The following is a 144179-nucleotide window of genomic DNA, read 5'->3' as shown; positions in this document are numbered from 1 at the left end:
CACATTGGTTTTGTATCACTTATTCTAAAATCAATCATGTAATTGGAAATAAGACACTCCTCAGCAAATGCATATGAACTGAAATAATAACAAACAGTCTCTCAGACCACAGTGCAATCAAATTAGATCTCAAGATTAAGAAACTCACTCAAAACCACACAACTACATGGAAATTGAACAACCTGATCCTGAATGGCTTCTGGGTAAATAATGAGGCAAAAATCACGAAGTTCTTTGAAACCAATGAGAACAAAGAGACAACATACCAGAATCTCTGGGATGCAGCCAAAGCAGAGTTAAGAGGGAAATTTATAGCACTAAATGCTCACATCAAAAAGCTAGAAAGATCTCAAATTGACACCCTAACATCACAGCTAAAAGAACTAGACAAGCAAGAATAAACAATCCCCAAAGCTAGTAGATGACAAGAAATAACCAAGATCAGAGCCGAAGTGAAGGAGATAGATAAATAAAAATACTTCAAAAAATCAACTCATCCAGGAGCTGTTTTTTTGAAAAAAAAAAAAAAGACCATTAGCTAGACTAATAAAGAAGAAAAATAGAGAAAAACCAAATAGATATAATAAAAATGATACAGGTGCTATCACCACTGACCCCACAGAAATACAAACAACCATCAGAGAATACTGTAAACACCTCTATGCAAATAAACTGGAAAATGTAGAAGAAATAGATAAATTCTTAGACACGTATACCCTCCAAAGACTGAACTAGGAAGAAGTTGAATCCCTGAATAGACCAATAACAGCTTCTGAAATCGAGGCAGTAATAAATTGCCTACCAACCAAAAAAAGTCCAGCACCAGACAAATTTGCAGCTGAATTCTACCAGGGGTACAAAGAGGAGCTGTTACCATTTTTTCTGAAACTATTCTCAACAACTGAAAAGGAAGGATTTCTCACTAACTCATTTTGTGAGGCCAACATCATCCATATAACAAAACCTGACAGAGATGCAAAGAAAGAAAACTTCAGGCCAATATCCCTAATGAACATTGATGCAAAAATTTTCATTAAGGAACCAGGAGTCATCCTGGCAGATGGGAAGCAGGACTAGATTGCAGCTCTGACTCAGATGGACAGAACAGCATGCAGAGGCTTGAATTGTGAATATTAGCTCCTGATAGACTTCAAGAACAAACCAGCAATCTGGAGAGGATCCACAGACCCTCTGAAAGTAGTGGACTTCTCCTGCGAGACCCAGGAGACACCCCAAATACTGTGAGTGTCCCAACTGCAGAAGTGGGAAAAGGAGACCATCCATTCCCTAGCACACACTGCCACTGGAGAAACTGAAGGTCTGTTTGCGGGAGAAGTTTCTGACCTTACCTGGAGCTGAGTTGATTTAGACAGCTGAGAAAAATACAGGGGTAAGGAAGCAGCAGAAGGCCCTGGGAGCTCACTGGGTCCCCAAACAGGCTATTCCTGTGTGGCACCACAGGGATACATTGGGAAGGTGGCCAGAGGAGTGGGGGAGAACACCATGGAAAGAAGGAAATCTCCAGCTGAACTTTGTGACAATTTGAACGGGGTGAGACACCTCTTGACCAGAAGTTGGGGGAGGGTGTGAAACTGGTGGGCAAACTCCACAGGCAGAGGACAAACCAAGCCCTTTTCTTTGGCAGCTGGGAGGCAGGTAGCCTGGGGCAAGTTTTCAAGCCCATCTCACCCACCTCCTGAAAACAGGCTCAGGGCTGTTAAGGGCAGCACAAGAGGAGTGAAACTGGCCCTTCAGTTTGCATGGGAGCTGGGTGAGACCTGTGACTGCCAGCTTTCCCCCACTTCCCTGACCACCTGCATGACTCAGCAGAGGTAGCCATAATCCTCCTAGGTACACAATTCTATTGACCTGGGAACCACCCCCCCATCCCCAGAGCAGCCACAGCAAGACTCGCCCAAGGAGAGTCTGAGCTAAGACATGCCTAGCCCTGCCCCCACCTGATAGTCCTTCCCTACCCACCCTGGCAGCTGAAGACAAAGGGCATATACTCTTGGGAGTTCTAGGGCCCTTCCCACCACCAGTTCCTCTCCATACTACCACAGCTGATGCTCTCTAAAAGGCACCACCTCCTGGCAGGAGGCCAACCAGCACAAAAATACAGCATTAAACCACCAAAGCTAAGACCCCTCATGAGTCCATTGCACCCCCACAACCACCTCCACCAGAACATGGTATCCATGGCTGAGAGACCCATCAATGGTACACATCACAGGACTCTCAGCAGACAACCCCCAGTACCAGCCTGGAGCTGGGTAGACTTGCTGGGTGGCTAGACCCAGAAGAGGAACAACAATCACTGCAGTTTGGCTCACAGGAAGTCACATCCATAGGAAAAGAGAGAAAGTACTACATCAAGAGAACACCCTGTGGGACAAAAGAACCTGAACAACAGCCTTCAGCCCTAGACCTTCCCCCTGACACAGCCTACCCAAATGAAAAGGAAGCAGAAAACCAACTCTGGTAATATCACAAAACAAGACTCTTTAAACCACCCGCCCCCCCACAAATCACACTAGTTCACCAGCAATGGATCCAAACCAAGAAGAAATATCTGTTTACCTGAAAAAGAATTCAGGAGGTTAATTATTAAGCTAATCAGGGAGGCACCAGAGAAAAGCAAAGCCCAATGCAAAGAAATCCAAAAAACGATACAAGAAGTGAAGAATGAAATATTCAAGGAAATAGATAGCTTAAAGAAAAAACAACTCAAAATTCAGGAAACACTGGACACACTTATAGAAATGCAAAATGCTCTGGAAAGTCTCAGCAATAGAATTGAACAATTAGAAGAAAGAAATTCAGAGCTTGAAGACAAGGTCTTTGAATTAACCCAATCCCACAAAGACAAAGAAAAAAGAACAAGAAAATATGAACAAAGCCTCCAAGAAGTCTGGGATTATGTTACACAAACAAGCCTATGAATAATCAGTGTTCCTGAAGAAGAGAGAAATCTAAAAGTTCGGAAAACATATTGGGGGAGTAATTGAGGAAAACTTCCCTGGCCTTGCTAGAGACCCAGACATCCAAATACAAGAAGCACAAAGAACACCCAGGAAATTCATTGCAAAAAGATCATCTCCTAGGCACATTGTCATGAGGTTATCCAAAGTTAAGATGAAGGAAAGAATCTTAGGAGCTGTGAGACAGATGCACCAGGTAACCTATAAAGGAAAACCTATCAGATTAACAGCAGATTTCTCAACAAAAATCCCTACAAGCTAGAAGAGACTGGGGACCTATCTTCAGCCTCCTCAAACAAAACAATTATCAGCCAAGAATGTTGTATCCACTGAAGCTAAGCATCATATATGAAGGAAAGATACAGTCTTTTTCAGACAAACAAATGCTGAGAGAATTTGCCACTACCAATCCAGCACTACAGAACTGCTAAAAGGAGCTCTAAATCTTGAAACAAATCTTGGAAACATATCAAAACAGAACCTCTTTAAAGTGTAAATCAAATAAGACCTATAAACAAAAATACAAGTTAAAAAGCAAAAAAAAAAAAAGTACACAGGCAAAAAATAGCATAATGAATGCAACAGTACCTCGCATCTCAATACTAACATTGAATGTAAATGGCCTAAATGCTCCACTTAAAAGATACAGAACCACAGAATGGATGAAAACTCACCAACCAATAATCTGCTGTCTTCAAAAGACTCACCTAACACATAAGGACTCACATAAACTTAAAGTAAAGGGTGGAAAAAGGCATTTCATGCAAATGGACACCAAAAGCAAGCAGGGGTAGCTATTCTTATATCAGACAAAACAAGCTTTAAAGCAACAGCAGTTAAAAGAGACAAAGAGGGACATTATATAATGGTAAAAGGCATTGTCCAACAAAAAAATCACAATCCTAAACATATATGCACCTAACATTGGAGCTCCCAAATTTATAATATAATTACTAATAGACCTAGGAAATGAGATAGACAGCAACACAATAACAGTGGGGGACTTCAATACTCCACTGACAGCACTAGACAGGTCATCAAGATAGAAAGTCAACAAGGAAACAATGGATTTAAATTATACCTTTAAACAAATGGACTTAACAGATATATGCAGAACATTTCATTCAACAAATGCAGGACACACATTATATTCAACAGTGCATACAGCTTTCTCCAAGGTAGACCACAAAATGAGCCTCAATAAATTTAAGAAAATTGAAATTATATCAAGCACTCTCTCAGACCACAGTAGAAGAAAACTGGAAATCAACTCTAAAAGGAATGTTCAAAACCATGCAAATACATGGAATAAATAACTTGTTCGTGAATGAGCATTGGGTCAAAACCGAAATCAAGATGGAAATTTAAAAATTCTTCAAACTAAACAACAATAACGACACAACCTATTCAAACCTCTTGGTGGTGCTAAAGAGGAAAGTTCATAGCCCTAAACACCTACATCAAAAAGACTGAAAGAGCACAAACTGACATGCTAAGGTCACACCTCAAGACACTAGAGAAACAAGAACAAGCCAAACCCAAACCTAGCAGAAGAAAGGAAATAACCAAGATCAGAGCAGAAATAAATGAAATTGTACAAAAAAAATACAAAAGATAAATGAAATAAAAAGCTGGTTCTTTGAAAAGATAAATAAAATTGATAGATTATTAGCAGGATTAACCAAGAAAAGAAGAGAGAAACTCCAAATAACCTCATTAAGAAACAAAACAGGAGATATTACAACTGGCACCACTGAAATACAAAAGATTATTCAAGGCTACTATGAACACCTTTACCCACATAAACTAGAAAACCTGGAAGAAATGGATAAATTTCTGGAAAAATACAATCTTCTAGCACAAATCAGGAAGAATTAGATACCCTGAACAGACTAATAACAAGCAGTGAGATTGAAATGTTAATTTAAAAATTACCAGTTAAAAAAAAGTCCATAACCAGATGGATTCATAGCAGAATTCTACCAGACATTCAAAGAAGAATCGGTACCAATTTTTTTGACGCTATTGCACAAGATAGAGAAAGAAGGAAACCTCCCTAATTCATTTTATGAAGCCAGCATCACCCTAATACCAAAACCAGAAAGGACATAACCACAAAAGAAAACTACAGCCTGATATCCTTGATGAACATAGATGCTAAAATCCTTAACAAAATACCATCTAACCGAATAGAACAACATATCAAAAAGATGATCCACCATGACTGAGTGGGTTTCATACCAGGGATGCAGGGACAGTTTAACATATGCAAGTCAACAAATGTGATACACCATATAAACAGAATTAAAAACAAAAATCACATGATCATCTCAATAGATGCAGTGAAAGTATTTGACAAAATTTGGCATCCCTGTGTGGTTAAAACTCTCAGCAAAATCAGCATAAAAGGGACATGCCCCAGTGTAATAAAAGCCATCTATGACAGACCAATGGCCAACATAATACTGAATGGGGAAGAGTTGAAAACATTCCCTCTGAAAACTGCAACAAGATAAGGATGCCCATTCTCACCACTCCTCTTCAACATAGTACTGTAAGTCCTAGCCAGAGCAATCAAACAAGAGAAAGAAATAAAGGGCATCCAAATCGATAAAAAGGAAGTCAAACTGTCACTGTTTGAGGATGATATGACTGTTTACCTTGAAAATCCTAAAGACTCCTCCAGAAAGCGCCTAGAACTGATATAAGAATTCAGCAGTTTCTGGATACAAGATTAAGGTACACAAATTAGCAGCCACCAAGGAGAAATTCAAATCAAGAACTCAAACCCTTTTACAATAGCTGCAAACAAACAAACAAACAAAAACACTTAGGCATACACCTAACCTAGGAGTCAAAAGACCTCTACAAGAAAAACTACAAAAAACTACTGAAAGAAATCATATTTCTTTCATGACACAAACAAATGGAAACACATCCCATACTCATGAATAGGTAGAATCAATACTGTGAAAATGACCCAAAGCAATCTACCAATTCAATGCAATCCCTATCAAAATACCACCATCATTCTTCACAGAATTAGTAAAAAACAAGTCTAAAATTCATATGGAACCAAAACAGAGCCTGCAGAGCCAAAGCAAGACTCAGCAAAAAGAACAAATGTGGAGGCATAACACCACCTGATTTCAAACTATACTATAAGGCCATAGTCACCAAAACAGTGTGGTACTAGTATAAAAATAGGCACATAGACCAATGGAACAGAATAGAGAACCCAAAAATAACCCAAATACTTAGTGCCAACTGATCTTTGACAAAGTAAACAATAACATAAAGTGGGGAAAGGAAACCCTTTTCAACAAATGGTGCTGGGATAATTGGCTAGCCACATGTAGGAGAATGAAACTGGATCCTCATCTCTCACCTTATACAAAAATCAACTCAAGATGGATTAAGAACTTAAATCTAAGACGTGAAACTATAAAAGTTCTAGAAGATAACATTGGAAAAACCCTTCTAGACTTTGGCTTAGGCAAGGATTTCATGACCAAAACCTGAAAGCAAATGAAATAAAAACAAAGATAAACAGTTGGGACTTAATTAAACTAAAGGGCTTTTGCAAGGCAAAAGGAACAGTCAGCAGAGAAAATAGACAACCAGTAGAGTGAGAGAAAATTTTCACAATCTATACATCTGACAAAGTACTAATATCCAGAATCTAAAACGAACTCAAACAAATCAGTAAGAAAAAAAAAATCCCATCAAAAAAGTGGGCGAAGGACATGAATAGACAATTCTCAAAAGAAGATATACAAATGGCCAACAAACACATGAAAAAATGCTCAGCATCACTAATTATGAGGGAAATGCAAATCAAAACAATAATGTGATACCATCTTACTCCTGCAAGAATGGCTATAATAAAAAAATCAAAAAACAGTAGATGTTGGCATGGATGTGGTCATCAGGGAACACTTCTACACTGCTGACGGGAGTGTAAACTAGTACAGCCACTATGGAAAACAGTGTGGAGATTCCTTAAAGAACTAAAAGTAGAACTACCATTTGATCCAGCAATCCCACTACTGGGTATCTACCCAAAGGAAAAGAAGTCATTATACAAAAAAAGATACTTGCACATGCATGTTTATAGCAGCACAATTTACAACTGTAAAATCATGGAACAAACCCAAATGCCCATCAATCAACAAGTGGATAAAGAAACTGTGGTGTGTGTGTGTGTGTGTGTGTGTGTGTGTATGTATATACACATATATACACATCTATATATTAATATATATATGATGAAATACAATTTGACAATGAAAAGGAATGAATTAACAGCATTTGTAGCAACCTGGATGAGACTGTAGACTATTATTCTAAGTGAAGTAACTCAGGAATGGAAAACCAAACATCATATGTTCTCACTGATATGTGGGAGCTAAGCTATGAGGACGCAAAGGCATAGGAATGATAAAATTGACTTTGGAGACTTGGGGGGAAGACTGGGAGGGAGGCAAGCGCTGAAAGACTACTAACATGGTGCACTGTATACAGCTTGGATGATGGGTGCACCAAAATCTCACAAATCACCACTACAGAACTTAATCGTAATCAAATACCACCTGTACCCCAATAATTTATGGAAAAATTAATTTTAAAATAATGTAAAATTTGAAAACCTTCAATAAAATACTGGCAAACCAAATCCAGCAGCATATTAAAAAAACTTATCCACCACAATCAAGCTGGTTTCATCACCAAGATGCAAGGCTGGTTCAACACATGCAAATTAATAAATGTAATTCATCACATAAACAAAACTAAAGACAAAACCACATGATTATCTCAATACATGCAGAAAAGGCCTTTGATAAAATTCAACATCCCTTCATGTTAAAAACTCTCAATAAACTAGGCATCGATGGAACATACCTCAAAATAATAAGAGCCATGTATGACAAACCCACAGCCAATATCATGCTGAATGGGCAAAAGCTGCAAGCATTCCCCCTTGAAAACCATCACAAGACAAGGATGCCCTCTCTCACCACTCTTATTCAACATAGTATTGGAAGTTCTGGCCAGGGCAACCAGGCAAGAGAAAGAAATAAAGGGCATTCAAATAGGAAAAGAGGAAGTCAAACTGTCTCTGTTTTTGGATTACATGATCCTATATTTAAAAAACTGTCGTCTCAGCCCAAACGCTTCTTAGGCTGATAAGCAACTCTCTCTCCTTTTTTTCTATAGTCGGTTCCCTTGGGCCATCATCAGCAAATGTCCCCTGTGTTTAAGAAATAAAGTGTATTCAAATAGGAAGAGAGGAAGTCAAACTATCTCTGTTTGTGGATTACATGATCCTGTATTTAGAAAACCCCATCGTCTCAGGCCAAAAGTTTCTTACGCTGATAAGCAACTCTCTTTCCATTTTTCTATAGTCAGTTCCCTTGGGCCATCATTAGCAAATGTCCCCTGTGTTTAAGAACTCATGTGATTATGTTCCTGGGGATAATCTCCTCATCTCAAGGTCCTTATGTTAGTCACCACTGCAAAGTCCCTTTTGCCATGTAAAATAACATAATCACAAATTCTGGGATCAAGGTATGGATATCTTTGGAGGCATTATTCTGCCCTTTGCAGAGAGTAAAAGACAACATAGTGTACCACATTAGGTTTCTTATAGTGCTTCTTCCTGGAATGACAAACATCATTTCCATTTATGTTTTATTGGCCAAAGCAAGTCATATAGGCATGTCTGATTCCACAGCGCAGGGGTATATAATCAACATGCAAGAAAGAATATGGAATATGACAATAATCATACACTCTATCCAAGATAGGCCAACTGCTTTACTGTGACACAAGGACACATGGAACTACTCAGGATGTACCATGAAAAAGACTTCAGGATGCAGAAAATACTAAGATGGGCATCTGTTTGGAAGGGAAATTTTTATACACTGTAGTAATATAAATAAACTACAAGTGCCACAAGAAAGAGTCAGACAAGTATCATAAAGGAATCTCATTGTAAATCATCTGAAAAGATTCATTCATTAATTTGAGGAAAGCCACGGAAGGTGTTTATGAGAGGTCGCCACAGAAGATGGAGATTTATAGCCAGATATGTTTCTCTTCATCTTTTAAAATCAGGCCTGTGTATCAGTTCCATGTGGAGGAATTCCTGACCTCTCAGTCATACCAGGGTAGGTTCAATATCTCTCCTCAGTTTCCATAATAATATGATCCACATTTTTAAAAACCCCAAAACCTTGTTATGCCATTGTGTACTTTTAGGCAGAAAATTGTCTTATTTATGCAGGTATCATATTGTAACGTAGTTCATTGAAGTTGCTCAATAAACTTTGAATCAATAAAAGGATTTAAAGTCAGTGAAGAGCTGATGAATGGAAGTGTTCTAAAAATATGTGAGACAATAAGTATGTTTGCTAAAATATTGAGAAGTTAAAAGAAATTAGACCTGAAAAACATGTAATGAAGTTGAATTAATCCATTTCCTCAGCTGAATATATACCTATCATCTACTATGCTCAGGCATGAGGGATGACATGAGAAAGGGTCTGTCCCATTAAGTAACAATGTAGTTATGTTAAGGGTTTCCAGGTTTTTGGCATCTTGAACAAAGAACTGGACAAAACACACGAATAAAGCAAGGAATGAACGAAGTAACAAAAGCAGAGATTTATTGAAAAATGAAAGTATACTCTCCACAGTAGAAGTGGGTCCCATTAAGGTGGTTAAGAGCCTGGTTACAGACTTTTCAGGGCCTTAAATATCCTCAACACATTCCCCATTGGTTACTTGGTGTACACCCTATGTAAATGAAGTAGTGGCCCATGATCAGTCTGATTGGTTGCTGGAGGGGACCAATCAGAGGCTGAAGTGAAGATACGAAGAAGTACTTTCAATTTTTCAACTGCCACGCAGAAAGAAAGGGGAAGGTTGCAAAGAGTCCTTTTGTTACTTAGGAGTGGAAAGTTGGAATTTTCCTTTTGATTGAGTTCTAGGAAGTCAGCATGAATCTACCTTAGGTTTCCTTTCTCCAGACCCTATTCTGCCCTCAGTAAGCCATGTCAGGACATCAACCCAATGTACCCTATCCAGGAAAACCATAGATGTCAAATAAATGTCAGACAGATGCAAAAAGATAACATGACCTGTGAAATTAATGTTTAAACAAGCATGTTGATCCACTATAATTAGGGTTAATGTACTATTCAAAAACTGTCCCTATATATGTATATATGTTAACCTTTCTCCTCTCTTTGAGTGGACCTCATTTCGTTGACACTTAAATGAGAAAATATCTGCCATTTAAATACTTTGTTTTAAACATGGCTTTTCAAGATCATAAGAAATATACTTTAATCTTGTGCAAAAAAGACATTATCCACCATTTGAATCTCTGTGCCCATATGTTTCTATGTTTAGATTATGTGTTTTTACATTTCACATTAAAAGTGTAACTACTGGCCATTTACTTATTGCTGAGAACTCACAGACACTGATATTTTAAATATTTAAACAAGTAAAAATGCTTATTCAGAAAGAAAATTTTTAATTCAAACTAGAAGACTTCACCTTCAAGTAGGTCCTGGCCTCTAACCAGCGGAAATCACGCTATCGTGTTAATCACTTCCCCGCTGTCCGGGTTGCCTTATTTTTCAACATATGCCTGTCTTTAATTTTCCCGCCACAACAATTAGGAACATTATGTGTGGTTTAGCAAAAAGCCTAGAAGTGATTTCTTTGTGGCTAGAGAGGCACAGGAGCAGAGTGTGCTGGCTCTTCCAGCATAAACGCGTTTCCTTGGCGCTCCTTCCATTCACGCATACTTTTAGCTGCCACAGACGGAGTCCAATTCACTGAAGAAATTCACATCATTGTGATTCTCTGAGCTTCCATGAATTAAACTGGCATTTGCTATTATAAACCTCTGTTTTTAGGATTTTATAATAATTTTGCTGAGAAATATAATTTGATACAGAATTATACTGAATGGCAGCTAGAGCAGTACATATTTTGACTGGATTTAAATTAAAACAGAAATGAAGGCCATTTTAGCAGCTTTAATTTACACAACTGCAAAGATGTAATAAAAAATGTGCTAGACCCTGAGTTTATTCCAAAATGCTGTCTGTTACGCTGCAGCAGTTTGTACACCATCAAAACTCCAGGGAAGCATTGAGCGGGAGCACTAATATCCTTCCTCAGACCCACATGATGCCTCTCTCTCCTGTGTTTATGCAAAACAAACATTACCCAACAAAATCTCCTTTGCTACTGCATTCAGTTAGCACTCCTTCAAATAAAACGCCTATTCGGCAAAGCAGGGTAATACCTATGCTCTGAGCATTCTCTGATACAAATAACTAAGTATGTTTTTTCCATGAAGTAAGGAGCAGCCTTGGTCTTCCTTTTCAACCCTAGATACTTCCATTTATTTTGGATGAAAGAAAATTGAGCTTAGGAATCCAGTCATTATTATCACTGCTATGAGCACCATCATTATCATCTCAGGGTATTAAAAATGAAACAAACTACATTAGCAAGGATTCTGCTGCAAATAACCTAGAACATTTGACCTATTTGAAGCTTAAAGGAATTAAAAAGAGAATGAGGTTGCCCACAACATTTTGGAAGGGCTGAAGAAGTTACTCTATGCTTTACTTCCGGAAATTATACTAGAATGATGCTGCCTGCCAGAGGAGACGTGAAATCTGTGACACTCATGAACTGAGGAACCAGGAATATATGCCTCTGGAATGAAGCTCACTGTGAACTGCCAGCCAGGATCAAGACCTGCACCCTGCCTGTGTTGAAATTCCATCGTGAAATGAACAGCACAAGTCTTTTCAACGCTCAAGATAGTTAGGACCCAACATTTCCATAGGAAAACCCAATGCCTGTTCTCTCACACCTACCAGAACAAAAGCATGTGATCTCCAACAGCATCAAAGCCTTTACTTCATTCCTTCATCTGTATCTCACATCAGTGTCTGATTCCTTGAATCCAAATCCCATATGGAATCCTAACTACCAGGTAATCTGGTAAATCTTAATGTTTAACTATCCAGTTTCTACAGTAAAGGAAAGCATATTGGAAGACTGTTTTTAAAACATATTTGGTTGTAAAAAAAAAAAGAGAGAGAGAGAGAACATACTTTACATGACAATGCAGTACACAGAAATCCACGTACGCAGATAGACAAAATCCTTTTTGCTGTTGTACTTACCACTCATTCAACTAAAATTGCCCTTTCAACAAAGGAGGCTAATCCCTATGCCCTGAGCATTCTCTGATGAATTTAAGTGTTTTATGTCCGTGAAATAAGCAGCAGCCTTGCTTTTCCTTTTCAACCCTGGACACCTCCATTTATTTTCAGTAAAAGAAAGTGTAGCTTAGAAACCTAGTCATTATTATCACCATACAAGTATATTTACATACATGTGTTCTAAAATAACACTAACTCTCCCTAGGTGTGAAGCACCCAGATATTTTCTATTCTATCTACTATTCTGTTCAATTCTAATTTATATTTTCACATTTGTTACAGGCATTTTATTTGAAGGAGTGCTAACTGAGTGTAGTAGCAAAGGGGATTTTGTTGGGTAACATTTCTTTTGCTCTGGAAAGAGATAAGCCTGTATTATAAGGATGGTGAAATAAATATTAACTATCAACCTACCATATCTACCACAGAATGTTAGGGATAATTTCTTTTCTTTTTTTTCTTTTTTTTTTTTCCTTTCCTCCTTCTTTTTTTTAAATTTTCACCAATCAGACAGAAAATAACAGATGTTAGCAGGGATGCATAGAAAAGGGAATGTAATGTACTATTGGTGGGAATGTAAATTAGTACAATCTCTATGGAAAACAGTGTAGACATTCCTCAAAGAACTAAAAATAGAACTCCCTTTTGATCTGGCAATCTCACTGCTGTGCATCTACCCAAAGGAAAATAAATCATTATATCAAAAAGACTTGTATTCTTATTGCAGCAGTATTCGTAATCACAAAGTTATGGAATCAACCTAAGTGTGCCTCGATGGATGACTGGATTTTTTAAAAAGTATGTAATGGAATACTACTCAGTCATAAAAAAAATGAAATCATGTCTTGTCCAGGAAAATGGATTGAACTGGAGGCCATTATCTTAAGTGAAACAACTCAGACACAGACAAACATCGCACGTTCTCACTTATAAGTGCAGTCCAAATAACATGTGCACGTGGACATCAAGTGTGGAGTGATAGACATGGAAGACGTGGAAAATGAGGAGGTTGGAGGTGAGTGGATGGTGAGAAATTACTTAATGGGTACAATGTACCTTACTCTGTGATGGCTACATAGACAGCCTAGGCTTCACCACGATGCAATATATTCATGTAACAAAATGACACTTGTACCACATACATTTATAAAAACAAAAAAAACTTAAAAATATTAAAAAAATAATTTAGTTGAATTCATTCATATTTTAGACAAGGAAATGAAATAATGTTTCTAAAATCACACAATCACTTTAATAGTAGCAAATTTGAAAACAGAAATTAGATCATTTGGCATTTCATTCTAGAGACCTGACATTCATTCTACAGAAGCTTATTGAGTTCCTATCACACACTGATGGATTTACAAACACTATCCTGTTTCACCCTCAGAAAACTCTGAGACATAAGTATTATTATTTACCTGTCAAAGAAGAGAAAATTGATACTCAGATTAAGAAAAAAATCTCCCCAAAGCTTAACTGTTAAGCCTGGGGTTCAAACCCTAAATTGTGAGACCGTGGGGGTGTCTGTCTTATAATCCCCCCCACATGATATCTTTTAGAGTGTGTGCTATTGAACAGCAATGATTACTACCAATACTAGTAATGCAACTAAAACAAAAGGGAACTGATAATGATAAGGTTATTTATTACCCATCCATTGTTTCTGAGTCATAATGTTACATGTACTATAAAATTAACTTAATTTCCTGAAAGGAAAGTTGTATTGCTCCTATTTTATAGGTAAGGATGCTGTGAATCAGTGAGGTTTACTGCAACCCTCAAGGTCACACAGCCAGCTATTAGCGGAGCTTGGATATAAACCTGGATTTCCTTGACTCCATGCACAGACCAGGCTTCCTAAACCAGCTAGCCTGAGTCAGTACACACAAACTCTCAAACCTTAATTTCTCATTTCATGGAAGTCACTATCTAAGGACTATAAGAAAAAACAAAACAGAACAAAAATACTGTGAGAGCAAAAATTCATAGCACTTCCTGAGTACTTCACATACTTCTTAGGTATTTGCCCATTATCTGTTAGCATATTCAATTTTCAAAATAAAAGAAATAACATGTACCACAAAAATTTCATTGACACAGAGACTTTTATTAACCCTGTTACATATCTTGCTTATCTGAGGCCAGTGAAGTTATCTAGCCAAGGTTGCATAGCCAGGAAATGGTAGAGGTGGATGTTGAGACAGGGAGTCCAGCCAGAGGCCAAAGTTTATGGAAACACAAATAATAGTGAATGTGAACAGTCAAGATAGGGAGATCTAGCTGTTTGGGGTGCACAAAAGTTTATGGAGGTGAAAGCATTGGATATGTCAGGTTAAGGATTAGTAGAAATGAGCTGTGTTATAAAGAAGACAGAACAATTTTTCCTCATTCACTTATTAGTAAAAAATAAATAGATAAATAATTCTAAAAAAACTCACAAAGGCCAGGAAAAAACAAGGCTTTTACATGGAAGTCATCTTAATTATACACACCATATATTTCTGGAGAATAGTGAGATAAACTTAGAAAACTGAGCTGCAGCCCAAAGCTGGAAGGCTTCAGACGCTGAGCTAAGGAATCAGACTTAACTTCATTATGTCAAAGGTGAGCCCTTTAAAGAATCAATCAGGAAATATTGATTAATAATCAAAGCTGATTCAGGACTCCATGCCTTTTTCATGCTGTGACTCCAACTGGAATCCCTTTCTCTCTCCCTCCTTTTATGCCTGTCAATGTCCTGAACCAGGATAAAGCTTATTCATCTTTAAGGATCTGGTATGAACTTCACATCCTCCTGAATATCTTTTTAGAACTCAGAAGTTTGGATTAAATGTAGCACTTCCCTTTTATTTTAATACTCATATTAGTAATCTATATTAAAATATTTAGTTTATGTATCTTTCTGTCAATCTAGACCATGAGTTCTTTGAATACAATTGTGAATGCACAGTGCCTGGCATGTAATCACTTATTAATGGATGGGTAGAATAAATTTCTGAATTTGAATGAATTATCTCAACCACTAATTTAACACATCCTCTACTTTAAGAATTAGTGTTCATATGAGTACTTTTATTTTTTCCATTACATTGTTTCTCAATTTCCAGATGCAAGCAATGAACCTGTAAACAAAATATCTACATGCTTACAGTTCATATATTTATATATAGATGCAAAATATATATAATCACATAACAAATGAATAACATTGAATTATGCACTTTCAATCATGTTATGAATAATTCAATGAATAATATTTATTATGCAATTATATATATATTGCATCTATATATACACATATGAATCAATTGTGGCCCCTCAAATTTAAATGTTGAAGTGTTAACTCCCCAGCTCCTCAGAATCTGATTGCATATTTGGAGACAGGGTCTTCAAAAAGATAATTAAGTTAAAATGATGTCCTTAGAACAGGCCCTAATCCAATATGACCGGTGCCTTACAAGAGGAGGAGATGAGATGACATACAGACAAAGGGAAGTCCATGAAGACATAGGGAACAGAAAACCATCTGCTAGCCAAGGAGAGCAGTCTGGGAGAAGCCAACCCTGGCAACTCCTCCATTTCAGACCTTCAGCCCCCAAAACTGAATGAAAACAATTTGTGTTCTCTAAATCACCCAGTCGGTAGTTCTTTGCTATGACGGCTGTAGCAAACTTGTACCATAAGCATTAGAAGGCAAAGAAATGAGCTTTCTAAGTCAGTAGCCATTAATTCTGACACTGAATTATGTGTAGGTACACGGCTTCCCATTACCTAGCTGCTATCCTTGGGGGAACATGCTTTTGCTGCTCCTTACTGTTGGAGCTAAGTGGGGTGGCTCTTGTGTCCACACAGCATACAGCACCTCATTACTGAATGTGTAAGTATAATGCAATGATCCAGTTCCAATAGTAAGAAGATAAACATGAAGAAGTGGGTACATGGATGTGAGTGTGGGGGATAGAGGAGAAAAAAATCAGCAATGGCAGTTTCCTCACTAAAGAGTTATCCACAGGCCATGACTGAGTTGAATAGCTCTACTTACTTCATCCATGTGAAGGTATTTCTAGTGTCTTCCATATCTCTACCTCCTCTGAGGCAATTTATCCACTCTATCACATAAGAATTTCAATTCTACACAGATTTTTAGTGCTGGAGTGTGGCATAGATGAGAGAAATAACCATTTCCCCCTCTCATATTAACTTAAAGCACCATTTTTTTCTAAATTATTTCAAGCAACTCACTTGAAATATGTGTTGCCCACTATAACTATAATAACCACTGATACACTGGCAAAATCACACTTCTGGGACACATGGCTTTGAATGGTATATTTCAAGAGTTTGAGACTTGCATTCAGGATATAAGCTTTGAAAAACAGGTTATTTAAGGCTTACAGTAGCTGAATCTCAGATCCCACTAGTATTTAAACTGGAGAGAGTTGGTCCATGCATCAACCTCAGACTCACCTTTGATTCAGTTACAGCAGAGCCCTTTATGCACAAACTTACATAAATTATTTATTCAAGTTTTATCATGCTTGTACTGATAGCCTCTCAGCAAAATTAGAGGAAGAGTGTTGAATTGATGAATTAATTTAACTATTAATGCTTTGTATCTTTCCCAGACACTAACCTACCCTGCTAAATCCTCCCAGTGCCACTAGATTGGCTGGCCTCCCCTCAATCCAGTAAAGTCTCTAATCTTTGCCAACCTTTCTTTTTAATTTGTAACACTGAACACAGAGCCAAGTTTGCCCCCAGGTAGTTTGTGCTGTTTTCTGCTCCCCTATGAAGAGATTCATTTCCTGGAATTAATTTCAACCATGATTCACTGTGTCACTCACAGATATTTGATCTAGATTTTTCTTATTTTTATGAAAAGGTAGGATGTCTTCTCTGTCTTTTTATATCCTAACTGCTGCATTAAAGCCCATTATTTCTTGAACCCATTTCAATCAGCCTACTGTCACCTTTTCTCCATTGAAAGGGGTCATGTCCAAGTTAAGAATGACTGCACAATGTCAAAACCAATGGCCAATTATCAGGCATAATTCACCCCCAATATTTCACATAGGTTCTTTTCTATTTTCCCTAAGTGTTGGCTGGTCTGAGAGATAAAGGGACAGAGTACAAAAGAGAGAAATTTTAAAGCTGGGTGTCCGCGGAAGACATCACATGTTGGCAGGTTCCCTGATGCCCCCTAAGCCGTAAAACCAGCAAGTTTTTATTAACAATTTTCAAAAGGGGAGGGAGTGTAAGAATAGGGTTTGGGTCACAGAGATCACGTGCTTCACAAAGTAATAGAATATCACAAGGCAAATGGAGGCAGGGCGAGATCACAGGACCACAGGACCGGGGTGAAATTAAAATTGCTAATGAAGTTTCCGGGCATGCATTGTCATTGATAACATCTTATCGGGAGACAGAGTTTGAGAGCAGACAACCGGTCTGACCAAAATTTATTAGGCGGGAATTTCCTTGTCCTAATAAGCCTGGGAGCACTATGGGATACTGGGGCTTATTTCATCCCTACAGCTTTGACCATAAAAGATGGCCACCCCCTGAAGCGGCCATTTTAGAGGCCTACCCTCAGGGATGCATTCTCTTTCTCAGGGATTTCCTTGCTGAGAAAAAGAATTCAGCAATATTTCTCCCATTTGCTTTTGAAAGAAGAGAAATATGGCTCTGTTCCACCCGGCTCACCAGTGGTCAGAGTTTAAGGTTATCTCTCTTGTTCCCTGAACATTGCTGTTATCCTGTTCTTTTTTGAAGGTGCCCAGAATTCATATTGTTCAAACACATATGCTCTAGAAACAATTTGTGCAGTTAACACAACCATCACAGGGTCCTGAGGTGACATACATCCTCCTCAGCTTACAAAGATGACGGGATTAAGAGATTAAAGACAGGCATAGGAAATCATAAGGGTATTGATTGGGGAAGTGATAAGTGTCCATGAAATCTTCACAATTTATGTTCAGAGGTTGCAGTAAAGACAGGCGTAAGAAATTATAAAAGTATTAATTTGGGCAACTCATAAATGTCCACGAAATCGTCACAATCCACATTCTTCTGCCATGGCTTCAGCCTGTCCCTCCGTTCAGGGTCCCTGACTTCCCGCAACGGCCAATCATAAGGGTTCTATTAATGGCCTCTCAGAAACAGTGAGCAGTTGACTGTCTCCTTGTCTTCATATACATTTTTACTATCCTCACAGACACTACTTTCTTGATGCTTTCCTTCTTACCTCATTGGCTATTTCTTCTCAGTCTTTGCTGGATGTCCCTTGGTCTGACCTCTAAATGTTGGAATACACAATGTTTCACAGTTGGATATTCAGAACTCTGTTTCTCAATCTACACTCACTCTTTACAAAGAACTCATTCAGCTCTACAGCTTCAAAGGCCTTCAGTACATCAATATAGGTGTGATGTGAGTCTCCCACTGAGATTCCAGAACAGTGTATCTACTTACTTAGTCACCATCCCCACTCAGAAACCTAATAAATAACCCAAACCTAATGTGATTAAACAAGCACCCTTGCTCTGTCACTCCCTTTTGTTTCTCTTCCCTTACCAAATCACTCTTCTCTTTCTCTTCTTTATCTTGGTAAATGTCATTACTATTTACCAAGTTCCTCAGACAAAAATGTATGAGGTATTTTGATTGTTTTAGTATATCATTACCAAAAAACTTTACAATCAGTCAGTTCTACCTTCAGAATATATTCCCCCAATTTGGCTATTTTACTACCTCTCTGCCCTCCACCACAGTCCATGCCCTAATTATTTGTGGCTGTTACTAAAACGGCCTCCACCATGGTCCTCCACCTCCACCGTTGCCTATTCCACATGTTCTACTCCCCACCTTGCAGAGTGTTTTCCTTTTAATATTTAGAAAAATTTTATTCCTATAAGTAAGTGTATTGTCAAAATAATCTTATAAAATAAATTAGGAAATCAATTTTCTTTTTCCAAAATTCTTTAACAGTGTCTCACACATTTAATAAAATGTAAACATCTTGTTTTGGCCAACAGGGACCTTCAGGAACCAGCTCTTCCCCTCGTCTTCTTGCCCAGCTTCACTGCAGCCATGTGGGTCTCCTTCCTGCACAAATCATCAAACTCATTTCTGCCTTAAGTCCTTTGCTTCTATGGTTCCCATAAAATATTTACCCCCAGATAGCCACATGGGTTGTGCCCTCACATATTCATGTCTTTACTGGCCTAATCCCTCTTCACAGAGGCCTCCCCTGACCTTTATTACAATACAGCCACCACCAGCCTCACTGTTGGCAACTTCTTCAAACTTTTATAAAATTCATTATTTTCAGCGACTCTTCTTTACATGAAATTATACTGCATATGATTGTCCTTTTCTGTCTCCTCATCTACCCTCAAAAATACTTTGCTTGTTAATTAGCTACCATGTTTCAGTATTCAAAAGGCAAAGTTTCTACAATTAGTATCTGATTTGCACTGTATGTGCATGGGGAGGAGTGGGACTAGAAGATCTTTGATATAAATCTATTTCATATTGCTTCAACATATTTTAAAACCTGCTTCACAGGAAAGCAGTTTTATAACCAAAATTACAGTCTCTGACTAACTACTTTTGTAGACTTGCATTGCAGTACCTGAACTGCACCTCCATATTTATATACTACACAATATTCCCAGAACCCAGCTGGTACTGATAGACAAAAGAAGACAGTCAGTTGTCAAGTGCTCACTTCAGAAAAACATCCTACAACAATTCTACTAATCAGTGTTCTGTCAGTAATGCACTTTCAATCAGCAATGCATTTTCAAAATGTATTTATAATTTCCTAACCCATAGAATAAAGCATAAGTTACTCATGAAAACAATCATTAGAACTTTCAAAACCAGTTTTTAAAAATAGTCTGTAAGTGCATATGCAAGAGCTGCACTTGCTTGTCAATACCAAGTGGGCAGTCTGGTTGAGGAGATAAAGGAGGATTGGAAACACATTTGTGGCTTCCTTCCAGTATTGTGTGAGAGGGACTTCATCTCCACCTGTCTTTGTGTCATTAACTGTTTAGCCAAAATTAATAAAAGTATAGAATCAGGGATATTTGGAGGAACAATTTCATAGGTCAAATATAAATTTACTAGGAGGCTAAATTATGTCTAACAATTTAGGATTCATAAACATGATTTTAAACTCAGGGAGGTGAGATTTAAAGATGACTGTAGCTAAGAAAGCAAAGGCTTACAGAAACCTGTACACAAGCAAGTCAATGTGTGTTTGGCACTGTCTGAAGGAGGTGCGTGACAAGCAGCAGGTGTGTGCAGCAGCAGCAGATGTGTGCAGCCCCAGGGACGACGGACTATGGCTCAGAGACATGCACACATCCTGTGATTCCGGTTATTCTATCACAAAGCCCACCCCATTCTAATTATGACCACATGTGCTTTCCTGTGCAGATTTTCCTACACTAAGAAGAAGCAGTGCTGACCATGAGGATTTTCTGGTTCTCCTATCTTTCCTTTTCAAAATGCAATCTTTTATGCCCTGAATCATTGGCCAAAGTCTGCTCTAATCTATGACTCACCAAAATTTGTTACTGGCTCTGCAGAGTTAAGGAGAGGGCCACAGGTCAGGGTAACAACTTCATATGAGTTCTGTTTGTTGAATTATTTCCTGAGGGATTAGCTTTTCTTCCAAACCAATATTTCAACCCAAATACCTCTACTTCTAGTGTGGAACTGAGTTATAACCTAAGAATATGAAGGCATCTGATTAATTTGATTGAATAAATTGAATGCATTTATGATGATGAAGAAAGTGATAGATTTGAGATTGCTGAATGAAATAGAAAATGACTGAAACAAGACAAGAATGTAGTACATATACGCAATGTGAAATACCATTCAGCCTTAAGAAAGGGAAAAAGTCTGTCATTTGTGACAACATGGATGAAACTGGATGACTTTATGTTAAGTGAAATAAGCCAAACACGGAAAAAAATACTGTGTGTTTTCACTTATATGTAGAATCTAAAACCTGGGGGGTGGAAGAAATGAGGAGATGATAATCAAAGGGTACAAAGCCTCAGTTAGATAGAAGGAATAAAGTTGATTTTTTTTGAGATCTACTGCACAATGTGGTGAATATAGCTAACAATTTAGTACTCTACATTGCAATATCACTGAGTAAATCTCAAATGGTCTCATCATGAAAAAATCTAGTATTTGAGGTTATCGATAGATCAATTAGCTTGATTTTTCAATTCACATTGTATTCCAAAATCATAACATCACTTTGTGCCCCATAAATACATACAACTATAATTTGACAATGAATAATAAAAACAAATAAATAAAAAGCCTATATTGAGACCACATAAATAGCACTGTAAAACATAAACAAAACAACTTTTCTATAGAAATTTTAAACTAAAAAATTTTATAAAATGACAAAAAGAAACATTCATTTATATATATATGTATCTCATATATATGCAGACACACATATAGTGAAGGATATATGAAATTATATATGTATATTTCATTATCTATATTACAAACAATTAGTCTATAATGTGTATCAGCCCTTTGTAAGTTATGATAAACTTTCAATAGGCATTGATTAAACTGAATTAATTGAACCAAATATTGTAATACTGAGGGTACAAATCACTCAAAGAGGAGGTAGGGAGGAATTTTGAAAGTCCAGATTACATTAGAGCTGTGCTGAGAAAAGACTCTAACTGATGGATTCTTGATCTATCAGTGCCTTCATTTTGAATAAATATGGGGTATTGGGGAAAAAGCAACTTCACAATGATTTTCAAGATAGTCTTTAGCCCAAAATACCCCAAACCTTGTAGGTGTTACACATCATATAACATATAACATATATTATATATATATGTGTGTGTGTGTGTGTGTGTGAATGTACATATATATGTGTGTGTACATATATGTGTATATACATTTAAATATATATTTATTTGTAAAATATGTATATATAACCATCTTTCTTTGTCACATAAAGAATGCTCAGTTTTAGGTGAAGAAAATGACTCTCTTCAAGTTATACCACATTTGTTCTATTATTTTCTGCTTTTGTGTTTTCTTCTTTCTCCCCACACCCTACCCCAGAACTTGGCACACTGGCACATAGCAGCTCATTGCCTTTCAGTGCCAGCAGGAAAGGCATTGATCAGTGGCATGGTGGATTCAAACCTACACATCCTACCAGTCTCTTTGGGCATCCAGTCTCTTTTGGACTCTTTGGGAGTCCAGGACAGTTAGCAAGCCAGGGACTCCCAGGGAGCCATATGGTTATATCAGAAAGTACTAGACCAAGACTCAGGAGGTGTGGGCCATGGTCTGGCTCTTTCATATTCAATTGTGTGACATTCTACAAATTGTTTCATCGGTATACACTTTATCATCTTCATTGCTAAAATAGAGATAACAATAAATAACTGATCTATATTACAGAATTTCTGTGAGGATCAAGTGCAGAAAAAAAAGGAAATATAAAAGAATCTATCCCCCCAAAATATTATTTGGTTCAAATGCTACTATAAACACACAGTCTCTGTATAATGGAAATGATCAATGAATCCTAGGATCAAAGTCATTTTTAATTCAACACAGAAAAATTTGGAGAGGACATTGGGGATAGAATGGAACATAACCTGGAACAAATAACAGCAGACGGTAAATTCATGAAACTATAATCAACCATTCAACTTGATTAGGTCACCAGAGTAACACACAGCAACTTAAAATACATAATTTCTACACCATGCCCATTGGGCAGAAATCATGGGCTTTGTAATATCAAATTAGGTGAACTATGTATAGTGATAGTAATAACATTAATTAACATTATTGGTCAATGACATTAGAATACCAGGTACTATTCTAAGGATATAATAGATGAAAATTTCGGAGACATATAGTGCTATGCTTCCTGGAATGGCATAGATAAATTATGAATAAAATGGAATAATTACTTAACACTTAGGGAAGAGCAATATGAGTTCAAGTAACTCACTTTTTCTATTCCTATGAAGTTAGAATATGTTCTTCTAAAAACAGGTCATGGGATCAATTTTCCTACATACAATGTGCAGTTCTCCTCTTAGAGTTTCTAATCAAGCTGGGTAAAAAGGGAAATACATGAGCTCAAATCACCATATGGAGATAAAATATCTGGAAGTGGAGCTCAATATTAGTATTTTATCTGATCCACATAAAATTTGATTAATACTTTACTTAGGATGAAGAAGTTTCATTGGACTCCATCACTTCTTCCTCTGTGCTCTTCCTACAGGTTGTAATGCAACCTAATTGTTTCATCTATCACACAAGTGACAATCAGAATCATTGCAGGAAACAGATCCCATGGGAGCATGTTATCGGGAGGGTATTTAATCAGAGAATAAGGTGCTTTTTAAGATCTCCAGAAGGACTGAAAGAGGGAACTTTACTCAGGACCTCTTGGGAGACTGTCAGAATCTCAGACAACTGACACTTCTGCAGCCTGGAGTAGGGGTTCTCAAGACCTACACAATGCAAATCCACTGCACAACCTGTGATCCAAGAAGCTGTCATAGCTACCAACACTAACATAGCTGCAGGTGGCAGGAACCTGAGACTCCAAATTTACTACCCAGGAAACTAGATACAACACCACAGGAAAACAATATGACATAACCTTGTTGATAACCAAAGATGTTAAGAACAGATACAACACAGGCATTCCTTGAAGATATTGTGGGGTTGGTTTCAGACCACCACAATAAAGCGAATCATTTGAATGTTTTGTTTTCACAGTGCATATTAAGTTATGCTTGTGCTATACTGTATTGTGTGCAATAACATTATTCCTAAAAAGACAATATATAGAACTTAATTTAAAAAATGCTTTATTGCTAAGAAATGCTAACAAATTGGGCACATGCTGTTGAAAAAACGGTGCTAATAGACATGCATGATACTGAGTTGACATAAACCTTTGATGTGTAAAAACCACAATATCTGTGAATCACAATAAAGTGGAACACAGTAAAACAACATATGCCTGTATAGCACTTTCCTCAATTTCCTCTTCTAAGTCTCAAATGAAATGCAGCTAATTGGTGGATCCAGAATATGAGCTGCCAAGGAGTTGTAAAAAAAATTAGCTTTCAGATTCTGCAGCAGAGGGTGCACTACAAGGACATAAGTGCCAATCAACCATATTCCCAAGTCCAGTTTGGCGATTTGGCATTCTAATGAATAAAGATTCATTAGATCTGCACAAAGATCATTCTAGCTGCACTTAAATCCCAAGTAAGGAGTAATGTCAGGGAAGATGGCAGAGGAGGAGACACTATGAATCCGTCTTTCTACCTTGAATACAATTATACTGAACAGAAACTGTCTGAAGTAGCGATTGAACCTCTGGAGTATATTTTAATGCTTTCAGCTTCCAGAGGAAGGCTTGGCTGGGAAATTGTGGTTAGTTTTGGTCAATTGCAGTGACTACACATTCTCTACCTCACAGCCCTCTGGCAGGCAAGTGGGCCTATCTTTCTGGTGCAGCTTGCTAGAGCCAGGGTGAGAATTCAGGACCTTGTCCTCTAAATGTTGGAGTTTTGTGTTCTGACTGCTGATGGCTGCTGTTGCTTGCTGAGTTAGGACAGAGAATCTGGCTGTCATTGCTTCATCTCCAGATTCTGGAAGTTTCCATGGGATTTACATGAACGGCACCTGTTTTATTTCTTTATCTTTTTTGGCACCCAGGCCAAACATTAGGACATTTAAAAGCAGCAGTGCATATGGCAGAATTTGTAAAGCCACCTCACATGCCAGCAGTAATGTATTATGCAAAAAAGTCAAAACAATTACTTTAGTTTTCTATTAGTTTGATCCCATGCAATTAACTACTGCTCTGTCCAATACTGGATCCGCAATCCTCATGAACACATCAACTCTCCAATGAGAGTCCTGGAAGTTTCTTGTGTAGTCCAATGGCACAAACTCTAAAGTTATCAGAATCCTGCATTCAGGAGAATCTGTCAGGGTCCTATCCATGAACTCCACCAAAGAAGCAAGAATTGGACTGTAGCTAACCACAAACTGCTTTTTGAGAAGAAAGAAAGAAAACAATAACTGTCTGTGGTTGAAAAAGTCCAAGACAAAATTTAAAAAGGCCAAAGACAAAATTAACAAGGAAATTTGGCTATTTCTGTGGCACACAACAATTGAACATAATAATTATTATTGCTGATAGCATATGCTAAGACATTTCAGAATTATAGGAATCTCATGCAACTTTGGAACGCATATTATTAACACATTTATATAAATATAACCCAAAGAATGTTAAAAACAATTTCATGTTTGACAATGCTTCCTGTATGGTTTTCACATATCAAATAAGTCAAATAAGTCTATGTGGCCAATAATTATTCTTTCTGTACTTTATGCAAATAATCAGGCCAAATATAATAAGACTAAAATTGATTTTCCAAATCAATTAGTCCTACTATGATTTGTTGTTGGTAAAAATGGGGGACTGGAGAGAGAAAAATTATGTTTCAAAAGAAACTATAGTATACCTGCTATTAGATTCTAGCATTGTTCATTATTTTTGAGTTTTTACTATTTGTCTACAATTTAGATTGGATCCTGAATTCTTTCCTGTCTACAGGTCTCCAAACTAATGATTTCAAATGTTTCTTCCATTTTTCTGGTTTGGAATCACTAGAAATTAAAACTGGTTTTCTTAAAGCCCTGCAAACTGCAGGTAGACAAAAACTTCAGGAGAAATAACAGAAACATATATACAGAAATAATACAACCTTCATGCCTGCCTGTTGATGTACTGACTCCCCAGAAAGTTCATTTGAATGCCTGATTTGAACTATAATCTAGAAAACTGTCATATTGCCACTGCAAACTGAAGATGCTTCAGAGACTAGAAAAAACAGTCTATAGACTGACTGCTCTGCACATTAACCTTTGTTTTTCTTGTTTCTCTAGAAATAACCTCTTACTAAAGATCTGTTCGCCTGCATCATATATAGGGGCCTAGCCCATGCAATGGCACCTCCTGGAATGGGAGACAGTGGTTTAACTGAACTGGTCTATTCTCAGGACTGACTAGAAGAAGATATAGAACAACATATTTAAATTTGTTCTTTTCTGTTTATTTCAATTTGTCTTTTCACTCCTTTGTCTACCTCTATCTAACAACCTCTAATCCAAATCTTTCCAAAGCTATCAGGTGGGCTTTTAATATATGAAATTTGTTTTTAAGTTTCAAAGTAGGGACTGAAGGAAATCAAAATATTGTACCTCAACATATATTTCTTTGACATATTTTAAAATGGCTACAATGGAGCCAGCAGACAGAAGTGGCCTTGCAAATTTGTCTTTAGTGGGGGAAATATGCATCTGTAGAGAATTACCACTAATGCACCCAGGTCTTTCCTTTCTAGGCTTTTCCTGGATCTAAGAGAGACTGAGAGTTTGACACCTTTAAAAGCCTGGAAAGAAACACTTACCATCAATTTTCTCTGAGAGCTGCTGCTTATGAGACTTCATCTACATAACAAAGCCACCTTTGCTAGCCAGGCCTCTTCCTTTCTCCCTGTCATAATCTGTCTTGCACTAAACCTGATTTAGCCACATAATCTGTTTTTGCCCATGCTTTAAACCTGCATTCTTTCTGCATCTCTGAGATGGTACATAAGCTTCTGTACCTTGTTGAGGGCGTGGGCCTTCATTCTGAAGCCTCCCATACACACAGGTTAAATAATTTATGTCTTTTCTCCCACTAAAATAGTCCTTGATTATATTGAAGAAATTTCCTTCTATATCTAAACTGTTATGTGTTTTTATCAAGAAAGAATGCTGGACTTTATCAAGTGCTTTTTCCACACCAATTAAGACGATCTTGTGGTTTTTATCTGTCATTTAAGTAATGTGATGTATCACATTGATTAATTTGTGTATGTTAAACCAGTCTTTCATGTCAGAGATAAATTCCACTTAGTCTTGATTTATAATCTTTTTGATGTGTTATTGGATTTGGTTTGCTAATATTTTATTAAGAGCTTTTGCATCAGTGGTCATCAGAGAAATTGGCCTGTAGTTGTCTTTTCTTGTGAGGTCTTCTCTGGCTTAGAGATCAAGGTGATTCTGGTTTCATATGATGTATTTGAAAGGATTTCTTCTAGCCGTACTTTTTGAAAGCATTTTAAAATATTAGTATTAATTTTTATTTGAATGTTTAGTAGAATTTAGGCATGAAGCCATCTGGTCCTGGGCTTTTTTGTTGTTGTTGGAAGGTTTCTGATAACTTCTTTAATTCCTGTGTCTGTTATTGATCTCATCAGGCTCTATATTTCTCCTGACTCAATCCTGGCAGGTTATGTTTTTATAGGAATTATCCATATTCTCTGGGTTATCCAATTTGTGGGCATATAATTACTTATAATTTTCCTTTATGACTATTTTTATTTTGGGGTATCTGTTATAATTTATTTGATTTGGTTTACTTGAATCTTGTTTCTTTTTTCTTAGACTAGCTGTGAAGTTCTCAATTTTATTTTTTCAAAAAAGTCAACTATTAATTTTATTGTTTTTTTCTCCCTATAGTCTTTGTCACCTCTGTTTGATTTATTACTGTTTTAATTTTTATCATTTTCTCCCTTAAGCTAATCTGGGGTTTTATTTGTTCTTCCCTATTTACTTTCTTTAGGAATAATGTTAAACTAATTCTTTGAGATTTTCTTTTTTAATGTAGACATTTATTGCTGTAAACTTTCCTCTTATAATTACTTTTGCTGCATCCCATAACTTTTGGTATGTTGTGTTTTCATCTTTGTTTGCATTACAATAACTTTTTTATTTCCCTTTTGATTTCTTGTTTGACCCATTGATTATTCAGGAATGTATTTTTAAATTTTCATGTATTTGTGGATATTCAAATTTTCCTCCTCTTATGATTTCTAGTTTCATATTGTTATGACCAGAGAAGATACTTGATATGATTCCAATCTTCTAAAATATGTCAAAACTTGTTTTGTGGTCTACCATGTGATCTCTCCTGGAGAACATTCCATGAGAACTTAAGAGAATATGTATTCTGCTGCCCTTTGGTGAAATCTTTCGAATATGCCCATTAGATTCATTTGGTTTTTGGTGTTATTAGCAAAAGCAAAACTAGACAAGTGAGACAACATCAAATTAAAAAGCTACTGCACAACCAAGCAAACACTCGGCAAAGTAAAAAGACAACCTATGACATAAGAAAAAATATTTTCAAACCATTTATCTGAAGAGGGGTTAATATCCAAATATGTAAGAAACTCTTGTGACTCAATAGCCATCAAAAAAACAACAAAACAAATAGCCCTATTTAAAAATGGACAATTGCCTTTAGTAGACATTTCTTCAAATAAGACATACAAATGGCCATTAGGTATATAAAAAGATGCTCAAAATCACTAATTATCATAGAAATGCAAAGCAAAACCACAATAAGATGTTATCTCACACTCATTAAGCTGACTATAAGACAAACAGACAAAAAAAATCAAGTGCACATGAGATTGTGAAGAAATCAGAGCCCTTGTGTACTGTTGAAGGAGATGTAAAATTGTGCAGCTGCTATTAAAAACAATATAAAAATAAATAAAAACAGAATATCATATCATCCAGAAATCCCATTTATGTGCATATATCAAAAAAACTGACATCAGGATGTCAAAGTGATATCTGCGATCTCATGTTTATTGCAGCATTATTCATGATATCCAAGATATGGAATTAATCTAAGTGTCCATCAGTGGATGAGTAGGTAAAGAAAATGTAAGATTTACATACAATGAAATTGGTGACAACATGGATGAATCTGGGGGATTAACTAAGTGAACTAAGCTAGTCATGGAAGTTCAACTATTGTGTGATTCTGGTAATAAGAGGTATCTAAAATAATCAAACTAACAGAAGCAGGAAATAGAATGGTGGATTCTAGGGACTGGGAGGAGGGGGAAATAGAAAGTTATTGCTCACTGGGAATACATTTTCTGGTATGCAAGATAAATAAATTGTGTACAACATAGTGCGTGTGGTTAACAGTACAGTATTATGCACTTAAAAATTTGTTAGGTGTATGGATGTTAATTATTCTTACCACAAATAAAAGAAAAGCAAGCAAATTTTTGGAGATGATAAATATATTTATTGCCTTGATTCTGTTGATGATATCATGGGTGTTTTTCTGTTTTATCTCCAGATGTATCAAATTACATACATTAAACATGTGCAGGGTTTTTAAATATAATTTTACCTTAATAAAGCTGATTTTACAAGACCTGTCAATAGCAAAATGACACTTTTTTTCCAAGAAATGGTGCTTTGAAAATTGAATATTCACAGGCAAAAGGATGAAACTAGACCATTACCATGCAACGTATGCAAATAATAACTCAAAGTGAATCAAAGTCCTAAACATAAAAGCTTTTCATATGAAACTCTTAGATGAAAATGCAGAGGAATATCATGATTTTGGAGTTGGCAATGATATCATGGATATGACACCAAAAGCACTGTTAACAACAACAGAAAAATAGATAAATTGGACGTTGTCAAAATTAAGTACTTTGTGTATTGGAGGACACTATTAAGAAAGTGAAAAGCCAATACATGGAATGAGAGAAAATATTTGCAAATCAGTATTTGTGAATGGGTTAATATCCAAAATACAAAGAATTTTAAAACTTAACCATAGAACAAATAGCCCAATTAAAAAATGGGCAAAGGATTTGAATAGACATTTCTCCATAGAAGATAAGCAAATGATCCATTAACACATGGAATATACAAATGACAAATAAGCACAGGGGGTCAGGCTCAACATCACTAGTCAATATGGAGTTACAAATCAAAACCGCAATAAAATGCCACTTCACACCTACTGGGATAATAATAATGATAAGAATAACTAAATGGAAAATAGCAGGCATTGCTAAGGTTGGGGAGAAATTGGAAGTTTCACGGATTTCTGCACTATGTAGAATAGCGCAGCATCTGTGTTGCATACTTTAATTATTCCTTAAAAAGTCAAATATAGAACCCAGCATTTCCACTCCTATGTATATATCCATAATAATTGAAAGCAAGAACTCACAAAAATATTTACAATGTTCATAGCAGCATTATTTACAATAGCTGAAAGTCAGTGGGACAACCCAAGTGTCCATCAACAGATGAACACAGTGTGGTGTACACATATAATGGACTCATATTCAGCCATAAAATGGAAAGCAATTTTATTTGCTACAACATGTATGGAACTTAAAAATATTATGCTAAGTGGTGTAAGGCAGAAACAGAAGGGCAAACTGCTGTATTATTTCACTTATGTGAAGTACCCATAATAGGCAAAGCCATAGAGACAGAAAGTAGAATAGAGGGAACCAGAGGCCAGGCGGGAGGAGGAATGCAAAGTTATTGTTTAGTGGGTACATGGTTTATGTTGAGGATGATGAAGTTGTTTTGAGTACAGATACCAATGATGATTATACAACATTGTGAATGTGTTCAGTGCCACCAAATTGCACATTTATAAATGGTTAAAAAATGTTATGCCTGGCAGGTCACGGTGGCTCACCTAATCCCAACACTTTAGGAGGCCGAGGCAGGCGGATCATGAGGTCAAGATATCCAGACCATCCTGGTCAATATGGTGAAACCCCATCTCTACTAAAAATACAAAATTAGCTGGGTGTGGCGGCATGCGCCTGTGGTCCTAGCTGCTCGAGAGGCTGAGGCGGGATAATCGCTTGAACCCAGGAGGCGGAGGTTGCAGTGAGCCAAGATCACACCACTGCACCCAGCCTGGCGACAGAGCGAGACTCGGTCTCAAAAAAAAAAAAAAAAAAAAAAGGTATGCCTATTTTACCACAATGAAAAATAAACCTACTAATAGCATCAACTTTATCACTGCACCTAACACAATCCAAATTTTGTTTTTATAAGGAAAACATGACCTCCTCCCCAAAGTACTAGGAGTCTTTGTGGTTTTTTTTAGGGGATGTTTGTTACTTTTTTGTTAATTCTAATTTGCAAATTAACATCATGTCACTTAAAAATAATTTTAAAATAGTAACCATCAATATACTCTATGTAAAATAGTAGCAAAAGAGAGAGAAGGGGAACATCTTGTTTGACAGTAATAAATACATACAGAACAAGAAGACCAAGGGACTGTTAGTGCTATCTTTGCTTCATGTGGCCACAGTTAACATTTCCTTCCTCCACTCTCCATTCCACGTATCCTTTACCCTCAACTAGAAAGTTAGCAGGTCAGCATTTTTTACCTGGTGGGCTACTAAGCCCTCATTTTTTCAAGGGATTCTCCTGCCTTACCAACTCCTGAGTAGCTGGGATTACAGGCATGTGCTACCATGCCCGGCTAATTTCGTATTTTTTAGTAGAGACGGGGTTTCTCCATGTTGGTCAGGCTGGTCTCGAACTCCCAATCTCAGGTGATCCGCCCGCCTAGGCCTCCTAAAGTGCTGGGAGTACAGGCATGAGCCACCGTGCCCGACCTACTAAGCTCTCATTTTTAAGGGGTCCTAAGCCTTCACTGATGGGGTTACCCTTGTTTTTCATTAACTTTTACTACCAAAAATGGCAGTACTAGTTTGAATCCTAGAGGACTCGCTGGGATCTCTATATATCCCTCTCTAAGCACATTGCATAGTTGCAGTCATATGCACCTGTATTTTATAAACCCAGCATCAGACAACAGAGGAGTGCCCCCCACCTTTTTTTTTTTTTTTGAGATGGAAGTCTCATTCTGTCGCCCAGGCTGGAGTGCTGTGGCGCGATCTCGGCTCACTGCAAGCTCCATCTCCCAGATTCACGCCATTCTCCTGCCTCAGCCTCTAGTTGGGACTACAGGTACCCGCCACCACACCCAGCTTTTGTGTGTGTGTATTTTTGGTAGAGACAGGGTTTCACCGTGTTAGCCAAGATGGTCTTAATCTCCTGACCTCGTGATCCACCCATCTTTGCCTCCCAAAGTGCTGGGATTACAGGCGTGAGCCACCACGCCCAGCCCACTTTTTTATTAGTTGGTTCAGGGCATCAGAATTCCAAATGGTAAATTTTTATTTCTGTGGAAGCATTACAGTTCCCCCGGTGGAGACACTCTGCTCTTAGATACTAAAATCACTAAACCAGTGTAAACCAAGTTCATGGATACAGAAAGAAAAATTTTGTGTGGTGATCATTAAATATAATAGTAGCAGATGCCACTTTGCCTCTACCCTTCTCATCCAGAACTCTAATACTCTTGAGTATGAGAGAAACTACAGAATGTATTAATCACTGTTTCAGAGAAAGTTGCAGGGTGGAACCCTAATCTTAGAAGGCACCACCTCCCACCTGGTGACATAAGTGGTCTTGAATCTTCCATTTTATTGTTCTGTAAGGTCTGAATACATAAAAGAGCATGGTATTTGGTGGCCACAGCGTCATCTCTTTTACTATTAAGTCTGTAGGACAGAAGTGGTGATGTGTGGAACACTGTGGTGATGAACGAGCATTCAGGACGTCCACGATGGTGCTGCTAGAAGCTTGGTGGACACTGAGTGTAAACCCATATCCAGAAAAAGTTTCTACTTTAGGGGAGGAAACTGCTCTTCCCTCTAGAATATATTGGGCCTAATTTAATTCAATTTAAAATTGATGTTGGTTTCAGTGCCACGCAACCGAAACTTTTCATGGAAGAGTTTCAGTTTATATTTGTTCTCCTGGTATAACTATTAAGAGTTATCCCTGTCCTCTCAAAAGTATCCAGATGAAGAGAAAAATTATATTTTCAGCCTCCATGCTGGAGACTCATATTGGTGTCATCTTTTGGCAATTAGGGCTCTAGCAGTTGTATTAGCCAGGTCATCTTTGGGCCCAGGAAGCTAATGTTGAGCTTTTACAGAACCTACATCTATATAACCATGCTTGATTAATGAGGATATATATACATATATATCCTTTTGAAAAAACACTCCAGAGTTAAGTGTAGGCCAATTTCAGTTTCCATTTCTATTCTAGTAGCCAATGGATCTCCTAAATCCTTATCTTCAATAGGAGACTCATTTTGGATGAACAACTGCAATAATTTGAGTTACTTTTTCCATTGTGTATGACAGACCATCAGACTCTTGCTATTCAACAGTATATATATAATATATATATATATATATACCTTCACATCCTTTATCCCTTTTTTCTTTCTTTCTTTTTTTTTTTTTTGAGATGGAGCGTCACTCTGTAGCCCAAGCTGGAGTGCAGTGGTGTGATCTTGTCTCACTGCAACCTCCGCTCCCGGGGCTTAAGCGATTCTCATGCCTCAGCTGAGACTACAGGTATGCACCACCACACCAGACTAATTTTTTTTTTTTTTGTATTTTAATAGAGATGCAGTTTCACCATGTTGCCCAGGGTGACCTCGAACTCCTGAGCTCAGGCAATCCACCTGCCTCAGCCTCCCAAAGTGCTGGGATTACAGGCGTGAGCCACCATGCCCGGTCCCTTTATCCCATTTCTATTTTGACTACCCCAGAATCTTATCATTTAAAATGTTGGCTATTAACTGCTCTGGTAGTAAATACTTTATTAACTAAGTTTTCATGCCAGAAACAGAACTTACTATACTTATTTAAAGCACTAAATAACGTTTGTGCTTACAAAGCCCTTGGAAGAGAAGTGTGACCAGCCTTTATGCTGGGAAAGAAAGGCTCCCAGAAACGAACTCATCAGAACTGCAATCTATGACACTGTTATGAGGTTGGAGCATCTGGAGGCTGCTTTTGAAGCAGATGAGTTGAAGAAGGCAGCACAATAACCAAAATTCAAGGATTGAAAGTCAGAATCAGAGAGCCTCGCCATATTGGAAACACACGTTTCTCTCCACCACTAGTGAAGCTGGTGGCCTCTATTGGAAATCTGAGTATGGCTACTTCCTTCTTGACCCCTGGGCATGAGAAACTGGATGTTGGAATACTCTTGCAGGAAAAAGGGGGCAAAGCAAAACCACACACAAGCAGAAAATGTGGTTCCAGAACCCTGTTCTGTAGCTACAAACAGCAAAGGAAGGCAGAATATGGCTTCCTTTTCATCTTTACCTTCCAAATCTCAAAAGATGATTCTAATTGTTGAAATGTAATTTTCATCTAGAACTCTTGCTGCCAAGAAATATAGGAGCATGAGTTTTTGTTTTTCGTGTTCTTCAGTGGAGGAACACACTAAGAGAGATAAGAATGGATGCTAAATGCCAAGAGATCATCTTCACACACAAAACAGATCATCAGCACGTGATCTCATATGTCACCCTGTGCTTGTGTATGTGAACCTCTTAATAGTGGTACCCATGACTAAAACAGAACACTTGTTATCTAGAAAGCACCCAAAATTTCTTCAGTTGAATTGACAGATTAAATGAAAATATTTACAAGTGGGAAATATTTATATCTATAAAAATGATGTTTTTATACAAGGAATTGTAATGGATGTGGTGGGGTAAGTTTTCTACTACATCATATGTAGGACAGATAAAGAAATCAGTAATGTTTTGCCAAGGAGATAGTTAATTCAGTGAAATGATGACATAATAACTTTTACATGCCTCAGTAATTTCCATGTGGAAGAGAGATTTTATATACCTGGCAGAAGTAGAAAAAGTTGAAGCAACGTATTAATGAAAATTTTAGAAAGCAGGCTTTTGGCTCAATTTGAGAAACAGATTTCGAACTTCTAGAAAATTCAGGAAATACTGCCTTGTGCTGCCAAATGTTTTGATTACTGGATAGTGTAGTGTGGGCCAGGAGGAATGCATTCTTGCTGTGTTTTTCTTGAGTAGACTGAACTACAGCAAAAGTTTCCCAAAATGTTTTAGGAAAATTGTCTCCTTGAAATGTTTCTAACTGTTGTTTAAAAAGACTCTGAGATCAAATACATTTATTCAATCCTGAATACCTTCTATCTTTAGTGCAGACTCCTCCCCAGAGATTTGTGCATTCTAATGAAAATTATGAATATCCAGAAGCATTAGTATTTATTTTTACTGCAGAAAACTTGTACAATAAAACCAAAACCAAATCAAACTAAACACCTTAAGAAAATGAGAAAACATTGAGGAAAATTTCCAGGACATTTGTCTGGGCAAAATTTTCCTGAGTGATATCCCACAAGCAAAGACAACCAAAGCAAAAATGGACAAATGGGATAAGATCAAGTTAAAAAAGTTTTTGCACAGCAAAGGAAACAACAAAGTGAAGAGACAACCCCAGAATAGAAGAAAATATTTTCAAACTACCCATATGACAAGTGACTAATACGCAAAATATATGAGGAGCTCCAACAACTGCATAGGAAAAAATCAAATAATCTGATCAAACAATGGGCAAAATATCTGAATAGACATTTCTCAAAAGAAGACATACAAATAGCAAATAGGCATATGAAAAGATGCTCAACATCATTGACCATCAAACAATTGCAAATAAAACTACAATGAGAAATCATCTTACCCCAGTTAAAATGACTCATACCCAAAAGACAGACAATAACAAATGCTGGTGAGGATGTAGAGAAAGGAGAACCCTTCTACGATGATGATGGGAATGTAAATTAGCACCAGCACTATGGAGAACAGTTTGGAGATTCCTCAAAAAAAGTAAAGATTGAGCTACCATATGATCCAGCCAACCCACTGCTGGGTATATACCCAAAGAAAGGAAATCAGTATTTCAAAGAAATATCTGCACTCTCATGTTTGTGGTAGCAGTGTTTACAAGAGCTAAGATTTGGAAGCAACCTAAGTGTCTATCAATAGATGAATGGATAAAGAAAATGTGGCACATATATACAAAGGAGTACTATTCAGGCATAAAAAATGAGATTCTATTATTGGCAACAATATGGATGGAACTGGAGATCATTATGTTAAGTAAAATAAGCCAGGCACAAAAAGAAGACAAATATCGCATGTTCTCACTTATTTGTGGGATCTGAAAATCAAAACAATTGAACTCATGGGCATAGAGTAGAAGGATGGTTACCAGAGGCTTTGAAGGGTAGTAGGGGGTTAGGGGGGAAGTGAGGTTGCTCAATGGGTACAAAAATTAGAAAGAGTAAGACCTACTACTTGATAGCACAACAGGGTGATTACAGTCAATAATAACTTAATTGTACATTTTAAAATAACTAAAAGAGTGTAAATGGATTGTTTGAAACACACAGAATAAATGTTGAGGTGATAGATAGCCCATTGTCCATGATGGGATTATTTCACATTTAATGCCTGTATCAAAGTGTCTCATGTATCCCATAAATATATACACCTACTATGTACTCACAAAAATTAAAATCTAAATACTTTTTTAAAAAGTATGAGAAATGTTTTAGGGGACCCCGAAAAACGTGGTTAGGCATCATAACATATTTAATTTTGTTTTTTTACCTCATACTATGATGTCTCCACTGTGGGGTGCACAGCATGTCAAAGAGGTAGTAAATGAGAGAGGGGAAGAAAAATGTGAGGGAAGGATAAGAAAGAAAGGGTGAGGAAAAGAAGAAGGAAAAGTAAAACAAGCAGGAAGAAAGTGAAATATAAAAGGGAAGAAGAAGAGAGGAATGATGGTTGGGATTTATGCACATAATTGGCTCTACGTTGTATCAATTCTTTTGTACTCCAAACCTTTTACTTTTCATTGTGGAATATAAAATACATCCCAGAAAAACGCCAAAAAAAAAAAGCATTCTGCAAATTTGCAGATTAAAAAGCTTCAAGTCCCTCGCAGCCTTTTTAAACGTATCTGCATTTGTTACAACGTCTTTGACATGATGAAAGATATTCCTACCCAACAATACTGTTTAGGTTCAACATGGAGGGTGAGTCTGGCCATGACCTTCCTAATCCCTAACAGCTGCAGTGCTGCCTGTTCTTAAGAAGCTGACAGGGTTAGGAGATTGCTGTCCTACAGGAATGATTTTTTTTTTTTTTTTTTTTTTGTACGATAGTCACAACCTAGAAGTTTTGAAAACAAGGCATTCAGGGTGATTCAGGAGAGTGGCACTCTAACAATGCACTTAAGAATAGGCTATACTGCAATATGATACACTTCATGGTTACTTAGCGAAGAAAATCAATCTGGAAGAAAAGCATGGTTGGTTAGGCAGTAATTTTTCCAGAAACCAATATAAGGAACACCACGAAGAATTAGAAACACTGACACTAAAAATCATTAGATTTCTGCACAGATGAGGGATTTGCATAAATCCCATTTGATGCCAAATAGGCAACAGTATTGATGCTGCTCTCTGAGGATAGAAGGATTCAGATAAATTATTTTGTGCATGTAAAACCAGGGGATCTTCTTGCAGTTGCTAAACACAGCTTTGAAAAACCATCAGATACAACCTTCATGAGCTAACAAAACTTAACCTGTATACCTAACCCTTGATGGTGCTTCTTGCCTTTCTTTAGTAAATGAGTAAAATCAGAAGTTGTTTAGATGGAAAACAAGCCTTGGATTTATGCACACACTGCCTTGGGGAGTTGTGCAAATACATTATTTCAAAGGTAAAGTTTCAATTATAAGCTTATTTTCTAATTGATGTCACTTTACTCTGCAGGGAAAGATGCTCATTAAGTGAAGTGTTTCACAGCCTGGCAGGAAATGTAGATATAAAGAATGTTCTTGCCTGTGCCTTCCTCTTTCTAACAGATACATCAAGTCATCTAATGTCACCAGCTCCTCATACATTATCGCTTTAATATCCTCAGCTTCCTTATTGTACCACAGGTAAACATCTGCAATGCTTGCATACTAACAGTCTATTTGAGATGCAATTACTATACTGGCAGTACTCCAGGTCACAAGATGGAAGTGTCTTAAGGAGCAAGAAGGAAGAAAGGTGGAAAGATTTTCCACATGATTATTTCACATTGAAGCTCCATCAATGTGTCTCGTGTTTTGGGATGCCAGTGAACTCAGGAGAAGCCACTCTTAAATGTTACAGAGGAAATAAGCCAAAACAGATCACCTCCGTATTTGATATTGGTCAGGTGTTGCCAATTATTTCTTTTTTAAAAGAATGCACTAAAAACTGTATTTTTAATTTCAACGGTTTTGAAAATGATGAATCAAAATGTCAAGTATCTAGAAAATTATTTTGTAAATTTGCATCCTTTAACTTTGCAGCATTTTCTGATTTCTCTGTCTTTCCCTCAATTTAAAGATAAGGAAACGGAAACTTTGAGAGCTAAATGTGTTTCTCAAAGTCACTTGGACAGATAAAGTATCTGTCTTGCATTCCACATTTTGTTATTGAAAGGAGGGTGGGTGAAAGAGAGACTTTTCTAAGGTTCAGGAAAAGTAAATAATGTAATGTGAAGATTAGATCAGAGTGGAGAGAGTTGGACACTAGCTAGAGTACAACAGAAAGGTACAGACTGGAAAAAAGAATTTCCAGAAAACCTTAGGAAAATAATGCACAGGACGTGGTCATGGATGGAAAATAATGCACAGGACGTGGGCACGGATGAGATGGGCAGCCAGTGAGGCTCATACATTTCAAAGTCATCTCATTTTTCAGGCTGGAAATAATTGCCTGGGTTCTCATAGACTTATCATTGGCCAAGAAAGGCTCATCTGGCTATTTCAGGATGGAATATGTTATAGGCCTAATTTGCCTCCACTTGAAACTCTATCTGTCAGCTGGAAAACTGGCTGCCCTTGCTTTTGCATTATATCAGTCCATCATGATCTGTATTTTGGTATAAATTGTAATTCTTGACTTTCACAATGCAATACTAAAGCTCTCCCTCCCACTCTTGAGACGAAACTTCATAAGGAGTTTTCAGTACAAACTTTAAAGCATTATTTATCTTCAAAATCCTGATTATTGGTTAAAGAGAAAGCTCTCTTTTACCCACTTGCCTGATTCCTCAATCTGTAAAACATGCTATTCTTGACTCAGTATCTATAAAACTACTGTGGAGCTTAATCTCCATGGGAAATTATTTCTCATTATAAGAGCTCAGTTTTCTGCCTACATAGTGAAAGTGGACAGAGAAAAGTAAGTAATGCCAACAATAGACCTAATTACAGCATTCCTAAGAAAAGAAAACATAGCTACATGATGGTGAGCTAAAGGATGTTAAATTGCCTTTCATAGGGCAACAATAAAGAAGTTTCTGAGGCTATAGATTTAAGCGACTCTTAGATTACTTTAAAGACAAACACAACCCTGTATTTATGATATTGTTATTTATTTTAAAAGAATAAACATTTGGCTAATAAAAATACATAGGATGGGTAGGGACAGGAAAATATCACCTAAATAGTGTGACCACATGGAGTTTCTGGCTAGAAGTCATGAACTTCAAATCTGACTTCACCACTCAGTAGCTGAAGTCTCTTCATATCTCTGAATCTCAATTTCCTATTCTGGAACATGGTAGTAATAATAATATTATTATTATTTGAGTATGCTCAAACCAAAGGTTTTCTTTGAATTACTAATTGAAATATGTATGCAAAATCAATGTATAAGCTGCTATTCAATATAAATACATATGTTAATTTTTAAAGTATTGCGAGCTGCCTTAAAAAAGGTTTGAAAAACTAACTTAAAGGAATGTACTTTTCTGATTACAGTTTTCTAAAAACATTTTCCAATAAAGCTGTATAACTAGAATCACTGATTCTTTTCTTTGCCAGAAAGTAACTTAAGGCTGCCAGTATGCAGTGTTGTTTCTTACTGACTTGTAAGCAGTTACTCAATATAATGCCTGTCACCAATTTCCATCCACTTTCTTACCTAAATGTTACTGCAACTCCTTCTTCAATTCCCTTCACAGATGAGCTACAAACTGAAGAATAAATTCTCCCAAGTAGTGTCAGCAATTAAGGCATGGAAGAGAATGCACCTGGACCCTAAGGGCGCAAACAAGTACACTAAAGAAGTGAAGAACTTACCATCCCAAAATGTGCGTAATTGGCATATTGATTATTTCAAGCTGAAAAAATTAGAGAAATTGTAGTTTCAGATAGGGTGAGCTCACTGTTCTTCCTACATGCAGCAAGCCATAAAGATTCCTCTGGGAGGGGTGCCCTCACCGTATTAGGGCAAGGAAACAGCCCTTATCACCAGAGACTGAGAACTGGGTGGCTGCAATGGATCCGAATAATTATACTTATCCAAATAACTCTTATCTTCCACTAGTTTTACACCCCACTTCCATATATCTCCTAGTCAACTCCCCTAGAAATTCACTGCCCCAGCCAGATTCTCTTTGTTCTGTCATTTCTTCTCAAATGTATTGTTCTTTGTCTAAAATGTACAAAAACATCTTGCTTTGGTCACTTCTTCAGGCCTTACTCTCTTATGAAGAGCATAATGTACATGTAAAACTAATGAAATCTAGGTATACTTTTGTCTTCTTAATATGTCTGGTGTCAATTTGCTTTCTAGATCCAGCCAAAGAGCCAAGTGGGGGTTGCAGATGACCTCCAGCTCCCCTGCCACACCCTTGGGGAAGGGAGTCGCCACTCAGCTTGTCACCTGCAGGAGTCCTCAGAGCCCCAGGTTTTCAAGTCTTCCTTATTCCTGACCTCATCAACAGGGCTTGATCATTTCATACCTTAAATCTCCTATAACTACACCATTCTTCTCCGTCTCCTTGCTGATATTTAGCCCTCATCACTTTTCTCCTGGATTACTTCTTCAGTGTTCCTGCCTCCAACCTGGCCACTTATCAAACCATCCTTCTCCATGTTGAGTCTGTCATAACACATCAAGCTGATTAAGTCACTCCCTTTTTAAAAATGTTTGCATTTTACCCCTTCCTTCTCAGAATAAACTCTAAACTCCTTACCACAGACACAAGGCCTCTGGGGACCTGCTGCCACCTGTTCACCTCCCCACACTCACACTCCCTACTCTGCACCTCAGTTGCTCCAACCACATCAAGGCTCTCCCATTCTTGTTCTTCTTCTTTTGTTTTTTGTTTGTTTGTTTGTTTTTCTTTTTCTTTTTTTTTCTGAGACAGAGTTTTGTTTTGTTGCCCAGGCTGGGGTGCAGTGGCATGATCTCCGCTCACTGCAACCTCTGCCTCCCAGGTTCAAGCAATTCTCATGCCTCAGCCTCCTGAGTAGCTGGGATTACAGGTACTGGCCACCATGCCTGGCTCATTTTTTGTATTTTAATACGGACAGGGTTTTACCATGTTGCACAGGCTGTTCTCAAACTCCTGAGCTCAGGCAATCTGCTCCTCTCAGCCTCCCAAAGTGCTGGGATTACAGGCGTGAGCCACCGCGCCTGGCAGCCTCTCATCTTCTTAACATGAAGGTCTCTCCTACTCATTATGTTTTTAAATTTTCTTAACAGTTCATTAAAATATGACTCACATACTAGAAAGTTAACAAGTCAATTGATTTTGGTATATTCATGAACTATGCAACCATCACTGCAGTTGGGGACATTTAGGACATTTTGTTTATCAGCATCAACCGCAGGCAGGAATTAGGTCATTTCTATCTTTTGGCTATATAAATAATGCTGCTATAAACATTCATGTTTCAGCTTTTGTGTGAATATACGTTTCCATTCTTCTTATGTATGTATCAAAGAGTAGGGTTTTTGGATCGTATGGTAACTCTATGTTTAATCCTTCGAGGAATGTCCAAACTGTTTTACCAGGTGGATGTTTCATTTCAAATTCTGCCAACAGTGTATAAGGGTTCCACTTTCTCAATATCTTTTCTGATACTTACTATCTGTCATTTGTGTTCTGGCCATCCTAGTGGGTGTGATGTAGTACCTAGCTGTGGTTTTTTGATTTGCATTTTCCTGATGACTAATGATGCCAGGCACCTCTTCATGTGATTATCAGCTATTTGTAGATCTTGCTGGGAGAAAGATCTATTCAGATCCTTTGCCATTTTTTAGTTTGTGTTATTTGTCTTCTTCTTATTGAGTTGTAAGAGTTTTTTTATATATTACTCTAGAAACAATTTGCTTACCAGACATATGATATGCAAGCATTTTCTCACAATCTGTAGTAAGTCTATTCATTTTATTAATGATGCCCTTTGATGCCCAAAATGTTTAATTTTGATGAAATTAAATTTATCTAGATTTTTGGTGGGGTTTTTTTGGAGTTATACTTAAGAGTATTTTGCCAAACCTAGGATCATGAAAATGCAGCTCATTTTTTGTTCTGAGTTAATAGTTATAGCCTTTAATTCATTTTCAGTTATTTTTGCATATGGTGCAAGATAAGCATCCAAGTTCATTCTTTTGGATGTTTATATCCAATTATCCCTGCAACGTATATTAAAAAAAAGTTTTCCCATTCGATGGTCTTGGCAAGCTTTCAAAAAGTCAGCTGACTACTTGGTTTTATTTCTGGGGTCTCAGTTCTGTTCCATTGATCTGTATGTCTATTCTTGTGCCAATGCCTTGTTTGGTTTGGTTTTGTAATGAGATATGAGACTGGGAATTGCACACTCTCCTACTTGGTTCTTCTGTGTCAGTATTCCTTGGTGATTCCATATCTCCTGCGATTCCATTTATTTTACAACCAGTTTTCAATTTCCACAAAAGTCAGCTAGTTTTCTGACAGGTATTGCATTAAATCTGTGCGTCAATTTGGGAAATATTGCCATCTTCAAATTGTTAAGTCTTCTGATCCATAAACACAAGACAATTTTCCATTTATTTAGACCTTTAATATTGTTCAGGAATTTTTTGTAGTTTTCAGGGTACCAATTTGTATCTCACGATTAAACTTATTTTTAAGTATTTTTTTGTTATTCTACTGTAAATTAAATTTTTTCTTAATTTTAAGAATGTTTATTGTATCACATAGAAATATAATTAATTATTTTTATTGACCTTGTGGTCTTCAACCTTGCAGAATTTGTTTATTAGTTCAGATTATTTTTGAGTGGACTCCATATCCAAGGTCATGGTCATCTGAAAATAGAGATAATTTTAATTATTTCCAATATAGAAAAATTTCTTTCTTTTTCTTGCCTAATTCTCTGGAGAAACCAACATAATAAAATGTTGAATAAAAGTGGCTAGAATGAACATCTTTGTCATTTTAAACTTAGAAGAAAAATATTCCATCTTTCATCGTTAAGTATAATGTTAGCAGCAGGATTTTCACAGATACCCTTTATCAGGTTGAAGATGTTTCCTTCTATTCCTAATTAGCTCAATACTTTTGTCATAAAATTGTGTTAGGTTTTGTCAAATCTTTTTTCTGCAATTAAAGAAGTCAAGTGATTTTTGTTTGTTATTCTATTGTGCATTGCATTAATTTTCAGATGTTAGAAATTAGAATAAGATTTTTCTGAGATTTTTTATACACAGATTTGTTTCAATAAATACATTGGACATTTTTGGAATTTTGTGACAATTTACAAAGACCTGCTCTTGAACCATGTAGCCTAGAAATTTCAAAAGAAAAAGAAAAATTTAGATATGTCATGAATGCATAAAATATATGTAGATATTAGCCTATTTTATGATTTACTACTTTAAAATATACACAAATCTATTATAAAATGTTAACATTTATTAAGACTTTTGCACACAAATGCTTACAGATAAGACATAATGCCATTCGCAGTCAAGAGAGATGTAAACAAATGTAAATATGCAGTATTAAATCATTACTGCATACTATGAACATACTGTACCACTGTAATCATTTCTTAGCCACTTCCTGTTGATATCGTGGTAAGCTCGAGTGTTGTATCTGCTTAAAACACCTTGCGACTCTAATCATCTCTGTGTGAGCAGTTCATTTTTTCTAGGAAATTGCACATCAAAGTAAAAAGTGATCTTTCCTGGTTGTCCAGTATTTTTCATTATGTTTAGTGCAATAGTATAAACCTTAACACCATGGGACCCATACAAAGTGTCACTAGTGATACTGGAAGTGCTTCCAAGAAGGAGAGAAAAGTCATGGCATTCAAATAAAAAGTTCAACTGTTTGATGTGTACTGTAGATCGAGGTCTGTAGCTGTAACTACCTGCCATTTCAGACAGACAACTTGTCTAGTAAACAGACTACATAAACTTACACTATTGATAAATACAGTAGAATACTGTAAGTGTATTCTCTCTTCCTTATGAGTTCTTAATGACATTTTCCTTTATCTCACTTACTTCATTGTAAGAAATACGGTATATAATACATATAACATACAAAATATGTGTTAATTGACTGTTATTTGTAAGCTTCTGATTAGCAATAGGCTACTAGTGGTTAGGTTTTGGGGGTGTCAAATGTTATTTGTGAATTTTCAACTGCACAGTGAATCAGCACCCCTAGTCCTTACATTATTCAAGAGTCAATTGTATTCTGTTGTGGACTTTTGCATCCATATTTATAAAAAATATATACTCTATAGTGTTTGTATCTTGTCAGAGTTTTTGTCTCATGGTACTACCGGCCTCAGAATGAGTTAGGAAGTGTTCTCTTCCTCTTTTTTCCAGGAGAAGGAGTTGGTAGATTGGTGCTACTTCTTGCTTAATCACTTGGCATGGAATTCACTGATGAGGCTGTCCAGAAATGGGCTTTCCCTGTGAAAAGCCTATATGGGTAGTTTCTTTTTTTCTAATTACTAATTCAATCTCTATTTGTTATACATCTGTTCATATTGTCTATCTCTTCTTGACTCATACAATTAATCATAGTATTCCTTTATAATTCTTTTTATTTATGTAAGGTTAGCAGTAATGCATTCTGTTTTATTTCTGATCCTAGTAATTTTAAACTTCCCTCTTTTGTTTTTGGTTCATGCAGCTAAAAATTTGTAAATTTCATTGATCTTTTCAAAATGTCCACTTTGTTTTCATTGATTTTTCTCAGCTAGTTATTCTGTTCTCCATTTCATTAATTTCCACTTTAATACTTATACTTCTTTTTATTCTGTTTTAGATTTAGTTTTCTCTTATTTGTTCAGGGTCTTAGCTAAAAAGTTAGGTTGTTGATTTAAGTTTTTCTCCTTTCTTAATTAGGCATTTAAGTATAATTTTTTTTCTTTAAGCACTGCCTTAGCAGGACCACATAAGTTTTGGTATGGCTTGATATGTGTGTCTTCATTTTTACTTACCTCAAAGTATTTTCTAATTTCCCTTTTGATTTCCTCTCTGGACCATTGGTTGCTTAGAGTATACTTTTAATTTCCACATATTTGTGAGTTTCCCATATTTTGCTGTCATTGATTTCCTATTATATTTATTTGTAAGCATTGGTTTCTTAGAGTATACTTTTAATTTCCGCATATTTGTGAGTTTCCCATTTTTTGCAGTTATTGATTTCCTATTATATTTATTTTTAGTTGGAGAAGATAGTTAACATTATTTTTATCATTTTAAGCTTACTGAGATTTATTTTATAACCTAAATATAATATGGCCTTCCCTGAAGAATGTTGCATGTGCACTTGATAAGAATGCATATTCTGGGATTATTTGGTGGAGGGTTCTCTAGATGTCTATTAGGTTTAGTTGGTTTTAAACAGTAAGTTAGTAAGTTTAGTTGGTTTTAAACGGTATTGTTTAAATCTTTAATTTCTCCATTATCTTCCTATAATTTGATTCATTATTTAAAGTGGGATACTGAACTCTCCAACTATTAATTTTTTAATTGTTTATTTCTCCCTTCATTTTTGTCAAATTTTCCTTCATGCATTTTGGAGTTCTTTTGTTACGTGCACATGTAATGACAGTTGTTATCATTTTCTGTGGATTGTTACTTCCTTAGCTGACACACTACAGGATAAGATAAAAGTATAACCATGTAGTACAGAGTTGACTCAATCAAAGTAAAGTGCACGCATTGTGTTCACAGTGTTCTGTGTACACCTCCAACACAAAACCCTTTATTTATAGCTGTTTGTATACTTTTCACGCCTACTAGAATATGCACCCTTTGAAACAAGGCTATGTGATTCATTGTAAGTCTAGTGACTGCCATAGTTCATGGCATTTTAGATGAAAATAGTATTCAATGAATGAATGAATGGGTTTTGAAAATACTTACTGTGATGTAAAGAGAGAATGCATAATCCCAGCACTTTGGGAGGCCAAGGCGGGCAGATCACGAGGTCAGGAGATCGAGACCATCTTGGCTAACATGGTGAAACCCCGTTTCTGCTAAAAAAAAAAAAAATACAAAAAAATTAGCCAGGCATGGTGGCGGGCACCTGTAGTCCCAGGTACTCGTGAGGCTGAGGCAGGAGAATTGTGTGAAGCCGGGAGGCGGAGCTTGCAGTGAGCCGAGATCGCGCCACTGCACTCCAGCCTGGGCGACAGATGGTGCTGGGAAAACTGGCTAGGCATACCTAGAAAGCTGAAACTGGATCCCTTCCTTACACCTTATACAAAAATTAATTCAAGATGGATTAAAGACTTAAATGTTAGACCTAAAACCATAAAAACCCTAGAAGAAAACCTAGGCAATACCATTCAGGACATAGGCATGGGCAAGGACTTCATGTCTAAAATACCAAAAGCAATGGCAACAAAAGCCAAAATTGACAAATCGGATCTGATTAAACTAAAGAGCTTCTGCACAGCAAAAGAAACTACCATCAGAGTGAACAGGCAACCTACAGAATGGGAGAAAATTTTTGCAACCTATTCATCTGACAAAGGGCTAATATCCAGAATCTACAATGAACTCAAACAAATTTACAAGAAAAAAACAAACAACCCCATCACAAAGTGGGCAAAGGATATGAACAGACACTTCTCAAAAGAAGACATTTATGCAGCCAAAAAACACATGAAAAAATGCTCGCCATCACTGGCCATCAGAGAAATGCGAATCAAAACCACAATGAGATGCCATCTCACACCAGTTAGAATGGCGATCATTAAAAAGTCAGGAAACAACAGGTGCTGGAGAGGATGTGGAGAAATAGGAACACTTTTACACTGTTGGTGGGACTGTAAACTAGTTCAACCATTGTGGAAGTCAGTGTGGCTATTCCTCAGGGATCTAGAACTAGAAATACCATTTGACCCAGCCATCCCATTACTGGGTATATACCCAAAGGATTATAAATCATGCTGCTATAAAGACACATGCACATGTATGTTTATAGTGGCACTATTCACAATAGCAAAGACTTGGAACCAACCTAAATGTCCAACAATGATAGACTGGATTAAGAAAATGTGGCACATACACACCATGGAATACTATGCAGCCATAAAAAATGATGAGTTTATGTCCTTTGTACGGACGTGGATAAAGCTGGAAACCATCATTCTCAGCAAACTATCGCAAGGACAAAAAACCAAACACCGCATGTTCTCACTCATAGGTAGGAACTGAACAATGAGAACACATGGACACAGGAAGGGGAACATCACACACCAGGGACTGTTGTGGGGTAGGGGGAGGGGGGAGGGATAGCATTAGGAGATATACCTAACGCTAAGTGACGAGTTAATAGGTGCAGCCCACCAACATGGCACATGCATACATATGTAACGAATCTGCGTGTTGTGCACATGTACCCTAAAACTTAAAGTATAACAATAATAAAAAAAAAGAGAGAGAGAATGCATGGCATGGCACGTAAGGACAATTATAATTCAAACTTCTCACTTCTGTCTTTAAGGAGAAAGGTCAACGGTTACTAGCACACAGGTTTTTAACTACCTCTCTAGCATTGTTCACTTGAGAAAATCACTGAACTTCACAGAACCTCAGTTTCTTTATTAGTCAATGCACTTCCTATCTCTCAAAACACTTTATGGAAAAGAAAAAAGACAAAGAATGTAAAAATATTGCCAAATGTTAAGGTGTGAAATGGGGATGTCTGTTGAAGGGGAGGCTGAGATAAACCTTTGGCTTTGCAATTTACAATCTTCAAAACCTTGCGTAAGTTACTTATGAGGTTTGTTTCTCTGTCTGTAAAATAGGATAACAAGAGTGACCTTTAAAGATTGTTTTATATAGCATACGCAGGGTGCTCTCTGCAGTACGTGACTTACTGAAGATACCACTTACATGTGAGGTATCATTATTACTGCAATTGCTATAAATACATGATATTTCTTAGATGTCATGGAATTCTAAGGCAGTGGAGCACATTATTGTTATGAAGAGAAAACTTCACTCACGAATTCGGCCAAAAAAAAGACATAAAGATGTTATTTCTATAAAAAGCAAAAGGACAAAAGTGGCATTCATGCCTGTTTCCTAAATAAAAAATGTTACGTGCGTGAATAGAGAAAGTATTACAATAAGAAGTTTAAAATAATTTTTAAAAATAGAATAGAGAAAATTGTTTAAAAAGCATGCATTTGCAAAGACATGTCAGCGATTATGATATCACTTACTAAAAGTAAAGGAGTTCTCCCACCAAGTAAGCGTAGAAAAAACTTCACCAAATACTCCTGATTTCTTTTGGATAATCCTGGTAAAGTGCTATGAAGATAAAGTAACTTTCTGTGAGATAACTTAGTATCTTAAAAATATTAAGAATATTTATATCTTGTCTCATTTGAAGATGACTATGAAAGCCATGGTTGTTGCTTGCTACCAAAGCAACCTTTTTTGAACACATGAGTTGACAGCATGCACTGTTAGTTTAATCAGAAAATCATTTCGGGCACCTTAGTGTCCATAAAAATGAGCATTATTTTTTCTCTCCTACCTTATCCATCCCCTTGAAGCTTCTATACAAATGTTTTCTAGCAGTTTCCACTCCCTCCACCACCCAAAACTCTGTAGGAGAGACAGGACTCATTTATGCACCAAAAATGAAATGAAATGTGATGACTTGTCCCCTGAAACTGTACTGTACATAGACATATTTGGCATGACCCAAATAGAGGCATAAAAAAATGTTAAATCTCTCTCATCCTCAAATACCTCCCAAGAAGGAATTATGTGACTGGCTTATAAGAACCAATGCATAAGAAATTTCCTTAAATTAGACTGTACTTTTTAAGGAGTACTTTTTAAGGATTTTGAAATGTCAAAATCCAGTGTCTTCAGGGTGGTCTTTCTTAGCTGGCATCCACAAGAGGCAGCTGAGTTGTTAGAAGGGCACTGAGTCTGGAGTGGGGCTGCCTGGGTATGAGTTCCAGCTTGCTGCTTACAGTCATGAGAATTTAGACAAAGAATTTAGAGCCTTTGTCTCTCAGTTTCTTCTTCTGTTAAATAAGTTAATAAAAGCACCAACTTTTTACTTTCTGGTTATCATAAGAATTAAACCAGTTAATACATGTGAGAGACTTAGAATATTACCCGACGTATCATAAGTGATATATAATTAATTGTTCAGTAAAATCAGTGAAGGACATACAGACAGTTTTGAACAAATATTATTTTAAAAAATACCAGACACAACTATTAAATAACCATTTTTGAACAATTCATTAACTCAACTATTTATTGAATATCATTAATCATGTCAGCAATTAATTATATTAATCATAAACATATTTATTATCACCCCTTAAAAGGAGACACAGATTCTACCCTTGAGAGATTTACAGACAAAAGTTGAAGGAACCTCCATGAGAACTTCAAATTTAGAAGTGCAAAATTGTATGTAACTGATCTACTCATGCCAATTTATAAAGATCTTTTTACAGTGATCCTTCGATCAAAGAAGTGAAAGAATTTATGTCCTTTTGAATTTCATTACAAGACCACATATTTTCATTTAAATAGAAATGTGCTTTTCATAATACACCTCGGTACCTCATCTGCTGTCACCTACTAATATATTTCTTTATTCTATATGACTATTTTTTCTGCCAATATAAAAAAATAGGTATTATATCATATATCATATAATATATGGGATAACATATAATTTATATATGACATATTAACATGTCATGTTTTCATATGCCAACATGAAAAATCTGAGCTCTATAAATTATTTTCTGCCTAAGGAATATCTATTACACATGGCATAAACTTCAGGTACAGCCCACTGAGCATGGACATTTCCGGCTACTTTCTTGTGTAGTTGAAGAAACACAATGTGTCTTTGCTCCCTGAGAGAAGCCCAATTGCCATCCGGAAAGTGCACTCTTAAGGGGGCTTCCATGCACGTAAATGAGTGTGGTAGACTATGCAAATCCAGGGAGTGCCACACACGTAAATAGCAGCCCTCTTTTCCACAGCAGCAAAACCCATCCATGGTAGAATCGAGACAAAGGCCAAAATGGGTACGGGGGCCTGAATGGGACTCTAGACTCAGTAGTCAGCACAGGCAATTATTTCTCCTGTACACATAGGTGGCATGAACACACAAGCAGAATTTAAACCACACACACACAAACACACACACACAAATTATTACTGATTCCAGTAGTTTTGAAGTAACAGGGATTCAAACTACTAACAATTGATATTAGTTATTGAGCAGCTACAAGAATGAGATACCAAACTAAGTGCTTCATTTATGTCATTCACTACTGTAACTGTATTAACATCTACTCTATTACACGTAAGGACACTAAGAGTCAGAAAGTTAACAGACTCTCCAGAGCTCATGCATAAGCAACAGGCTTAGGTGATAAGCTCTGGGCCTGCTGAAGCCAGTGCCTACAATCCGAAATGCTATGCTGCTCCTCAGCAAAAGGGGATTATCAATCTCCACTTGACTGTCACTCCCCTCCTTGTTCTTCAGTTTTGCATGTGCTTCATGAAGCTTGACCTGCATTTTGGGTGTCTTAAGTGGCAATCATGAGCCATATTTTTTTCATGCTATTTCAAAATATAGCACAATCTTCAATATATATTAATACTCAGACATATACATCCAATTACCAAGTGTAGGGATGTTAGAGACAAAACCTAGAAGACTCAGACATAAAAGAAAGTGAGAAACAGGAATGAAAGGGAAGGTATAATGGTGCTAAATGAGAGAGAAGATGTATTTATGACAACAGACAACATACCAAAGGGCTTTTTTTTTTTTTTTACTATACTTACACATAGCATTTTTGCAAGGAATAAATCACTAGGAAATGCTCTAAGATAAATATTTTGAGCTGACATTTAACTGCCCAATACCTAACCAAGCTTGACAGGATACATTATTTTCCATTTGCAGTTTTATGAGACTTCATATTCCTCTGGTAAAGTGATGGGAAATGGGAAGACATGAAAGCATTGTTTTTTCACTTTTTTCCCATTTGAAATGCTCTTTGAGTGATGCTGCAAGTTCAAATTTCTGTGGTTTGTATCTAACTCTTTTTTACCCTCTTTGACAGTGTCTTTTACTGAATTATATCTGAACATCAACCTTTCCTGAAATGTCTGTTGTATATTGTAAAAACCCTCACAGTTTATCACATAAGAGAGGCCTATGAAAACAACCATGAAGACTTAGCAAACATGCTGTCTGCTGCCAATTTACAAGGATGTAATTAGGAAGATTAGGTAACCTGCCCAAGCTCACACACTCGGTAAAGCACAGTGCTGGCAGGGCTGTCTGACACTGGCATTTATGCTCCTGGTTGTGAGACACTAGGCAGTGTCTCTAGTGATCCATTTCTGTATTTCAAATATGCTGGAAAAATATTGCTCATTCAAAAATATATCTTGTGCCAACTTCCCACTTACTAATCTCAATATGGAAGTGTGTCTTGCCTTCTCTTGATTCCAGTGAAAAGATAATTCTAGTGTAACCATATTGACCATTGCACCTACTGTGCTGATTAGACAATGAAGTATTCATATTTTGGCACACAATCCAGAGAGGAATAATCCTTCTTGATCCCCCTGTCTACCTATTCTGAGTTCCATTTGGTGTCCTTTGCCTTTCTTGCCAATTGTGGCTACTGGGAAAGATTATCATAGCAGCAAGACACTACAATTGCTGTACCCAAGCCAACTGACCAATTTGACATTAATTCTTTCATTCAACAAATATTTGTTGAGTGCCTATTAAGTACCTATTGTGGATACAGAAGGAAACAAGAAATGAAATGTCGCACATTTTATGGCAATAAATAAAGCAGGTATATAATATTAACAAAGAAAATAATTACATAAGCAAATAAAAACAAATTTTTGTTACTGGAAATGTGTAGAGATTGGAAATACAATGATGGATAGTGGCAGATGAGGCAGCTATTTCAGACAGGGTTCACAGAAGACCTCCTGAGCATTAAGGTTTAAGCTGAGACCAGAACATACATCTTGGGAAAGATATTGCCCAACAGAGGAGACATCTAGGGCTTCCTCTGGACATCTAGTGCTTGCATTAACTTGGTGTCCCTGGGCTAGTTTTAACCTTTCTATGATTCCATCTCCTCATCTGTAACACAGATGCCTAGTGTTGTTGTGAGGAGACAATTATTTAATGTATATAATAGAGTAGCATCTATCACAGAAAGGGAGCATTAAAATTAACTACTGCTGTCTCTAGCAATTATAATTATGACTTTTCTCTTCCAGTTCAAGTTTCCCTCCAAGAGATAAGGACACCATGTTGAACTGGTAAGAAATGTTGATTTACGAACACATAGTTTATTTGCATAAACTATAAATACAAGAGTGAGGAAGACAACGTATCTCCATTATTCAGAAAGTTCCAGCACTCAAGGCTTCAAAACTAAACTGTTTAATTAATATACATATGTCTGTTCTCTTTCAGTATCATCATTTACCACAGGTAAACCTTTCTCCAACTTCTCCTCAGGTCACTTTTTCCCTAATTATAGCCTACTGCATTGCTATGTGCATTTCCTCATTCTAACACTGCATAATGAGGTAGAAGCCCCATATTGTGGCAAGTTGGGGCTCTCTTAAATTTACTGACTTAGTAGACTATACCTTAATCATATGGGATATTTCTAACCTTGCAAAATTTATATAATTACACTTTCTTTTTTTTGAGACGGAGTCTTGCTCTGTTGCCCAGGGTGGAGTGTAGTAGTGTGATCTTGGCTTACTGCAACCTCTGCCTCCTGGTTCAAGCGATTCTCCTGCCTCAGCCTCCCAAGTATCTGGGATTACAGGCATGTGCCACCAGGCCCGGCTAATTTTTGTACTTTTAGTGGAGACGAGGTTTCACTATGTTGGCCAGGCTGGTCTCGAACTCCTGACCTCAGGTGATCTGCCCACCTTGGCCTCCCAAAGTGCTGGGATTACACACATGAGCCACCACGCCCAGCCATAATTACACTTTAAAACCCTCTAACAAAACACTTAATATGTTTACTTCTGATCTTAAAATATCTTCTCCAATGCAACACATTTCTGTTCTCTTCAGTGTTATAAAGTACTCTCCATTCTGTTGTTTCTTATTCCAATTTTCTTAACTTCTTATAAAAAAAAGAAGCCTTCCCCTTCAATTTCCCACTTCTTTTCTCCGCATCAATACATTTCTATCAGGCATCATTTAGACAGTATTTCTTTACTGATGTTATTTACCTGGTTATAGACAGTCTTAAGTTCAAGAGTTCTAGAGTACCACTGTCATTTAGGATTTTCCTAGTTCATATACCTAAATAAGACAATTTGAGATGATTTTTTAAATTTAAAAATAATGAAATAAATTATCAATAATTTAATCCACATATAATTATAATATTATATTAAACTAATTAAACAGTAACCTAATTGTAGATTATGTAAAATGAAATTCTCTTGCTAGTAAACTGGTAATGGCTTCTGGCCAACTATCTGCCAAACTCAAGTAGAATTTGCCTGATTGAACATTATTAAATGAATACCTATAAGGGCATGGTGCAAACATAATGATCATAAAATAAATCTGTGCTTGCACATCCATGCTAGGACAGAGTAGTTAGTAGGAAACCACCACTCTTATGAAGCACACACAGGACAGCCAGTGAAGTATGACATCATCTGTTCAAAATCAATAGAGAGCTGCTGAGACAGAGGAAGCTGGAGAGAGGAAACAAACTTCAAGAGGAGATCTGACTTGTGCAGCCACTTTTATCCTGAGTTTGTGCAACATAATTTCTAGAAGCCTTGAGAGAAAAAACTATGTAGTTAGAAAGAACAAAGAATGGAGACCTTGAGGAAATATAAGACTCCTAGTTAAAACTATAGAGGGACAATGGAAATAAGAGGCAGACTTGGTCTCATCAAACATACAGACCAGCCTTGACTGCACACAGTCCCCGAGTGGACTAAAGTGACCGCATCCTCCTTTATCAGACTCACCTAGAGAAAAGCAAACTCTCTCTAAAGAAAGATAACATTTGAAAGTTTTTGTATGTAATGCCCAGCATGCAATTAAAACTTACTCATTATGCAGAAGAATGAAAACAGACCCCTATCTCTCACCATACCAACTCAAAATCAACTCAAAATGGATTAAAAGCTAACATGTAAGGCCTGAAACTATACAACTGCTAGAAGAAAACATGGGAAAATAGCTTAGACATTGGTCTGGGCAAAAAAATTATGGCTAATTTTTCAAAAGGCAACCAAATAGGCAACCTAAAAAAATAGGCAAATGGGACTATATTACATTTAAAAAGCTTCTGCACAGCAAAGGAAACCATCAACAGAGTGAAGAAACAATCTATGAAATGGGAGAAAATATTTGTAAACTATTCATCCAACAAGGAAGTAATATACAAAATATACAAGGAACTCAAACAACTCAACTGCAAGAAAACAAATAATCCCATTACGAAGTGGGCAAAGGACATGCTTAGACATTTCTCAAAAGAAGGCATACAAATGGTCAACAGATATATGAGAAAATACTCAACATCAACAACTATCAGGGGACTGGACATCAAAACCTCAAGAAGATATCTTCTTACCCAATTAGCATGGTTTTTATCAAAAAGACAAAAAAAATGCTGGAAAGAATACAGAGAAAAAGGAACTATTTACACACCGTTGGTGGGAATGTAAATTATCACAGTCATTTTTAATGGATATTTCTAAAAGAAAAAAAGCCTAAAAATAGAACGACTATACAATCCAGCAATCCCACTAATGGGTATCTAAACATCTATGTTTATTGCAGCACTGTTCACAATAGCCAAGATACGGAATCAAGCTAAGTGTCCATCAATGAATGAATGAAAAAAGGCAATGTGGTAGATATACACAATAGAATACTATTCACTTTTAAAAAAGAATGAAATCCTGTCATTTGCAGCAACATAGACTGAACTGGAAATCATTATGTTAAGTGAAATAATCCAGTCACTGAAAGACAGACAGACACATGTTCTTCTCATGTCATCACAGAAAGACACATGTACTTATTCAAATGTGTAGCTAAAAAAGTTGATCTCATGGAAATGTGTGGCTAAAAAAGTTGATCTCATGATGGATATTGGAGGCTGGAAATGGAGGATGAGGAATGAAGTGAGGCTGGTTAATGTAAAAACATTCTGTTAGATAGAAGGGAGAAGTTTTAGTGTTAGCTCAATAGGGTGACTACCATTAATAATAATTTATTGTATAATTCAAAATAGCTAAAAGAGAAGATTTGAAATGTTTTCAACACAAAGAAATAAGTGTTTAAGGTGATCTATATCCTAATTACACTGATTTGATCACTACACATTGTATGCATGTATTAAAATACCACACATACCTATAAATATATATAATTATTACATATCAATTAAAAAGAAAAAATACAGCACCATTACAAGCAACGATTTTCCCCTAAGGGGGAAAAGAGCGCACTAATTATACAAAAAGGCAGAAGGACAGAATGAAAACAAAAGAAAAAAGAGATAATAAAAATAAGCCTCTGTTTGATCCAACTATCAATGTGAACTACCAATGGCCTTTAAATAGTATCAGAAGCAAACTTTACAAATAGAGGAAAATCTTTAAACAATAAATTAAAAGATGCACATTTTCATCAGTTAAGTAGAATTTATTTTTAAGTTGAAATTCTAAAATCTAAAAAATATAATAATATTTGAAGATAAGAAATAACTAAAGTGTTTTTACAGCAGATTAGACACGCAGAAAACAGGATTTGAGAATCAGAAGATGGTTCATTAGAAATGATGAATTGAGACACAGAGAAAAACACAATAAATGATGCAAAAAGAATATTAGAGATATATAGGACACAGCTAAAAGTGTAATATAGGTTTATTGTGAGTCCCAGAAGGAAAGGAGAGGATGACTATTAGGTTTTGAATGTTCAACTTTATTAATTTCGTTCTGAATGCTCAAACAAGATATCTGCATGAGAGAAGTAGTTAGTATTATGTTATGTAATACGTGCATGCCTTTCTTCACACAGGTCCTTACCTTGGGTAAGTGCCGTAGCCAGATGTGAAAAACACATTCCTTTACAGAGACAACAATAAGACTGGCAGCTGATTTCTCAGTTGATGAGCCAGCAGACAACATAATGATATCCTAAAACTTGTCAGGGAATATCTCATCTGGGAAATAGATGTCTTATAAAAATATCCTGCACAATGAATGTGAAAAAAATGTATTTTTAGACAAACAAAATTAAGAAAACTAAATTTGACCTTAAATAACTATCAAGGAGAATATTTTATGCATATGGAATATAACTCCAGGTTAAAAGAAGAAATTTCAGAAGTTAAGGATGAGGAATATAATGGGTAAATGTGTGAGTAAATTTAAATAAAAATTAACTAAATATTTACTTATAAGGCAATAATAGCAATCTTTATGAGACTTAAAATTATGCCAAATTAGTGTTTTTTTCTTCTCTTCAGTTGACAAATAATAATTGTATGTATTTATGTTATACTACATGATGTTTTGCAACATATATGTACCTTATGGAATGACTGAATAGAAGTAATTAACATATGCATTACCTCACATATTTACTGGGCTGGATCATAGCTCACAGCAGCCTTGACCTCCTGGGCTCAAAAGATCCTCCCACCTCAACCTCCTGAGGAGCTTGAATTACAGGTGCAAGCCACTGCATCTGGCTCCCTAACAATGTGTGCGTGTGTGTGTGTGTGTGTGTGTGTGTGTGTGTGGTGACAACACTTAAAATCTATTCTCTTAGCAATTTTCAAGCTTAAAATATATTGTTACTATGGCCACTTTGTTGTACAATAGATCTCTTGTATTTATTGCTCCTGTGTAACTGAAATTTTGTATCTTTAACCAACATCTTCCCAATCCCCACCTCACCTTGTAGCTCCTGGTAACCACCACTCTACTCTCTGCCTCTGTGAGTTTGACTTCTTACATTCCACACATAAGTGAGATTATAGTGTGTGTATTTCTGTAACTGGCTCATTTCACTTAGCAGAATGTCATACAGGTTTATTTATCTTGTTGCAAATGATGGGATATCCTTTTTTTGTAAGGGTTCCATTGTGTACATGTAGCACATTTTCTTAATCCATACATTTGCTGATGGACCCATAGGTTGATTCCATATTTTGTCTATTGTGAATAATGCTGCAATAAACATGTGAGTGCAAATATCTTTCTGATGTTCTGTTTTTGTTTTTCTGGGGGGTATACAACCAAAAGTGCGATTGCTGGGTCATATAGTAGTTCTATTTTTAATTTTCTGAGAAACTTCTTTACTGTTTTCCATAATAGCCCTACTAATATACATGCCCAACAATAGTGTGAAAGAGTTCACTTTTCTTCATATCCTCACCAACCTTTATCTTTTTTTATAGTAACCATTTAAAAGCTGCTAGGTGAAACCTCATTGTGGTTTTAATTTGCACTTCCCTGATGATTAGTAATGTTGATCAATTTTTCATATACCTGTTGGCTATTCGTATGTCTTCTTTTGAGAATTCTCTTTTCAGGTTCCTTGCTCAATTTTTAATTGTGTTATTTGTTTTCTTGCTATTGAGTTCTGTGAGATCCTTATAGATTTTGAATATGACCCCCTCATTATATGTATGGTTTGCACATATTTTCTCTTGTGCTGGAGGTTGTCTCTTCATTCTGTTCACTGTTACCTTTGCTGTGAAGAAGCTTTTTAGTTTGGTGTAATCCCATTTGTCTATTTTTGCTTTTGAGGTTAGAACCCAAAAAATTATTGCCCAGACCAATGTCGTAGAACTTTTCTACTAGACTTTTTCCTAATAGTTTTAGAGTGTCCAATCTTACATAAGTCTATATTAAGTTAATTTTTGTATACAGTGTAAGAAAAATATGTGGCATTTACATGCATAATATCAATTAAGTAAAAGTTAGGAGGAAATTAATGCCATTAACATGTTCTAAAGTTGTGACATTATTTGAGAAGTAATAACATAATTTTATGTTACATGATATAATCCTACTCCCTGTGGTAATTATGAATAGATGACTAAAAGAAAATACGACAAGTTAATACAAGGAGAAAATGCAAAAAAAAAATCTGATTAATCCATAAAAGACAATAACAGAGTGGAAAAGAAACATAAACAATGAGTAAAATAAAAACCAATTCATTATACGGCAAATTTTAACTAATTCCTATGCATATATACTTACACTAAGTATAAAAATGTTCTAAGTAATTTAATTAAAGACAAACATTGTCGGACTGGATATAGCTGCTAGTGTTAATTATCTGCCCATATCAATCAGCTTTTATTGTTTCTTTCATAATGGTCCAGTCTCTATTCTCCTACCCCTGTGCACGTTTGGCTGGAGGCCTTCTTTGGCTATAGCATCCTACTCTACACCTGTGTGCCTCCCAGGAATAACCTTCAACCAACGACTCCTCAGAGTTAGAAAATGAACAGCCTAAACACTTCATTTTTTGGAGTGTGGAAATTATCTCTGAGGTGTGCCTTCTGTGCTGTCTGTCATTGACCCTGGTCAGATTAAGCTCAAATTACCAACAGAGGCTTCCTCTCCTTCCCTATCTAATTTGCCAACTAAAATGTAGTGAAGCATGTCAGTGAAGCATAAGATCATCACTGAATAAACTCTGTATATCAAAATCCTCATCTCATGGTCTTCTCAGGAAGCCCAAACTATGTAATGCCATAAAAATATTAAATATTTAACTCAATGATACATGTGTGAGACAGGCTTTAAATAAAAAATAAAGTTTAAAACTAAAATGATGGAAAACAATAAAAATACTTTTCGAAAGCTTATGTCACTATTCTAATAAAACATGTGCTTAAAGGTAAAAAGACTTTCTAGAGATGAAGACTATTCTAAATTATAAAGGAAAATAAAGCTATACTTTTCTAAATAGCTATACTATTCTAAATCTCTATAACATAGCTTCAGATAAGTAGATATAATACTTCTAAATCTACATAATATAGTTTCAAAATAAATAAAGCAAAAATTAGGGAATTCAAGGGAGCAGGGACAAGTATGTGATCATTTTGGGAGATTTTAATATGTCTTAAAATAATCGAGAAAATAAGTGAACAGGAAGACTGATCTTCATTGATAGAGAAAATCTGAGTAACACAGTGAAGAAATTGATGCATCAAGAAATTATGTAACATAACTATGAATATACAATTAAGAGACTTCACCTCATTTATCTATATAGAACAATTTAACGATTACAGAATTTGTCTTTAGATCTACATACTGAATATTAACGAAATGACCATATGCTGGACTATAAAGAAAGCCTCAATAACTATCAAATGATAGACTTCATCAGAGTATATTCGCTAAGTAGGAAGAAGCCAGGCATTAATAACAAAAATAAAACTATAAAAATAGGAAACTTGTTAAATAGTAAACAACACATTTCTAATTAATTTATAAATCACAACAATAATCTATGACACATAACAGAAGCTAGAAATATTTTCAACTGAATTATAATTATAGCAAAACATCAAAATTTGTTGCACACAACTAAAGCAACACTTTAGTGAAAAATTTGTGGTATTAAATGCATATATTGTGAAAAAAGAAAGGCTGAAAATAAATAATATAAATGCTCATATCAAAAAGTAAGCTAAAAAACCATCAAACCTAACACAAAGTAGAAAAGAATACTAGTAAAGATAAGAACACAGTTTTGAGAATATAAAACAAGCATATTTTAGAGAATATAAAACAAGCATCACAAAAGCCAAATGTTGATTATTTGGAATAATTAGTAACAGTTGTAAAGTTCTAGCAAAATTGATTTTTTAAAATGAGACAGGAAACTATCAATACAAGGATTGAAAAAGCAAATATCACTGCAGACCTACAGATATTTGGAAAGATAATAAAAGAACATTATGATAGACTACAATTTTATGCTATGATAAAAACGTAATTGATGAAAACTAACAGAAGGAGAAATAAAAATTTGAATGCCCCTATTGTCAACTATTCTTACAATCCTTTCCTCAAAAGAACTTGAGCCCTACATGGCCTGACCAGTGAATTTTTTTAAATATTAAAGGAAGAAATAGCATTGACCACACACAAATTCCACAGATAAGAATGAAAATAGGAACACATTTGTAAACTTTGTACGAGGTCAGCATATCCCTGAAAAGGACAAGAAAGGAAAATTTACAAATCAAAGCCTTCCATGAGCATTGATATAAATATCCTCAACTGATCAGCAAATTAATCTTTACAATATATTAAATGATACGATCTATTGACTAAACAGGTTCTTTCCTCTAAAGCAAGGGTGATTTAAAATAAGAAAATCAATAACAGCTCATCTCATAAACAGAAAAAAGAAAGAGGAGAAATCATGTAATAATCTCAGAATCATGCGATGAAATTCAATACCCAATCATAAGAAAAATCTATTGGAATCTATTAGAATTCCCAAAGGGAGTTCATCACAGCACCTACAGTGGAAGATTATGGGGCAACATGAAAAACACAAGAAATGAAATAGAAAACAAAATAGATGCTTTCATTAAAGCTTTATCAAAACTTGTGTTCTTATGCATCAGCTGTGAGGCAACACAGAAAGCAAACTCCTTAAATCAATAAAGACTATAGATAAAACCTTCAGACTAGCCTATGTTACACTAAAGTATAATTATGAAAATAGTACAAAGAAATATATTTCAGCTTCACCAACTCCTTTGTGTTGCCTCGCAGTTGATGCATAAGAACACAAGTTTCAATATAGCTTTAATGAAAGCTTCTATTTTGTTTTCTATTTCAATTCTTATGTTTATCATGTTGCCCCATAATCTTCCACAGCAGGTGCTGTGATGACCTCCCTTTGGGAATGGAAGACTTTCTCCCACAGGTGCCTGGAGTTCTTCTAGCAGAATACCCTCAGTCATTCACTCCACAGGGACGGCCCAGCTAAGGAGAGTTGTGGCAGCCATGGCCAGGCCCAGGCCCCTTCTGGTGTGGTCACATCCAACCACTAACCAACCTGGGTATGTAAACTCCCACCCTTTCACCCCAACTAGGGATGATCTTGAGAGTCTTCCTACTCTCAGAACTCCCAGGGCACTGGCTGAGGCCTCCACTGAGCTTAACTTCACAGCACACCTTCTTCCTCTGCCCAGCTGTTCTTCCCACTTTCCTTTCCTTGGCCTTTTTTCAAGAGCACACCCTGAGAGCCTCCCATAAGTCAGCCCCCTTGCAGTCAGCTTCCTAAGGTCCCAGACAGTTGCATCTTCATGGATTTATTTTTTTAATGGTTGTTTAATAATCCATAGAATTTAAACATCATAAAACTCTAATCTTCATTTTATATATGTATAATTATTTTCTTCTGTAACACCGAAACACCATTTTGTTGGGTGTTAATTTAATATTCTTTGAATTATTTTCTTAAAGTGCATAGCCAAGAGTAAAATAACTAGGTCACAATTTGTGTGTGCGTGTATATATATATAAAATACAAATTATACTACCATATTCTATATGTGAGTTATATATATTCATAAGCATACAGTGTTGTCATTCTGTAGCATGTGATTTTGCCAGCTGGTAACACACATCAATCACTCTACTCGTACAACAGCTTTCCCAGTACATCACATAATTAGGCATGATTTTATTTGACAATTAAGAGATATAAAATAGAACCTCACCCTTCCTTTAGTTTGAAATTCTATTCACTAGCAATTTTAAAAATTACTTCTTTTTTCTATAATTAACATAATTTTTAGCAAAGTAATGGAATTAAAAGAAACGTTATATGAGTGTTATACCTAATTGTTTTCACTACTTTTTTCTAAACAGCTCATAAATCCCTGGTTTTTATACAGCTGTTCTCCTAGGAATCAAGGATATAGAACCCAATAATTAAAGTAGACATGTTTGATAGAGTTAATTCATTTTTCATCCAAATTGCTATTATTATTCTGACACAATAAATATGCCATTAATTAAAAATAACTGCTATAGAAATACATAGAATTTAAAGCATATGAATCTCAGTTCTAGCACTTTTTAGTAATTTAAGCTTTCATAATCTTATTTACTTATCGGTATAAATGTGGACACAAATGCCCACCTTGTAGCGTAGATATGACGACTACGTGTGTAAAGCTGCTGGAGTAGTATCTGCTCTGTAAAAGAGCTCCCATGTTCTGCACTGTAGACAAAAAGAGAAGATTCTGGCCCATATTTCAGGGCATAAATGAAAGAAAACTAGCCTATAGTAGGAGAAAGCAAATATAGGATGGTCCTGGACAGAGCCTTCCAGAGCAGCAGTCTGAATGAGAGATAATAAACACTATCTAGGAAAAACATGTATACTCATGTTTTGTAAGAAGATCTCAACTTCTGACAAGGACTTCCTGAAAATGGTCCTCTGCAGGCATGGACTTCAGGTAACTGGTTATATATGTTGGCCTGTATCTCCTACAGGGCTGCTATAGATAAGACTTAGCAAAGTCCAGGCACTGATGACATGAAGGAAAGAGTGGAGTTGCTATGGATCCTAGCCAGGTCTGAAACCCTGACATTCCAAGCAGACTCAAGGGCATAAAGGCAAATGACGGTAGAAGACTCTGCTACAGTACGACTTTCCTGTATGATCACCTACATGGTGATGCGGTAGCCCCTTGGGTGCAGATAGCAGCTCACTCTTAAAGACATTTGGTTATGATTTATTGGAAGAAAGGTGTAGCAACTAGATTTACATAGAAGTTCTAGTCACAGAATACCTGGGCGAACTTGAAGGCTTTTTCATCATTTGGGCTTATAATGTCATATCAAAGAGAATATTTAAAAGTGAATAATCCAAATACAATTAACTTGAGTAATATTTGTTGAATGCCTACCCCATGGTAAGAAACCACTTAGAAAATAAGGATGTAAAACCAAATTAGACAGAGACTGCCCTCAAAGAGGTCAAGTGATCACTCTACCTTAAACAAAATTTATGAAAATGCATTTTTAAGTAATAATATTTTAAATTATTGAATAAATGGCTACTTGTTAGAGACTAGACCAAAATGTTGCCCATAAATTTATAAAATATTTTCCTCTGTTCAGGTCCTTTGCCTACTTTTTAATAGGGTCGTTTGTTATTTTTCTTGTAAATTTGTTTGAGTTCCTGGTGGATTCTGGATATTACACCTTCGTCAGATGAATAGATTGCAAAAATTTTCTCCCTATCTGTAGGTTGCCTATCACCCTGATGATACTCAAAAGAAGACATTTGTGCAGCCAACAAACATATGAAAGAAAGCTCAACATCACTGATCACTAAAGAAATGCAAATGAAATCCACAATGAGATACCATCTCATGCCAGTCAGAATGGCCAACATTGAAAGTCAAGAAACAGCAGATGCTGGCCAGGTTGTGGAAAAATAAGAATGCCTTTACACTGTTGGTGGGAATGTATGTTAGTTCAACCATTACGGAAGATGATATGGTGATTCCTCAAAGATCTAGAGCCAGAAATACCATTTGACCCAGCAATCAATACATCCACATGTGTTCATTATAGCACTATTCACAATAGCAAGGACATGGAATCAACCCAAAGGCCCATCAATGATAGACTGGATAAAGAAAATGTGGTACATATATACCATGGAATACTATGCAGTCATAAAAAGGAATGAGATCATGTCCTTTGCAGGGACACAGATGGAGCTGGATGCCATTATCCTCAGCAAACTAATGCAGGAAGACAAAGCCAAACACCACATATTCTCACTTATAAGTGGGAGCTTAACAATGAGATCATATGGACACAAGGAGGGGAACAATATACACTGGGGCCGGTTGGGGGCTGGTATGGGGAGAGGGAGAGTATTAGGAAAAACAACTAATACGTGCAGGGCTTAATACCTAGGTGATGGGTGAATAGGTGCAGCAAACCACCACGGCCCACAGATATCTATGTAATAAACTTGCACACCCTACACATCTACCCCAGACCTAAAAATAGAATTAAAAATTAAAAAATTTCCTCTGAATCAGATATTTACCTACCTTTATATTGCCTTATGTTATCCATTCATTAAACTCAGTAAATATTTATTGAGAAGCTATGAGCATATAGCAATGAACTACAGAGAAACAATTCCGGCATGTGGGTATGTGGGCTTGAGAATGAGAAAGACTGGGGACATTTTGTAGCTTGGACATTGGGAATTGCAGTAGTAATAAGGGGTTGAACAGATGGGAGAAAGGAAAGAGTAGAACTTGCAGGGAATAGAACAAACTGGGGAGAAAAAGACTGTTAAAATCAATAGGACCTACTCATGGAAGGATTAGCCTTTAAGTGAAAGGAGATATCTTCCACAGAGACCAGTGGAAAAGAGACAAAGGTGAGCATAGATATTTGGAGCTGTCATAAGTGGATTCTGAGAGTGTCTGTTCCCCTCAGTCTCAACTGTGGTCCTGGCACAAATTAGATGTTCAGTAGACACCTGCAGAATAAATAAGAGATAAATTTCAAAACAAAATGTCCACATAGAATGCTCTTACAACAGTGACACTATAAAAGTATGTAAAAGATTAGCAAAATTCTCAATGTAAGATGAATGTATATGTCAGTCAGTTTGTGATAATGATTCATAAAGGACAAAGTCTGTGAAAAATACAAAGGAAAGTAAACAATGAAGTTTCAATTTGCTTCTTACTCATAAAACTCCCAGAAATTGTATGTCACTATAATTAATCCCTAACAATTCTGAAAATGCATGAATGCTAAATACTTCAGTTATTCTTAAACTGTGACAGGCCGTTTATTTGGAACGCTGTGTTTCAGTCTCAGTTCTGTTCAAACCTCAATAAGAAAAAACCCATGCAGTCATTGCCTAGGTGGAAGACAGGATCGTATTCAGGTGATTTGTACATAGCAGGGACACATGTTTGAAATTGCTAGCTTTTCCTAGCACCTGTGGGTAGTCATTGCATGTCAAACTGAGCAAGCTGATGTCCAATTCAATTCTGCTAGACGAGGTGGAACCCAAGTTAATGTGGGCTGCGGGCCCAGCCAACTCATTTACCTGTGGTCACTGGGTGGAGGGCTGCATGCAAAAATGATAAATGATGTTGTGTCACTTTGCCCTTGGGAACACACCGGTGAGGACATACAGAGGTGTGGTTCGACTCCCAGCTCCTACTCCACACTTAACTAATGACATTGGGCAAATCATTAAATCATTAAGACTTTCCAAGCCTCCATTTTCCTTTTTGTAAAATAAAGATTAATGGAGCCTCTTGCAAGACTAATAAAAGTATTAGAAATAATATATTTAAAGCATTCATATGCAGCATGGAATGTGGTGTAATTTTATAAATCATAGGCACCATTAGTAGAAGTAGCAGCATTAACAGCCTAATTCTTCTCAACCCATGATGAAGCTGATATCAAGATTGATTCTTAGCAATTTTAGCTGCCCCTTTTTAAGGAAGATTCTTGCTCTGTCACCAATATAAATTCTGTGGTCAACTCTTATTTTGAATTAGAAGTTTTTATATTTATAATTTAAAGTTACAAACACACTGTGAAATATGTCACAATGTCTTCCCTAAGTGTCACATTGCTTTCTGTGGAACCTAGATACACCACGTACTCTAGGACAACAATGTAATTGCTTGCATAATTTTTTGAAGAGTGCTTTCAGCCTTGCTTCTATGTGACTTTAAGAAATTACTGCTGGTTAATAATTCAGTCCCTGCTTAAGCACCTGATTCATAATTTAGGAACAGGTTGATAAAATAAATATTCACTTGAGACAGGAATTAGGTATTCCCATGTGCAACAAGCATTGGTGTGAAAAACATTGATGTGAACACGGTTGCCCTCCCAAATTATCTCACTTTGTAATAATGGCCCAGACCAGGAGCAGAGGCTCACGCCTGTAATCCCAGCACTCTGGTAGGCTGAGGCAGGTGGATGACCTGAGGTCAGGAGTTCCAGACCAGTCTTGCCAACATGGGGAAATCCCGTCTCTACTAAAAATACAAAAATTAGCTGGGAGTGGTGTCAGGTGCCTGTAATCCCAGCTACTCCGGAGGCTGAGGCAGGAGAATCGCTTGAACCCAGGAGGAAGAGGTTGTACTGAGCCAAAGTCGTACCATTGCACTCCAGCCTGGGTGACAGAAGCAAAGCTCCATCTCAAGAGAAAGAAAGAAAGAGAGAAAGAAATAAAGAAAGTAAGGAAGAAAGGAAGAAAGAAAGAAAAAGAAAGAAAGAAAGGCTCAGAATTCAGAAGAGAGAATATCAATCATGCTTTATTTCAGAGAAAACTTAATAATACAAAAAAAAGTTTGCATCAACAATTTCTCTCAAGGAATCTTCAAAGTTAAAAAAGATTAGCTATTTTCCTCAGCATCACATTTATGCCTTTAAAAACATCTACATGTTCTAATATTCTAAAAGTTAAGTTACTTGTATTAGGCCATTCTTGCATTGCTATAAAGAAATACCTGAGATTGAGTAATTTATACAGAAAAGAGGATTGCTTGGCTCAGGGTTCTGCAGGCTGTACAGGAAGCATAGTTATTCTGCCTCCGGGGAGGCTTCTGGGTCGGGACACAGATCAAAAATATATCTTTACTCATTTTTATTTAGTTACTGAAGCTAACAGAAACTTATTTATTAAACTAAATTTATTAAATGCACTTTTCCTATTTGTATGGCACAAATGGCTGTGTGTCTGAAACCAGGTCAAGGCAAAGTATCCATGACTATTAGGGATGGTGATAATGACAATGATAAAGATAACAATTATAATGGCAGCAATGAAAAGCACTAAAAGATCTAGTTTTTAAAGTTATTTTATAGTTAACCTCTCTCAGCATTCTGCTTTTCAGCATTGGCATTCCAGAAACTAGAAGAATCTTACTCTAAATATAAGAATATCACTGTTGCAAAGAATATAGCATGTGATGCTCTCTTGAATGAAGAAAAGTCAATGATATTTCCTTTGGAGATTTCCACTGGAAAATTTTTGGATAGCTTGTCAGTCCTTACCAACAATAACTGTCCCTCTCTCAGTCCATAGGAAATTTACATAATATCTGACTAGATTTGACCCCATTGGCAAAGGAAAGGTCTCTCCCTGGGAATTTGAAGTTATAACTAAGAGAGTCCAGACTCAAGTTTGAGTGGATCACTAGAATGTGACAACAGGAGTGCCAGCATGGCCAGCTGCTGCGTGCCCACGGTATGGTGGACACTGCAAACAGACACAGAAAGTAGGCAGGAGAGACAGGGGAAGCACACCGGGAGGCCTTAACTCCTGTGGCTTCCTGCTTCTAGCCCTTACCTACCATCTGGCTGCATTGACTAAGACACCAGTACTTTTACAATGAAGTCTCCATTTTTGATTTTGCTGGTTTAAACAGGCTCTCATTATTTAAATTGAGAGGAGATCTAATCAAGATGGAAGACAGGCACTATTAGAGCACAGAAGGACTGAAGTTAATTTTGCTAAAAGAATGGTCTAGGGTTAAAAATTGGGCAAAACTTTGAAATATATGATTAGATGTCAATGGGCTTATACACAAATATTCCAAGGGTGATAATAGAGTATTAAAAGGCAGAAATGGGAGAAAGTGTGGGTGTTTGATAGAAGTGATTACTGTCGTGTGAAAGATTTATTATGTGTATTGGAGACAGAATGAGAGAAAATGAGAAAAATAGCTTTTGGGTTCAAATAACAAAAGATCTTAAACGCATTCATAAAATATTAGCAGTTTATTTTGTTATCAATGGAGGTCCACCAAAGTCTGTGACCATGGGCAGAAAACAAAAAAGGATAAATCTCATTTTCAAAACTTTGTACAAATTACTTACAGTCATCCTTCAGTATCTACAGGGGATTGGTTCCTGGATCCCCGCAGTTACCGAACTCTGTACATATTCAAGTTCCGCCGTCCGCGCTGCCGAACCAGCAGGTGAGATAGTTCTTCCCTCCACATCCAAGATTTCACATCCCACTAATACTGTGTGTTCATTTCAGCCGCATATAAGTGGACCCAGCCATTCACACCTGTGTAGTTCAAGGGTCAACTGTGCTACCAACTTTCACATTATTTCCAGCTTCTTTTTTTTCTAACACTTAAAACAATAGGCCATAGGCCAGGCGTGGTGGCTCATGCCTGTAATCCCAGCACTTTGGGAGGCCGAGGTGGGTGAATCACGAGGCCCCGAGATCGACACCATCCTGACTAACACGGTGAAACACCGTCTCTACTAAAAATATAAAAAATTAGCCGGGCTTGGTGGCGGGCGCCTGTAGTCCCAGACTCGGGAGGCTGAGGCAGGAGAATGGCGTGAACCCAGGAGGCAGAGCTTTCAGTGAGCCGAGATCGTGCCACTGTACTCCAGCCTGGGCGACAGAGCGAGACTCCGTCTCACAAAAAAAAAAAAAAAAAAAGAAAGAAAAAAAGAAAGAAAATAAAAAGTAAATAAAACAACATCCATCTCTGTGACTTGGATCTTGGAAACTTGAATATGACTATTTTGGAAATGCATGTTTGGACATGGATGTTATGACCATCATTTTATGATTATCTGCCTATGATAACAAGGTGTCTATTCAATACTAAGATTGTGTTGATTCAGCTTATTTACACTATATAGCAGATGACAAACTGCATCTCAGATCAAAAAAGTGATCTGTCCAAGACCTCTTAGCAGGAAAGGCTTAGAGCACAGATACAAATAGGAGTTTATAACCACAGCCAGAAGCCATAGAAAAGTCTTCATAGAGGAGCTGGGATTTGATTTATGTCTTTTTTTTTTAAATTATACTTTAAGTTCTAGGGTACATGTGCACAACGTGCAGGTTTGTTACATATGTATACATGTGCCATGTTGGTGTGCTGCACCCATTAACTCGTCATTTACATTAGGTATATCTCCTAATGCTATCCTTCACCCCTCCCCCCACCCCACGACAGGCCCCAGTGTGTGGTGCTCCCCATCCTGTGTCCAAGTGTTCTCATTGTTCAATTCCCACCTATGAGTGAGAACATGCAGTGTTTGGTTTTCTGTCCTTGCGATAGTTTGCTCAGAATGATGGTTTCCAGCTTCATCCATGTCTCTGCAAAGGACATGAAATCATCATTTTTTATGGCTGCATAGTATTCCATGGTGTATATATGCCACATTTTCTTAATCCAGTCTATCACTGATGGACATTTGGGTTGGTTCCAAGTCTTTACTATTGTGAATAGTGCCACAATAAACATACATGTGCATGTGTCTTTATAGCAGTATGACTTATAATCCTTTGGGTATATACCCAGTAATGGGATGGCTGGGTCAAATGGTATTTCTAGTTCTAGATCCCTGAGGAATTGCCACATTGTCTTCCACAATGGTTGAACTAGTTTGCAGTCCCACCAACAGTGTAAACATGTACCTATTTCTCCACATCCTTTCCAATGCCTGTTGTTTCCTGACTTTGTAATGATCGCCATTCTGATTGGTGTGAGATGGTATGTCATTGTTGTTTTGATTTGCATTTCTCTGATGGCCAGTGATGATGAGCATTTTTTCATGTGTCTGTTGGCTACATAAACGTCTTCTTTTGAGAAATGTCTATTCATATCCTTTGCCCACTTTGTGATAGGGTTGTTTGATTTTTTTCTTGTGAATTTATTTAAGTTCTTTGTAGATTCTGGATATTAGCCCTTTGTCAGATGGGTAGATTGCAAAAATTTTCTCCCATTCTATAGGTTACCTGTTCACTCTGATGTTAGTTTCTTTTGCTGTGCAGAAGCTCTTTCGTTTAATTCGATCCCATTTCTCAATTTTGGCTTTTGTTGTCATTGCTTCTGGTGTTTTAGACATGAAGTCCTCGCCCATGTCTATGTCCTGAATGGTATTGCCTAGGTTTTCTTCTAGAGTTTTTATGGCTTTAGGTCTGACATTTAAGCCTTTAATCCAACTTGAATTAATTTTTGTATAAGGTGTAAGGAAGGAATCCAGTTTCAGCTTTCTGCATATGGGTAGCCAGTTTTCCCAGCACCATTTATTAAATAGGGAATCATTTCCCCAATTCTTGTTTTTGTCAGGTTTGTCAAAGATCAGAAGGTTGTAGATGTGTGGTATTATTTCTGAAGGCTCTGTTCTATTCCATTGGTCTATATCTCTGTTTTGGTACCAATACTATGGTGTTTTTGTTACTGTAGCCTTGTAGTATAGTTTGAAGTCAGGTAGCATGATGCCTCCAGCTTTGTTATTTTGGCTTAGGATTGTCTTGGCAATGTGGGCTGTTTTTTGGTTCCATATGAACTTTAAAGTAGTTTTTTTCCAATTCTGTGAAGAAAGTCATTGGTAGCTTGATGGGGATGGTATTGAATCTATAAATTACCTTGGGCAGTATGACCATTTTCACGATATTGATTCTTCCTATCCATGAGCATGGAATGTTCTTCCATTTGTTTTTGTCCTCTTTTATTTCATTGAGCAGTGGTTTGTAATTCTCCTTGAAAAGGTCCTTCACATCCTTTGTATGTTGGATTCCTAGGTATTTTATTCTCTTTGAAGCAATTGTGAATGGGAGTTCACTCATGATTTGGCTCTCTGTTTGTCTATTATTGGTGTATAGAAATGCTTGTGATTTTTGCACATTGATTTTGTATCCTGAGACTTTGCTGAAGTTGACTATCAGCTTAAGGAGATTTTGGGCTGAGACTATGGGGTTTTCTAAATATACAATCATGTCATCTGCAAATAGGGAAATTTGACTTCCTCTTTTCCTAATTGAATACCCTTTATTTCTTTGTCTTGCCTGATTGCCCTGGCCAGAACTTCCAACACTATGTTGAATAGGAGTGGTGAGAGAGGGCATCCTATGGATAAATTCCTGGACACATACACCCTCCCAAGACTAAACCAGGAAGAAGTTGAATCTCTGAATAGACAAATAACAGGCTCTGAAATTGAGGCAATCATTAACAGCCTACCAACCAAAAAAAGTCCAGGACCAGACAGATTCACAGCCGAATTCTGCCAGAGGTTCAAAGAGGAGCTGGTACCATTCCTTCTGAAACTATTCCAATCAATAGAAAAAGAGGGAATCCTCCCTAACTCATTTTATGAGGCCAGGATCATCCTGATACCAAAGCCTGGCAGAGACACAACAAAAAAAGAGAATTTTAGACCAATATCCCTGATGAATATCAATGCAAAAATCCTCAGTAAAATACTGGCAAACCAAATCCAGCAGCACTTCAAAAAGCTTATCCACTATGATCAAGTGGGCTTTATCCCTGGGATGCAAGACTGGTTCTACATATGCAAATCAATAAATGTAATCCATCATATAAACAGAACCAAAGACAAAAACCACATGATTATCTCAACAGATGCAGAAAAGGCCTTCAACAAAATTCAACAGCCCTTCATGCTAAAAACTCTCAATAAATTAGGTATTGATGAGATGTATCTCAAAATAATAAGAGCTATTTATGACAAACCCTCAGCCAATATCATACTCAATGGGCAAAATCTGGAAGCATTCCCTTTGAAAACTGATTTATGTCTTAAAGAAAATAGATAATTACTCAAGTTGAGGGTAGGAGGCAGGTCCATGTGGATGGCTGGGACGGACATGAGAAGCTCTGGGTCCTCACCCATCTTGGTTACTTACAAGCTGTGTGGACTGGGCAGAACCCAGAGGAACCATCTGAGCCTGATTTCTTTTATAAAAAATTGAATGTATTCTTTCTGTTTATGTCATAGGGCACTTGAAGGCATGAAATGTCATACATAAAACACAACAAACATGCAATGGCAAAAGTTTCACAATAGGATCACACAGGCAAACATATTGAACAATAAATCGTCTCTGTTTTTCATGAAATAAATGTAGGGAGTAAAGAGAATAAAGAATGAAAAATAGGGTGGTGCCAGCACACGCTGGTGTGAAACCCAGGGGAGGATGATCCACATCTTGCTCATGGTTAGTGCCTGGACAGAGCCCTGAGAGGGAAGCTTTTAAGCCAGAGCCCCTCCTTATGCTCAGCTGCTCTTTGCATCTTTGACAGTGACATAGTTCCTACCCAGCATTGGGCTCCAGTTGTTTCTTTGGTGCAGAATAAATCTTCTCCTGAGTTATATTATTAGCACTTAGATCCTACTTCAGTGTATTTAATTCCCTCCAGATCAGCAAATTTGTAAATACACCTTAGCACAATGCTGGGGCATGCACAGTGTTAACAAGTATAAATTTGAGATTAGTAGGTTTTACATGTGGCTTGTGGAATCAGAATCATGGTATCCTCATATTCTCTATTTGTTTAATAAGCAAAATAGGCTAAGTATCTGGGAAGATGAAAAGAGCAAGCAGGCTTATTTGGATGAGGAAGTGGTCAGCTCCTAGGTGGTTTCTTAGCAGCTTACAGAAGCTCACAGGGCACTCTGAGGTCTGATTGGCTGCCGTGGGAAGATGGAGGTCGGAAGGCCAGAGAGTGTTTAGCTTACCTCAAAAATTTTCAGATAACCTCAACTTAAAAGCAAAAATCTGCAACTCAGCAGTTCTATTTTGCTTGTTCCTAGTGTTCTAGAAGTGGCTTTTAATTTCCAATGACTCTATGTTCTCTCCAATGTAAAGATTTTGCTGCATGCCAAAGGCTTCTCACTCTCCTTAGAAGCTCTTTCACAGACACTGAAGGGAGACAATCTTCTACAGCCCAACTGGCCCCCACCCTGACTGTCTCAAATAGTCAGGAAAAATATGATTTCCCACCAGATAGGCACTGACCTTTCCAAGCCCATTTGTAGGGAGCAGCTCATCCAACTGCACCACCCAACCTGCACTTCATTGCTCAAATTGCAGAGAATTTTAAAATAAGATTCTTCTAAAATGATTAAGCCCATAGTATGAACTATATATAGTTACTTAGTTAAATGTATCACTATCTGCATGCTGTAACCTACTAAAAGTATGCAGTGAGGTATTCATTGTTGCCTTATCCTATTTGGGACTTACTAAAACTCTTAGAAGAGTCTATCACACCTCGTCTATTTTCCAAAGTTATGTGCATTAACATGGTCAGGTCTTTAGCCCTGGGCTTTATATTAATTGCAGAGAATTCTCAGTTTCTCTTTCTGCAAATCTGGTGAATATAAATTTATACATAGAGCCCCTATCATGTGTTTTTGTTTGTTGGGTTGTGTGTTATTATGTCTCTGGCTACACCTCAGAAGCTGTTAATAGATCCATGGATGCATGGGCATGCAGTAAGACAAAGCCACTTGTGTCTGCCAGACAGGCAGAAATGATTTCTCTCTATCAGTGCTTTACATTTTGGCCATGGAAAATGCCTCAGAGATTACTCAAAGAAGCATCCTCCGAAGTGGGGCATCACTCAGGTTATTTTCTCTGACTCCCCCAGATAAATATAATGTTTGTCAAACATTGTCCATTTTGTTCCCGGTACATATCACACATCACTGTCATATGGCATTGTAAATTGACTTAGAATTACACTGTAAGTTTTCATAGAGAAGGAACCATCCTTTTAATTTCTTTCTTTGCCAATTGATGTGTAGCAGTATCCAATATACTTTTTAAATCCATTTACAAGCATGTATTTATCCTCTGCAGCAGCAGTCCCCAGTCTTTTTGGCTCCAGGGACTAGTTGCATGGAAGACAGTTTTTTGACCGATGTGGTGGGGGTTGGTTCCTGGATGAAACTGTTCCACCTCAGATCATCAGGCATTAGTTCGATTCTCATAAGGAGTGCTCAGCCTACATCCCTCACATGCACAGTTCACAGCAGCGTTTGCACTCCTAGGAGAATCTAATGCCCCCGTTGATCTGACAGGAGGTGGAGCTCAGGCAGCACCTCCTGCTGTGTGGCTCCTTTCTTAACAAGGCTGCAGACTGGCACCCATCCACTGCATGGGGGCTGGGGACCCCTGCTGTACAGTGTACCAGACTGTGCGTCAGGTGCTGGGCATACAATGGAAACAAGACAGAGTGGACCCTAGCCTCCTGGAACTTCCATTCTTATGGGGAGAGAGATGAAAAGAAGCAAACAGAAGCCTGAAAAAAAAATCAACTCAATAAAGAAACAAACAAGAAAAAGTGTGAGAGAATGATAGAGAGGGAAGGCCTCTCACTCTAGGTGCCCCTTAAGAAGAAAACTAAAGGAAAGGAGAAATGTTGAAGAAGAGCCTTCCAAGAAAAAGGGGGTCACATATGCAAATGTCCTTATTTGGAAAGCAAAAGAAATAATGGGTGCATGAACAAATGGATGTGAAACACACACACACAGAGACACTTTAGGCTAAGTGCTTTACATAAAAAAATTATTTCCCACTATATGGAAGGCAGCCTTGCTAGAGAGCTTTCTAGGCCTCATTACCAGTCATCACCCATGAGCATAAAAGCTGTAGGCTTTATTTTTATATGGTTTAATGTAGACCCTCCTGATTACAAACCCAAAGCAGAGCCAGAAGGAGGCTGCCAGAAAGCAAGGCAGCACCGTGATCACAGGGAACTGCCCAGGGCATGCTGATCCTAACCCCAGTGCACCTCCTGGGCTATGCATAAAGGAGGCCACGTCCTGTGAACTGTAAGCTGCAGGAGAAAAAACTTGTTTATTTTTGATAATTGGGCCAGTTTTGGTAAATATTTCCCATACCTGGGTTTACAACTTGAGAGTTTGTTTTAGAATATTCAGTATAAACTCGTAGCTGGGTGGCATCATAGCTTATAGGTTGAGATTGTGGGCTTTGGATTCAGCCTTCCTAGGTTCAAACCCTGACCCTATGACTTTCCACCCATGTGATTGCTTTAACCTTTCTGTGACTCAGTTTCACCATTCCTGAAGGTATTTCTCCTGTTCCTCTGCCCATTCTCTCCCTACCCTATTTCCCCTTCTTCTTCCTCTAGCTATCGCTTTGATATAGACATGTACTGAGGTCTTGCCCATGGGGATTGAGATCAAATTAATGCTGCAAGACCATTAGAACAGTGCCCAGCTCCCGAGGGGTCTATTACAATGAAAACTTTCATCATTAGAATTTTCTTATTTTATTGAACCAAAATCTCCATCTTTTAAAACTTCTATTGATTATCTTAGAGTTGCCCCTTGATATAGCATATGGTCTCCAAGTTCATTCAAATACATTTAAGAGTCAATTGCACCTAAAGCTCTGTGTTATTTGTTGAGAACAATTTAATTTCAAGTTATCTTCCATATTGATACGCCTGCAAATAGCTGCTGGGTTTTCATTCCAAATTTAAGGTATTCCCCAGGCTGTTTTACATTTGCTTTTATTCTGAAGTGTTTTTATACTTATTCAATGCTCACATAGTCAAAAAGCAGATGACAACTATTTGGTATAGTTGTGTCTCCCTATATAGTAACAATTCTAAGATATCAATTTTATTTAAAAGGGAGAAAAAAGTGTTTTTGAGGACAATCCTCCACACACAATAGCGGGTGACCTAGGACCCCTCCTTGGACTCTGAAGCAGTTCTGATGCCCAGGCCATGGGAAGGGCCGTCATAGGCATCCGCTCTACTTACGCCGCACATCGCAAAGGCATGACACTCTCATTGTCCAGAAATTATGCCAGGTTTTTGCAATGCCTGCTAGCTATACAGTGCATACACTCGCCCCTCACCCCTACAGCCAGCTTACCTCTTAGAAATAGACTGAGAAATAAGAAAGTATGAAAAAATAAGAAAAATTGAAATCATATACTTTATTAAAAAGGGCTACAAGAGCTTGGTCTGGTCCTATGTGGACTTTTTGTCACTTAATTCTAATAATATTTGAAATTTTTCAATGTTTAAAATCAAAACATAATAATTCATATTTTTATAATGACAAAATATTTTAAACTTTTCTTTGGTTTAAGAAGTCTGAATGATATGAAATACATTTTTGAAAAATTTACCACAAAATAAAGCATGGTGATTTGTTTGCTAATTTTATTTTTAGGTTTTTGAGCTTAAAGTGGTAAATTCTTGTGCCTTTTGAGAAATTTGGCTCTTCAGAAAGTATTAATCCTAGGGAAAATCAGATAGCTTTTTACTATGTATGTGTGCATGTGTGTGTATGTGTGTGTGTGTATATATATATACACGTGTTTGTGTATTTATGTATTTATTACTGTAAGTGATCTGGGCTTGGGGAAAATCATTTATAAAACATATAAAGTGTTATAACTTTTTAATAGCTTATAAAGTGAATTATATGTACCATGGAGCTTGATATTATAAAATATTAACATCTCTAGACTAAGGTAACCCCTGTATTTGAACACTTTATTTGGAATCCTTTCATAAGCAGTAATGCTCTAATGTGCTGTATGGATCTATTTTTAATTACCTTTATCAGATAGCAATCAGAAAGCTGATTGGGAACCTAGATTTTGAAATGACAACAACCAAATCAAACCTAAAAAAATTCAATTTTTTTCTGTTTTTTTAAGTGATTTTTATCAAGACTGGGCAAACTGGAATGTTTAAGCTATATAATACCCACCATGATTTTTTTTTCTTTTTCGAGTACTTTGGGAACTTGATAAAATCTTAAAATACTCTCATAAACATAAGTATAGCAATAATGGGAACCTTAGAATTTTCACTTTAATTCATTTATATGTTTATGTTATGCAGAAACATTGGTTCCATATTTCAAATTAAGAAATCACTGAAGAATGAATAACTCCCTTTCAGTCATAAGCATCCTCAACATTATCAACCCAAAATAAGATGCCCTTAATTCTTAAGTTATCCTCTAGCCTCCTTTCTTCCCTCCCCTTCACACATAACGATGTTTTTTAGTTTTCAGTGTAGAAGTCTTGCACTTCTTTTGCTAAATGTGTTCTTAAGCATTTCATTTTGGATGCTATTGTTGTAAATGGAATTGTTTTCATTTAAATTTTGGATTGTTTCATTGCTAGTGCATAAAGGCAGATTGATTTTTGTATATTGACTGAGTATACCAAACCCTTGCTAAACTTGCCAGCTCTTCATTCTAATGGCTTCTTTCTGGTTGCTTTAGGATCTTATATGTGAAAGATAATTTCAAGTGCAAATAGAGCTAGTTTTACTTCTTTCCTTCTAATTGAGATGACTTTTATTTCTTTTTATAAAGTAATCTGCCTGCCCACACTTTGCTTTAGAAGCATTAATATATACAGCACATACTTCTGTCATCATATCTGTAACACTAAATGACACTACTTAAACATCCTATTTATCTTAGCAATCCAAGTTGCCTGACGTATCATGGACATTCAATAAATACCCGTTATATGATTGAATGAATCTCTAGTGTTTCACTGTTGCACGATGGAAAATATAAAGTGCATTTTGTATTTTACAGTATACATCAAATACAGACAAGTAACAAATTGGCAATTTTGAAATTTTTAAGCTATCCAATATTGTGCAATCTAATTATGAAAGTTGCCACTACTTTAGGCTTAATAGAAAGTTTTAAAACTAGTTCTTCCCCCAAAATTTTAATATATTACCAATAAAATGAAGGTCTTATAATTTGAACTCATTTTAAATCCAGGGAGAGAGTGAACAGTTCTGCAAACCCAAGATGTCATGCACAGCATCAGGACACACCTCATAGTTCAGTGAAGGTAACAGGGCACAGTTGTCTCTCTTCACAGAACAGAAGTACGAACCGTGTGTGGGGGAGCAGCTCCTCCTTGGTCCTCAGTCCCCACGGGGTGCCAGCAATGCCTCCTGCACAGATAGGCTGTCCTGGCCAGAGCTGGGAAAACCAGAAGCGCTCCTTCAGAAGATTATATAATTTGCTTTAACCTTAACAAAATGTCACCTTAACGATCCAAGCTTTACCTTTAGCAAGTCCTCTCTTTATATACTCATTAATTACTAAAAGAATAACAACTGAAGATTGGAAAAACTTGTTACAGCATGGACATCTCTCAATTAATCACCATGCCATCATATGATTAACACATCCTAGAAACACATTTTAAACATGTTAAAATTTGACTTTTCAATCAGAAAGCAGCAAGGCTACAAAAGTAGATCGAAAGATTCATCAAGGATGGAAAAATATGTTTGTTTGCAATATAAAAGAACATATTATGTATCTATATGCTGTAATTGAATAAAAGTCATAGAAGTGTCTTGATTTTGGCAAATGTGGCTGTCATCTGAATGTAAAATAAACACTAAGAAATGAATGCTGCAAATTTAGAGCAAGAATTCAGGAAATAACCCTTGGACTTTACAACTCGAGGATCTAGAATGTATCCAATAAAAAGTCAGCCTGCAGAAAGACCCCTTTTCACACTCCCAGTTTCTAAGTGGTTAAAGCTTACTTAGACAGAAACTACCTGGAACTCCCTGCTCTGGTCTTTGTAAACAGCCGCCATAATCTTTTACTCCGAAAGTCTTAGCTGGTTTTAATATGATGTATTATTTTTAAATATTCTGCCTTATACAATGTTGGTTTCTATACTGTCTTACATCCCACTCCCCTCTAGAGTATGAAACCATTGAGCACAATTACCATTGTCTTCTTTTTTCATTTTTAATTGACAAATACTAATTGTATCTATTTATGGGATACAACGTGATGTTTTGATACATGTATACACTGTGGAATGATCAAATAAGGCTAATTAACATATCCATCACCTCACATACTTATTTATTTGTGGCAAGAACATTTAAAATCCACTGTTTTAGCATTTAGAAATTATACGCCATTGCCTATAATTACTCTGCTGTACAAGAGATGATTCCTCCTGTCTAACTGAAACTTTGAAACTTTTAACCAACATTTCCTCTTTCCCCGCCCACCACCTTCACCCCAGCTTCTGGTAGTCACCATGCTACTCACTACTTCTGAGTTCGACTTTTTTAGGCTCCCATAAACACTGAGACATGACAGCTACTTCACAGTATATATTCTGTTTTATTACAACAGACCCACACTTCCATTTCAAGCTGCTTCTTCTTCTGAAATCTAATGAGACACCATGTACTTACAAAATTAATTTCAATAATTTTAGGAGTACAATGACATTTTGTTACATGGATGAATGATATAGTAGTGGAGTGTGGGCTTTTAGTGCACTCACCACCCAAATAGTGTACATTTACTATCCAATAGGTAGTTTTTCACTCTTCACCCCCTTCCAGCCTCTCCACTTCTGAGTCTCAAGTGTCCATTATACCACTCTATATGCTTTTGTGTATACATAGCTTAGCTCTCACTTACGAGTGAGAACATGTATACATCTCATAATTTGTTGAGAAAATGACATGTCAAGAAATGAATTCCCTCAGTTTTCTTATATAATTTGCATAAATATATCTACATACTCTCAGAACCTTCCTTATGCCATCACCTTATTTCATCTGTCATTGTACATCTTGAATTCTGAATCTTACATAATACTGATTTCTTCCACATACATCACATATATGCATCATTTCCCACACCAGAAAGTTCAAAATAGGCCAGATGCAGTGGCTCACGCCTGTAATCCCAGCACTTTGGAAGGTTGAGGTGGTTGGATCACCTGAGGTCAGGAGTTCGAGACTAAAAATACAAAAATTAGCTGGGTGTGGTGGCGGGTACCTGTAATACCATCTTCTCGGGAGGCTGAGGCAGGAGAATCACCTAAGCCTGGGAGGCAGAGGTTGCAGTGAGATGAGATCGCACCATTGCAGTCCAGCTCAGGCAACAGAGTGAGACTCCATTTCAAAAAAGAAAGAAGGAAGGAAGGAAGGAAGGAAAAAAAGAAAGAAAGAAAGAAAGAAGACATAAAGAAGGAAAGAAAGAAAGAAGGAAATAAAGAAAGAAAGAAAGAAAAAGACAGAAAGAAGGAAAGAAAGAAGGAAAGAAAGAAAGAAAGACGAAAGAAAGAAAGAAAGAAAGAAAGAAAGAAAGAAAGAAAGAAAGAAAGAAAGAAAGAAAAAGACAGAAAGAAGGAAAGAAAGAAAGAAGGAAAACAAAGAAAGAAAGAAAGGGAGAGGGGGGAGGGAGGGAGGAAGGAAAGAAGGAAGGAAGGAAGGAGTCAAAATAAATGGAAGAAACTTTTTCACCAGGACTCCTCTTCAAACTGCTGTCTGATCTTTCATTTTTCCCTCAAAAAATTCCGAAGAAGAATGTATTCACTGACTCCACTTAGTAGTCTTATACTCCTCAATCCCCTCAATCGAGTACAACTCAACTTCTCCTCTTAAGAGTCTACAAACATGATTAATACAGAGATCACACGTGAATTCTTAATAGCTAAATCCAAGGTATTTTTTTTCAGCCATTTTCTTCTTTGCCACCTTGGATTTTGTCTTTTGGGTGCTTTCCTTTTTTGAGACATTCTCTACTTCCTTACTTCTTTATTTTAATAGACAACATAGAGTTGGGTCCTATTTATCCTCTCTGACATTCTCTGTCTTTTAATTGGTCAATTTAGACCATTCACATTTAAAGTGATATTAGCATTTTGTATTAATATCTAATATCTTTATAACTGTTTCCTATTCATTGCATTTATACTTTGTTTCCCTTCCCCACCCCTAACCCCACCCCACCTCCATCTTTATTTTGCCTTCTCTAATTTTAATTAAATATTATTAATGATTCCATTTAATCTAATGTCTTAGAATATCATTTATATTTCTTTATTATCATTGGTTTTAGTGATGCCTTTGAATTCATTGCTGTGTTTTTATTTGCGTATTTGCATTAACTTATTTCAAGACAATAAATACAGAACTGAAATTAGAGCAGAGTCTTACACTGGTGGGCACTTCTCTCTTATGTATTCCTTTCCTGCAAAACAAAAGGCAGAATGCCATATTGCCCATTGACAACATATGAAAGACAATTCTTTAGCATTTTATTTTACTTTGGAAATGTTAAAAAAAGAACCTCTTGATTTTATTGGTATAGTGTACATACAAAAAATTAATAGAAGAAAAAGAAAACTCCAGAGTATATCATAAATTCAGTTATCTAAACACACAACACATATCAGTCATTCCCATAATATAAATACTTTAACATGTAAAATTATTTTCACTAAGAGACATACGGCTCATTCCTCATCTCAACGTGAAGCCACTATTACATTATCTACTCTCTTTTAAGGTGCTTATTTCTATTTACTGAAATTTATTTTGTTTTCATAAACATTATTTTAGAATAGTTTGATTTATCAAAAAGTTTCTAATATAGTATAGAAAGTACCATACAGCCCACACACAGTTTACCCTATTATTAGCATAATATATTGTTATGATTAATTTGTCACAAATTAATGAATATTAATACATTACTACTAACTATAGCTCATGTTTTATTCAGATTTTCTAAGTTTTCCCCTAATATTATTTTCTTTTTTTTTTTTTTTGTCTTGCTCTGTCACCCAGGCTGGAGTGCAGTGGTGAAATCTCGTCTCACTGCAACCTCCACCTGCCGGGTTCAAGCCTCTGAATGCCGGGTTCAGCATTGCTCCGCCTGCTGAAGCAATTCTTCAGCCTCAGCCTCCCGGGTAGCTGGTATTACAGGTGCTCACCACCACGCTCGGCTAATTTTTGTATTTTTAGTAGAGACGAGGTTTCACCGTGTTAGCCAGGATGGTCTCGATCTCCTGACCTCATGATCCACCCACCTCGGCCTCCCAAAGTGCTGAGATTACAGGCGTGAGCCACTGCACCCAGCCCCCCAATATTATTTTCTAATACATGATTCCATATAAAATATTGTCTTAAACTTAGTCAACATGTTTCTTTAGGGTACTCCTCAGGCTCCTTAGTTTTTCAGGTTTTCCTTGTTTTTAATGACTTTGAACAGTCTTGAGTACAGGTGACATATTTTCTAGACTATCCCTTCATTGGCATTTGTCTATGTTTCACACAGTCAGACAGCAGCTATGGGTCTTAGGGAGAATGATCACAGAGGTAAGGGGTCATTCTAATTACATCATGTCAGGGAACAAACAAAATGAATTGTCACTGTTCATATTGACTTTGATTACCAAGGGAGGGTTTTTTAGGTTTCTGACTGTAAAATCACTATAAAGTTCCCCTTTCCATGCTGTATACATTCTAATCAAATAACTATGTGCAGCCCATACTTAATGAAGAGGGACCTAGGGTCCACCACTTTGAGGGCAGAGTATCTAAATACATTGAATTCTACTTGACAGATACATCTGGTCTTCTTCATTCATTAACTAATTAATTATATAAATGCATATATATATATACACACACACACACACAACACACAGGCATTTATTTTATATATTGGGTTTCAACCCAACACATATATTTTATACTATGGTTAATAATCTGATATTGTGTTATTTATTTTTGTTCAAATAGTTTCAGCTTTGGCCATGTGGAAGCTCAGTTGGCCCCTATGCTCATTGGCGTAGCACAGTAAGTGTGTGTGTGTGTGTGTGTGTGTGTGTGTGTGTGTGTTCTGTACTTTCTTACTTTCTGGAACCTCAAAATACTACAGATTCATTTTACGTATTTCCTGATGCAGTATTAGAATCAGTCATTTCAACAAGTAGCCGTATGCTGCCTGTGTGTGTAAACTTATCTGTGAATATTAGTTATGTGTAAATCTGTGTTTATATCTAAGTAGAGATGAGTTCACACTGACTTTTTCTCCCTTGCCAGTCAGTAACCTCTCACTCCAGAAGTGAGAGACCTGGCTCCCACCACACCCAACCATTACATAATCATTCAAATCCGCTGTACATGTGTAGTGGTTTTAGAATTGTTAAGCCCACGGAAAACAAGTTTATCAGCTACAGTACAATACAATGCCTCAGTACATTTCCTTGTACCTTTAATCTTACAGGCTTCATTTATTTGCAGAGTCACTTAGGTCAGCACACTCTCCCCCATTTCTTTTATTGAGGTTGTTTCATATATTTGTAATACAGTTAGATCCTTTTATCACATTCTGCATTTCATTCTATGATCCCATTACCTCTTAATTTTTTTAATTTTACATATATTAAGATTTGCTCTAGTGCTGTAAATTATATGGGAATTGAAAAATGCACAATGACATGCATTCACCATTATAGTATCATACAGAATAGATCACCACGTTAAAAAAAATTCTCCGTGCCTCGCCTATTCAAACACCCTCTTCCATAAACCCTAGGAGTCACTGATCTGTTCACCTTTTCCAGAATTTCAAATAAATGAAATAATACAGTACCTAGTCTTTTCAGAGTGGTTTGTTTCATGTAGCATATATAACTCATGTTTTTGCATGGCTTAATAGCTTATTTCTTTTCAATGCTGAATGATATTCTAATATGGAACACCGCAATTTGTTTATTTATTCATCTCTTGAAGAGCATCTCAGTTGCTTCCAGCTTTATTATGAATAAAGCTTCTATAAATACTCACATGCCAGTATTTTTGTGGGCATTAGTTTTAAAATAACTTGAGTAGATACCTGGAATGCAATGGCCTGATTGCATAAGATTATATTTAGCTTTGTAAGAAACTGCCAAAATGTCTTCCAAAGTTAGTGCATCACTTTGAATTCCTATTAATAATAAATGAGAGCTCCTGTTGCTCTGCATATTTCTCAACAACATCAGATTTGAAGGATTTTAAACGTTCTCGTAAGTGTGAGTGGTATCTTGTTTTTAATTTGCATTTTCAGAATGACAAACAATGCTGCACATCTTTTGTCCTGCTTAGTCGTCATCTGTATTCTTGGGCGAGGGGCCTTTACAAAATTTTTGCCCATTTTTAATTGGATTGTTTTTGTATTGCTCAGTTTTTAGAGTTTTTAAAATATTTTGTGTGCAAACCTTTAATAAGATTTGTCTTTTTGCTTGAGTTGGGCTTGATATGTTCTTTTTTCCTCTAATTTTCTAAGGTGGAAGCTAAGGTTTTATATTTTAGATCATCTTTAAATAGAAATGTTCAAATTTCTCTCTGAGCACTGCTTTTGCTGCCTCCCATGTACTCTAATGTTTTATTTTAATTTTTATTAAGTTCATAATAGTGTTTTAAATATATCTTTAGATTTCCTTAGATTATGTGTTATTTAGAAGTCTTTAGCTTAATTTCCAAATATTTGGTGGATTTTCCAATTATCTTAATGTTATTGTATTTAATTTTCATATTTTGTTGTCTTAGAACATACTTTGTATGATTTCTGCTCTTTTAAATTTGTTAGAGTGACTCATTAAAACAAAAATAACAATATAACATGTAAGCTCTGGGTTGAACACTAAGAGTTTAAAAGTAATGCATACCTAAAAAGCCAACAGATGGGAAAACATAATAATAATAACAGAAGAAAGTATATACTTTCTCAACCCAATAATAGGCAAGTAAGGAGAAAAAAGAAAAAGGAGAAAAACGGTACAAATGGAAAACTATTAAGACTTTAAATTTAAGCCAAATATGTTAGTAATTGTATTGAGTCTTATTGGACTAAATGCTCAACTAAAATACAATAATGTCAAGATAGATAAAAATACAATTAAAATAGGACACATACACCTCAAAGAAAGCCTTGTATTCTGCTTCCCAGAGACATATCATAAATAAAGGACATGGTAAGTTTGAAATAATAGAATAAAATAAGATGTACCTTAAAAATTAATTAATAGAAACTATGCTAATATCATACAAAATGCAATTTGATTACAAATATTACTGAAGACAGAGGGACATTACATAATGACAAAAGTCAGTATAACAAGAAGACCTGTATTTTCCTCATTTCTAATGCATATAATAACACCACCTCAAAACTCTATTAAGTAACATCTAACAGTACAAAAGAAGAAACAGATAAGTCTGTAGCACACTTGGGGATTTTAGTAAACCTCAAATGATGAATTGGACAAAACAATCAGTGTGAGTATAGAGGATTTTAACATGGTTGACAAACCTATAGAATGTGTTTATTTGGTAAAAATTTGTTGCACTGTGTACTTAAGATTTGTAATTTTGCACATACGATTAGATATTAATTATTCAGTTGCATTGTAGAGAATCAGTGATCACCTGGCCAGGGATAGGATGCAATGGCATACAAATGAGAACATGTTCAGATGCCATGGCCTTAAATTTGACTAGAGATAATGGTAGTAGCTCAAGTTAAGGAATGATTGCAAAAGTGAATGGATTAAGAGAAATATCAAGTACTTAGTGATGATTAATGATATGTTTGTGATGAGAAGATCAAAGAAATATCAGTGTATTTTTTAGTAGATGAGTTTTTTTAATGAAATCGAAAAATCATTTTAGTTTGCATCAGTGAATTGGATATGAGTTTGGGTGAAGAATATGAGAGGTTAAAAAGGACTCATCCATGACTTTCACTTCTGGAATTGCACTGGGTGGATATGTGCAAAACATAGGGGGAAAATGCACTTACTTGCATATCTGTGTCCACTTGCCTTACATAAAACTCCTTGAATAGAGGACTATTACAGATTATTAGCATCTGTCTTCCCTGTTTGAAGTTCAGCTGCTGAATCACTGTGATGGTAAATGTATGATGGTTGAATGATTCTTGATTTGCTACCTATGTTAGTCTGTTTTGCTTGTTATAAAGGAATACCTGAGACTGGGTAATTTATAAAGAAAAGAGGTTTATTTGGCTCATGGTTTTGTGGGCTGTACAAGCAGGGCACAGCATCTGCTCAGCTTCTAGTGAGGCCTTGGGAAGCTTCCAATTATAGTGGAAGGCTAAGGGGGAACAGGTGTGTCACATGGCTAGAGAGGAAGCTCAAGAGAGGAAGCGATGCTGGGCTATTTTACACGACCACCCCTCACATGAACTGCGAGTGAGAACTCACTCATCACTGTGAGGAGGGCACCAAGCCAGTCATGAGGGATTTCCCCCCATGACCCAGACACCTACCACCAGTCCCACTTCCAACACTGGGGATCACATTTCAACATGAGATTAGGAAGGGACAAATATCCAAACCATATCACTACCCCATTTCCTGGATGTTGGCACTCTGTGGAGCAGAGAAACAAATAAGTCTCAGCAGCTTGTCTTATACTCTTTCCTCAGGAATTTTAGAATGAACATCCAAGTTGGGTCTATTTCTGAAAGTAATCTTCGATTGACTCACATGTTTTAGCTGTTTAAAGATCAGAGGAGCTCTCCTTACATAACCCTATTAATAAAGTGTTGTATCACAGGAGGGGAAAAAAACCCTAAATGTATGATTTTGGAGGTCATACAATACATCCGTTGTGTAATCAGTGTCACATTTAAGGGAGCAAATAAGAGAGGAAAATGCTTGTCTGGATCACATCATCCAGAAGCCTATAGATCCTGGCATTTGCAAATAAAAAAATCAAAATAACCATCATGTCTTTTATTACCCTTGTAGTTATTTAAATAACCATTATTTCTTATCATTAGATTCCATATTTGAAGGTTGCTCATTTTTCATTGCTTATATACATCTGCTTCTCTTAACTTTAGCCATTAGTTATCTAATCACTGCCAGGCACTTACACCAGTAATTCTAGCACTTTGGGAGGCCGAGGCAGGTAGATCGCTTGACGTCAGGAGTTCAAAACCAGCCTGGCCAACATCGTGAAACCCCATATCTACTAAAAATACACACACACACAAAAAAAGATTAGCCGTGTGTGGTGGCAGGTGCCTGTAATCCCAGCTACTTGGGGGGCTGAGGCAGGAGAATCGCTTAAACCCAGGAGGCAGAGGATGCAGCGAGCCAAAATCCAAGATTGCATCACTGCACTCCAGCCTGGGTGACAGAGCAAGACTTCATCTCAAAAAAAAAAAAAAAAGAAAAGAAAAAAAACCCACAAAAACAAATTATCTAACCACCGTCCTATATTTTATTTGTATAAATTTAAGGTGTACAAGTGCAGTCTTAACTGTTGTATTTTAATATCATTTTAAAGATGATCAGATTAAAAAATTAATAAACTTACTGCTTTAAATTATAATACACTATGTGGAAAATGAGCCTTATGTCCAGATAACATTTATAAATGCTATAATAATATTGCTTCAAAATATATCCTATACTAAGAAAATAAACTTATTATATAGACATTGAGCCTTGATAAATTGAATTTACAATATAATTATTTTGTTTTTATGTGAAACTTTTTCTGTTATACCAATTTACTAATGGAAGAACACTTAAAACACTGCTGGAAGGGAAGTAAATAATTGTTACTATAATCTTTTATTTTACTGAGAAACCAACCAAAAACTGCATTGAGTGCCCAGCTCAAAATTGCATATGAAAGTATAAAAATATCACCATAAGAGTATGATATATCTTAATTTTAAGAACCTTGTTTATAACTATAAAAAGAAAAAATAAGTAAATGTAATGAAAGTTAATGTTAATTAAATGTCTTTAGCAAAAGCAACAAAAGGAGATTCAGAATAATCACATTTTGGATAATTGACATGAGGAAGTATAAGATCTGATGGTATCTTATGAAATATGTAGATTAATAGTATTAATACCCTAAAATACTCATTTGTGTTGTGCTTCTATTTATTTTTTCTCAGACGGGGTTCAACAGATAGCCTCAGAATAAACTTTGAGATAGGTACAATTATCAAGAAGCAAAGTCTCATTTTCCACAGAAGATGTAAGTTGGTATTTAATGTGTTAATTATTTCCTTTAAATTAGATATACAGAAAAAATCAAAGCACATTTATATGAAATTAGAAAAATGGATTTTATGCCTAAGGAATATATAAAATACATAAAAACTTCCATATGAGCTGATTGGCAGTTTCTTCATGAAGAATTATAATTGTTATAAATTATGTTTTAAGGATCAACATTTAATTTTGCTTAAAATTGAATATTTACACTAACTAATGAGATATGTTTTCTACTGATTACTCTATAGCACAAAAGTCTCACATATAATTAATATTTGAGCCATGATTATGTTTTTATATCTACCAATTTATCCAACAATGATTTAATGAATCTTTAGTGTGCCAGGCACTAAACCATTCAGATTAATAAGTATGACAAAAATGAAAACAAATTTTTACTAGAAATACATGCAAGATCTTAAGAACATCAAATACTCTTAACTATAATAATAGTATTTTTCCACAGTACTTAAATGGTGGTTCATAAACTATCCTCTGTGTGTCCCAACATTTAGCTTTTATCAGATTTTATATTCCCATTAAATTTAAATTTAAGGATGTTTCATTCATGATAAACCACTTCATGTGCAATTAGAAACTAGGGGGACAGAATTGGGCACGTGTCAAGTATAACACTGTGGTCATTAAAGAGATCCTACCATAGATGCTCATGCCAGGCTTACCTTAGATGAAGACTATACTTCTGCATTTGAGACAACATTGATTCCTGGACACATCGCTTAATGTGATTGGTAATAAAATAAGAATTCCTAGAGCCAATAAAATGCTTAAGATAATAATGATGAACTTATGGTTTAAAACATGAACAAAAGTGGCATAACAAAAATATATTTTTCTTGAAGCATATTGCAAAATACTGTATTGTAAATACATTATTATTAAAATTTAGAGCCAATAATTGGCATTTTCTAAGGACCTAAGAATTTTTAAAACATGTTTACTGCTTTATATAATAATGAAATTAATACATCTCATTGTAAGGCAAATTTGAAAACTATAAAAAATGTAAACTCTAGGAAAGATATACAGAAGAAATTTAAAAATTGAAATCCCAGCATCCAGAGTTCACCAGGGTGATATACATAACTATATTTTTATCTCAAACTGAAACCATAGAACAGATTAAATTTTTAATACACAGAATTTTAGAACTGTTTTGGAGTTACAGAAAAAAACTAGGACGTCCTGCTGTGGGGTGGGGGGAGGTGGGAGGGATAGCATTAGGAGATATACCTAATGTTAAATGACGAGTTAATGGGTGCAGCACACCAATATGGCACATGTATACATATGTAACAGAACTGCACGTTGTTCACATGTACCCTAAAACTTAAAGTATAATAAATAAAAGAAAAAATTATAGATAGTACAGAGTTCCCCTACATCCTACACTCAGTTTTCTCTATTATTAACATCTTACATTACCATGACACGTTTGTTTTAATTAATGAACAAATGATGGTACATTATTGTTAACTAATTAACTAAAGCCTACACCTTATAGAAGTGTCCTTAGTTTTTAAAGGATGTCCTTTTTCTGTGCCAGGATCCCATCTAGGTTACCTCATTGTAATTTGTTGCCATATCTTCCCAGGCTCCTCTTGGCTTTGTCAGTTTCTCAATTTTCGTTTTGTTTTGTTTTTAAGAACCTTGATATTTTTGAGGAGCCTTGGTGAGATATTTTACAAGGTGTTCTGTTAAAACTTCTCTAATATTTTTGTTTTAAGAAGACTGGTATTATAGGGTACTAGGAGGAAGGCCCAGAGATAAGTGCCCATTCCATCTTATCCTCTCAAGAGTGCATGCTATCAACATGATGTGTAGCCAGTGGTATTGACCAAGGTCACTTAACTGAGGTAGTGTTTGTCATGTTTCTCCACAGGAAAGGTACTCTTTATTCCCCTTTCCATATTGTAGGCTTTATAAGAAGTGCCTATGCACACAGTCCACACCTGCGGAGAATGCAGAGTTACAGTTTTCCATTGTGAGGGCAGAATTCAGAATGTCTATGTAAATCACTCGGAATATTTCTACATTGGGAGATTTGTCCTATCTATCTATCATCTATCTATCTATCTATCTATCTATCTATCTATCATCTATCTATCTATCTATCTACCTATATGTCTATCTGTATCTGTATGTGCTCATGGATATTTATTTTATACTTTGGGCTATAATTTAATACTATTGAATTTTTTTTTTTTGGTTTTGCTCAAATATTTCTTGGTTTGGCCATTATGAGCTCATTTCAGGGGGCCGGTGTGCTCCTTTGAAATACTCGCATCAAAGTGTGTGTGCGTGTGGATGTGCATGTGTGTGTGTTGGGCACTTTCTTCCTTTCTGAGACAAGATGTCCGGGCCTATCTTTTATAATCCCTTCCCCAGTCCTAGAATAAGTTGGTACTGTTATTGGAGAAAGATGTTAGTATTGGCTGTTTCTTGTTGGTAGGGTGCTAGATTTATTTTTGCATTCAGTTTTTTTAAAAATATATATATAAAATAAGAATTTTCTTGTTAAGTTTTAAGTTTGCTTTTGAAATTGTTTTAAAATGCAGTAGTCCATTGTACATTTTGTTGAAAAATGATTATTTAAACAAGAGGCAATACTAACAATATAAATATGTTTGCAATTTTCCCTGTTCCTAATAACATAGCACACCTCTTTTTCTGCAAAATGAAGCTAGCTTTTATTTTAATAAAACAAATACATTTTGTTTAATACCTACTTCTCATAGTTTATATATTTGTTAGTAAATAAGTAAAATATGTATAAAATAATAATAGTCCAGATGAGATTATTAAATTGGATAGGAAATGTACTTGCAGGATTTAACAACAATAACATAATAGAACTAGAACAAATTTTCATTTTTAATTTTTGTGGGTACATGGTAGGTGTAGCTGAGATGTTTTGATACCGGGATGTGATGTGAAATAATCACATTATGGACAGTTGGGTATTCATCCCATCAAGCATTTATCCTTTGCATTGCAATCCATTCAATTATTCTCTTTTAGTTGTTTATAAATGTACAATTAAATTATGTTAACTATAATCACTCTGTTATGCTATCAAATAGTAGGTCTCATTAATTCCTTCTAATTATTTTTCGTGCCCATTAACAATTCCCACCTCCCTTCTCTACCTCCTCCACTCCCACTGCCCTTCCCAGCCTCTGGAAACTATCCTTCCACTCTCTATGCCCATGATTTTAATTGTTTTGATTTTTAGCTCCCACAAATATGTGAGAACATGTGATGTTTCTCTGTTTATACCTCATTTAACTTAACATAATCATCTCCGATTCCATCCATATTGTTGCAAATGACAGGATTTCATTCTTCTTTATGGCTGAATAGTACTCCATTTTGTATAAGCACCCCATTTATTTTCATCCATTAATCTGCTGATAGACACTTAGGTTGCTTCTAAATCTTGGTTATCATGAACAGTGCTGAAACAAACACGGGAGTGCAAATCTCTCTTCAATATACCGATTTCCTTTGTTTGGGTATATACCCAGCAATGGGATTACTGGATCATATAGTAGCTCCATTTTTAGTTTTTTGAGGAACCTCCAAACTGTTCTCCATAATGATTGTACTAATTTACATTCCCACCAGCAGTGTACAGGGGTTCCCTTTTCTCCACGTCCTTGCCAGCATTTGTTATTACCTGTCTTTTGGATATAATCCATTTTAACTGGGGTGAAGTGGTATTTCATGGAAGGTTTATTTAGGGTTTTGTTTTTGTTTTTTATTTTTGTTTTTGTTGTTGGAGACAGGGTCTTGCTGTGCCATCCAGGCTAGAGTGCAGGGGTGTGATAATAGCTGTTTGCAGCCTCGACCTCCTGTGCTCAATTGATCCTCCTACCTCAGCCTCCAGAGTAGCTGGGAATATAGGTGCATGCCACCACACCCAACTAATTTTTTTGTGTGCTTTTTGCAGAGATGAGGTTTCACCATGTTGTCCCAAGCTCAAGTGGTCCACCAGCCTCAGCCTCCAAAAGTGCTAGGAATACAGGCATGAGCCACCACACTTGTCATCGTTGAAGTTTTGATTTGCGTTTCTCTGATGATCAGTGATGTTGAGCACATTGTCACATGTCTGTTAGCCATCTTTATGTCTTTTTTTTTTTTTGACGGAGTCTCGCTCTGTTGCTGGAGTGCAGTGGCATGATCTCAGTTCACTGCAACCTCTGCCTCCTGGGTTCAAGCGATTCTCCTGCCTCAGCCTCCCGAGTAGCTGAGACTACAGGCATGCGCCACCACGCCCAGCTCATTTTTGTATTTTTAGTAGAGATGGGGTTTCACTTGTCTTTGAAAAATGTCTATTCAGACCTTTTGCCATTTTTAAATGGGATTAATAGTCTTTTTCCTATTGAACTGTTTGAATTTTTTACATATTCTAGTTATTAATCGCTTGTCAGATGGCTAGTTTGCAAATATTTTCTTGTATTCTGTGGCTTATCTTTTCACTTTGTTGTTTCCTTTGCTGTACAGAAGCTTTAACTTGACATTATCCTATTTGTCCATTTTTGCTTTGGTTGCCTGTGCTTGTGGGGTATTACTCAAAACATTTTTGCCCAGACCAGTGCCCTGGAGAGTTTCACCAATGTTTTCTTGTAGTAGTTTCATAGTTTGAAGTCTTAGATTTAAGTCTTTAATCTACTTGGATTTGATCTTGCATATGACAAGAGAAAGAGCTCCAGTTTCATACCTCTGCATATAGATATCCAGTTTTCCCAGCACCATTTATTGAAGAGACTGTCTTTTCCTCAGTGTATGTTCTTGGCGCTTTTGTCAAAAATGAGTTTGCTGTAGGTGTGTGGATTTGTTTGGGGGTTCTCTATTCTGTTCCATTGATCTATGTGTCTGTTTTTATGCCAGTACCATGCTGTTTTGGTTACTATATCTCAGTAGTATATTTTGAAGTCTGGTAATGTGATTCCTCCTAGTTTTGTTCTTTTTGTTTTGGATACTTTTGGCTATTCTGTGTCTTTTGTGGTTCCACATAAATTTGAGGATTGTTTTTTCTGTTTCTGTGAGGTATGTCGTTGGTATTTTCATAGGAATTACATTTAATCTGTAGATTGCTTCAGGTGTTATAGATATTTTAACAATATTGCTTCTTCCAATCCATGAACATGCCTCCATTTTTGTGTGTCCTCTTCAATTTCTTTCATCAATGTCTTATAATTTTCATTGTAGAGAACTTTCACTTCTTTGGTTAAGTTAATTCTTAGGTATTTACCTTTATATATGGCTACTGTAAATGGGATTACTTTTCTGAGTTCTTTATCAGATTGCTCACTGTTGGCTTATAGAAATGCTACAATTTTTGTATGTTAATATTGTATCCTGCAACTTTACTTAATTTATTTATCAGTTCTAATAGTTTTCTTGTGGATTCTTTAGGTTTTTCCAAATATAAGATCATATCATCAGCAAACAAGGATAATTTGACGTCTTCCTTTCCAATTTGGATGCTTTTTATATATTTATCTTGTCTAATGGCTCTAGCTCAGACTTCCAGTACTATGTTTAATAACAGTGGTGACAGTGGGCATCCTTGTCATGTTCCAGATCTTAGAGGAAAGGCTTTCAATTTCTCCTCATGATGTATGATACTAGCTGTGGGTCTGTCACATATAGCTTTCATTATGTTTATTTATGTTTTTTATATACCCAGTTGTTTAGGGTTTTTATCATTAAGAGATGTTGATTTGTATCACACGCTTTTTCAACATCAATTAAAATGATCATATGGTTGATGTCCTTCATTGTGTTCATATGATGTATTATATTGATTGATTTGAATATGTTGAACCATCCTTGCATCCCAGGGATAAATCTCACTTGCTCAGGAAGAATGCTCATTTTAACGTATTGTTGAATTTGGGTTACTAGCATTTTGTTGAGAATTTTTGCATCAATATTCATCAGAGAAATTGGCCTTTAGTTTTATTTTCTCAATGTCTTTTTCTGGTTTTGGTATCAGGTAATACTTGCCTCATAAAATGAGTGTGGAAGTATTTCTTCCTCCTCTGCTTTTCAGAATAGAGTATGATTGTTATTAGTTCTTTAAATCTTTTGTAGAATTCAGCAGTAAAGCCATTGTGTCCTGGGTTTTTCTTTACTGGGAGACTTTTTATTACAGCTTTGATCTTGTTGCTTGTAATTGGTCTGTTCGGGTTTTAGATTTCTTCATGGTCAATCTTGATAAGCTGTATGTGTCTAGAAATTTGTCCATATCTTATAGATTTTCCAATTTATTGTCCTGTAGTTGTTCATGGTAGCTACTAATGATTCTGTGAATTTCTGCAGTATCGCTTGTGTCCATTTTTATCTCTGATTTTATTTATTTGAATCTTCTCTCTTTTTTCTTAGTCTGGCTAAAGGTTTGTCAATTTTGTTTAACTTTTCAAAAAGCCAACTTTTTGTTTCATCGATCTTTTTAATTTTTTTATTTCAATTTCATTTATTTCTTCTCTGATATTTATTGTTTCTTTTCTTCTACTAATTTGGGGTTTGGTTTGCTCTTACTTTTCTAGTTCTTTAAAACGCATCAGTAGGATGTTTACTTGAAGTTTTTCTTCTTTTTTGATGTAGGCACTTATAGCTATAAACTTGCCTCTTAATACTACTTTTGCTGTATCTCACGAGTTTTGGTATATTGTGTTTCCATTAATATTTGTTTCAAGAAATTTTTCAACTTCCTTCTTAATTTCTTTATTGACCCACTGTTCATTCAGGAGCAAATTGTTTAATTTCCATGTATTTGTATAATTTCTAAAGTTCCTCTTGTTACTGATGTCTAGTTTTATTCCATTGTAGTCAGAGAAGATGTTTGATATTATTTCAATTTTTTAATGTTTTGAGACTTGTTTTGTGACTTAATATATGGTATATCCTTTAGAATAATCCAAGCACCGAGGAAAATAACATGTATTCTGCAGCTGTTGAATGAAATGTTCTGTAAATATCTATTAGATCCATTTGGTATATAGTGCAGATTAAGTCTAATGTCTACCTGGTGTTCTATTTTACTGTGGCCGAGCTGACACTCAAACCACAAGACAGTCCTTCCCACTCTTCCCTTGCCATTCCATTGACAGAGAACCCTCACCCCATGGCCACCACCACCACAGGCCCATGGGGAGTGCAGCCAGAGTACTGCTGATGTTCCCTTAAAGCTCAGGGGCTCTTAAGTCAGCTTGCAATGAATGCTGCCTGGCCTAGGACTCACCCTTCATGGAAGTGCCCCCACCCTCACCCCCAGCCCAGGGCAGATCCAGAGATACCATCCAATAGCCAAGTTCTGGAATCTGGGACCCCAAGAGCTCACTTGTGCCCTACTCTTTGTGGCCAAGCTGCTACCTAAGGTAAAGGACAAAGTCTCTTTTACATTTCTCTCCACTTTTCTGAAGGAGAAGGAGCCTCCCCCATAGCCTCCAGAGCTGGGAATATGTTGAGTCTCACCTGAAGCCAGCAAGTCTCAGGGTCTCACCCAAAGCCCTCGACGTAGTACCTGGCTATTGCTGCTGGTTATTTAGAGCACACGGCTATTCAGTTAGCAGGTGATAAATCCTGCCGGGAGTAGGTCCTTTCCTTCAAGGCAGTGAGTTCCCTTCTGTCCCACGGTGTGTCTAGAAATGTCATTCAGGAGGTAGGACCTAGAAAGGGGGCCTCACAGTTCTGACAAGTTCCCTATCCTGCCGTAGCTGAGCTGGTCTCTAAGATATAAGACAGGGTCCTCCTCACTCTTCCCTCTCCTCTTCTCAAGCAGAAGTAAAGGGTCTCTTTTGGAGCTGTGAGCTGTGCAGCCTGGGGTTGGGGAGAGGTGATGCCATTACATCTTAGACTACCTGGGCTGGTGTCTCAGTAGGTTGCTTGCCCACCCCCAACACGAGTCCTCTGACTCTGGGCACAGTTATGCACTAGGACTCGCCTGGGAGTTGCCATCCTTGTGGCTAGACTTCCTTTCAAGATTATTTAAGTTCCCAGAGCACTTTATCCTACACTGGCAAGGCTTGCAGGAACTGAATATCTAACCGCTGGAATTGGTGATTCACCTCTGTCTAGGGCTGGTCTAAATGCTTCCTCCATAGGTGGGCTTCTGCTGAGTTTAGTCAGGTTTTGTTCTCTGGTATAGCAGGGCAGCACTGAGTTCAGTGCCTCACAATTGTTGTGCTCTCCCTCTTCCCGGCACACAGAATCACTCTCCACACCATGCCCCCACTGCCAGGGGTTGGGGAGAAGTGGCATTAGCGATTCAAAACAGTTTCTCTTACCTCTTCCGTGCCTCTTTCATTGATATGAAGTTAAAATCAGGTACTGTGAGTGCTCACCTGATTTTTGGTTCTTATGAAGGTGATTTTTTTTGTGTAGATAGTTAATTTAATGTCCCTACAAGGAGGGACAATCATTCTGCCATCTTGCTCTACCCCTGTCCAAACTAGAAATACTTTTAAAACAACATTAAGTAAAATTTCTTCAGAATAATTTCTAACTTTTTTCCTATATACTATTGTAGATAATTTACAGGGAGTGTACAGAGAAAAATATGTATTTTAAAGAGCATATTTGAAAAAAAATTCTAGAAGAAATGGGGGTATCAAAAGATGAAATAAATTATAATTGATAAGAATAAATGCTGAAGATTTAGTCATGGTTGTAGTAAGCAAAATAAGAACAAAAACTACCACAACTACTTAATCGAAATAAGCCTTCTATAGTGATATGGCACTGGCTACAATTTGATTCAAGAGCTTTGGCATTGCCTGAACCATGCTGTCATTGAGTTCTTTATATATTTCACTGAACTAGTCTACTAAGTTCAGATTCTGTGGCTAATTTAGTCACTTTGTCAGACTTCAAAATATTACCCAAGGTTTACTCTCTTTGACTTCCCTAACAATACAAACCTGATTTTTAGCCATGCTGGAGGATAGTCATTGGTGAAAACACTGATGTTAAAAGAGGGAAAGTATCCCTTGATAAAGGATAACAGTAGTTTCAGAGCAGGTGGCAGAATAAAATCAGAATTTTGGATTGACCACTTTTGCTTTCTCTTTTAATTCAAAAGAGTTAAACAAATAAAATATATAGGTATGTGATATATAAACAGAATTGAAAAGAAATATATTTTTGCGAACATACATATACATTGCATATATTCTGAAATATAATTGACTAAAATGTCAGGCCTTGAAGGTACAGAGTATGAAAAACTGTTCCAAGACACTAAATAGGGCACGAATAATAGTAGTTGAAAATGCAGTTTTAGGAGGAGATAAAACCTCTGAGCATAACTATTAGTTACTTTCTATTAAAGATCCTCTCTCAAGTAATTGAAGAATTCTGCCTCAGACAAAAATTATTGTTAATGGCTTCAAGATGATGGGCTATATTTTAAGCAAGAAAGGGTTTAACTGAGCACTGGACAAGCATATTCAAATTTTAAAACCATACCTAGGACTACTTTTTTCTAGTCAAGGAGGAATAAGAGAAGTTAGAGTCACCCTGTATTCTAAAACTACCAAGATAAGAGAAAATATACACCTTAATGGCACTAAAATATTGAATTGTAACAGTCAAAGAAGGACAGTGATATCTACAAAAAGAGAAACTAAAGAATGGAGTACTACAATTTTCCCAGCTTACAAACTGATAACGTTTAAAGATCTTATAAAGAGAGGGAGAAACACAGTAAGAGTCTACAAGTCTCCATGAAATAAGGAATTGGGAGCCCGGAGATCTCAAAATATCAGGAATCCACAGGACTGAGTACCAAAGAGGAAAGAGCAGCACAGAAAACTGAAGACGTTCAAAGAATCCCCCTAACTCTTCACCTGAATACTGGTAAATAAATGCATGTGAGGAAAATATCCAAGAGGAAGAAAGAAATAGCAAAACTGATAAAGAGAACTGTACATGAGGTTTACACAGATCTGAGCATAGCCCTGTTGACAACACAGGCATTTTCAAATTTTAAAATGCCTTATGGTTCATTGGGTATTCGGTAGAGTACTAAGAGTTTGTCTTAGTATTGAGGAGAAAGTAACACTAGAATAAACACTGCTCTGACCTCGTTTAACCAGTGCTTAAAATAAAGACTGAAAAAGATCAAAATTGTTTCAAGAAGTTGTCCTGCATCAAAACAAAGCTAAAGAATATCACAGAGAGGCAAAAATATCCAGCACTCAGCAAGTAAAATTCTGTGTCTGACATCCAGTAAAAAATTACAATGAATAGGATATCAAAAAAATGGTGAAATTGGGACTTTTGAACATTTTGTTCTTCATACATCAAAAGAAAACTAGGAGAAAGATCAGAATAAACTTTTTTAGCATTCTAGAAATTAACCAAAGTTTTACAGCAGAGGAGCATTTATACAAGAAAACTTGCTGAATCTCAGTAAGAGTGAGCTTTTTGGCATTTTAGCTTACTCTAGTCATATTACCCCTTCTCCATCACCCCAGTATCCTTGAAAAATAATAGAACATATTCCTGGTACAGCATGATCAACCTGGAAAGAAGCAAAAGGAAGCAGAAGGAAGCTGGAGCTCTTTCAAAGCCCCATTCCCAAAGAATTGTCATCATTTGACCTGTCTGGTGGTTCTGAGGAAGACCCACTTTCAAGGTTGTCTGTATTTGACTTGACATGGCACTTGCCAGGTGTGAAAATCTCTTTAAAGGGAGCATTTGTCAAAATCATTTACGGGCAAGTGTTTTAACTTCATCACTGCCTCAGGTGCCAGATAGCAGTCTGGGCAAATGATAGAGTAACCAAAAGCTTAGGAGAAAATGTTGAGAATGAGATGCCCATAAGGGCTTTTAAAAGCTCTAATATACTCTTAGAAATCTAGAAGTCCACGTGCATGCATAGGACTGTGTGCATTCCCAGGCTGGTATACATGGTGTTCTCAAAAAAGGCCTGAAAACGTCCTAAGCTGTCACTTCTGGCTGACCTTGTGACACTGCACAAGCCAGAAGTGAAAGCTCAGGCAGAGCTGTAAGGTGTCTAGCTGAATGTTGAAAGCATGCCCCAACATGCACAGAAAGCCTCTCAGCAAAAACTGAGAGACTTAATGGTTCCAGAAATGGAGGCATATTTCTGCCTAGTTAATAGGTTAACACTAAGCTAAATGAATTGAGACATCAATGACTACACATGCCAAAGAATGCAGACATTAAATAATTAGATAACAAAATTCACTAAACAAACAAAGCTACAGCAAGCAGCAGCAACAACAAACCAGAGAGAAATGAAAGATTATTATTTCTGGAATTGAAACATTATATCATTTTAAATGTCCAGATTTTTTAATGACATATAAAAAATTATTTTAAACCATGGCCTGTAGGAGGGAAAAAAAGCAATTAATAATAATTGTCACTTTACTAAAGAATATCAGATATTGACCTTATTAGACAAAGATTTAAATTAGCTATTTTAAGTATGTTCAAAGAGTGAAAGTTTACATTCTAAAGAACTAGGAGAAAGTATCAGAATAATGTCTTACCAAAACAGAGAATATCAGTAAAGAGATAGAAACGAAACCAGCTATATTTAATAGTATTTTAAATGTGTCACCCCACTGCTTTCTGACTTCCATGGTCCCATAAACAGAACCAAATAAAAATACTAATAAATAAATCTTTCAACAAACAATGCTGTATCTAGAAAACTGCTCTTCAAAATTCAAGGAGAAATTAAGACATTCCCAAATAAACTAAAACTGAGAGAATCTGTCCCTGGAAAAATTTCCCTACAAGAAATTCAAAGGAGAGTATTTCAGGTTGAAAGGAAAGGACAGTAAACAGTAAGTGGGAAACACATGAAGAAATAAAGTGCACCTTACTGGTAACCACATAGGTAAACGTTAGACAGTATAAATATAACTTTTGTTTGACTTGTATTTTTGCCCTATGTAATTTAAAAGACAGCTGGGTGAATGCATGTTCTGATATAAACACACGTGTAAAGATGTAATTTGTATAACAATAACATAAAGGAGGGGAGAAAATGGAGCTATATAGGAGAAAACTTTCTGTATACTATGAAAATTTAGCAGGTATTTATCTAAACAAAATTGTAAGGAGTTAAAATATTATTTGTAATCTCCAAGACAATCACTGAAGAAAATCTGAAAAAATGCATATTAAAAAATAAATTAAAATGGTACCATAGAAGATATCTACTGAAAACTAGAAACCAATAATAGAAGAATGGGGAGAAAAAAGGCATAAGACATATAGAAAACAAATAGGAAAATGATAGACATAGATTCTACTTATTGGTAACCACATAAAATGTAAATTATTTAAGCTAATTAAAAGGCAAATATTGCTGAAATACCTAAAAAACATGGCTCAACAAAATATTTATCACAATAGACACACTTTATAATCAAATATACAAATAGTTTGAAGGTAAACAAATAGAAAAAAGTTATGTCACACAAACTTATCACAAAGGAACTGGAGTGACTAAACTAATATTAGACAAAATATATTCTAAGACAAAATTTGTCACTAGACACAAAGAAATATTTTATTTATTTTATTTTATTTATTTTATTTTATTTTATTTTATTTTAACAAGATCTTGTTCTGGCACCCAGGCTGGAGTGCAGTGGTGCAATCTTGGCTCACTGCAACTTTGAACTCCTGGACTCAAGAGATCCTCTTACCTCAGCCTCTAAAGTAGCTGGGGCTACAGGTGCAAGCCATCATGCTCAGCTAATTTTTCTATTTTTTAGTAGATGGGGTTTCTACCATCTACCCCAGGCTGGTTTCAAACTCCTGGGCTCAAGCAATCCACCCGACTGGGCGACTGGGCCTCCCAAAGTTCTGGGATTACTGGCATGAACCATTGCACCCAGCCGAAAGACATTTTTAATGATAAAATGATTAAGACAACAAGAAGCACAAATAATATTAAGATATATAGTACTTAAAAAGAAAGCTACAAGTACATGAAGCCAAAATTGAGAGGAAAAGTAGGCATTTCACAATAATAAGACTGCAATACCTCATTTTCAATGGTGTATAGAAAAAGGAGACAGAAGATCAGTAACGAAATTGAAGACTTACACAATGCTGTAAGTCAACTAGACCTAACAGACATCTACAGATCACTCCACCTAGCAACGCAGAATACACATTCTTCTCAAGTACACATGAAACACTCACCATGATATATCATATGTTAGGCCATTAAAAAGTCAAAATAAATTTAAAAGGATGGTAAAATTGTACAAGAGTATGACTACAATGTAAAGAAATTAGAAATCAATGACAGAATAATTTTCACAGTCACAAATATGTGAAAATTAAACACCACACCTAATAAACAATAGGTCAGAAAGAAATCACACAGAAAATTAAAAAGAACCTTGAGATTAATGAAAACAAAGGCACAAGATACTAAAACTTATGGGGAACATCAAAAGCAGTACTTAGAAGGAAATCTATAGCTTTAAACATTTACACAACAGCACAATAAAGATCTAAAATAAACCTTTCACCATCCACAGAAAGAAGAGCAAACTCAACACAAAACAAGCAGAAAGAAAGAAAAAATAAATATTAAAGTGGAAAGAAATGAAATAAATCATAGACAAACAATAGAGAAAATTAAACCAAATATGTAACATTTTGGAGAGAACAACAAAATAGCAAATCTTGAGTAAGATTGACAAAAAACAGAGAGCAGACTCAAATTACTGAAATCAAAAATGAAAAGAAGAACATTACTCTTGGCCTTACAGATATAAAATTTTTATGAAGATACTATGCACAATTGTATGGTAACAAATTAGATAATCAAATGACATAGATACATTTATAGAAAGACATGAACCATCTAAACTAACCCAAGAAGAAATAGACAATATAATAGGCTTGTGACAGAGTAATTCTAAAACTATTTCACAGCAAAAAACCCAAGATGAAATGACTTTTTGGTGAATTCTGCCAACAAATACTAGCAAACTAAATTAATTTAGCAACATGTTTAAAAGATTAGAAACAATGATCAAATTAGATTTATTTCAGAAATTCAAGTTTGGTTCAACATAGAAAAAATTAGTAAACATAACACATAATATTAGTTGAATAAATGGGAAAAAGACATAATTTTCTCAATAGAGAAAATACTTGGAAAAATCCAACATTATTTCATGATAAAACTCTCAACAATATAGGAATAGAATGAAACTTACTCAATCTGATTAAAGCAATCTAAGAAAAACCAGGGCCAATATCATACTTACTGGTGAAAAACGGGATGCTTTCTCCCAATATCAGGAACAAGACATGAACATGTGCCCTTGCCTCTTCTATTCAACAGTGTATCAGACGTTTTAACCAGATAAATTGGGCAGGAAAGGAAACATCATCTAAATTGAAAAGCAAGAAGTATTTGTAGATGATCTATCCTTTATAAAGAAAACCCCAAAATATTAAAAAAAAAAAAAAACTCTTGGAGCTAATAACCACATTCAGCAACAGTGCAAAGCCCAAGTGTTGGACAGTTTCTGCATAGCCTTGACAGACCTAGTCTTCTTCTGTCTTGTTGATTGTAGTTCTCAGAATAGTTGAAACATGTGTGAGCATGCAATATCCTGAGACAGGGAGGAACAGCTAGAAATAGACCAGGCTTTGTTATTTGCCCTCCTAGGGAAGAGAACTTCTTGAGTTAGAGAAGAATTGCTCAGGATAGCCTGAGCTTTATTCTTTACCTTAGAAGCAAGACGCCCTTCAATGCTTTAGCCCAGCAACTCACATGTCCCCTGAGTTAACTCAAGGTGGGTTGCCTTTTGGGATCCCTAAGCTGCAGTCCAAGTGTGGCATGTTCAGTCAGGACTCCATCCACCCCGGACAGCTCTCCAGAGCCTCGGCTGACCAGCTCACTGTGGATCCTGGGCTTCTGTTGTCCCTTGTCACCTATCTGTAAGTAATAATCCTGTTCCATATAACTTGTACAATGTGAGTGTTGTATCTTACTGAACTTGGGTGAATAGTAAAGGTGCAGCCCAGGATGGAGTGAACAGAAGTGTTTGGACCCTGCTCCTGGTGGTTGGCATAGCAATGATCTTTGTTATCCTCCATGCAATGGGAGTCCTTCCTTAGTATTGGTAATTAGTCACCATGGTCATACCAGTCTGAACATGTGTGATCTTGTCTGATCTCAGAAAATATTGGTAATTAGTTAACCTGTTTCACACCAAGATCAATATTTAAAACTCAGTTGCATTTCTATATAGTATCAATGAACAATACAAAAACTAAACTAAGAAAACTATTATACTTACAATAGAAAATAAAATAAAATATTAAGAATAAATTCAACCAAAAATGTGCAATGTAATGCACATTTGTAAATAGAAAACTAGAAACATTGTTGGAAGAAATTGAAGAAGATCTACATAAATGGAAAAACATGTTATGTTCATGTGTTAAAAGTCTTAATGCTGTTAAGACAGCAATACTACTATGGTCAATAATACTATATTTTACTCTTGGAGTTTTATAAGAGAGTAGATCTTAAATGTTTTCACCACACACACAAAAATCATAATCGTGTGAGGTGAGAGATTGTGGCAATTATTTCACAATCTGTTCATGTATCAAAACATCACATTAAATACCCAACATATATACAATTTTTATTTATCAAAAGCTGGAAAAAGCAATCTCTATCAAAATTCCACCTTTATTTTTCACATAAATTACAAGCTGATCCTAAAGTTAATGTGAAATTCAAATATTATTAGGCATGCTAAGAAGCAGGAAAATAAAACACACAGTGGATATAAAAATCAGTCAATAGAAGCTGAGCCAGAAATAACACAAGTTTCTAAATGAGAACGTGAAACAGTTATTATAACTGCAATTCATATGTTTAAGAAGTTAGAGAAATAGAAATTAAAATAAATAAGCTACTTTATCCTCTCTCCCTCCTATAAGGGTTGATGCAGAGTACATTACCCCCAGCAATACAAATACATGTGTGCAATATGTCCACTCAGGGAATCTCATTAGCTACACAGTACCCACATTTTCATTAGGAGCTGGTCATACAGGTACCTTCTGCCTAGGATGTACCGAAATTCCAAACTCCCAGGAAAAAATTACGTGTTCAGGACAAGCCATATTATTTTCACAGTCTATGCACAATGAGCCACTCTTATCATTCAAAGAAAGTTTTATATCAGTCAAGGGAAATGTTTACCAATCAAGTTCCCAGATGCCAGTCAAGGGTAAACCTTTCAAGAATAAGTTTCTAAGGATAGGCAGTCTCAGCTCTGCTACATTAACCATTTTTGCACAATATGGAATACTCAAGCAACACCATTAACCAATGTGCACTAACTGACATTTATGGATTACTCCACTCCATCCAATAAGGGCAGAAAATTTATTATTTTTAAAAGTACATGGAACATTTAGCAAGAGAGACCTAATATGGACCATCAACAAGTCTCAATATGTTTAAAAGAATTCAGGACCATAAATAAGTCTCACTACCGTTTAAAGGATTCAAACCACCAGAAGTAAGTTCTCTGACTGCCACAGAATTAAATTAGAAATTATCAACAAAAAATATTTTTGAATACCCCCAAATATTCAAAATCTGAATAGCACAATTCTAAATAACCCATGGAGCAAAGAAGAAATTGAAAGGGAAATTAGAAATTATGTTTAAATAAATAGAAATAAAAGGCTAATATATTAAATTTTGTGGGATATAGCTAAAACAGACCTTAGGGAAAATTTTACAGCCTTACCACCAAGATTAGAAAAGAAAAAAGTTTCAAGTCAATAATATCAGCTTTTACCTTAAAACAAAATAAAACCAAAACAAACAAGCAAAAAAAGAGCAAATCGATTCCAGAAGTTAATAACAATAATGACAGTAGTAGTAGTAATCAAAATCAATAAGAAACAGAAAAAGAAGTAGAGAAAAAACAATGAATCTCAAAGCTGTGGTTTTTAGAAAGTTAATAAAGACACAAATTACCAATACTATGAATGATGAAATTGATATCACTACAGATTCTAGACATATTAAGATGATAACAAAAAAAAATTGTGAACAGCTTTATGCCAGTAAGTTATACAACTTAGATGACAAATTATTTTAAAAACACAATCATCAAGGCTCATTAAAAATAAATAAACAATCTGAATAGCCCTACATCAATCACAGAAATCGAAACTTCAGTTCCCACAAATAAACCCATAGACCCATATCATTTTGCTGAGGAATTCTACCAATTACTTGAGAAATAATATAATTTTTACATGAAATCTTGTAGAATTGTAAAGAGGAGGAAAATATCTACTCATTCAATGAGGCCACCAAGATTTTTATATAAAATCTAGGCAAGGGCATGACAAGAAAATTGTAGACGAGTGTCCATCATGAACATAGGTACAAAAATCCTTAACAAAATTTTGATAAGTCTAATCAAACAATATAAAAAAGGATAATACAAAAAAATGCAAGGCTGACAATAAATAGGCCGATAATAACATAATTCACCATATAATCAGACTAAAAACAATGGTCATCTCAAAAGATGAAGAAACAACATTTGACTTCAAGACTTATGCAGTTACAATAATCAAGGTGTGATATCAGCATCAAAATAGAAAACCAGATCAAGAAAACAGAATAGTGTAAAAGTACACCCATACAAACATGGTACACCCACACAGATATGGTCAATTTGTTTTTGACAAAAGTGTAAAGACAAATCTGTAGAAAACGAATAATCTTTTTAACAAATGATCAGTTGTAAGTATATATAGAAAAAAACCTTGATCTATACATTGCAACATAAACAAAAAATAATAAAAATAGATAATACCCAAATATTAAATGTAGAAATATGAAATTTCTGGAAAAAAATTACAGGAAAAAAATCTTTGTGATCTTGAGTCAGGCAAAAAAAAAATTAGAATAGCAAAAGCATGAATAAAATAAAATTTAAATATCACAAATTTGTTGTTATTTAAATTGTGAATTTCTTGGCTTCAAAATACAGTGTTAAACTAATTAATGAAAGACAAGCCACAGACTGGAAGAAAGGATTACGAAGTCACATAAATGATGTATTCAAAATATGAAAATAAACTCTCCAAACTCAACAATAAGAAAACAAGAAACATAACTTTAAAAGTGGACAAACATTTGAATAGATCCTACACACAAAAAAAGATATATGCATTGCAAAAAAAACATGAAAATATGCTCAAAATCATTAGTTACTGGGAAAGTTAAAACCACAATGGGATTTCACATCCACTACCATGTCTAAACTCATAGTTACTTACTTAACAAAGTGTTAGCAAGCATGCGCTGAAACCCAAGTAATGCTGGTGGGAACGTAAAACAGTACAAGCACTTTGAAAAACAATACAAGTTTCTACTAGAATGTTAAGCATACATTTACTATATGACTCAGGAATTATACTCTTAGGTATTTACACAAGAGAAATTAAAGTCCATAGCCATACAAAGACTTCTAGACAAATATTTGTAGCCAGCTAATTTGTCATTACCTACAACTGGAATCAATCCAAATGCCCAAAAGATGAAATTATAGATAAATTGCTGTTTATCCATTCAGTGGAATTCTACCCAGCAATAGCAAGAAATAATTTATTAACATATATTAATCTCAAAATAACTATTTAGTTAAAGAGGAAATACAAAGATCATAGTATATACAGTACTCTTCACATAAAGTTCTGGAAAATGCAAACTTATTTAAAGTAACATCATTGCCTGGGAATGAGGAGAGGTCAGGAAGACTCAAGAGGGAGGCATTACCAAAGGATGGGAGATTCTTTTGGGAATGATAAATAGGATGTTCATTGTCTTTAACAATGAACAATATTGATGTTCATTATTGATGTTCGTTATACTTTGATAGTTTCACAGGTGTACACCTATCAAAAGCTATCCACTTGTGCATTTGAAGAGTGCAATTTATCATATGCCAATTAAATCTAATAAAATTGTTTTAAAATTATATCTAAAAGAGATATTGCTTGTTTACCCAAATTGCTTGTTTAAGGTGGTAACCAAAAGCTAACTCAGTGGAAGACTACTAAGGTAACTGGCAAAGAGACGTCCATGCACGGCCTGCCTTGGCTGTGACTGCTGCCCTTCTTTTAGACAGCCTTCTTGTAAGAAAACAGATAGGGCAGCACAGCACCAGGAAGCCGGATGGCCATGCTGTTTTCCTACTGACAAGGCCTGCTATTTTGCTACAAGACCCAATCCATGGTCATCTGTTTCTTCATCAAGAAAATTAAGACACTGATACTAAAATTCTATCATTTATCTCCTGTCAGATACCAATCAGTTAACTTAACTAAAATTCCATTTCTAATACAAGTAATACTCAGGTTTCTTTGTTGTCCTCACAGGTTTTCATCAGTATCAAGTGTCTTCATTATTTCTTCTACTACGTAATCTCTGGAATTGAAATTACAGCCACCGTCTTTGCTCTCTTTTATACGCTGTGGTCTGATTGCAGTACATTTTTCGTTTTTGTTTTTGTTTGCCATTGTTAAACTGTATCTTTAGGACAGCGATGATTTCAATGGTCTGTTGCTCCACTGGCTTTTTTAACTGCTGGAATGCACACAGTACAGCCTGAGATCCCAGATTAAAATGCCTCTTAAAGAACATAAAGAAGATAAACATTTTCCAGTAGGATAAAATTGTTTTCAAGATATCCCAACAAAATGATTTAGTACTTTACCACAGAAGTTTGCACAATTAAAACAAAAAGTTTACACAATTACATTTTGCTCTCAATAGTCTATGAAATACACAATGCTTGACATATTATTAATCTCTAAAACACATAAAATCAGGAAATTAGCATCAGTGATATTATCTTTTGATTTTACTTTACTCCTTTTCTCTCATTTCCTTGCTCAGTTAATATATTGGTGTGGTATTTTTTAATGCCTCACAACAAATGCTAATGAATTATTTACCATTTTCTCGCAAAATGGCAAAATATGAGATGGTTTATACTACCATGTGGAATTAGGGCAGGTAACCATAAATTACCACAGTGAGTTACAGCTCTTATGCAGGATATGGTAGCTTTGCTGGAGTAGACGAACCTAATCTCATGTCCCTGCTATACAGTTACTGGTCTGGGAAATTATTATTTTTCTTACTCATAGGCAGAAGAATCAGAAGCAATGTATCCTAACATGAAATGGGCATAGAATGGAAAGTCTGTGGTATCTCCCTTGCTCTCTCCTGGATCATCTAAAATTCCTAAAAATATCTCATTGGTTCATTGCATTAACGGCATCATGGTCATTGGAATGTGACAAGTATTGATATATCTTGGTAAGACTCATGTTATTCAGACTATGGGAAGGAAACTCTACAAAGACTCAGAGGCCGCATTGATAAAGATTTTTAGATCCTGGTATCTGGGGCCTGCCAAAACATTTCTTTCCTATATTAGTCACTTGTTGCTGTGTAACCAATAACTGGGGCTTCTGACACCTCAGGGCCTGCCTGGGCTAGGATTGACCTCCAAGCACATTCACATGGCTATCGCTGCAGACCTCAGTTCCTCAGGCCTTTCCACAGGCTTCCTAGATATCCTCATGACAACAGGGCTGGCTTGCTGGGATTAAGCTTCATCTTTTGAGAAGAGTATCAAAAATTTTGTGGATATATTTTTACAACCACCATATCCTCTATTGTATTGCAACTTGTACCTCAACTATTAGGAAAGAATCACAACCACTGGTAGGCCTCTGAGTTTTAGAGGCAGCATATTCCATACTTAGGAATACTTCTCGGACCCACTTTTTAGATGATATGATAACTGCTAGTTTTGAGTGGAGTCTAAAGCAAATTTCAGCAGCAGGTCTTGGCTGCTCTACAGCCGTCTCTGCAAATTGGGCCATATGGCCTGGCAGAACCCCTGGTACTAAATGTTTCTGTGTTGGGAAAAGACACCATGTGGCGCCTCCAGCAAGAGTCAATAAGAGAGGCACAGTGCAGGCCCTAGATTCTCAGAGTAAGACCAGGCTGCCTGCAGCAAAGTCCAAATACCATTTGAAAAGCAGCTTCTGGCATGCTACCAGGCCCTGAGAAAGAGAGCATCTGGATACAGCACACCAAACTGCCCATGAGGCTGTCACTGCCCACCATTAGATCTGTACTGTTGCATACAATGGCTTCTATTGTCAGGCCGTGCAGCATCCATCAGTTATAAGGTAGGAGTGAAACATTGACAGTGGGCTTACATAGTGCAAAGGGAAGACCTAGGCTTCAGAAACAGGTGGCTAAGGCCTCCATGTCATTGGCCAGTGTTGCCTTGATAGGTCTCTTTCAATTCACACCGGTAGCCTCATGAGGGGTTCCCCACAACCAGCTAAAAAAGGAAGCAAATGCCCAAGCCTGATTTACAGATGGGTCAGCTCAGCAAGTTTGTGCAAGCCAGAACTGCTGCTGTGCCCTGACCCTACTCAAAAATTCCCTAAGAGACTATGATGAGGGAAGTTCTCTAAGGGCTAGGGGCTTGAGCCTTGCACCATGTCATCTGCTTTGTGTGGAAGCAGAAATAATCCAAGGTAGAGACATATATGTCCCAATGCGCAGTAGTGAATGATGCTTGATTAGGCAAGATTATATGGAGAGACTTACAAATTGACAAAAAGTGTGAAAATATTTTTATTGTATGTTAATTCCTACCAGAAAGCATCCACTGCAGAGTAGTCACTAAACAACCACGTAGACAGGATGGATTGCTTGACTGACGTCAACTTGCCTTTGTTCTTTGATACTCCCATGCTTACAGATGGGCTCATGAATACCACTGCTATGGTGGCAGAGGTGCAGGCTGTGCTGGGCCCAATAACTGGAGTTCCCTCTCATCAAGGATTGTGTAGCCACTGCCTACACTGAATTTTGACATGTCAGCAAAAAAGAACAGGTGTCAGTCCCCCAAATGGTACCATTCTTCTTGGAGACCAGCTGGCCATTTGGTGATAAGCACATTTCATGTACTTCCTTCCACAGGGAGAGTGGTGAGAACTCGTAATAAAGGCAGGAAAGGTAATATGTTTCCCACTATAGTGTTCCACAATGGCATCTCTTGGTGCTCCCAGACCCAACTGTCACTGGGCAAGTACAGCAGCCACAGGCTGATAAGTGCATGCAAATCAGAGGCTCCCACCCCTTACAGAAGAAAACTAACCTGGACCAGAGAAGTGTTAGCTGAGATGGAGCCAAATCTACAAAGGGTGGTAGAGAAAGGAGAGTGGTGTTGAATACTAGCTGTAGTCTCGTGACACACTGTAGCTTTGGAGACTATAGTCTGTCCCACCAACCTTCCTCTGGTAAGTTCCCAGAGAATCCTGGGAATGCTACACTTGGATAGAGAGAACTCATATGATAATCAAGTGGATGTGAGAGATTTAAAGAGAAGAATACAACAGATGTTGTTAGTGTCCTACCCAGATTTTTCTTTGCTCCTGGGGACACCCTCACCTAGCTGCTGCAAATGCTGCAGATCATGGCTTTCACCTACACAACTTTCACTGGAGAATTGCCCACTGCAGAGAGGAGTCCCCTGACCCCACGTGCCTGGGAGTTTACACCCCATGAAAGCCCTCCACTCACACACACCCTGGAGCATCCACAACTAATTAATTGATACCACGGTACAAAGTCAGACCAGCTTTCTGCAAGGTGGAATTTGTGCACTATAGTGTGTGCCCTCAACCACTCTCCTAACCCCGGACACCTGGATTAGACACAGCTGAACTTTTCTAATAACATTTCCCTGCTTGGGCCATTGTTTTTTTCCATTCTGCCTCCCTCAGTTCAGCCAAGTCCCTCCAGTGGATACTGCTTTTAGAGAATGTGCCTTGGAAATTGGCTTTTAAGGAAATTGAGTTTGATTCTTTTTACTTCCATTAGAGTATCCCACCAATTATATTTATATTTCACAGATAATGTTTTCAGGAGCATGGAACTAGTTTGGAAGGGAGGGGGAAGAGTATACATCCACTTTAAGCAGAATCTGTGGTTACTATAAAAGTATTCCATGTGAATTGGATAATGTGAGGCATTTCACTATGGAGATTAATTGCTGATAACTATTTGGTCTTTAAAGTTGATTTTCATAGAGATGATTTTGGTTTAACAATAACAAATACTTTTTTTCTTTGTAGTTTTTTTTTAGTTTTCTTTTTCTGACCTCCCCTAATCAAACTTGCCCTTCAAGACCTGAAGGCCCTCTTTCCCTCTTTCCCACAAAAGCATTAGTGAACCCTCAACTGGGACTTTCTTCTCTCCCTGCCATGAAATGTTCCAGCCCCTTATATGCAACTCATATTAGCTCCTTCCTTTCCTCTCATATACTTTAGATATTGAAATAAATGACCTTTCTTTGGCTATCAGGCTGCAAGTCATTGGGAACCAGCATCTCTGACTATTGAGTTTTTTAGTGTTTCTCCCAGAATCTGAACAAACTGCCTTCCATCATCAATGACTGGGAGTCAGATGAGGGCAGATAGAATTCACACAGTGATGGTGTGTTACCAGAAGATGCAGCCCACCCTTAAAAAATACATGAAGGCTCATATTATTCCGTGAATCTACGTGATTATGAGTGGCCAGGCATGATTGCCTGTGCCAGTGGGAGGATAAAAGAGGAAAGAAACTCCCTGGAGGCTTGCTGTGTATTAAAGACTCACATAGACTGAGAGTTTAATCCTCATAACACCCTTCATAGACAAGAGTCATTAATTCCATTCTACAGAGCTGGAAATCTAATTCAGAGCTGCAAAGTAACCGGGACTTGATTACCTAGTGGCTGAGCCAGAATCCAAGAGAAGTGATTTAAAACTTATGCTCTTTCCACTAAACCCCTTTCCCTGTTGAGATCCAAATAACTTGAAATTCTATGATTTAACCACCATTAGAGATAAATTTCTTCAATAAAAACATTTTATGCATTTATATAAACATGGAACATTTGCAATGCCCAAGGTTCTGGGAAAGACGCTAAGAACATAAAAACAGTAAATCTTAAATAAAAATTCCCCTTCTGAAAATCCATTATCTTTCACACTAAAAAAGGAAAGTCCTTTGCCTAGGATTATACATAGAGCAGTACTGGTTTGTTTTTTGTTTGTTTGTTTGTTTGTTTGTTTTGGTTTTTTTGATTTTGTTTTTTGTTTTTTGAGACGGAGTCTCGCTCTGTCGCCAGGCTGGAGTGCAGTGGCACGATCTCGGCTCACTGCGAGCTCCCGCCTCCCGGGTTCACGCCATTCTCCTGCCTCAGCCTCCCGAGTAGCTGGGACTACAGGCGCCCGCCACTACACCCGGCTAATTTTTTTGTATTTTTTTTAGTAGAGACGGGGTTTCACCGTGTTAGCCGGGATGGTCTCGATTTCCTGACCTCGTGATCCGCCCGTCTCGGCCTCCCAAAGTGCTGGGATTACAGGCGTGAGCCACTGCGCCCGGCCACATAGAGCAGTACTGTTACTCCACCATTGAAGATCCAATTTCTATGCAAAAGCATGTTATTTTCAGGTTCGCCAGACTTCCAGCTAGCAGAGTATTTCAGTTTATGAGATTCCAAATTTAAAGTCACAATTTGTATCTTAGATTGACCAATAACAACTGTGATATCTTGCACAATTTTACCTATCGAAATTTTGGTTTATTCACCAATACAGCATCCTTGTAAATTTGTTATGAGTCTTACATGAGGTGAGCTATGGCTTGGATATGGTTGTTTGTCCCCACTAAATCTCATGTTGAAATTAAATCTTCAGTGTGGCAGTGTTGGGAGGTGGGGCTGAGCTGGAGGTATTTGATTCATAGAGGTGGATCTCTGATGAGAAGCTCTGTGCTGCTATCATGGTAGTGAGTGAGTTCTTACTTTTGTGAGACTGGGTTGGTTCTCAAGGGAATTGATTAGTTCTGTGGAAGTGAGATCTTATAAAACTAGGATGCCCTGGGTTTGGCCCCTCTTCCTACAAGCCCACTTCCCCTTGACCTTCTCTGCCATGTTTTGTCTCTGCACAAATGCCCGCACCAGAAGCTGAGCAGATGCCAGTGACATGCTTCTCGTACAGCCTGCAGAGGTGTGAGCTAAATAAACCTCATTTTTCAATAAACTACCCAGCCTCAGGTATTCCTTCATAGCAACACAGAATGCACCAAGATAAGGAACATGTAAAGTACTTAAGGAAACTTCTGAAACATGGTAGGTATACAATAAATTGTCATGTGGCAGGATAATCGGTGTCTCAGTAAAATATTAATACTAATTCCTACTAATGGAGAAATATCAGAAAGAATGAATATTTTTCCCTCCTTACTCTGCTCCCCTATACTTCTGGAGTGTAAGGAGGGATTTGAGGATAGCAGGCTTTTGAGCTGTAGACCTCTGGAACTTCCTGTCTATAACCTTCATCATAGTGAAATGCTTTTATTTTCAGAAAGAGCTGAATTATCCTAGAGGTAAAACGTTAGAACTAGAGTCTCAAAGAGGGAGAAGGGACATGTAGCTTTTTGAGGAAGTTCCTCCCAATACTGGAAAGGTGACAGATGTCCAAAATGTTTCAACATGGAGTTGATCTGTCCCACACTTTTGAATGCATGAGGAGATGCAAAGCCCTCAGAAGGGAATTGTTGTATAATTAATTTAGGAATGCACAGCTCTGGGCTCTGGGCTCTGGGCTCTGGGCTCTGGTCTAAAAAAGGTCCTTCTGCCCAAAGTAGGCCCAGGAGCAGTGATACTACCAACTTCAAGAGTCTAAGGTCAGTGATAACCATCCTGAGACCAACACTCCTGGATATGGACAGTGAGGTCCCCCTGGGCTTCAGATAACCACAGAGGAGTGAGCAGGGAGAAGATGGAAATCCAAATTAGCTTAGGAGACAGAGTTTGCTACTGGATTAGAAGGATGAGAACATTCAGAGCATATTGCGTTAGAGAAAAAATGAAAGGTGAGTGACTTTGTTCACTCTTGCTATGTAAAATAAAACTCACAAGCAAAAGTTGTTCTAGCTACTTGCTTCCCACCCCTCCCCTTAAGGCATCCTGTGATTTCATGCAATCTCAGTAAAAAGCAAAATTCATTCCTATTAACTTTTTGAAAAAAAAAACTATTCTACGTTTCTTTCACAAATTGTGTTTTAATGTGTTTTGAAATGATAAAAAAAGAAACAATTCATCCCTTTTTAGATGACTCTTGCAAACATGACAGTCTAAAATTGGCAGACTCCTGCAGTGTTTAGAAAAGAAACCAAGACTTTGAAAATACATTAGACATTTTGCAATAGAAAAGGAAAGTTAGAAGAAAGCAAAAATAAGAGTTTCCAGGGAAGCCTCTGGTCAGAGGAAGACGAAGCGGGGCTCATGTAACCATGGGGGACTCTAATTGCTTTCTTTGCACCAAAGACAAACTGCGGAGAGCTCAATTCAACAAATATGTCTGGAGTACTTTCCATGTACTCAGCATTTTGCTTGGCAATGGGGATTCAACGGTAAACAAGGTGCAATTGCTCTCTTTGAGGAGATGACATCAACTGTACAAATACAAAGGAAACAGAGTAATTTCAATAAAAAGATGTGCACTCAGGGGAAGCACAAAAAGAGTATGCCTGGCATCCTAGAGAGGAAGATTACTGGTTTAAGAATGACTAATATTAGCTAGAGAATGGAGGGAAGGGATGGAGATGGAGGAGGATATGGGGCAACTGCGAAACAAAGAAGACCATTAGGAAAAGACAAAGAATGAAGGTAACGTGCACAAGGAAATGGCAAAAGTTAGAACATGAGATGAGAAAAAACCCTCGCAAGAAAGGCTGAAATGGTAAAGATTTCTTATGTTCCTAATATATAACATTTGTAGAGTGCTTACTGTATGCCACATGCAGTCCCAAGTACTTTACTTGAATTTGCTAAATCAGCACATTAATCCTATGAGGTGGTTATGATTTCTCCCATGTTTGGAGTGACAACTTAATGTATTATGCATCTGAGAGTCAAAGGGGAGCACTATTTAATTATTAGGCTGAGATAACAGGTACTAACCATGACTTTCAAGGGAAGCTACAGTGAATGGTTATCACCCTGTGCATTTTTCATAGATTAAAAAAATAACAAGGGACAGAAGGATTATCTCATGTCCAAGGCCTCACAACTGCTAAGCATTGGAGATTTGAAAAGGACACAAACAAGGGCAAGAGATAGGGGCAGGCCACAAATAATAGGGATTATGAGCAGGGATGGAACATGCAGTGGGTAAAATAGCAAGGCTTGGGGATGGATGGGGCATTTGTGGGGAAAGAGGAGTCTAGTTGAGATCCAGGATTGTGGTCCAGTCAGATGTGTGGATGGTGATGCCATTTGAGTGGGAGTTGGAGTCAGGCCTTGGGAGGAAGAGCAATTCCAGAAGAGAAAGGATGAGTGCCTGCCAGCTGTGGGTAAGGTGCAACTGAGGTGCGTGGAAGCAAACACTGTTAAAGAAAATTATTCAATGACTCTTGTTAAAGCACAGTGAGGCCGACTTTACTCAGGACATTATGATGGGCACAGGGGCCACTGCAACCAGGTCTTGCAGTGGGAAGACAGACTGGGCTCCATCCTGAATACAGCCTGGGCAAGTGGGGATTGATAGCCAAGAAGCAGGATGGTGATCAATGGAGGGAACATTACTAAGAGAGAAGTCAGGGGCAAAGAGGATTCTGGCTAAAGCAACCTCACAGGATTCTTACTGAAGGCAGGCAGGGCGACCAGATATCACCTGGCAACAGTGGGGATGAGGAACTCAATCAGATTTCATTGAGGGTGATCAGATATCGAGAATCGGGGACCCTGGCTAAACTGACTTAGCAGGTTCTTTGCTAAAACCGAATTTTACAAAGTTCATAAATGGGCCTAGGAAGAGGTTCACAAGCCTGGACAAAGTTTGGCCAAGAAAAGAATCATTGTCAACATGTCCAGCAGGATTTAAATGTATACATTTTAAATTCAGTGGATAAATTAGGAAGACAAATAAAATAAGGGGAAAAAATTATAAGCATATTGAAACTGGTTAAAACCATGAGAATGAATGAAACTATCAATAGATAAAGTAAAAAATACTAGTAACTATTTAAGGGACCTGGGAAGGAGAAACAAAATGTTTTATTATGCATGTCACCCAGATTAATCTCTATATTCCTTGGGGTTTGGGCTCTTCACAAATTGACATTCAAAGAAGATCAGTCTAGCATCTCAAAATAACTTGAAAGTTATTCTTATTCTTTTATGTAATTTTTAGTAACATTGTATGAATTTCAATTTATCACACCCAACATTTCTCATCAGTGTGCTTTCTCTACTTCAATCTTTTACATTCACATCTGCTCAGCAAACCTCAAACTGTCTTCCCTGCACCCCACCATCCCCCCGACACACACACACACACACACACACACACACACCACACACAGCCACACACGCAGGCTCCTCAGCATTTCTCTGGCCTTGTCACACCACACAGATAGACTCTATTCTGCTGGAAGTGGCCGCCCAGACAATGGGGTTCAGGCTCAGCCCCTGAGAGGGCAGCTCTAGGAGAATTGGAGGACTCAGAAGCTCTTTGTTCCCCAGCTCCCCCACGGCCTCTGGAATTATAATTTCCCCAGGATAAAGTATGAAGAGCTCTATAGGCAAATTAGGTTTCTTATTTTGTTTGTTTTAATTTCTAATCTTTCTAATTGCTTTGCTAACAGCAGAACATAGGAAACTAGTGGCAACTGAAAAATGTCCACCACCTTACACAAAAACAGTGAAAATGTGGTGAGAAGCTGCTTTGGAAAAACAAGAAAGTCGGTCGAGCCCTTTCCCAGTATTAACTGAACAGATGAAGACCAGCATCTTATTTAATTGACATTAGACCTAGTGGGAAATTATAAGTGGCAGATGATAAGCACCACACGTTTAAGCCCTGAGTGGCTATGCTCAAGCCAAAATTTTAAACATAGTCATATTTTCTCTCTGTTAACATCACTTTAACATTTATAGTCCAGATACTCACTGTAAAAAGCATGACTATAATTACAGTAGAAACTTATTTCTACATTAGTTTCGTACATTTGTATTCTGCCCCATCCCTTGAAAATGACTATTTTTATTTCCAGGAATTTATCCATCTCCTCTAGGTTTTCTAGTTTGTGTGCGTAAAGATCCCCATGGTAGCCTTGAATTATCTTTTGAATTTATGTGGTTGTAATATCTCCTCTTTTGTTTTTAATTGAGCTTATTTTAATTTTCTCTCATATTTTGTTGGTTAATCTCACTAACGATCTATCAATTCTGTTTTTGAAGAACCAGCTTCCTATTTCTTTTGCATTTTTTGTTTGTTTGAATTTCATTTAGTTCTGCTCTGATCTTGGTTCTTCGTTTTCTTCTGCTGAGTTGGGGTTTGGATTGTTCATGTTTCTCTAGTTCTTTAGGGTGTGACATTAGATTGTCTATTTGTGCTCTTTCACACCTTTTCTTGTAGGCATTTAATGCTGTGAACTTTCCTCTTATCACTACTTTTGCTGTATCCCACAGGTTTTGATGAGTTGTGTCACAGTTATTGTTCAGTTCAAATAATTTTTAAATTTCCATCTTGATTTCATTGTGGACCCAAAGATCATTCAAGAGCAGATTATTTAAGTTCCATATATTTGTATAGTTTTGAAGGTTCCTTTTCTAGTTAATTTCCAGTTTTATTCTATTGTGGTCTGAAAGGATACTTGTTATGATTTCTGTTCTCATAAACTTATTGAGACTTGTTTTTTGGCCTATCATATGGTCTGTCTTGGAGAGTGTTCCATGTACTGATGAAAAGAATGTATATTCTGCAGTTGTTGAGTAGAATGTTCTGTAAATATCTATAAAGTCCATTTGTTCTAGGGTATAGTTTAAGTCCATTAATTCTTTGTTGACTTTCTGTCTTGATGACCTGTCTAGTACTGTCAGTGGTGTATTGAAGTTCCCTATTACTGTTGTATTGTCTTCTCTCTCACTTCTTAGGTCTAATAGTAAATTGTTTATAAATTTTGGAGGTCCAATGTTAGAGGCATATATATTTAGGATCGTGATATTTTCCTGTTGGACTGATCCTTCATCCTCCTGTCTTTTTTTACTGTTTCGCTTTATAACCTGTTTTGTCTGATGTAAGAATAGCTACACTCCTGCTCACTTTTGGTTTCCATTTGCATGGAATATCATTTTCCATCCCTTTACCTTAAGTTTATGTGAGTCCTTATGTGTTAGGTGAGTCTCTTGGAGACAGAAGATACTTAGTTGGTGGATTTTTATCCATTCTGCCATTCTATATCTTTTAAGTGGAGCATTTAGGTCATTTACATTCAATGTTAGTATTGATATGTGAGGTACTATTCTATGCATCCTGCTAGTTCTTGCCTAAATAACTTTTTTTTTCATTGTGGTATTGTTTTATAGGCTCTCTGAGATTTATGCTTTAAGGAGGTTCTGTTTTGGTGTATTTTGAGGTTTTGTTTCAAGATTTCAAACTCATTTTAGCATTTCCTGTAGTGCTAGCATGGTAGTGGCAAATTCGGCATTTGTTTTTCTGAAAAAGACTAACTCTCCTTCATTTCTGCAGCTTAGTTTCACTGGATACAGATTTCTTAACTATCAATAATTTTGTTTGGGGAAGCTAAAGATAGAACCCCAATCCCTTCTGGCTTGTAAAGGTTTCTGCCAAGAAATCAACTAATCTGATTGCTTTTCCATTATAGGTTACCTGATGCTTTGCCTCACAGCTGTTAATATTCTTTCCTTTATCTTGACTTTAGAAAACCTGATGACTATATGACTGGGTGATGATGCTTTTGTGATAAATTTCCAAAGTGTCCTTTGAGCTTCTTTTATTTGGATGTCTAGATCTCTAGCAAGGCCAGGGAAGAGTTCCTCAAGAACTCTCTCAAATAAGTTTTCCAAACTTTTAAATTTATCTTATCCTCAGGAACACCAATTATCAAACCAATAATAAGTAGCGAAATTGAAATGGTAATTTTAAAAACTGCCAAAAAAATCATCCAGGGACAGATGATTTCACAGCTGAATTCTATCAGACATTCAAAGCAGAATTGGTACCAATACTGCTAAAAATATTCCAAAAGATATTGAAAGAGAAAATCCTCCCTAAGTTAATCTGTGAAGCCAGTATTGCCCTAGTACCAAAACCAGGAAAGGACATAACAAAAAAAAGAAAACTACTGACCAATATCCCTGAAGAACATAGATGCAAAAATCCTCAATGAAATATTAGCTAACCAAATCCAACAGCATATCAAAAAGATAATACATCATGATCAAGTGGGATGCAGGGATGGTTCAACATACACAAGTCAATAAATGTAATACATCACATAAACAGAATTAAAAACAAAAATAGTATGATCATCTCAATAGATGCAGAGAAAGCATTTTACAAAATCCAGCATCACTTTATGATAAAAACCCCCACCAAAATTGGCATAGAAAGGACATACCTCAAGTTAATAAAAGCCATCTATGAGAAACCCATAGCCAAATTATACTGAGCAGGGTAAACTTGAAAGCATTCCCCATGAGAACTGGAAGAAAACAAGGATGCCTACTTTTATCCCTTGAACATAATACTGGAAGTCCTAGCCAGAGCAATCAACAAGAGAAATAACTAAAGGGCATCCAAATCAGTAAAGAGAAAGTCAAACTGTTCCTGTTCACCAATGATATGACTGTATACCTAGAAAACCCTAAAGACTCATCCAAAAAGCTCCTAGATCTGAAAAATGAATTCAGTAAATTATCAGGATACAAAATCAATGTACACAAATCAGTAGCACTGCTATATACCAACAACAACCAAGCAAAGAATTAAATCAAGAACACAATCTCTTTTACAACCGTTGCAAAAAAATAAAATACTTAGAAATATACCTAACCAAGGAGGTGAAAGATTTCTACAAGGAAAACTACAAAACACTGCTGAAAGAACTCAGGGGATGACACAAACAAATGGAAACACATCCCATGCTTCTAAATTGGTAGAATCAATATTGTGAAAATGACCATACTGCTAAAATCAAGCTACACATTAAATGCAATTCCCATAAAAATGCCATCATCATTCTTCACAGAACTAGAAAAAACAATCCTAAAATTCACAGGGAACCAAAGAAGAGCCTGCATAGTCAAAGCAAGACAAAGTAAAAAGAACAAAACTGAAGGCATCACATTACCTTACTTCAAACTATACTACAAGGTTATAGTTACCAAAACAGCATGATACTGGTTTAAAAATGTCATGTTGACCAGTGGAACAGAATAGAGAACCCAGAAATAAAGCCAAATACTTACAGCCAACTGATCTTCAACAAGCAAACAAAAACACAAAGTGGGGAAAGAATGCCCTAATCAACAAATGTTTCTGGGATAATTGGCTAGCCCCAAGTAGAAGAATGAAACGATCCTCATCTCTCACCTTATGCAAAAATCAACTCAAGGGGGATAAAAGACTTAAATCTAAGATCTGAAACTATAAAAATTCTAGAAGATAACATCAAAAAAAACACAAAACTCCTCTAGACGTTGGCTTAGGAAAAGAGTTCATGACCAGGAACTCAAAAGCAAATGCAACAAAAACAAAGATAAATAGATGGGATTTAACTAAATTAACAAGCTTTTGCGCAGCAAAAGAAATAATCAGCAGAGTAAACAGACAACTCACAGAATGGGAGAAAATCTTCACAATCTATGCATCTGACAAAGGACTAATATCCAGAATCTATAAAGAACTCAAACAAATCAGCAAGAAAAAAATATATCCCATCAAAAAGTGGGCAAAAGATGTGAATAGAAAATTCTCACAGAAGATATACAAATGGCCAACAAACATATGAAAAATGCTGAACATCACTAATTATCAGGGAAATGCAAATAAAAACCAAAATGAGATACCACCTTACTCCTGTAAGAATGTCCATAATTAAAAAATAAATAACAGATGTTAGTGTGGATGTGGTGAAAAGGGAACAGTTTTGCACTGCCAGTGGGAATGTAAACTAGTACAAAACACTATAGAAAACAACGTGGAAATTATTTAAAGAACTAACAGTAGAACCACCATTCTATCCAGCAATCCCACTACTGGGTGCCTACCCAAGGGAAAAGAAGCTATTATATTAAAAAGAGTCTTGCATATGGATGTTTATAGCAGCACAATTCACAATTGCAAAACTATGGAACCAGCCTAAATGCCCATAAACCAATGAGTGGATAAAGAAAATGTGATATGTATATAGCATGAAATAGTATTCAGCCTTAAAAAGGAATGAAATAATGGCATTCCCAGCAACATGAATGGAGTTGCAGATGATCATTCTAAGTGAAGTAACTCAGGAATAAAAAACCAAATATCATTTGTTCTCATTTATAAATGGAAGCTAAGTTATGAGGATGCAAAGGCATAAGAATGATGTAATGGACTTTGGGGACGCTCCGGCAAAGGCGGGAGGTGGGTGAGGGATAAAAGGCTACACATTAGGTAAATGTACACTGCTTGGGAGATGAGTGCCGTCAAATCTCAGAAATCACCACTAAATAACATATCTATGTAACTAAACGCCACCTGTTCTCCAAAAACTATTGAAATAAAATAAAATAAATAAAATGATAATTTTCCCTTTCCTACGATAATTTGAATGAGAGTAAAAAACATCTTCTAATTTTCCTAAGTCAATATTCATATTTTTTTTCTAAACAATAATGAAATTCCATTCCCATAGTCCCTTGGCAGTTAGCTTTTGAGTCCAACAAGAACAAAATAGCACTTTTCATCTCCTAAGTGAGATCAGATGGCTTTTAGAGGTTTGGCCTCAGCGTTTTCAGTGGCCTGAGTGTGAGAAGATTAAGATGGCTTTGTGCTTCTGAAAGTCCTCAGGATTCTTGTAGCCTGCTGGGGAGAGGAGAGGAGCAGGCAGCCGATCGTGCCCCCAGCTCAGGGCTGTCTCTATGACCACAGGTCCTTCCATCAAGAGGGAAACAGAGGCCACACCACAAAAGGGCCTTAGATTTTCCTCTAATTTGATATTTTATCTGAGAGGAACATAAAGCCATAAAAACTTTTAAGATGAATAGCTAGAGCACAGAGAATTTTTAGGGAAGTGAAACTACTCTGTATGATACCATAATGATAGATATGTGTCATTATACATTTTTCGAAACCCATAGAATGTACAACATCAAGAGTAACCCTCATATAAACTACAGACGTTGGGTGATAATAAGGTGTCAATAGGTTCGTCAGTTGTAACAAACATGCCACACTGCTGGATGATGTTGATAGTGGCAGGGCTATCTACGTGTGGGGACAGGGTAGATGGGAACCCTTTATCTTCTCCTCAATTTGCCGTGAACCATTCTAAAAAATAAAGTATATTTCTAAAACATTTCAACAGTTTGCTAGTCAGAAAACTAAATCACAAATTGCAGAAACATATTCTGGTTAATTTAACCCCCCCCCCCCAAAAAAAAAGAAAGGGAAAAGGTGAGAAGAGGAAAGGGGAGGGGAGTACGGGAGTGGAGGGGTGGAGAGGGAAGGAATTGTGAAGACTTCGTAATAGAACTCCAGGCAGATCAGGCCAGAACACAGGAGGGTGTGCATGGTGAACCCACAGCTCTTGCAGTCACTCTACCGTCCCCTCCTCCAGCCTCCTGCTCTTGGATGCAGGTGCTCCCCTCACCCAACTTGGAACCCCTCCCTTTCCTCAGTCTGTCAGCCCCACTCCTGCCACATCAAAGCTGGAGCACCAGAGACCTCAGAATTGGTCCATTCCACTGCTCGCCTGTCCGAGTCTCCAGCTTTGGCCTGCTGCAGCTGTGGGCCCATAGGAGCACCATGGGAGCACCACAGGAGCACCAGGGGAGCACCACAGGAGCGCTCCAGGAGCACCATCACTTGAATTTGTTTTCTTGCTCCTTTCTGTAGTGCCCCAGCTCATGGCTGTGTCTACGACCACAGGGCCTTCCATCAAAGAGGATATCTACCCAACTCCACATTCCCTCACAGGGCCTCTGACAAGCTCCAAGTCCTGCTTTCTTCTGTTTTTCTCTTTTATTTGAAAGTTTCATTAGTTCTCAAGCATTTTAATATATTCTAGTCTCTAATGTGAGAAGATAATTTTGCTTAGGACTTCAAGGAAATATGGATGGTATCGTATGAACTTTTTCAGTCACACTCCAGTTTTACTTGCAGCCCTGCTGTTTTTTGCTCAGTTCCACTTCTTCAGAGGAAGAGGTGCGAGTTTTGGTCTAATGCTAATGCCTCCACCCAGACTGGGTATCCCCTTCCATATATTCGCAGACGGCATGTCACCAACCACCAGAGTACTACTTACTACCCCCCGAGCCACCCCAGCTTCCTGTACTTGAACGTATCAATGACTGCAACAAAATTCCCCAGCATTAACACTGAGACTCTCATATCTTTCTAATGTTAGTAAATGGCAACTTCTTCCTCTCTGACCTGAACAATCAGGAAAAAATTTTGATGTTTTTCTTTGATTCCTTGCTAATATTCTATATCCAATCCTTCAGAAAATTCTGTTGGTCCTACTTTAAAACATTCATGATATGAACCTTCAGGGCCACCTTGCCCTCCTGGGTCAAAACCATCATAACCTGTCGCCTGGAAAACAGCAACATCTGCTCCACTGAGTGCTTCCCTCTCCTCTTGCACACCCATCATCTCTTCTCTACACAGCAGCCACAGGAGTCCCTTTGAAATGCCAGGTCATGTCACTGCACCGTTCAGAATCCCCCAAGTCTGACTCAGGCACTCAGGAAGACCCAGTCTTCCCAATAGCGGATACAGGCCCTGCTACTCTCTGAACGCCTCTCCTCCACCGGCCTCTTTTCTCACTCGTGCCAAGCCCATGGTATCCTTTCTGGCTTCCACTCTCATCTTGAGTCCTTATCACTCAGTTTTCCACCTTCCTCTGCTCCCCGTATAGTGATTCTCATTTTTTTTTCCAAGTACATAATCAGATGCTGTCTTACTAAATGGCCTTTCCTCGCCAGTCACCTGGTATACAATAGCTGTTCCTCCAGCCCTTGGCACTTGCTGTGGCATTCACCTCTCTTTGTTTTCTGTAATGGCACTTACCCACTGACACTGTCTTCACTTGTTTTTATTCCTCCTGTAAGGTAAGTAGGCCATTTTTATTTTCATTGCTGTGTCTCCAGAGCTTAGAGCATTTTTCTTTCTTTCTTTCTTTCTTTCTTTCTTTCTTTCTTTCTTTCTTTCTTTCTTTCTTTCTTTCTTTCTTTCTTTCTCTTGCTTGCTTGCTTTGCTTTGCTTGGCTTGGCTTGGCTTTGCTTGGCTTGGCTTGGCTTGGCTTGGCTTGGCTTTGCTTTGCTTTGCTTTGCTTTGCTTGCTTGCTTTTTTTTTTTGGAATCTCACTCCGTTGCCCAGGATGGAGTGCAGTGGTGTGATCTCAGCTCCGTATAACCTCCACCTCCCAGGTTCTAGCGATTCTCCTGCCTCAGCTTCCTGAAGTTCTTGACACATATTTAATGCTCCATAAATATTTGTTGAGTTAAATAATTAATTAATATATTTGTTGCCCAAATGCACTCCCTACCCAAATCATCCCAAAATGATTGCTAGAGAGATCGGTGTTATACACATGTACATAGATATGAATTATGGATGGTTCCACTTCAACCAAGTCTTGTCAATCCAAACTCTTAGGCCTCTTAGTCCCCTCTTCCCTTGAGCATTGCTGCCATTACTTCTTTATTTCCCAACAAGAACTTGGAAGTACCTTCTGAAAATGATCTTCTGGTTCTAGATATGTTTCTCCCATTTCCTTTCCCATACTGCTAGAGTAGGCCCCCTCTATATTATTAAAATATAATCCTGATTAAATCATACAACGGTTAAAAATTCTTCAATAGTTCCCATTGCCGACATGATAAATTCCTAATATTTGTATCATGTATGAGGAGATTTGACGTCACCACTAGAGGGTGGGCACTGTGTTGTTCTGACAAGGGACCCAAATGCTTAGCATGGTGCTTGACATACAGTGCATAAGCAATCACCATTTGCCAGTAAAGAGAAAAATTTTAAAGTTGATTTGTCTATCTCATGTTCATCTTTCCACCCAATAACCTCTCCAGTAAGGAGTGACTCGTGTCTCCAAGTTGTGCTGAACGGCTTCCAACTCTTCAAAGGTAACATACGTTCATGCCTCTCCCCCTGCCCTCCAGCCCAGGCTACCCTATGTGTCTGCCTGAGTTCTCCTCAAGCTTTGCTTCTTCCATGAAGTCCTCTCTATGCACTTTCTAGATTTCTCCAAAACATAGGTCTGTGCCCACCTCAGAATGCTGCCCCAGCACCATTTTCCTATAATTCTGTAAAAGATCACACTCAACTGCAATGTGCTGTGTATGTCTGAGCACTGTACTCTTACCCATACAAACACAGAATCACCAACACACACACACCTACACACATCACACCTACACATACTGCGTTTCACAGTACACACAAAGAATATAAACTCCTTAAGGGAAGGTACTAGAGCACACTATAGGTGCACAGTGGACACCAAGCAAATGTTTATTGAATAAGTAAACAAAGGAATAAAAGAATGAGCAGAGAATCTATGAACAAAAACAAATTCAGTAAGCAAAATTCTCAACTGTCTCTAAGATTCAGAGGTAGAGTGGCATCAGGGTCTCACCTTTGCCAAAAATCATTTAGGGTCAAATTTACACTGAAAGTGTCTCATGGAGTCAGCAGAAAACTCAGAGCCTATTAGGCACAGCCATACCTAGCATGGTGATAAAAAAATAAAAACAAGGGATGCAGGAAGCTAGTAGTGCAGTCATTGGATTGGGAACAGGGGAATCCCTATTTGTGAAAGCAGCTCTCAAAAATTTGGAAAGGAAGATTGAGATGAAACAAGACATATCCTACAGCATATATAATTCAACCTGTCCGGACTTAACAATCAGATACCTGATCTAAGCTAACAATAATTGTTCACAAAGCTGCATGAAGTATGTTGCATATAGATTGTATGAGTTTGTATTCTTTCATACTTACATTTTCAGCAGCTATTTATAAATTTGTATTCTCAACTAACATATTTGCCTAAACTTTCTATAATTAAAGCATACAATATTATTTCCAATATAGCCAATTATATGGTTAATTAGCTAATTACCCATAATTTCTTCAATTCCACCCCAGTGACAATGGTAAAATAAATTAACATTCCTTCTAAAAATCAGCAGTAATTAGGGTATTTTAGTTGCACCAGCATCTATAGTCACAATAAGACTAACACACACACCCCAATAAAGAAGGAATAGGAAGAAAATTTCATATCATAAATCCAGATGCAAATGAAAAGTTTTCTTCTTCATAATTTCCAAACACTGTTATCCATCTCTACAGATTTATGGAATCCTTGAAGGGATATTAACAATGATCTACTGGCATGTTTTAAAATCTCCCTTTATTTGTGTTTATCGAAATGAAGCCCTAAGTACTGCTCCAATTTAACTGAAATCCTATTCATCAAAATATTTCCCTTTTCTCTTCCTTCCATCCCTCCTCTGCGAACCCAGTGATCCTGAAGCCCCTAGGTTCAGGAAACACGGTCTTAAACCCACTAGGCTCAGGAGCTTACTTTTCACTGTTACATTTCTCTGAGCTAGTAATTGTTTTATGTGTACATTTTTAAAGCTCTGTATTTATTTTATGTAAACATCCATCTGGTTCTATAGCTATGTTTGCTTCCTTTAGTAACTTGCTAATAATGTTTAGAGAATGAAGATGTCTTTATATTCAGCCTCAGGAATAAAGTGAAGAATACATCTCTTTCCTGCACATCGCAGGTCCCCAGTTGCCTTACTGAGAGCCTTATATACCATTTCACGGAAGAATCGGCAAGTGATAATCAAATCAAAACACATATCTCTATGATATGCTCTTACCTCAGCATAAAAGAACATCTCCACCTACAGATTAAATATACTAACACACAGTGGAAACAAGCTTCTATTCAGTTTAGCCTAAATTCATAGAGCATGAGTTATTGGTTTTGGTCACTTGAGTGTGAAATACCCTTTTTTAGCTGCTAGTCAATCAAATTAGAGCAAGTATAATTTTCAAAAACTATTATTGACACACCCACTGTTTTTTCTCCTTTCATCTACTTTTTCTACATTTCAATACATATGATATTTACATTGTGAGATTCCTCTAAGAGATGTTTCAACTAATCTTCTATTTCTCAATAGAAATATTGAGAAATAGAGGGAATTGGGGCAATTTCTCAATTGCCTGAGAAATACTGATTGTACAATGACAATCATGAAAGGGACTCGAGGTGGTCTACCTTTCCTACAAATACATATTGATTTCTTTCCATAAACATTTGGTCAGCATCAATGAGGTAGGGGCTAAGGGACAACAAGATAGGGACTAAGAATAAAATTGGTGAAGATAAATAGACATGATCCCTATTTCTATGGAAATTAAAATTTAATAATTTAGTAATCACAATGACTATAAAATAATTAACTGACATAATTGCTCTAAAGAAAAATAAAACATGGCTTTATGGAAGTATTTAAACTATGGAATTAGAAAAGCCTTCTTGAGGAGGTAATAAGCTGAGATATAAAATATTTCAAAGTAATCTAGTCACAGGGGGAGGAACGCATGTTTCAGGGAGAAGAAACATATCTGCATGTGAAAGTTCCATGAAAGATGGAGTATTAGTGTGGTCAAGGAAGGGAAATTGTTCAGTGTGCTGCCTCACAGATGGCATCAATGGGCACCCATCCTGGGCCAGAGATCTTTATCCTAATGACAATTGGCAACAGTGGAAGAATTTTTAAGCAGGTAGGATTTTATTGGTAATATTATCAGTTTTAACCTTTGAAACAGTGCTACAGTGTAGGGAGAAGACTAGCACAGAGTTGGGGAAATGACCAAGGGAAGACACAAATGGCTATTTAAATGCATGCAAGAAATGTCAGCAACTTGGACAAGACAACGGTTCTCAATCAGAAGAAAGGTGCTCACTCCTCCAGGGACGTTTACAAATGAGTGTGGGAATTTTGGATGTCACAGTGGATTCAAAATCTAACAGCATTTATTAAGTGACAGCCAAGATGCTAAATGTGCTGCATTGCAGAAGATAGTTGCCTACAACAAATGAATCTTCTCCCAAGATGCTAATAGTGCTCCAGTGGAGAAAAATTGGAGTAGGGTGATGTAGACAGAAACAGAAAAAAGTTACTGAAACTTGGTGCTGGTACAATGTGAAAGAGGAGGCCAAATAAATGTTTAAAATGACTTCTAAATTTCTGGCTAGCAAAACCGAATAGATGCAATTATGAAATTGGGGATCACAAGAAAATGTAATTATTGAGGAAATAGAGCATGACTTTATTCCTGAGCATGTTGACTATGACATGTATTTGAGACAGATAGTATAGATATTGGAAAATCAGCTGCTAAATAGATCTGGACCTCAGTGGAGTGGCCTGATGTCACTTATACATGGCAATTGAAAGCATGGCTGTGGATGGATAGAGTATAGTGCAAGAAGAGAAGAGGGCTTGAGGCTGAAAGTTAAAAAACTGATATCTAAATGTCTTGTAGGAGAGGAAGAGATAGCGGAGTCATATGAAAAGGAGCAGCTACAGCAAATTTAAAAACTGTGACAGATTATGACATAGAGGCCAAGTGAAGAGTGTCTCAAGAAAGAATAAAAGGTCGATATTGCCTAATGTTATGGAAAGCTAAAATACTAACAAAATTAAAAATATGTCTTAGTTGATAAAAAGTGATTGTTGATCTCAGTTAAGAGGGTTTCAGTGCAATGATGGGACAGGAATGCATTTGAGAAGAGTTGAGAGTAAACAAATAGGGGAAAATGGAAACAGAAAATACAGAAATGGCTCTTTGATTAAACTGCCATGGTAAAGGAGAGGAGAGACTTAGAGCAGTCTGTACAGAAGAGTGTCTTCCAGTTATCTACTGGTGCATGTCAATACACTCAGAAATGCTGAGGGGCTTGGAATAGTGCAAATCCTTTATGCTTTCCCCTGGTTCTGAGGACTGATGGGGTGGCTAGTGCTTTGCATCTCTCCACTGCCTGCAACAACAGCAGGCTGAGGCTGAGGCCAAGACCAAGGATCTTCTCATTAAAATTAGGTTGAGATGCAGATGAGTTTATCAAATTTATTCTTCCTCAAGCAATCTGCTATTTACTTCCCAACACATTAGGTCGAGTTCTGCTTTTTCCCTTTGTCACCATTGTCTAGATCTTTCCGTGTCCTTCAATTGTTCAAATCCTATCCACCTTCAAGTCCCAGGCTTAATGCACTCTGCTCCGAAAAGGATGACTTCCATGGGCCAGGGCCACTCCATGTTTCATCGTGATGTTCTTTCACTAATTGATTGCTTATTAACTTTGTTCATTGTTTTTTATTAGAAACATTTATTATACCAGGAGAAGAACAAAACAACTGCAGATGAAGCTCTTTGGATTTGTTCCTGAGGTGAAACTCCTCAAACGCCATTTCTCTGAATCGGAGATGTAGGAGTAACACAGTAGAAACCTCCCAGCAACAGAGGGAAACAGCAAAGCATGCAGCAAACAAGGTTCATAGCAACTTTGACATTGAATGAGGCACAGATTACCAGTTTCTTTTACTGTTTTAATTAACTCTATTAGGATATCATTTTTGCACAAGAAACAGCATCCTTTTAAAGTATACAATTTCATAAGTTTTGACAGTTATAGTCAGTCACTAAATGGCAGCAATAATTAAAAGACACATTTCCTTCAACCCCAAAGTTCCCGTGCCCCTTAGTCCATGCATCCCTCCAACATCCTCCTCAAGTGAAGGATGATCTGTTGTTGCCATGATGAATAGTTCAAATTTCTAGAATTCATATAAGTGGTATAATACATTGTATAGACTTCTGGGCCTGGATACTTTCTATTAATTATTTTAAGTTTTATCTATGTTGTAGTGTGAGTCAGTAATTTGTTTTATTTTATTGCGGAGTAGTATTCAACTGTATGGATATACTACATTTTGTTTATCCATTTCAAAGTCATTGGCATTTGACTTATTTCTAATTTGGTGATTTTATGAAAAATAGCTACAAAAATGTGAACACAGGTTTATGTATGAACATATATTTTTATTTCCTTTGGTGACAAACCTATGACTTGAATGACTTGGTTATGTAATAAGTGTGTATTTAAATTTTTTAGAAACTGCCCAAAACTTTCCTATTCACCAAAAGGTATGAGAGCACCAGTTGCTCCACATTTTCTTCACCACCACTTAGTATGTCAGTATTTTATTTTAGCTACTACACATAGTGGCATTCCAATGTGGAATGATGTGCATCCTTTTTAGGTGCTTATTGGTCATTCATACATCTCCTCTAGTGAAGTGTTTGTCAAAAAAGATTTTGTCCATTTTTATTAGGCTTTTTGCCTTACTATTGAGTTATAGAAGCTTGTCTTTTTATTTTTTTCATTCAGGACACAAATTTATGTATATATATATTTGTAGCTTTATTTTTTATTGTGTCCTGTAAGGAACAAAAGTCATAATTTGGATAAAGTTTGACTTATCTTTTTGTCTTTTGTAGATTTCGCTTTTGGTGTCTTATCAAAGTCTTCGTTTAACCCAAGTTCACAGGTATTTATTCCACTAGTTATATAAGCTTAGCATTTACATTTAAGCCTATGAAGGTTTGAGATGAAGTGATATTTTTATCACTTCATGAAGTGATGAAGTAAATTTTTAGTTTCTTTATGTGACTATTCAGTTATTCCAGCACAATTGGTTGAAAAGACACTCCTTTTCTCATTGAAATGCTTTCACAGCTTAATAGAAAATAAACTGACCTTATATGTATAGGTCTATTTTTGGGATCTTTATTCCATTTTACTTATGTATATGTGAATCCTTCACCACACTGTTTTAATGTAAAAAATGCTTTATACTTAAAACTAAAACTAGATCATATAAATTCTTTAAGTTTGCTTTTTCACTTTAATATTTTACTGGTGGTTATGGGCCATTCACACTTCCACATATATTTGAGAATCAGCTTGTCAGTTTAAAACGTGATGTAATTTTGATTGGATTTGTTTTATCTGTTGATGAATTTAGAATAAATCAACATCTTTAAAATTTTGCATGTTTCAACTTATGAATATTTTTCTCAAGTCACATAGGCTTTTTAATTTTTTTACAAAAAGTTTTGTAGTTTTCAGTGTACAGGTCTTGCACATATTTTTATACATTATTTCTAGATATTTTATTCCCAGAGATGCTATTATAAATGAAATTGCATTTTAATTCCAACTTGTATGTTTTTGTTTGCGATTTTTTTTCTATTTGATTTGTCTAATGTAGTCGATATAGTTGATTTTGTATATGGACCTTGTAACCTGGGACCTTGCAACCTGGGACCTTGCTAAACTCACTTTTTAGTTTTACTAACTTTTTAACAGATTTATTAAAATGTTCTTTTGAGAAGTGTCTGTTTATGTCCTTCGCCCAATTTTTGATGTGGTTGTTTGTTTTTTTCTTTTAAATTTGTTCAAGTTCCTTGTGAATTCTGGATATTAGACCTTTGTCAGATTGATAGATTGCAAGAATTTTCTCCCATTCTGTAGGTTTCCTGTTCACTCTGATGATAGTTTCTTTTGCTGTGCAGAAGCTCTTTAGTTTAATTAGATCCCATTTGTCAATTTTGGCTTTTGTTGCAATTGCTTTTGGCATTTTTGTCATGAAGTCTTTGCCCATGCCTATGTCCTGAATGGTATTGCCTAAGTTTTCTTCTAGGGTTTTGATGGTTTTGGGTTTTACATTTAAGTCTTTAATCCACCTTGAGTTAATTTTTGTATAAAGTGTTAAGGAAGAGATCCAGTTTCAGTTTTCTGCATATGGCTAGCCAGTTTTCCCAGCACCATTTATTGAATAGGAGATCCTTTCCCCATTACTTGTTTTTGTCAAGTTTGTCGAAGATCAGATGGCTGTAGATGTGTAGTGTTATTTCTGAGGTCTCTGTTCTGTTCCATTGGTCTATATGTATGCTTTGGTACCAACCAGTACCATGTTATTTTGGTTACCGTCGCCTTTTTGTTTTTTGGAAGTGTTTGTGAAGAATTGGAGTTAATTGTTCTTTATTCGTTTGGTAGGATTCACAATAGAACCTCCTGGAACTGCACTTTGTGTGTCTGAGAAATTTTTGTAGCTACTAATTTAACATCACTACATAGTATAAATCTAGTCAGATTTTATACTTTTTTAGCTGAGTCAGTTTTGGTAGTTTTTATATTCCTAGAAATTAGTCAATTTCATCTACGTTATCAAATTAGTTTAATTCAAATTTTTTTAGTGTTGATTACAATCCTTTTTTAAAAAAAATTCCATACAGTCAGTGGAATGTCACCATTTTCATCTCTATTTTAGTAATATGAAAGTTTCATCTCTTTTTTGCCAATATAAATAAAAGTTTATCATTTTTGTTTATTTTTTAAATAACAAAACTTGATTTCATTTTTCTATTTTTATTCTTTATTTATTTTGTTTTTTTCTAATTTAATTACGTTGTTGCTTCAGCTTAATTTTCATTAAGTTTTCTCTACTTTTGCTAGTTTCTTAAGATGGAAAGTTGAGCTATCAATTTGAGATTTTTCTCCTTTTATAATAAGCATTTACAGCTATAATTTTTTCTCTAAGCACTCCTTTAGTTGCATTCTATATGTTTCAATATTGCGTTTTCTTTTTATATGATCTCAAAGTATTTGCTAATATCCCTGAAGACTTTGCATTTAACCCACTCATTTAGAAGTATAATGTTCAATTTCCACACATTTGTAAGTTTTGCAAATTGCCTTTTTTATTAATTTTTAATTTGATTGTATTTTAGCCTGACAACATACTTTGTATCATTTTAATCTGTTTACATGCATTAAAATTTACTCTATGGCCTAATACATGATTTATCCTGAATAATGTTTCTTGTGAAAGTTAAAGAACATGCATCCTATATTTGCAAGGTGAAGTTACTTTTATTAGATTTGCATGATTTAGCCTTTTCTACTATTCTATTTCTTTGTACCTCTTCTGTCTAGTTGTTGCATCTTTATTCGAGTGGGGTAATGACATCTCTAACTACTGTTGAATTATATATTTCTCCTTTCAATTCTGTCAGACTTTATTTGATATATTTTATTGTTGTGGTTAGTTTCATATACTATTATAATTGATGTGCTTCCTAATAGATTAATCAGTTTCTCATTGGAAAGTGTCCTTTTTATCTCCAGCAAATTTTTTTGTCTCAATGTGTATTTTGTCACATATTATTAGAGACCTTCCAGCTTTTCTTGTTGTTATCATTATTATTTGCATGGTGTATCGTTTTTCGTCCTTTCACTTTGAACCTGTTAATGTGTTCGAATCTATCAGGTGTTTCTCTGGAAGCATACAGTGAAATCATATATTTTGTTTTTAGTCAATTTTGTTATTTTCAGTCCTTTTGTTGAAGTGTTTAACACATTCACATACAATGTAATTACTGATAGACTGGACTTCTGTCAGCCATTTTGCTCTTTGTTTTCTAAATGTCTTAAGCCTTTTTTTTCCCTCTCTTATACAATTACGAAATCTTTTGCATTAAATAGATATTTGCTGGTCTAAACTTTAATTCCCTTGTTATGTCTTTTACTTTTTATTTCTGTGTTGTTTTCTTAGTTATAGTCCTGATGATTACACGTAACATCTTAACAGAAAACATTCTGGCTTGGATTACTAAATTTTACTATTTTTTTTTTTTTTTGAGACTGAGTCTCGCTCTATCGCCCAGGCTGGAGTGTAGTGGTGCGATCTCCGCTCACTGCAAGCTCCGCCTCCTGGGTTCACGCGAGTCTCCTGCCTCAGCTTCCCTGGTAGCTGGGACTATAGGCGCCCGCTACCACGCCCGGCTAATATTTTGTATTTTTAGTGCAGACGGGATTTCACCGTGTTGGCCAGGATGGTCCCGATCTCCTAACCTCATGATCCTCCCACCTCGGCCTCCCAAAGTGCTAGGATTACAGGCGTGAGCCACCGCGACTGGCCCAAATTTTGTTTTTAAATACTAAATTTCAAAAATATACAAAAACTTTGGTCTAATATAGCTGTTTCCTATTCTCTGCTTTATGCTATTATTGTCATAAAAATTAGATTGTTTTATATCATAAGTCCATCAACACAACTTCTTAATGATTGCTTTATGCAATTATCTTTTAGACTGGACATGTAGAAAAAAAAATCTATGTAGTTACCTTTACTGGTATTCTTTATTCTTCCTGTGATTTGGAGTCTACAGCACTGTCTACTATTCTTTTATTCAGCCCGAAAGACTTCCTATATTACACCCTGTGGGGAAGGTCTATTGGCTCCAGGTTATTTGTTTTTGCTTCCTGGAAATGTTTTAATGTATTCTTCATTTGTGAGGGATGGTTGAACTATTCTTGGTTTACAAATCTTTTTCAGCATTTTGAGTATATCATCTCACTGCTTTCTGAGCTCCATGGTTTATGATAAGTAGTCAGCTATTAGTTTTATTGAGAATCTCTTGTCTGATGAGTCACTTTTCTCTTGATGCCTTCATGATTCTGTCCGTGTGTTTGGCTTTCTAAAAGTTTGGGCCGAGTGCAGTGGCACACGCCTGTAATCCCAGCACTTTGGGAGGCTGAGGTCAGAGGATTACTTGAGTCCAAGGGCTCAAGATCAGCCTGGACAAGATAATGAGACCCCTATCTCTACAAAAAAATGAAAAAATTAGCCATGTGTGGTGGTGCACACCTGTGCTAGCTACTTGGGAGGCTGAGGCAGGGGGATCCCTTGATCCCAGGAATTTGAGGCAGCAGTGAGCTATGATCACACTACTGTACTCCAGCCTGGGTGACAAAATGCAACCCCATCTCAAAAAAAAAAGTGACTCTAAAGGGTTTATGCTAAATTTGGGGAGATTATTATAGTTGGAATTCATTGTGTCTTGGAGGTGCAATGTTTTGGCCAAATATGGCTATCATTTCTTGAAATATTCTTTCTTCCCCTCTTTGTCACTTTTCTCCTTTTGATACCCACATTATGTGTTTGTTGGTACATGTGGTAATGCCTGACATTTCTTTGAGTCTTTGTTTTTTAATTCTTTCTTCTTTCTCCACTTTAGAATGAATAATCCCAATTGTCCTATCTTCAGGTTCACTGATTCTTTTTTCTGTCTACTTATATCTGCTATTAAACACATCTAGAGAACTTTTTAATTTCAGTTATTGTACTTTGTAACCCCAGAATTTCTATTTCATTCTTTTTTATAATTTATATTTCTTTATTTATAACATCTATTTGTTGAGACATTGCACTAATGTTTTCATTTAATATTTTGTACAAGGTTTCTTTTTGTTATTTAATAGATTTAGAATAGCTGATTTAGGGTCTTTGTCTAGTGAGTACAACTGTTCTCAAAAACAGTTTGTATTGACAGCTTTTATTCTGTGTATGGACAATACTTTCTTGTTTATTTGCATGTGTTATATTTTTTCCTGAAGATTGTAAAAAATATAATGTGGCAATTCTGGAAATCAGATCTCCCTCTTTCCTAAGAATTGGTTTTGTTCCTGTTTGGGTTTTATGACTTTTGAAGACTCATTCTATAAAGTATTTCTCTTTCTTCAGCTGCTGCCTCTGATGTCTCTTCTCAGTTAGCTTACTAGTCAGCTAACGATTGAACAGAGATTTTGTTAAATGCCTTTCAGCAAGCACATCATCTTTTGCCAATGGGCTCTGTGTATCTGTTGGTTCACATCTTCAATATTTCAGCAGTTTACAGTTCTTCCCGGACATTTACTTTCTGCCTTCATGGAGCCTCAAGGTCACTCATTGGTGAGACATTAAGATATTTCTTGTGCATGCTAATATGCACATATGTATAGTCTTATAGATCTCCAGAGTTATATCAGATCAGAACTTTTCAAAAACCCTAAGTATATCTCATTTAACTTATTTTTGAAGTAAGTTTTTTTTTCAGGTCTTTTGTTTTACCCAACTGGTAGCACCACAACTACATAGTTGATCTGCCTGCCTCTGCCTCCCAAAGTCCTAGGATTACAGGCATGAGCCACTGTGCCTGGCTCACCAATCATTTTCAACAAATACTCAGAGGATAAGACTTTCTCAGCCGGGTGTGGTGGCTCACACCTATAATCCCAGAACTTTGGGAGGTCAAGGCGGGTAGATCACTTGAGGTCAGGAGTTGGAGACCAGCCTGGACAACATGGTGAAACCCTGTCTCTACTAAAAATACAAAAATTAGCCAGGTGTGGCGGCATGCACTTGTAATCCTAGCTACTCAGGAGGCTGAGACATGAGAATCGCTTGAACTTGGGAGGCAGAGGTTGGAGTGGGCTGAGATCATGCAATTGTACTCCAGCCTGGGTAACAAGAGTGACATTTTGTCTCAAAAAAAAAAAAAAAAAAGACTTTCTCATTGAGTGAATTTTGTGTCAGGTGAACTATAGACAGTTTGTGAATGGGACTTTTCTGGAGAGCTCTCAGATCAAATAGATACATCTTTCTGGGGATGGGACTTTATCAGAAACTATGGACCTATTCCACTCTTTCCAGTGGCTGCTAGGCTGCTGGTTTTCACATCACCATGCTTCTGAGGCAACTGGTTTTCAAGGTTGCCATGGAGTTCAGAGGAGGGATCAAAATAGAGCAAGTTTTAAATGCTTCAATGATTGCTCTTCCTACCAATACTCAGCTGTTTTTCTTTCCTTTTTGGTCCTCAGAATGTTGCAAGCCTTTGGTGAATTTCCAGAGTTCAAAGAAAGTAGATTTTGACAATTTTGGTCACCATTTCCCCCTTGCTTTTATTGGGAAAAAGGCGCCCACATAGAAAAGAAGAAGTCAAATGCTCTCTCTTCACTGATGATATGATTCTATACTTAGAAAACTCTAAAGATTCTGCTAAAAGGCTCCCAAAACTGATAAAGGACTTCAATAAAGTTTCAGGATACAAAAGCAATGTACAAAAATTAGTGGCATTTCTATACACCAGTAACATTCAGGCTGCAAGTCAAATCAAGAACACAATCCCACTTACAAAAGCCACAAAATAAAATAAAATATAATATTCAGGGATGTATCTAACAAAAGAGGTAAAAGATCTCTACAAGGAGAAATAAAAAACACTGCTGAAAGAAATTATAGATGGCACAAACAAATGGAAAAACATTCTAATGCTCATGGACTGGGAGAATCAATATCATTAAAATGGCCATACTGCCTAAAGCCATTTAAAGATTAAATGCTATTCCTACCAAACTATCAACATCATTTTTCACAGAATTAGAAAAAAAATTCTAAACTGCACGTGGAACCAAAAAAGAGCCCAAAGAAGGAAAGCAATCCTAAGCCAAAAGAACAAAGCTGGAGACATCACATTACCTGATTTCAAACTATACTAAAAGGCTACAGTAACCAAAACAGCATGGTAGTGGTACAAAAACAAACACATAGACCAATGGAACAGAATAGAGAACCCAGAAATAATTTCACACACTTACAGCTATCTGATCTTTGACAAAGTCAACAAAAATAAGCAATGGGGAAAGGATTCCCAGTCAATAAATAGTGCTGAGACAGCTGGCTAGCCATATGCAGAAGAAAGAAACTAGATCCTTACCTTTAACCAATACAAAAGTCAACTCAAGGTGGAATAAAGACTTAAATGTAAGACCTCAAACTATAAGAATCATAGAAGAAAGCCTATGAAACACCATTCTGGTTACTGACCTTGATAAAGAATTTATGACTAAGTCTTAAAAACCAATTGCAACAAAAAAAAATTGACAAGTGAGACTTAATTAAACTAAACACAGCAGAACAACAACAAAAAAACTATAAGCAGAATAAACAAACAACCTCTAGAATAGAAGAAAGTATCATAGCCACAAACTATGCATCCAACAAAGATCTGAATAAGGAACTTACACAATTCAACAAGCAAAAACCAACCCCACTAAAAAGTGAGCAAAAGACCAGGTGCAGTGGCTCATTCCTGTAATACCAGCACTTTGGTAGGCTGAGGCAGGCAGATCACTTGAGGTCAGGAGTTCGAGATCAGCCTGGCCAACATGGTGAAACTCCATCTCTACTAAAAATACAAAAATTAGCCAAGTGTGGTGGCAGGCTCCTGTAATCCCAGCTACTTGGGAGGCTGAGACAGGAGAATCACTTGAACCATGAGGGCAGAGGTTGCAGTGAGCTGAGATCGTGGACTGCACTCCAGCCTGGGTAACAGAGCAAGACTCTGTCCCCCCTGCCAAAAATAAGTGCGCAAAAGACATGAACACTTCTCAAAAGAAGACATACTAATGGCCAACAAACATGAAAAAATGTTCCACATCACTAATCATCAGAGAAATGCAAATCAAAACCACAATGAGATACCATCTCACACCGGTCAGTATGGCTATTACTAAAAAGTCAAAGAAACAGCAGACGCTAGTGAGACTGTGGAGCAAAGGGAATGCTTATACACTGTTGGTAAGAATGTAAATTAGTTCAACCACTGTGGAAAACAATTTGGAGATTCTCAAAGAACATGAAACAGACCTATCATTTGACCCAGAAATCCCATTACTAAGTATATATCCAAAAGATAATAAACCGTTCTACCAAAAAGACACATGCACTCATATGTTCATCACAGTATTATTCACAATAGCAAAGGCATCAGATCAACCTAACTGCCCATCAAAGGTCTACTAGATAAGGAAAATATGGCACATATACACCATGAAATACTATGCAGCCATAAAAAAGAATAAAATGATGTTTCTTTGCAGCAACATGGATACAGCTAGAGGCCATCATTCTAGATGAATTAACATAGGAACAGAAAACCAAATGACACATGTTCTCACTTATAAGTCAGAGCTAAATATTGGTTACATATGGACATAAAGATGGCAATAGTAGACACTGGGGACTATTAGAGAGAACAGGGAGGAAAGAGGTAAAGGGTTTAAAAACTAACTATTGGGGACTATGCTAAGTACCTGGGTGGCAGGATTAGTAGAATCCCAAACCTCAGTATCACACAATATACCCATGTAACAATCCTGCACATGTACCCCCAAATCTAAAATAAAAGTTGGAAAAAGTTTAATAGGAAAAAAGAAATTAATTTTTTAAAAAGACAACATGTTAATGAATGAATATGGCAGTGTTCCAAGAGAATTTTATTTACCAAACTAAGACTGCTGCCATTGGGCTTTAATTTGCCATCTCCTGCCTCAGTTTATTCTAAATGCCCTAGACCTTTGGACTTCTAAAATCTTCACTAATATCAAGGAGCCTGAATCTTAATGGGATTTATGGCTCACCATTGCCATGCAAGCTTTCTAAGGTATTCATAGAACTTGTCACTTCCTGGTCAACATATCAACTTAGCAGGATGTCATCCTTATAGTGTACCACCAAGATTTCCTCTGGGATATCTTTATGATTAATTCATATTGATTCACATTTGAATGATATTTTGAATCGCATCATATTGATTTAAATTCATATTAATTCATATTAAATTCAGTCTATTGTAGTGGAATGTTTTGCCTTTTTCATGTAAAAACCATGTTTGATTAATATTACTCTCAGCGATGAGTACTGAGAAGAAAGCCATATCAGTAGCATAAAGCAAGCAGCAAAGGCTGTGTGGATCTGTTGCAGTAAAGATGGCACATTCCCAGTTGCTGCAGTAGAGGCCTGGCCAACATGGTGAAACCCCATCTCTATTAAAAATACAAAAGTTATCTGGAAATTGCTTGAATCTGGGAGGCAGAGGTTGCAGTGAGCTGAGATTGTGACACTCCAACCTGGGGAACAGAGCAAGATTTCATCTCAAAAAAAAAAAAAAAAAAAAAAGAAAGAACGAAAATTAATTCATGTTGGCTAAAGTGTACCAATTGAATTCCAAAGCCATTTGGAATTATTTCTTATTTAATTTCACATAATTTTAATTTGACAGATAACTACCTCACTAGAACAAATAAAGGCATTGCAAAGATATACATAAATATGGCGGTAAATTAGTGGGTGCCTTAATAGAAATGCATTCTAAGAGCAGGATAAAGAATGTTATTAAAAGAGTGAGGTTCATTTATAGGTGTCTCAGCAAAAGTGATCCATTATAATTTAGTTAGCAAGTTTGACAGAGCAATGTTATTTTGATATATGAAACAAATCTTCAAAGAATGTTAAAATCATTATTTGATCTTTGCCTTTACAAAATGTCTTCTTATTTTAACTTACTTAGAATAATGTTAACATCTTTTCAAGAAGTACAGCGTCATTAAATACTAGAAAGGAAGATGATGATAATGATGAGTAACAGTTCAGCATCTTAGACCAAGTGTCACTGTATAATCTCACAATGGTCGGTGTTGTTGCTTGCTACTATTTCCTCTCTCTACTATCAACATACAACATTATGCAGTGTCATAAAAGAAGATTCCCGAGCTTAACCCTAAGTATACTTGTGGGAATCTCTGGTACCGAGATCCTGGAATATCCTCTGTTAGCAAGCAGTTCTCTGTGGAATCTTGTGTACTTTAAGGTGTGTGTGCTCCAGCTCTGACTTTTACACTAGAAATAATGTAAAATACTGAGTTAGGGGTCGGGCACAGTGGTGCACACCTATAATCCCAGCATTTTGGGAGGCCGAGGTGAGCAGATCACCTGAGGTGAGGACTTGGAGACCAGCCTGGCAAATGTGGTGAAACCCCGTCTCTACTAAAAATACAAAAATTAGTCGGATGTGGTGGCGGGCACCTGTAATCCCAGCTACTCAGGAGGCTGAGGCAGGAGAACTGCTTGAGCTTGGGAGGCGGAGCTTGCAGTGAGCCGAGATTGCGCCACTGCACTCTAGCCTGGGCGACAGAGCAAGACTCCATCTCAAAAAAAAAAAAAAAAAAAAAAAAAAAAAAGTTAGGAGTTCAATTCCAAATTCAAATTGCTCTAGAATTTATTAATTTCAACCTTGTATGCTGGTTCCTTCATGTTTCTTATTTAACTCCTCCCTTAGAAACCTATTTTATTCTTCATTTACTGGATCTGTTCTCTTCCCTTAATGTTATGCCCTCGTATCTAGTCGATCCTTTTTACAATGTACCCCATTTATTTGGGTCTACAATCCTTCCTCCTTATCCCCCTCCTTCATTCTACTCCTTCTGAAAACAAGGGCTGCAAGCCCACCCTGGGTTCCTCTATACTGCTGGCTTCTGCTTCAAGTCCCTCCTGCTGTGTGGCTGCCTTAGTGCAGCGATCTACCCTAGAGCTGCCATGTGCCACTGGATATAGTGAAGAATAGAAGAGACACTGCAGATTACAAAGTGACCTCTGCCTTTTACCACATGAAAAAAGTAGACCAGAAAAGTTAATTGACTGCAAGTTCTCAATAAATATTAATAGAACACAGCTCCTGCCAAATACTCCAGGCCCGAACACGTGCAGTCACAGTCTCTGGCCACAGCTTTGATCTTTTCCAGCAATGCCACCACCCAGAAGATCATGTCTGCTGCATATTTGGCAGCACACAAACTCCAGATGCCAACACAACTTTTTAGCTTGAGCATATTCTGTCAGTCATTTTTAAAAGATTGAACACAGCTAAAATAGAGGCCATTATCAATGTTTGATAAAATATCTAGAGTTTCAGAAGGCAAACAAATCAGAGAATACAACAGAAACTGAAGTAAAACTCTGTAGACTATTAAACGTTAATGCCAAACCAGTATCTTGAAGAATTTTGACAGTGGCACATATTTACATTTCAACATTCATTTTAACTACATGCTTGCTTTTAAATAAATGATTCCATGTGTGCCATGCATAGCAGAACTACTGATCAAATTAATAATTATTCCAAGATCCATTATCAAAGAAAGCTATTTGTGTGTAAACTGTTGGAAAAGTTCTTACAAGCCAGTTAATGTAGCATTTGTTCAATTATAGTAAAGTCAAAAAGTCAGATTTCACCCCACCATGTTCCTCTGTCTAGATGTTGAGGCTGGACAGTGGTATTATAAACCACTTGGGCCTCTAGATTCGAGGAAGAGGGATGAGAGGCAGTGACTAAAGAAGAAGAGGACATAGAATAACCCAAAAAAGAAGTTAGGCTGCTTCATAATTAAAGGAAAAAAAACTTAACTTTCTTAGCTTCCACCAGATCTTTGTAAAATTAAATATTCCAACCAGGCAAAGATGGTTTAAATAGTTGGCAAAGCAAAGTTACAAGTCATGTTTCTTATACACGCAAATGGTTTAGGCCCTTGGCCGGGAACAAAAGAGAGTAGCAAAAGCTATACTGACTTACATTTATTTATCATATTTTGAGGTGGAATATCAGCAGATTATCCATTCAAGAAAAATGTTTTCCTTTAATATGTGTGTAAACTGGCCTGTGCCTGAGAATTAGCAATGAGCCTTAGAATGGTATGTGAATAGATGCATTTCCTCCAAGAGTTACCTGCTAGAAGCCAGGTAACTCGTCCCTCTCCCTGAGTGTAGAGAGACCCCGAGGTGACCTTGCTTGGGATGTCAACTGCCTTGTTCCAAAGAATTTTGAAAATCTGCCTGTGCAGAGGATCTAATCTTGTGAAGTTCTCTGTGCAAGCAGAGGGATGGAACCTATGATAAGAGCTGTGAGGAATGAGGACAAGGGGGTAATTTAAAGAATGGTTTCTCTCAGAGAAAGAAGAAGGACTAGCCTTTAAATGGGCAAGGAAGATTGAAATTGAGAGACAACATGGGCTCTAAAATGAAAGGCTTAACTTTTTTTCCTTTTACTTTGGAATATGGGAATATTTATTATTGAAATCCAGTTTTTAGCTTTATTTCTTTTTATTTTATTTTTATTTTGTTTATTTATCTATTTTCTCCAAGATCCCGGTGAAAATTAGCCTTACACAGCTTTTATGTTAATGGCAGTGGGAAAGCTAAAGAAAGAGGTAATAAAGAGTTATGATTTTCTCTGTCACTCCTAAACAGAGGCAGAATGCAAGTAGGTGACCAAAAAGCTGGAGTAGAGAAACAGAAAATGACATTAAATAGGTGAGGAAGGTACTGATGCATGAGTTACATTAGAAGGTGGGTATGCTTTTAAAATCATATATAAAGTATAGAATCCAAAGGGATACAAATCCTAGACTTGACAAAACTCTGTTCACTCTAGAAATCTATATTTTAAACATAGTATGAGATCTACGACTCAGCAGAGAGTTGGTAACTCTCATTTTCAAAGCTAGCCTTTTCAGAGACTCTATGGAGTGTGGCAGTCTAACTTTCTATCATGACATTTGTTTAGGCTCCATGGCATTCTCTCCCAGGCCCACATTGTTGCTAGACTTTTTCTCCTGTTCTATCTGGCTTCCCTTTTCTTGAGAACACTTGCCCAATAAGTAACTTGAAAATATTTTTCCAATCTAACTCTACTTCTAGGAAAACTGACCTAAGACATAAACCAAGTTTTGGGTTGTTTCTTTTTTACTCTTCCCAAAAGACTTCCTGAATTTCTCACTTATCTATTAGCCAAATATATGTCCTTTGATTATTTTTACATAGACCATTTTCACAATAGGAAGAGTTTCCAGTGAAGAATAACATCAGGCTCATATTAGAGTCCTAAAATAAAAGCTTTGTTAATGAATGATTA

General features: G+C 36.7%; 1 long non-coding RNA gene across 1 annotated transcript; it reads right to left on the bottom strand.

Moving 5' to 3' along the window:
• Positions 1–42516: 42516 nt before the first annotated feature.
• LOC134730874 (uncharacterized) lies at positions 42517–103390 on the bottom strand. The gene is made up of 7 exons (XR_010112869.1): positions 102834–103390; positions 102551–102676; positions 78205–78355; positions 56573–56738; positions 46361–46473; positions 43196–43276; positions 42517–42858 (listed from the first exon to the last, which is right to left on the bottom strand). It is a non-coding gene; the product is annotated as an uncharacterized LOC134730874 (long non-coding RNA).
• Between the last annotated feature and the right edge of the window lie 40789 nt (positions 103391–144179).

Source organism: Pan paniscus, chromosome 7 (assembly GCF_029289425.2).
Source record: "Pan paniscus chromosome 7, NHGRI_mPanPan1-v2.0_pri, whole genome shotgun sequence".
NCBI lineage: Eukaryota > Metazoa > Chordata > Mammalia > Primates > Hominidae > Pan > Pan paniscus.
The sequence above is the reverse complement of the archived record's forward strand: the minus strand, read 5'-3'. Positions and strand labels throughout refer to the sequence as shown.